The sequence below is a fragment of the Diplotaxodon limnothrissa genome, linkage group LG3 (genome assembly GCF_057381915.1).
Source record: "Diplotaxodon limnothrissa isolate DT_005_m linkage group LG3, D_limnothrissa_male_GT1.1, whole genome shotgun sequence".
Classification (NCBI taxonomy): Eukaryota; Metazoa; Chordata; class Actinopteri; order Cichliformes; family Cichlidae; genus Diplotaxodon; species Diplotaxodon limnothrissa.
The window spans coordinates 26,867,871-26,991,329 of record NC_140598.1 but is presented as its reverse complement, the minus strand read 5'-3'; the positions used below and the strand labels follow the sequence as shown (position 1 = coordinate 26,991,329).

The window sequence follows — 123,459 nt, the reverse complement described above, 5'->3', positions numbered from 1 at the left end:
TGCCCGGCTGTACCACGTGACTGGTTCATGAAGTGGTTCGAACTTTGCCGCGAGATATGACAGCGATATAAACCCCTCAGACTTCATTCAAAAATGTGGGTGTTTGATGGAGAGTTGCGGTTAGTGAGAGTTTGGAGACCGTTTGGAGGTTTATGAGAGTGAGGAAAGTCAGGAGAGAATGGAGCCAGCTAAGAAGAGGAGGATGTCCTCCCCTGTGTGGGAACATTTTGATCTTATTCCTCCCAACAAGGTATGTAAATTTCTACAGAAGATGTATTTTCATGATACTGATGGTGCAATACAATTTATGTTAAGCTGTCTGTACTTTTGTACAAGGTGAAGTGTTTGCTATGTGCCAGGGAGCTGGGATATGACAACAACAACACCTCATCCATGCTTAGGCACTACAGAGCTTTGCATGAGAATAAGGGGGACACCGATTGTGGAGCAAGACCAGGTGAGCCATCAAATGCAATGATAATATAGGATGCAGTAATGTTACTAAATGATATAACAATATTATACAACTGTTATAAGTTACGTGTGTGATATTTATATTTGTGCTTTATCTTTATTGTCTTTCCTCAGGAGAACAATCTCAAATAGATGAAGACCTGGTCAGCATGGTGATTGAGGACTCCCAGCCATTTAGCATTGTGGAGGACAAAGGATTCAAAAGATTTGTTAAATCATTAAATCCTAGCTATGTTCTCCCCACTAAAAAGGTCATAAAAGCAGTGAAAATTTAGTTTTTACAGAAAAGCACAACTACTGTCCACACCCCAACCACACCTCACCTCACAGGAAATGATCATTTCCATTTCAAGCATTTCCAAATAATCATTTCCCATACTGCCACTATAAATATACACAGTATACTGCCATCACTACAATATACATGTTTTACACACTCCTTTTGTTGTTGACATTTACAGGCTGTGTGCAAAATGCCACACTCTTCAAATTCATGCCAGCTATTATTTTTACGTCCAGTAGGTGTCCTGCTAGAGCAAATGAAGCTTCATGAAGCTTCGCGTTGGGGTGAACCAATTGGATGAAAAGCTTCAGTGCTTCATGGGGCTTCATCTGCCCATCACTACTTAGAAGCACACTCCGCTCCAGATTCCTGGTAACACAAAAAAACAGAAGGTTAGCAGGGGATCTATTTCCTCGGAGGTTACGCAAAAGCTCACGGCAGTACTGACGAGTTCTGACTCAAGGATCCAGCGTCGGCCTCAGCTCAGCTGCAGTCTTAAATGCCGTTCCCTTGACGAGCGTAATCTGCTGCAGCTGGCAGAGGACGACGAGCGGCAGGTGTGGCTGTCTCTGGAGCAGAAACACTTCCGGGTTCGCAGTCTCCTCAGCGAACCCACACCTCCGGAAGCTCACATGGAGACACATGGAGAAACCAAAACAACACACGGAAAACATAAACATAAACATACACTGAAAATACATGAGCCCTGGGTCCCTAGACCCAGGCCATGACACTGTGGTACAGAGGCCACTTTATACACAGACTTTAAACTTGCTATATTTTATTGTTTGATTTCTTAACTATTTTTAACTTTTTTAATTGTATTAAGTGGAATAAATATTCAATATGTCCCTATTGATACCACTTTTTTATGTCCGATACCGATATCATAAATTTGGATATCTGCCGATACCGATATGAATCCAATATAGATATAGTTTTTTTTAAATATATTGCTGCATTTTGTACTAGTTCATACTCAAGTTTAAATAAACAGCAACACTAAAGCTATTCTGTTACACCTGTATGTAAAAAAATACACTGCACCCAAAATATTTCATAGTTCAGCAAAACTGATCAATCTAATAAACTTAAACCTACTCAATCCTTCCTATTCTGGTATTTTAAAGAGAACTTAGCAGAAATATTAAGTAACCTAACTAATAGGGTTGCAAACTCCCAACAAAAAAAAATAGGGAACCACCCCCCACCCTCCACCTCATGATGCTTAATTGACGTAATCAACTTTAATTTGATGCAGGTTGGAAAAAAAATGCACAGAAATAAATTATTTTTCAAGAATAATTAAATAGATTCAACATCTTTCTTCAACAGAATTGCAGACTGCACAGATGGTATCTTCCCAAAGGAAAAAGTACTATAGCTTACTAGGGTATATATATTAGACTTAATAGTTACTATATACAGCAATGGACTTCTTTACATCTTACATCAGATTAAAACTTTGGGTGTAAGATTCAGATAATTATTTATTAAAAGCTCGACATTTTAAATGAGAATAAGAAAGAAAAGTATGTCTTTGTGCCCCCTTTTCCCTGTTAATGCCCTATCGGCCCCCCTGGCTAAACTTTGCTAGAGCCGCCCCTGCACAGTTACCAGCCGTCAGCTACGTAGAAAAAGATCCAGGTCTAGAACTTAATATTAAATAAATTGTAACAACAGCTTATCAAGCTTAAACGTGCTGCTGTTGTTCAGCCGCTGGTTTCCTCTTTCTGGTGCAAAGTGGGCCAAAAACAAACAAGAGAGACGGACTCGTGACAGAAAAGCCGATCAGCTGATCATTAAGCAGTTTCACGATTGAATTAGCAGTAGGAGAGGGAGGGAGAGAGAGAGAAGAGGCAGTTGCTCCATATATCGGTTGTTAAGCTTAACGTGGGAATTCAGAGATGAACTTACACACTTGCTTTACTTCTCTCTGGGATCACTTCCTCGGAGATGAAATGCCGCTCTATCATGTGAGCACACTGCTCTGACGTGCTACGGTTATGGGCTGTATTAGCAGATTTCTTTTTCTCCATGATGTATTAATCACGTATGTAATCATATCACATTAGTTATAATAATTTCATATTTTCACTTAGTTGTATGCATGTTCACTACAGAGGGGCCTTGTGCTCTACACACAGTGAGACCATTGTATTGAAGACATTAAACGATAGTGAGAGTCAAGGATGAGTTGGACTGAGGGTATAGCGATATATATATATATAAAAAACACCCAGCACGCCCCTGCGGGCGGTTTATCCTTCAAGCTCGGGTCCTCTACCAGAGGCCTGGGAGCTTGAGGGTCCTGCGCAGTATCTTAGCTGTTCCCAGGACTGCGCTCTTCTGGACAGAGATCTCCGATGTTGTTCCCGGGATCTGCTGGAGCCACTCGCCTAGCTTGGGAGTCACCGCACCTAGTGCTCCGATTACCACGGGGACCACCGTTACCTTCACCCTCCACATCCTCTCGAGCTCTTCTCTGAGCCCTTGGTATTTCTCCAGCTTCTCGTGTTCCTTCTTCCTGATATTGCTGTCATTGGGAACCGCTACATCGATCACTACGGCCGTCTTCTTCTGTTTGTCTACCACCACTATGTCCGGTTGGTTAGCCACCACCATTTTGTCCGTCTGTATCTGGAAGTCCCACAGGATCTTAGCTCGGTCATTCTCCACCACCCTTGGGGGCATCTCCCATTTTGACCTCGGGACTTCTAGGTTATACTCGGCACAGATGTTCCTGTACACTATGCCGGCCACTTGGTTATGGCGTTCCATGTATGCCTTGCCTGCTAGCATCTTGCACCCTGCTGTTATGTGCTGGATAGTCTCTGGGGCATCTTTACACAGCCTGCACCTGGGGTCTTGCCTGGTGTGATAGACCCCAGCCTCTATGGATCTTGTACTCAGAGCTTGTTCTTGTGCTGCCATGATTAGTGCCTCTGTGCTGTCTTTCAGTCCAGCTTTGTCCAGCCACTGGTAGGATTTCTGGATATCAGCCACCTCCTCTATCTGCCGGTGGTACATACCGTGCAGGGGCCTGTCCTTCCATGATGGTTCCTCGTCTCCCTCCTCTTTCTTGGGTTTCTGCTGCCTGAGGTATTCACTGAGCACTCGGTCAGTTGGGGCCATCTTCCCAATGTATTCTTGGATGTTCCTTGTCTCATCCTGGACTGTGGTGCTGACACTCACCAGTCCCCGGCCCCCTTCCTTCCGCTTAGCGTACAGCCTCAGGGTGCTGGACTTGGGGTGAAACCCTCCATGCATGGTCAGGAGCTTTCTTGTCTTTATGTCAGTGGCTTCTATCTCCTCCTTTGGCCAGCTTATTACCCCAGCAGGGTACCTGATCACGGGCAGGGCGTATGTGTTGATGGCCCGGATCTTGTTCTTACCATTCAGCTGACTCCTCAGGACTTGCCTGACCCTCTGCAGGTACTTGGTGGTTGCAGCCTTTCTAGCGGCCTCTTCATGGTTCCCATTTGCCTGCGGGATCCCCAGGTACTTGTAACTGTCCTCTATGTCTGCAATGTTGCCTTCTGGTAGTTCAATCCCCTCAGTTCTGACTACCTTCCCTCTCTTTGTTACCATCCGACTACACTTCTCCAGTCCGAACGACATTCCAATGTCATTGCTGTATAGCCTGGTAGTGTGGATCAGTGAATCGATGTCTCGTTCACTCTTGGCATACAGCTTGATGTCATCCATATATATATATATATATATATATATATATATATATATATATATATATATATATATATATTAGGAGAAAAGGAAAAAGAGGTGTGATATACTGTTCGGAATGATTCAATATTTCGCGTGTCTGTTTGAGACATTGCTATTGTTCTAAATAAAGTTTATTACAAAAAGAAAATCACACCTTTTGGTCCTACAGCGCAGCGTAAACACACGTCACTACAACGCGATTTTTTTCTGAGAAAACCAAGGTGTGGAGTTTGAACGGGTAGCTGAAAAACAAATATTTTATCTTTATTTAAACCTTAAATTAAATCTCATGTAGTCAGTTTTAAAACTCTGGTTTTGTTATTAACTGAAAATACCAACAGACTCAAACTTTTAGAACAAACTAAGGGTTAGATCGTCAAAAACAGAAAACACGGAAATGTCTGCGTCGCTCTGCTCGACTTTGCTGTTTGTCGGTGTCTTCGTGTTTGTCTCTGCAGGTGAGGTTTATAAACCAAACGGTGTTTCCCTCTGAGATAAAGAGGAATAAACTTCAGTCTGGTTTACAAGTTACTTCCCAAACATTTAGTTTCAGAGCGTCTGTTTACATGTAGTTTCATTTTGAATCAGTTTGTGTGTAAATGTCATGAGGTTCGAAGAAGTGAATTTAGGAGGAGTTGGCCGTCCGACTGCGGTCTGGGGTGTGGGGCCTCCCTGCTGCTGCGGAGTCGGGGTGGTCTGCCTCTCCCCACCGCAGGGAAAAGGGTAACATCACCTGGGTCTGGGTGCAATTCCCCCCTCCAGGGGCAAGGGTACCTAGACCCGGTTTGTAGAGTACGCTTGGGGAGTGTGATTGTGTGTACAGCGTCTCTTTATGTCTGTCTCCACGTTGGTTGAGTGTGGAGTGAGTGCATATGAGAGCATGAGGGTGGGAATGGATGTTTGTGTCTGTGTGTGCCTGTATGTCTGTGTCTATATGTCAGGTTGGGTATCAGACGCCACCTCTCTGGGGACACCTCAGGCCCTCCAAGGTTTGGAGGCCTATCTCCACCCACCACCACTTCCCCTGCCGGTGGCGGACTCCCTCAGGTGTCGGTGTGTTGGTGGTTCTTTGTGTCTGGGGGTGGGCGTCCGGGTACACACCGGCTCACTCCTTGGCGGCCGCTTGTCGGGGCCTGGGGCCTGGGGCTCGCTCGGGCCCCTTTGGAGGTGGGGTGCCCCCGGCCTCTCGGCCTAGGGCTCGGTCACTCAGGCGCAGCTGGGGGCCGGCGGAGCTCACGGGCGCGTCACTGCAACTCCCCCTGACTTCTGCTCCGCGGCTGCTGGGCGAGCCCTCATCTGGGACTCTCCTCAGCTCTTACTGGGACAGTGGCGCGGCTGCCCCTCTGTTGGTCTTCCATGGTCTCTTGTGTTCTGGGGGCCTCTGGATGTCTGGAGTTTTGATCTCCTCCATACCCGCTTCACACCCTGGAGGACGGGGCTGTGGCCCCCCCACACTCCCTAGCAGATCATTACATGGAGAAACCTTTGGAATGCAAGCATGCTGATCCACACAGGTATGCACACATGGGTATTCACAGACGCGGACTAAAGCTTTCTTGGCTGCTGCCTCAAAGCACACTGTGCGCTGTCTATCTTGCGTGCTGCACAATATCGTTTATTACTTAGTAAATACTGATATCTATGACTAGCTAGTTTATTGTGATGGTATGGTGCTTTGTTTTCTCTATTATTATGTTGCTCTTTGTTGTTTGCTGTCTCCTCTGTTTGTTTTTGTTTGTTTGTTTGTTTGTTTTTTTTCTCCATACAGGTGACCCAGGAGTTTTTTTTTTTTTTTTTTTTTTTGTCTCTCTTCCCCCCCCTTCTCACCGTCTCTTCTCCCCTTTGGTTTTCTTTCTTTCTCTCCCCCTCTCTCTCTCATTCATTCCCCCTGTCCTATTTATTAAAAAAAAAAAAAAAAAAAAAAAATGACAAAGGATGAACTGAAGCTCTGCCATCACGTAATGTCGCATACTGCTGTTTCTGATGTCATTTAGAAAAAAAAAAGAAAAAAAAAAAAGAAGTGAATTTACCCGCTTGGTCAGCGGTGCAGTTTCCAGCACAGAGACAAAAAAGTGTAATGTGTTGTAGTTTCAGGAGTCAGCATACAGCCAGAGGCCGATCTACAGAGGTGGAGTGGCATGTGCCACCTTAAAATGATCTCTTACCACCTCTAGTGCCTAGATTATTTTAGGGTGGCACATGCCACCGCAGCAATTTCCTAATGTTTTAAATCTGCTCAACATTTGGCAATAAAGCCCTTTCTGATTCTGATTCTCTGTAGATCTGTCCCAATGTCCCAATGGTTGTATAAAATAAAAAAATGTCAGAATCATTGTTTACATTTCAAGGCATTCTACAGATAATATGTGTAAAGAAATACCTGTATTAAAAAGCTTTTTGTTCAGTGTATACAAACAGCTGTAGCTCCATAAAGGCAGCATGCAGAGACTCACAGTGTCTTATAATGAGAGGCTGCTTTCTCTCACACATTATGTTCACTTTCACTTATTTCACTGTATAAGTGTTTATATACTGTCATCCACAGTAATGTACTCATTTATTCTAGATGCAGCAACCCTTCAACCCTCTGAGTTTCCGACTTAAAATTAAACTAACTTTGACTGTCATACTGTCATAATATAAGATTTGGGAGCTTTAACAAAAAAAGCACTACTCAAATTCTATGCAGCAAAAAATAAGTAAATTTTTATAGGTAAATAAAAATAAAATAACAGCACAATTGACTGTATGAAGACATCTTGTTAATATAGAGTGATGAAGGTTGTAACTGACTTTTGTGTCAGTAGTAATAGATTAAGGTCAGATCTCTGTAGGGTGGGGTGCAGTGGTACTGTGTGATATTAACAGCATTTACTGTCATAATGATCACGTGTGTACTTTAGCATCAACAAAAGATTTTTTTTTATTCTTTTTTTATGTATATCGTGCACGGATGTACTATAATTTAATATGTGCATACACTCCTCACTCCATCTGGCTGCCAAAGTAGTGATCAGTTGCACTTTGACCTTTAACCTCTCTGCTCTGTGTCGTTTCCTCTTTCAGACCAAAAAATCATCACAGCTGAGTCTGGACAGAACGTCACTCTGCCATGTCGAGCTCCAAATAACAACATCATCTTAGGTGTAGAGTGGAACAGAGCTGACCTGGAGACACAATATGTGCTTTTTTACCGAGATAACCTGTTTGATCCAGATGAACAGCATCCATCTTTTAAGGACCGGGTGGGTCTGCAGGACAGACAGATGAAGGATGGAGACGTGTCTTTGATTCTGAAGAATGTGACAATTAATGACACTGGAACATACGAGTGTCGTGTCAAGACAGAAAAAAAACGTAGAGAGAATCAATCAAATGTAATCAAAGAACCAATTTTAAATGAAAACGCATTCAGCAGCATCACACTGATTGTCGTACCTCCAGGTGAGTGAGTAGAGTTGAGTGTGTGTGTGATCAGAGGTGAAGCTGCTTCCTGGTTGTTGATGTTTGTTTCTAAAGATGTTGTTGATGAGACTTTGTAGAAAGCAGCTGGTCTGAGTGATGTGATCAGAGTGCAGTAGATAATGTCTGACAGCAGTTTGAAGAGGAAATGGATTCTGTTCTGTTCTTCACTCATCACCTACCTGACAGCTGACACCTCACACCTGTTTCTCACCTGCAGGTCAGACAGGAGGAGGCACACAGGATGGACCTGTTGGACTGATAGTTGGTCTGTCAGTTTCTGCTGTGCTTCTTGTTGCTGCTGTTGTTGGTTTTTTGATCTACAGAAAACATAAACAGCAGAGTCAGGGTCCATACTAGCCTCCTGAGTAACTGCAGCATATTTGAAATGTCTTTAGTGTTTTTGATGATGATGATGTTTGGTAAGAGAAGCATCACTACACTACATCAGTAAAATGCAGAATGGAGTTCAACTGCCCAATATGCAAATTTAAAAAAGAAATACAAGCAGGTTGAGAACCAGGAGCTGCTGATCTGTCAACCTGAGACTGGCAGAGATTTATTAAAACAGACATATTCTTTAATATCACTGAGACTGAAATTCTAGCTTTTTTTTTTTTTAATTCAGTAGGTTAATAGCATAATATGCTGTGTATTATTTGTTTAAAATGTTAAAGCCTACACTGTTTTAGTAAGTGTAAGAATATATTAGGCTTACGGTATTTTGTAAATTTGTAAATAATAATAATACTTAGCAGTAATAGTAGTAGAAAAGTACCCTGCAGCATCTCCACCACTGGTTTTATATTTTGCTAAGAAATTTGGAGTTCTGATCTACAGAAAACATAACAAAAACAACCGAGTCAGGTTTCATTCATATTAAATGGAGCATATTTTTAGATAACAGTGAAGCAAATAATTAGGAGAAAGTAAAACCGCCCAAAGACAAAAGAGATTGAGCTGCTGATCTTTCAGCCTGAGACTGGCAACAATTAAAAAAAAAACACAGATATTCTTTAAAATCTGTGGGTTTAGACTCTACATGATGACGTCCTGCAAGAATAAACATTCATTTTATTCTCTAGGTTAATAAGATAAGATGCTGCCTATTAGATCAAGTTTAAGATTTTACGCCTACAACATTTTACATGTAATTTATTTCAACCTTTGAGCAGGTTTTTGTAAAACTATACATAATAATAATTGTTAGTTTTTAGCAGTAGTAAGATTACACTCTTACATCCTAAACCAAGTTTTATTTCATTATATTTTGCTATGAAAAGTGGAAGTAGGTGCAGCGATATACTGAAACAAGCACACATGTAGAGTTTGTACAGTTCTAATAAGCTGAAAGTCTGTATTTCGTATGACTGCCTTTATTCTTCAGCACAGCCTGAACTCGCTCAGGCAGCTTTCCTGTATTCCAGTAGTCTTCAGGAATAGTTCTCCAGGATATTCAAAGCTTTTCTTTGGATGTTTCTGCCTTTTGTTCTCTGCTAAGATGATCCCACACTCCTTAATTAATGTTGCGCTCTGGGCTCTGGGGAGGCCGATGCATGAGTCATAGTTTTCCACTGTGTGTTTTTCTCTCCAGTTATGCTTTTACTACATGGTCGATGGATATGGTTTAGATTTACTGCAAATGCAGTTTGTTTGGGATCATTGTTATGCTGAGTAATGAATTTAACTTCAGTCAAATTCTTTCTTAATCGTGGATCAAATTCTAATATACTGTAAACTCAGAGATTAAGCGGGTGTTAAAGACAGGGTGATTAGTTTATGTAAAATGTAGTTTGTTGTTCTGGTTTATGTGCTGAAAATGGTTTTATTTGTGTATGTGTTAGACTTGTACATAGTTAAACATATATGGATCAAATAATGTTGAATCCTGGAATGGAAGCAATGAAATTTGAAATAAGGGGGTGGGAACAGGAAAAGTGTAAATTTCATCCTACTCCTTTTCGAGCACACATATTCTGTAGACATAGATATTTACATATTTACATGACAAGTTTCTTTTGTTTCTCTTGTTATTTCAATTATATTTGCATGTATGAAATAAAATGATATCTATCTATAATCTTGTGTTTATTGAATCATAATTCCATCATTTTTAACAAGATCTCCAACACTACTGCCTGAAATGCAGCTTCAAACCTTGACAGACTCTCCATCCTGTTTTACAAGAGGTGTAGAGATGAATATTTAAACCAAAACTTTCAAATGTGGATTGTGATTAGACTTCAGCACGCAGTAAATGAATCGTCTGAAGGTCCAGATGCATCTCTTGTCCTCTGTCAGGTCTTTGCTGGGTTTGGGGCGATCGTGGCTCAAGAGTTGGGAGTTCGCCTTTAAATGGGAAGGTTGCTGGTTCGAGCCCTGGCTCGGACAGTCTTGGTCGTTGTGTCCTTGGGCAAGACACTTCACCTGTTGCCTACTGGTGGTGGTCAGAGGTGGCGCCAGTGTCCGGCAGCCTCGCCTCTGTCAGTGCGCCCCAGGGTGGCTGTGGCTACAATGTAGCTTGTCATCACCAGTGTGTGTGAATGGGTGGATGACTGGATGTGTAAAGTGCTTTTGGGGTCCTTAGGGACTAGAAAAGCGCTATACAAATACAGACCATTTACCATTTTGTTTCTAGTTCTTAAGGACATGACTTTCAGAAACTGGCCTGCTGCATCTTCTTTTGTCCTCCTCTTGTTCAGTTTCCACAGTAATTTTAAGGACGCACTTCACATGATGCCAAGATATACCAAGTTTTTGGGGATTCAATTGTCTAGTGCAAATATATTACTTTATATCTATGCAACTGTGCTGTTTCTGGAAATAAATTGTGTGTTTTTGTGACTGGTACTAATAACAAAGTGCCCAAGTTGTCTGTTGTGTTTAGACACACACTGGTTCAGCCGTGGAGCTGCTTAAATGATTCATAGGTCACTGTTAAGTGTCTTTGCAAACACAGAAAAAAATATCTTTGAAATTGTTCAAGTAAGAAGAATTGGACTGAAAATGAGTGAAGATTTTTTGTGACAATCAAACAAATTCTCATATAGAGATCAGCTGTTACAGAGTAATTACAGGCACAGAACACAAACACTGTGAAGCTCTGTGGATTATAGACGATGGATCATTAGTTGTATAATGTCCGGGATCAATTTGCTACCTGTAATTAAGTCATTATGAAATCAAACCAGAGAAAGAAATATTTTCTAAGTAGCTGCAGAGTCAGATGTTGCCTCTCTTATTACTAAAGTTTAAACCTTTCATTCTGTTTGTTTCTTTGAATATGTCAAACGTCATTTACATATTGTTTATTTATTTTTTATGTGTGTTTGCTTGTTTATTGTTAATAAAGCTTTGCAAACATCGTTACTAAATATTTTAGTCTTCATTGAATGTCTATGTTGCTTTTTCTGAGCTGTTGAACCTGCGGATGCAGATTTTGTCTGAGCTGGAATCAGACAATAAAGAAAAATAAAATAAAAATAAAACCACTGATTTCTCAGGAAGAGCAAACGTTACCAAGAATAACATTCAAATAATCCTTTTGGTTTTTTGTTCTCAATGAACCTGAAACAAGCCATCCTTAAGATTCGAACACCGAAAAAAAACATCTGATAAATTGCTAAAATATTAGGCGTTGCAAAATCTATCATACTGAGAAGGAAAGGTGAGGAGGTAGGTGTGTTGATATCCAAATCTACCATAAAGTGAAGACTGCATGGAAGTAAATAAAAAGGCTTCACTGAAAGTGAACGTGGTGAAACCACTCACAAGCCTCAAGAACAGAATGGCTAAATTGGACTTTGCTAAAAAAAAAAAAAAACAGAAAAAAAAACATGAAAAAAGCAAAGTTCTGGAAAGACATTCTTTGAACAGATGAAACCAAGGTCAACCTCTATGATGGTAAGAAAAAGTATGGGGAAGGTGTGAAACAGTTAATGATCCAAAGCAAACCACATCAACTGTAAGACACGGCTGAGGCTGAGGGTTGGGCGTACATGGCTGTCAGTGGCACTGGGACTCTAGTGTTTACTGATGTGACACAGGACAGAAGCAGCTGTATGAATTCTGAGGTGTTCAGAGACATGCTGTCTGCTCAAATCCTTCTAAATCCAGTCACTTCGATTGGGCGGTGTTTCATAATACAGATGGATAATACAGTCAAAGCAACCCAGGAGTTTATTAAAGCAAAGAAGTGGAATATTCTTGAATGTTCAAGTCAGTCACCTTAACCCAACTGAGCGTTTCACTTGTTGAAGACTACATTTCAGACAGAAAGTCACACAAACAAACAGCAACTGAAATTGTACAGTAAAGGTTTGGGAAAGCATTAAAAGGGAGGAAACACAGCATCTGGTGTCATCCAGGAATTCAAGACTTCATTGTCAGCAAAGGATTTTCAACTAAGTATTAGAAATTAACATTTTATTTTAAGTTATTTAATTCGTCCAATTACTTTTGAGATCCTAAAATCAAAGGATTGCGTTCAAAAGTGCTTGATTTCCTCACATTTTTATGCAATCTTTCTGCTAAGCCCAGTGAATTAAAGCTGAAAGTCTGCATTTCAACTTCACCTAAGTTGTACTGTATAAAGAAATCAAGATGGAGGATTGCTGACTGAGTCAAAATCTGCTTTGACGTTTCTGTGAATAAATTCAAGTAATGTTCCTCCCCTAATGCTTTACTCTATGATTGACTCTGTTTTTTAAAAACAACATAAATCTTTTAACTGGGGAAACAAAAAACAAGTCAAACAGTGAAAGAGGATTTTCAGTGTTAGGTTTGACCTTTGACCTTGTGAAAAGACAACATTGAAAGTCCATCCCACTGCCTCAGGTTCATCAGACCATCCCTGCCCTTATGAGTGTTAGTTGGCTTGAAGTTGAGACTTTTAGCTGCTTAAAAATAATTTTAAAAATTAAAAAGGATTAAAAAGAGATAAAAGAAACTTTATGGAAAACACAAAACCCTCACTCACAGGTACATACCTGTACGCCCATCCCCCGGACACCAAGAACCACCAATGCACCAACGATGGAGGGCACAAGCCACCAGCAGGGAGTGTGGTCGGGGGACATAGGCCCCCACACACGGTGGGCCCTGAGATGTTCCCAGACAGGTGGAGTCTAAGACCCGACCTGACACATAGACAAACAGGCACACACAGATACAAACATGCATTCCCACCCTCATGCACACATATACAAATACTCGGCACTCACGCAATGTGGAAACAAACAGAAATGGACACTGTGCACACACTCACACTCCCCAAATATCCTCTATAGCCCAGGTCCAGGTACCTTCGTCCCCAGAGGAGCAATCCGCCCCTAGACCCAGGATATGTTACCGTTTTTCCCTGGGGTGGAGTCGAGCAGACCGCCCCTGGTCCTGCAGCAGCAGAGAGGCCAAGCATCCCAGACCACGACCAGACAGCCAACTTTTCCTCCCAGCCCCCCGCCCTGATCATCTACTAGAACAGGTCATCTTGGTGGCTTGGGTGGCTGTAGCTCAGGTGGCAGAGCAGGTCAGCCACTAATCAGAAGGTCGGTGGTTTGATCCCAGGCTGCCTCCTGGCTGCATGCCAAATATCCTTGGTCAAGATACTAACCCCATGTTTGCCTACTGGTGGTGGTCAGAGGGCCCGGTGGCGCCAGTGTCTGGCAGCCTCGCCTCTGTCAGTGCGCCCCAGGGCAGCTGTGGCTACAATGTAGCTTGCCATCGCCAGTGTGTGAATGTGTGAATGTGTGTGATGAATGGGTGAATGACTGAATGTAGTGTGAAGCGCTTTGGGGTCCTTAGGGACTAGAAAAGCGCTATACAAATGCAGGCCATTTACCATTTACCATCTACTAATCACAAGGTTGGTGGTTTGATCCCTGCCTGTGCCTGTATCCTTGGGCAAGATACCAACCCCAAGTTCAGTTCCACCCTTAAATAAAAACCACTGCAGAAAAAAAGCACCTAAATGTATGTTGATGACACAAGTTGTATAAAGCAGTCTGAATGCTCAAGTAGAAAACACTATATAAGAACCATTTACTAGAGTTGGTCATTACTCAGAAGTGCAACATTAATGCAGAACTTGAAACAGAAACATATAAAGTCAGGTTACAGCCTGACTGCTCATCACTGCTTCTCTTACCTGTTGAAGTTCAGGGTAGGGTTGCCAACTCCCTGAAAAATAAATAAGGGACACCTCGTGGCCAGGGCCGGGCGACCCAGTTGTCTTCACCCTTCCCAGTGTGGTGAATTTTCAAGCTCTTTTTTTGTGTGTGAAATTATTTTTTTTAACCATTTGACTTGAAGTTGATTTAAGTACATGCATATTCTATTCTTTGTGATATGAACACATGTGAAACAAGTGATCATTTAGCCATTTATTTTTAGCTCAAAATGACAACATTAACACGATAAAACAGGTCTCTTTCTTAAACAGAAGCCTGTCATGCTTAACTTTTGAGAATATAAGTAAATCTTTCTTTAAAAGAACTCTGTCCTGCTTAACTTAAAATAATAGAAAATAATAGAAAGAAAAATATTCTTGTAACAGTGCACATTTAGTGCATTTAGTACAATTGGCTTCAGTTGAGGTATTATTTCAGCTTTTCTAATGCTAATCAGCTGTTCCTGTTTGTAAACCCGCTTGTTCCCATGATTACGCATCATAACTCATCATCATTATTCATCTATGTATTACTTTTATGTATTAGTCATCTATTTGTTGTAATCATCTATCCTTGCAGTTGTTTATTACACAAAATAAATTATATTATCACACTTCTGGCCACATAGCGCTGATATTCACTGCACATGCCCATATTAACTTTTTCCAGCCAGGTGTTTTCCTTTTCCCATTCTTCCCTTTCTCTGAGGGGAACAAACATTGCTGCTCTAATGCTGGGCTCGCACTGTGCGGTTTTAGGCCCATTTTGAGACGATTTTTGAGTCGTGCGACCGTTTTGGTGATCGGACCGATTTTGGCCTTCATCGTGCGTCGTGTAGTATACGTGGAGTAACGAGAAGTGATTAACACCTCACGACCAGCTCCCGATCATCAATCGCTCGTGAGGATCTCACCACAGCCGCTCACACTGCTTGCGCGCAAACACGTAAACGTCGGTGAAAAAGACGTTGCAGCACGGCTGTGCAGCGTGTGATCTGGACACAAGCGATGGAGGCACAACTTGTAGAACTTTGGAAAGCTCATCCGAGCCTTTTCCATGTGGCATCACAAAATTATCACGACCACAACAACCGTGAAAACAGTTGGATTTACACTGCTGCTCAATCACAGCTGCCTGATCATGTTTTTCATTAGCAATTTAGCAAAGTTGATGGTGGTGGTGTGTCTATGTGAGTGAAAGACAGAGAGAGCGAGCGACAGATTTTCTGTTATAACCTTAATTTTATGGACGCACAGTGTGAGCTCTCAGGTCGCATTAGAGCATAGGGCCGTATAGTGTGAGACCCTGCATCGTGACCTACCAACTTCTAACCCCTGTGAGTCAATCGTGCAGTTTGAGCAGGAGCTGAATAACGTGACTGAAAAAATCGCACAGTGTCTGCCCAGCTTTAGGTGTACTGTCGTCCGAGACTTGCACCGCAGTGTCGGCGTTTGTTTCCCTGTTGGCCATGCTTCTTGTTGTGGTCATCTGTTGTCTTCTGGTATTTTCTCCGCAAGCGACCTTTCCTTGACCAATGAGATGAGCGGTAATCTGAATTGTCATACTCGAATTGTCATAAGTGTGCTGTCAGCTCATTGGTCACAAAGCAGGAGAGGGGCTGGGAATTATGTTTTCAAACAAAGCGTTAATTCCATAAACATTTATAGACTACTTTTGATTCTCACTGTATTACGGGACAAAGTGCGTCCCTTATTAGCTCAATACGGGACGTGTACTTTTGTTTCTAAATACGGGACGATTCCGTATTTTAAGGGACGGTTGGCAACCCTAGTTCAGGGTCTGGCTTAGCTTAGCGCTAGCATGTTATCTGTGCAGGTGCTAGCAAAGAGCTGAAGTTGTGTTTGCAGCATAATGCAGTTGTTTCTGTCCTGGAAGCATTTTTTACCTCACCATCGGATACTTTTATGGAATAAAAATAAAAGTGACGTCCAGACTGCTGCACTATGTTGCTTATTCAGCACAGTAACTGAAATCAGCTGATTGCAACCAAAGCACATAAAGCGTGTTTGTTTGTTTGATGTTTCTGACTTGCGTAGAGAAACCTAAGGAACCTTTGTAACACAAATCATGACAGAATTGTAACTGTAATGTGATTATTAAATGTAGTAAAGTATTGAGTTACTGACAAATATATTGTAATCACAGGTTACTTTGCAGGTGTTGTGTTGATCAGCAGAGTACAGACTGTAAGCTGAAAGAACTTTTTCTGCTGAATGTGATTATTAAATATATTCACAGTACTCTGTCGACACACTGTTTATCACTCCACACAGTTTCATCATCATCTTAAGAACATATGTAAGTGAAGAGAATTTTTATCCACAGTTAAATGCAAATACTCAACATGTTAATTCTCTAAAAAGCTGTGAAAGCATCACTGGTGATCTGCTTGTATCCATGTTAGTGTTTAAAGTCCAACATCTCCCTCTAGTGGCCACAAATAAACCATGTGTGAGGATGGTGTTAATGTAAAATGTGAATCATAGTGTTCCAGTCAGTCATCAGTGTGTCTCTGCACAGCTGTAATTAAAATGTATTCAGAGGGCCTCAGTGTCTGAATGGTTCCAGTTCAGCTCCATAACAGCAGCGTCCCTGGTTTGATTCCTGTGTTTCAGCTCATATCTGCCTCTCTCACTGAGGGGGACGTCCACACACACACACACACACACACACACACACACACACACACACACTGACCTCACTGTGTTTAAACCAATAGAAAGCTGGTGCTCAGAGGAAGAGGGCGGGCTTTACTTGGTGTCAGTGAGAGAAATGAAAAAAAGCTCAAATGAGTGAGAAGGACGATGAAGGAAACATCTGTGCTGTGTCTGCTCTGTAAGTAGAATCTCTGTGTTTGTTTGAATTCTTGTACTTTGACTGTCTGCTCTCCTGATAACTGATGATGGAGGAGAAGACATGAAAAACAAATCAGGCTGAATTCAAGTTCAAACACCACGAGGACCAACTGCAGGTCTGAACTGACTCTTTATCTTTGCTCAGGAGTCGAGGAAACACAGCAGGCAGTGAAAAGATCAAATCATTCACTCATTATATCAACACAGCTGCTTTATGGGACTTAATTTTTCAGACTTTTGTTGTCCAAAGTTAATTGAAACATGTTGCAGAGATGAGTTTGTGTGTTTGTCAGCTGTTTGTGTGGAGTTGTTCTTTATGTTCACCTCAAATCAACCTGAGTGTCATTTCTCTTTAGTTCTGATCTCACTGCTGAGCTGCACAACAAACCAAGGTCAGTAACCTTCTTCTGTCACAGTTTAAACCTGAGAAATGCTCACTGATATGACTTGATTGGGTTCATGTTTCACAATGGAGCTCAGTAAAACTGATGAGATAAATGATAAAGCACAGATCACTTTTCATACTTGTGTTATGTCTAACATATCATATTTTTTTTAACCCTCACAGCTCGTCTGACTGTGAGTCCCAGCAGCTCTCAGTTCTTTAAAGGAGACTTTGTGTCTCTGAGCTGTGAGGAGGACGACAGCTCTGCTGGATGGACTCTGAGGAGAAACACAAGCAAACAACAGAGGACTCAGTGTGGAAGAGATGGGTGGGGGAGAATAGCCGGTTCTTCCTGTAACATCAGTATAACAGCACCTCATGACAGTGGAGTTTACTGGTGTGAGTCCAGAGAGGGTCCCATCAGTAACATGGTTAAGCTGACAGTCACTGGTAAGCTGAGTGTGTGGAGTTAGTGTTGATGAAGCTGTGTGTAAATGGATGAAATGCTGTAGTTTGTCTCTGTGTTGAGGTGGATCAGTGATCCTGCAGAGTCCTGTCCTCCCTGTGATGGAGGGAGATGACGTCACTCTGCTCTGTAAAACAAAGACCACTCCCTCCAACCTCCCAGCTGCTTTCTTCAAAGATGGCTCCCTCATCAGGAAGCAGCCTACAGGTCACATGACCATCCAGCATGTTTCCAGGTCTGATGAAGGCCTCTACAAGTGTGACATCAGCGGTCATGGAGAGTCTCCATCCAGCTGGATCACTGTCACAGGTGACACACTCACCTGTCTGTGTTTCTGCAGCTTTCAACATTCACAATGTGACGACAACTTAATGACTGTGTTTGCTTTATTTTAGGGGAACACACCACCACACCTCCACCTACATCCACACCTCCACCTACATCCACACCTCCTGCTGTTCTCTCTGTGTTGTCATCTGTTGGATCAGTCTGTGTTGTGGTTCTACTGGTGTTACTGGTTCCACTGGTGAGACGATGTGTTCACAGGAAACCTGAAGGTGAGACTCAGACTTCCTGATCTTTCATGTCTGAGTTTGTTTAGTAGAATAAAGTTCACATTCATTAAGATCACAGTAACAACGTTCTTAAATATAATCTCTGTTTAGATATTTAATATATGTTATTCTCCGTTTTCTATCTTTTCCAAGAAGAAGATGGAGAAGATGAGATCATACACAGTACCATCAAAATATCAAATCATCCACAACAGCCAATCAAACCAAGAAGAGGTAGTGTTGCTTTCTCTTTTTGGTGGGCGTCATCACCACTGAATGTGAGGTCAAAGGTCTGTTTGTAAAATGCACCTAGTAAGCAAAAACATGATGATTCCCACAACTCTGCTCCCAAACAGCCAGTCAACAGCTGAAACAGGAAACATGTGACTCTGGCTCTTCATAAGTGTCATCTCACTGTTGTCATAGTGTCACAGTGAATCTAAAGGTCAGTGTAGTTACTGTTCATGTTGCATTACTGTGTTCATCATATAAACCAAGTGGGAGAGTTGGTTTGTTTAATCTTCTGATGAACATGTGACATATTTCACCTCTATGTCGCAGAAGTATCACTTACATATGCAACAGTTATGATTGCTTCATATATGAAATGTATATTTGGTTCAAATGTGACACAACTGCAGTTTTCCTTTAGGCCCAGTTTGACTTTAACTGATGGTGTCGGCTCAGACTCGTGTTTGTTGTGACTTTCTGGCCCACAAAACATTATCAGTGTTGTAAGTGAGCTGTAGGTGTCCAAAGCAGCTCTGACTGGACACACATGTGTTTGCTGTCTGAGTTACACATTTGTTTATAGTTTATTGTCTCTGTGAATGTCCTCACCGAGGTGTTCCTGGTTAGTCTTACAATAGTGTTCATGTTGTGAGAACATGTTTGCTTTGTGCTCTGTGGTGAAGAGTGTCAGCCTGCAGTGGAAAACGTGTCAGCTCTGTGGTCGTCCACCTGCATCTTTCTCAGAAACAGCCTCCAGTTCTTTGTGGTCACTCAGTGTTTCTCAGCAGAGGTGTTAAGATGAGAAAAAAACTCAAAAACACAGAACATCATTAAAGTTGTTGTTATTTTAAAGTAATGCATTTTTGTGCAAACTAATAAGAACTAAGGTCCACTGAGATCTCACAGAGGCTCAGTGCAGGACAAATTTTCTAGTCTTCATGAGCTGAAAATCATTATTTTCTGTCTTTTTGATGCAAGATTACAAATTATAAAAATGTTTTAGCCTCTTTTAGCTCCTGTGTAATAACATCTGAACTGTTGTACCTGCAGTGATTTCAATAGTTTACTCTGCAGACATTTATTCAGCTGTGGTCTACTCAGCAGTGAGAACTGAAGACGTCGGTTATGGACAAACAACCATCAGAACAAGGAGGCCCAGGTACAGCTGCTCTTCAGCCCAGTATTACAGCAAAAATATGTAACAGACATGCTGGTCCTCTGTGTCCATTTCAAAAAAGACAACTGTGCAACTAAGTACCCAGAAATGTACTTTATACATTATTTATTCACTACTGATTTCTGTCCTTTAAATATTTTATCTCCCCCTCGCTGATAGTGCAACGTCTGCTTGCGTGCCCATTTTATGTTTTGGAGAGGCAAAGCGTGAAATAGACACAGTGGGTCGGCTTTGCCATGATATCAGGTTGGCTCTTTAATGTTGGACACAGACAAGCTAGCTACTCACCCTGTTTCCAACCATCATCATCAAGTTAAGCTAACCAAACCACATCAGTGTATTCCAGGTGAAGTCAGAATTTGCAAGTTTCCAGTTTAAATTTTTATGTCAAATTTTGAACATGTACACTTAGAGCTTTTTATTGTCATTGTGCAGTTTCTTGCACAGCGAAATTGGGTAGCTGAACCACAAAGGTGCTAAGAAGAAGAGAAACCAATATACAACGAAGGCAGAAAATAAATAATTAAATAAATAGAATAAAATAAAAAACAGTATACAGCACATGCAACAGCTTTTAAGCTTAAAAACATCTATTGGTCATTTTTCTAGCTCTACTTTACTAATAAGAAAAACAAATTCTGTTTCCTTCAATTCACTAACTTTACTGGTGTAACAAACTCAATTGTTGTTGTTTTTTTGAGTGTCCTCAAACCTCTGACATCCAACAGTTTGTCAGTCTGAACTGGGACTGTGTGTGATGCAGAGAGGTTGGAGGTCTTGACTGAACTACAAAGCTTGTAATCATGTTTCCTGTTGTTTGAACTGTGTGTGTTTGTGTTCAGACTTTAAACCAGAGCCAGATGTTGTCTACTCGTCTACTCTTCACTGAAGTAGTCCACCAGTCCAACCACTGACGTCCAGCTGCTGGTCTCTAACTGGTCCTCCCAGCACCTCAGACCAGAGGAGATCGACAAAATGATAAAACATTTGTTATTGTTTTGCATTTTGCAGCAAAATCATTAATGAAATGCATCCAACTCTTACAAAAAACTGCTTTGTTTGTGGTAAGAGTGCAGTTTATTGGCATCAGCAGAAACTAGAAGATTTATGATTTCTAAATTCATTATAACGCAACAAAAAAGTTTAATTATTATTATTTTAAATAAACTATGGAAGCACTGATTATTTGCTTGTATCCATGTTAATATATGAAGTAAACCATCTCCCTCTAGTGGCCATATATAAACCACGCGAGAGGATGGATTTAATCTAATACGTGAATCATAGTGTTCCAGTTGGTCATCATTTTGTCTACACAGCTTTGGTTGTAATGTTACAGTCTGAGACAACACTGGCATCTCATGTTTTCTGACAGTTACATTTTAGACACTGAATCAAATAAATGAAAAAGCAACAACAACATGCATAAAAACACCTTTTAGGATGAAGATTCAGTTAGTCATCAGTCTCTGCACAGTTCTAATTTTCCAGTTGGATGGTTAGTTGGAACTCATGGTTGTAGTGTTGTTATCCTGGATCAACACGATTAAAACACGATTAAAAGTAAAATTCTTTAGAGCTGATTTAAAACCAGTCTTCTGACTAATGGAGAGATGTATATCTGTCATGGAAATTTTCTGTAATAAAGTCTGCAACAAGTTGTGGTCAAGTTATTTATTACTGCATGCAGGAGAACGGACACACACATCAAAACACCCCAGGTTCGCAGTAATGAGCATTATAACCTTGGGGTGTCACAGCACCCCTTTTATAACGTCGTACAAACTCAACAGTTCTTTGTCCAACCTGGGCTGTTGCTGAACAAAGAAGACTCCCACTATCTTTTCCCAGGCCCTTAATAAATGTTGGGTCTGTGTTTCCACATAACCCGCTAGTTTAGAGACTTATTCATCATGAAGAACACAAGACATAACAGAACAACCAACTCGCTAACGAGGGAGGTTTTGGGTCAGAACCAGCTCTTGGAGCTCGCGCTCCTCACCTGACTCCAAACCCAAATCCTTCAAAGAGCAGCTGTCCTCGTAGCCTTTTTATTGACAAACTGTTACAATACACATCACAGCAAAAGCACCTCCCCTCGTAAGACCCCTCTTGGTTACAAAGACAAGGCACTATGGGTGTGTGTGTGTAAGCACCTGTATGCATGTGCAAGAACGTGTGTGTGTGTGTGTGTGTGTGTGTGTGTGTGTGTGTGTGTGTGTGTGTGTGTGTGTGTGTGAACTCCTGCTCACCAAAAGAGTCATAAAAGCAGAAAGCAACATCAACTTCACAAGGGATGTGTCTGTGATAACTGATGTTCAGTTATGCAATATGCAACTGAATTAAACTGAACTCTGAGGGTCCACTGAGCCTATCACGTCTGATTAATTCTGAGGCTGTTGCCCATTTCTCTGCGGCCTTTGCTAACTCTGTCTGTTACGATGACATCAGTAATACACCTCTCTCGGATGATGGCGTAGTCAACTCTTTTATTTCTACATGCTCTTCTGTTTTGGACACTGTGGCTCCAGTAAAGACTAAACGCTGTAAAACCTCTCGCCAACTCTGGCTAAATGAATCCACCCTCGCTCTTAGACGTGAATGTCATCGAGCTGAGAGGAGATGGAAAAAAGATCAACTTCAGGTGTCCTTTGACATTCTGCATATGAGCCAGTCTCAATTTCAGAAGGCTGCCAAAATGGCAAAAACGTTTTTGTCAAACATCATTGCAACTAATAGTCACAATCCTCGAGTTCTGTTTAAAATCTTTAACTCAGTGGTTAATCCTTGCTCTGATGTTTCGATGGATGCCTCCCTGGCACTCTGCAAAAAAAATTCAAAATCATTTTATAGATAAAATCTCAGTGTCAAGGGCCCCACATTCTCTTGTAGTAAATCAAGCCCCAGTTCAAATCAAATCAAATCAAATCAAATCACTTTTATTGTCACATCACATGTGCAGGTACATTGGTACAGCACATGTGAGTGAAATTCTTGTGTGCGAGCTTCACAAGCAACAGAGTTGTGCAAAATACAATAATGTAAACAAGCAAAATACAAGAATGGCTACATCTGAAACTAATAAATATATGTACAATATATAATAGTATATGCATTTCTGGATGTGTATACTAAATATTTTTCTACGTGTGTGTGTGTGTGTGTGTGTGTGTGTGTGTGTACACATATTTTACAAATTAAATAGAGTAAACAATAAATAAAATATATAAAAATATACAGAGTGAGACATGTGCAAAACAGTGGCGTTACTGTACAGTATGGAGTGCATAATGTTAAAGTTCCAGTAGTGAAGCTGAGGTGTCTATGAAGTGTTCAGCAGTCTGATGGCCTGGTGGAAGAAGCTGTCTCTCAGTCTGCTGGTACGGGACTGGATGCTGCAGAACCTCCTTCCTGATGGAAGTAGTCTGAACAGTTTATGGCTGGGGTGACTGGAGTCCTTGATGATCCTCCCCGCTTTCCTCAGGCACCGCTTCCTGTAGATGTCTTGGAGGGAGGGAAGCTCACCTCCAATTATCCGTTCAGAGCACCGCACTACTCGCTGGAGAGCTTTGCAGTTGTAGGCGGTGCTGTTGCCATACCAGGTGGTGATGCATCCAGTGAGGATGCTCTCAATGGCACAGTGATAGAAGGTCCTGAGGATGCGGGGGCTCATGCCGAATCTTTTCAGTCTCCTGAGAAAGAAGAGGCGCTGCTGCGCCTTCTTCACTGTTTTGTTTGTGTGTACTGAACACGTAAGATCCTCAGCCAGGTGTACTCCAAGGAACCGGAAGCTGCTCACTCTCTCCACAGCAGCGCCGTTGATGGTGATGGGGGTGTGTACTTCTCTGCACCTCCGGAAGTCCACTATCAACTCCTTTGTCTTTGCGACGTTGAGGGTGAGATGGTTGTCTTGACACCAGTGGGTCAGGGCGCTGACCTCCTCCGTTTCAGTTTCCGAATGTTCAACGGTTTTTCAACAGTTTGAACCTGTGTCGTTCTTGACTTTAAAGAAAATAATTACTAACCTGAAAAGCTCAAATTCTTTGCATGACATTATTCCTTCTCGTATCATTAAGGATGCACTGAATACAATGCTCAGTAGGGCTCGGTACTGGGTCCTGTGTGTCCTGTGTTTCTCTGTACATGTTGCCCTTGGGCTCCATTTTTGAAAAAAAACATAATGTCTCTTTTCACTGCTATGCTGATGATATTCAAATCTACCTCCACTTGACTGGGGGTGTTTCAGCTTCCCTATATCCTCTGTTTGATTGTCTGAGGGATGTCAAAGACTGGTTATCAGTAACTGTGGGTGATCGTGGTTCAAGAGTTGGGAGTTCGCCTTGTAATCGGAAGGTTGCCGGTTCGAGCCCCGGCTCCGACAGTCTCGATCGTTGTGTCCTTGGGCAAGATACGTCACCCGTTGCCTACTGGTGGTGGTCAGAGGGCCCGGTGGCGCCAGTGTCTGGCAGCCTCGCCTCTGTCAGTGTGCCCCAGGGTGGCTGTGGCTACACTGTAGCTGCCATCACCAGTGTGTGAATGTGTGTGTATAGTGTAAAGCGCTTTGGGGTCCTTAGGACCAAGTAAAGCGCTATACAAATACAGACCATTTACCAACTCTCTTACTTTAAATGAAAAGACAAGACAAAACACTATGTTTCATCCTTCTGAGCAAAACAGCAGATAACATAGTGAAACATCGTTAGGCCTAGCTAAGGAGTTTTTCACAAGGTCATTCTGACATATACACATATTTCATCTAAGCATGATAAGTTTATACAAAAAAATCATATATTAAGGTTCTAACCACCTACATCCAAAATGTGAGGGTTAACTAAAATTTCCCATAACATCAGCTATGTGTAATAGAAAAGATGGCTGATGAACAGTGTTGGTCAAGTGACTTAAAAAAAGTAATCAGTAACTAATTACTGATTACTTCCCCCCAAAAGTAATCCTGTTACTTTACTGATTACTTCAGTTCAGTTCTTTTTTATTTACATTCACCAACATTTCATAAAATCATTCCATACAGTTGTTTGAAAGGGAGTAGGCAGAAGTATATACTTATTTAGCCCTACCCCTCTCAGGTTTACATCCTCATCATCTAAATTTGAACAACAAAAACGTATACAGTGGGGCAAAAAAGTATTTAGTCAGCCACCGATTGTGCAAGTTCCCCCACCTAAAATGATGACAGAGGTCAGTAATTTGCACCAGAGGTACACTTCAACTGTGAGAGACAGAATGTGAAAAACAAATCCATGAATTCACATGGTAGGATTTGTAAAGAATTTATTCGTAAATCAGGGTGGAAAATAAGTATTTGGTCAATAACAAAAATACAACTCAATACTTTGTAACATAACCTTTGTTGGCAATAACAGAGGTCAAACGTTTACTATAGGTCTTTACCAGGTTTGCACACACAGTAGCTGGTATTTTGGCCCATTCCTCCATGCAGATCTTCTCGAGAGCAGTGATGTTTTGGGGCTGTCGCCGAGCAACACGGACTTTCAACTCCCGCCACAGATTTTCTATGGGGTTGAGGTCTGGAGACTGGCTAGGCCACTCCAGGACTTTCAAATGCTTCTTACGGAGCCACTCCTTTGTTGCCCGGGCGGTGTGTTTTGGATCATTGTCATGTTGGAAGACCCAGCCTCGTTTCATCTTCAAAGTTCTCACTGATGGAAGGAGGTTTTGGCTCAAAATCTCACCATACATGGCCCCATTCATTCTGTCCTTAACACGGATCAGTCGTCCTGTCCCCTTGGCAGAAAAACAGCCCCATAGCATGATGTTTCCACCCCCATGCTTCACAGTAGGTATGGTGTTCTTGGGATGCAACTCAGTATTCTTCTTCCTCCAAACACGACGAGTTGAGTTTATACCAAAAAGTTCTACTTTGGTTTCATCTGACCACATGACATTCTCCCAATCCTCTGCTGTATCATCCATGTGCTCTCTGGCAAACTTCAGACGGGCCTGGACATGCACTGGCTTCAGCAGCGGAACACGTCTGGCACTGCGGGATTTGATTCCCTGCCGTTGTAGTGTGTTACTGATGGTGACCTTTGTTACTTTGGTCCCAGCTCTCTGCAGGTCATTCACCAGGTCCCCCCGTGTGGTTCTGGGATCTTTGCTCACCGTTCTCATGATCATTTTGACCCCACGGGATGAGATCTTGCGTGGAGCCCCAGATCGAGGGAGATTATCAGTGGTCTTGTATGTCTTCCATTTTCTGATGATTGCTCCCACAGTTGATTTTTTCACACCAAGCTGCTTGCCTATTGTAGATTCACTCTTCCCAGTCTGGTGCAGGTCTACAATACTTTTCCTGGTGTCCTTCGAAAGCTCTTTTTGGTCTTGGCCATGGCGGAGTTTGGAGTCTGACTGTTTGAGGCTGTGGACAGGTGTCTTTTATACAGATGATGAGTTCAAACAGGTGCCATTCATACAGGTAACGAGTGGGGGACAGAAAAGCTTCTTACAGAAGACGTTACAGGTCTGTGAGAGCCAGAGATTTTCCTTGTTTGAGGTGACCAAATACTTATTTTCCACCCTAATTTACGAATAAATTCTTTACAAATCCTACCATGTGGATTCATGGATTTTTTTTTCACATTCTGTCTCTCACAGTTGAAGTGTACCTCTGGTGCAAATTACTGACCTCTGTCATCATTTTAAGTGGGGGAACTTGCACAATCGGTGGCTGACTAAATACTTTTTGGCCCCACTGTACAATGCCTTCAACTTAGAACATAACATCTCAAAAAAATATTTTCACATGTTCAACTAAAACTATTTAGATTTGCTAATTTGCAGAAGAAAATAAACATGAGTTTGACTGCTGTCTTGGGTTAATTGCATTTTCTTCATTCTTATACTTATTCAATATTTCTTTTTTGAGTTTTATTTTAAACTGGTTTATATCACTACTGACCTTTATTTCTTCTTTTAACTCATTCCAGAATTTAACTCCCGCTATTGAAATAGACATCCTTTTCAATGTTGTTCTTACTCTTTGTAATTTTAAATTCCACTTCCCTCTAAAATTATACCTCCCTTCTCTTTCTAAGAACCATTTACTTATTTCGATTGGAAGCATCCCTTTCCTTACCTTATATATTATTTGCACTGTTTTAAACTTCACCAGATCCTGGAATTTTATAGCTTGCGTCCTAATAAAGAGTGCATTTGTGTGAGCCCTATACCCCTCCTGATTTATTAGTCTAATGGCCCTTTTCTGCATTATGATTATAGTCTGAATATTACTTTTATATGCATTTCCCCAAACCTCTACACAATAACTCATGTATGGTAATAGCAAAGCACAATATAACATATACAATGTTTTCCTATCCAGAATTTTTTTTACTTTCCCCAAGACAGCAATGCCCCGTGCTAACTTTCCCCTCACATAAGTGATGTGTGATTTCCAACAGGCCTTTTGATCAATGATCACACCAATAAATTTTATGGCATTAACCCTTTCTAGATACATATTATCGACACAAATTTCAATGTTAATGTTTTTCTTATAGTTTCCGAATAACATAAATTTTGTTTTATTTAAATTTAAGGACAATTTGTTTCTATCAAACCACTTCTTTATTATCTTTAACTCCTGTGTGATCACCTCCAAAACCTGTTGAAATTCCGCACCTGAACAAAGTATATTGGTATCATCTGCAAAAATTACAAACTTTAGTATCTTCGATACTTTACAAATATCATTTATATACATAATAAACATTTTCGGACCCAATACTGATCCTTGAGGTACTCCACATTCAATATCCATCAATTTAGATTTAAACTTATTTATTTGTACATATTGCTGTCGATTCATCACATAGCTGTTTATCCAATCCAGTACCACACCCCTGAACCCATATTTTTCCAGTTTGATTTTTAGAATTTCGTGGTCAACAGTATCAAATGCTTTTTTTAGATCTAGAAAGACTCCAAGTGCATACTTCTTGTTATCCATACATTCTGTTATGTCTTCCATTAAATCCATCAATGCCAAAACTGTTGATCTATTATTTCTAAACCCATACTGACAATTTGCCAACAAGTCATGTTTATCCACAAAGCTATCAAATCTTTTTAGAAATAGTTTTTCCAGTATCTTAGAAAACTGGGAGAGTACCGACACTGGTCTATAATTTGTAAAACAATGCTTTTCACCTGATTTATAAATAGGAATCATTTTTGCAACTTTCATTTTTTGTGGAAAAACCCCTTCCTGGAAAGACAAATTAAAAATATATTTTAGTGGTTTTACAATACCATCAATTACTCTCTTTACCGTTACCATATCAATATCATGACAGTCAGTACTCGTTTTGTTCTTAAGTCCACTGACAATATCATATATCTCCTTCTCTTCCACTGCTCTTAAAAACATTGAACTTGCATTCCTTTCGATGTTTCCTCCAGTCTCCCTTTCTATCATATCAACCTTTATTTCCGCAGCCAGTTTTGGCCCTATATTTACAAAAAATGCATTGAATCCATTTACTACTTCAAATGGATTCAAATATTATCTAATAGAGTTGCGCCATGAGTGGTTATTCTCGTCGGTCTTGTTATCAGGGGGAAATAATCAGGGGAAATAATCCCATACAATACATTGAATCAATAAATTCTTCAATACTCGTATTATGATTTGGGTATCTCCACAGATAAACATTCTTTTCTCAATCAGATTTGTATACAAGTAATGTCCTTAAAAGTCTCAATCTTTGACCCTGGTGTTCTATATATGCAACTGACAATCATATATTTCTGTTTTTTCATATTTATTTCCACTGTTATACATTCCATCACTCCATCTACCACCCTCGTCATTCTTCTCATTTTTTCAAACCTTAAATTTTTATCAACATAGAGTGCCACCCCACCTCCTTTTTTATTACTCCTATCTAAGTGGAGGAATTCATATCCCTCTAACTCAAAATCCTCTTCTTTTCCAGTGTTTATCCAAGTCTCTGATATTGCTATCACACCAAATGGTTGATTAAACTGTGCTCTATATTCTTTAATAAATTGAAAGTTTGCATATTGTCAGGGGTTGACATTTGTTCAAACACAAATAAGAGAAATGAGACAACTGCAGACCGACTCAGAGAGTATTAGAAAACGTGCGCACGGGTGAATGCCTCTGAGAAGACACACACACTGAGCGCAGGCTTGCTTGCTTTATTTATAAGGCAAAAATGGGTTACATAGTACTTCCTCTTTTAACTGTCAGGGCAGAGGTCAGGCATTATCTCAGCTTATCTAACCTTGCACACATATACTGAAAATAACAATACAGAAGTATATCATGCTTATCTGACATCACATACTGAGGTGAGGAATACAAGGTATATCATTACTTGTCAAACATCTCAAACACTTAAGTAAGGAATGCATTATGTTCTCTTTAACAATAAGCTTTAGCCGTGTGAAAATATATGAACACACATACAATATAAGGCATACTTGGTTAGAATATAAGGCTAACTTGGTTAGAATATAAGGCTTACTTGATTATATTGTATTATAGAGATTTGGTTATATTGTATAATCTAGAAAATCTCTAACACATATAGACTTCTACTGACTTCTACTATTGAAATGAACCATGGCTATATTCTTACCCCGCTCTAGGTTCCTATTAAATTGTTCCATTGTATAATAATTACAGTCCTTTAACATTTTGGTAAAAAAAATTACAGTCAGGATCTATATTGCTATCATACCCCAGTGTCCCAGTTTCAACATCCATTTGATTTATTACTTGAAATCTGTCAGACATCTGACTTTATTATATATCTTATCCACACACCATCACCTTTAACAATACTTTGTCTAAGCCAAGTACCAACCAATTTGACAATTCATTGAAAGTACCATCGACCATCCCAATGCTTTGCCTTACATTTTATGAGCCATATTTATCTAATTCTGTCAGCTCTTTAATGACTAAGACCTTTGCCTGCTCCAATGTTCCATTTAACTTAATGAACACCTTACAATCTGATGTCCAGGTTGACTGTATTTTCTTCTGTTTTGTTAATGATCTTGCTTGTCTTGCAATATCTGCGTTTTTCTTGATTAGGTGTTCATTAACATACACATTCGTTCCTTTCAACTTTCTTCCTTGCTTCAGAAGCTCTTTCTTCTGCTTTCTATTAACAAATCTTATAATAATGGCAGGTTTTTGATTCTTGTTTTTCCTTGGAAGAGTATGGCACCCCTCAATGTTCTTACTATCTATTTCAATGCCTTTACTATTGAAAAAGGCCATTACCTGTTCTTCCAGGGAGCGCAACTCTTGCTCAGGCGGCTCCCCTCTCTCTTCTGCTGCTGCTCATGCATATGTCTGGTGCTTGGTTTCCAGACCCGTTACTATTACATCTGTTATTCTCGAATATTGTTCCAACTCTGCCACTCGTACTTCCAACATAGCAATCTTCTTGTCCTTTTCCTCACTTTGCCTTCTTAATTCTTTAATATCCTCAATTAAGTTGATTATCAGTTTTTGTTGTTTTGCAATGGTTGTAATTTCTTCTGACAAAAAGTTCAAAGATTTCTTTATGTCCTCCAATTCCTCTGATGGGGCTGATGGGGGAGCCTGGCTGTGGCCTGCTGGCTGGTGGTGGAGCCTGGCTGGGCCTGCTGGCTGATGATGGTGGAGCAACACTACTGTATTTTAATTTCTCTCAGCTCAGTTGTCTCAGTTGTGAACTTGTCTCAGTGCAGAGTTTTCTGAGTTTTCCCTCTCTTTTGTCTGTGGATTTCTCGGTTTGAGTAGCAGATGCCTCCACTCCTCTTGTTGAGATGAGAAAAAACCCGGGAGCTCCATTCACCTTCACCTCACTTCCTGGCTGACAGGGTCAATGCGGCCTGGGCAGGCTCTGATTGGTTGCTGAGCTAGGTGCCCTCTGATTACTTATTTTCAAAAGTATTTACCGTAGTTACTTAGTTACTTTTTAAAACACAATTTACAACCTGAATAGGTAATAAGGCGATAGATCTTTCAGCCCAATTCTGTTTCTGCATAATCCATCATATAAAATGTAATCAAATGAAAAAGTATTTATTTAAAACTATTTTATTAGTTTTAATCTTTAAACTTTATGCATCAAGCAACAATTAAATTATATGCAACATTCTCTGACTGAAAGAACATTTAAACTTATTTTTTGCACATTCCAGCACATAAAATAAAATATTGTATTTTATTTTTAGTTTACACTCACTCTTTCAAATAGATGCAAGTAAAACACAGCAGAAAATAAATAAAATAAAAGACTCGGTGGTCCTGTTGCTCTGTTGTCACGTGTTTAGCAGGAGTGGGGCAGGCGGAGGTTTGCCCTGGTGCAGGTGTGTCGCAGAGGTCACGTCAGTGGAAGAATCCGGGAGTTTGTCTGTGAATTGCACTTTACAGTGGCTGCGTACTGCCCATCTCTCCTGATGAATAACAGCTGATTTGAAAAGATATGTGGAAGACAGTGTTTGTCAGATATTCCTTGGGGGACGGGGGGGTATTCCTCCTATAATTATTTTACTTTTACATCCCTTGTGTGGGGATATGTGGCATTAGGTGCAGAGATGTAGGTTATTAGAGGAAGCTACACAGTTTTACAACTGTGTGGTTGTTGGTTCTGATGGTCATGTCATGTCTTTTTTTTTCACTCTGTTTTTGTTGCTGCTTTTAAGATATAGATAATAAATAAAGTGTTAAAAGTACTGGCCATGGCGAACCAGAGTTGGAAATGACTTCAAATTCCCTCAATTGGCTTTTTGGTGGTTGGATTGCCACTGATGGTTTAATTATTGAGAGCAATGTTCCAGTTTACCCTCATGATGAAAGTGTTGTCTTATTGTTAGGTCTATCGTTTCTTAGATAGAGTTAGATATAAAGTTGTTATGGATGTTTTTATCTGTGGTAAATTAAATTGAAAACTCTAATATCTATCCAATCATAACAATGATACAAAAACAATAATCTAAATAATCTAAATAATCCTAAAAAAGCAACAGAAATAGGCTGATTGACTGATGACAGAAACACAATGAGTACACAAAAATTACACAGCAGATTTGCAGTGACTGATCAGAAATATTTAATATGGTGATGATAGACATAAGTTATATTCACAAGAAAAGGAAAGATGTCTGTGAAGGTTCTCAGTCATCCAGGTCATCGTAGTCAAAGGAGCTTGCAAAGAAAAGCGTCTGGACTTCTTTAAGTTGCTTGAAGACGTTTCACCTCTCATCCGAGAAGCTTCTTCAGTTCTAAGGTCAAATGGTGGAGAGTCCCAGATTTAAACCTAGTGGTTTGAAAAGGAAAGCTATCACTCAGCGACTGCAATAAAGATAACTGTAGCGAATGGATGGATGGAAAACAACAATTACACTTGCAACAATGGTGGTCACCACAGATTGGTCAGGAAAAAAATAAATAAATAAAAGATTATTTCTAAAGTCACTGGAATTTTGAAAACTGCTGGACAAATGTTCATTTATTACCATTTTTAATTTGTCTCTATGGTCACACGCAGCGTCGATCGTCCACCAGAGGGTGCTGCTGAACCTGCAGCGTCACAGCTTCTCACAGCCGTCAGCACAAGTGTTAAAATCCAACACTGTTCCTGCTTCCCTGTTTATTGATTGTTTGATGACCACGGACAGTTTCTTTTCTTCTATTCACTCACCACCAGGCCAGACAAAGGAAGTGAATATTTTATTGTTCCTCTCAGTCAGACTTTGTTCCTCCCCATTAATCTTTTGTTTTTTACATCATGTGTCCTGTTGTCTTTGAAGTCGTATTTCTGTCTCTGTCAGCGACTTAGTGGAATAAACAGGGAAAGAAGCAACCGCTACACTCTGAGGGGTTGGAGGTATGAAATCTGTTTTTTCTCTATAAATCTGACATAAAGTTGACTGTAGTTGCTGATGTTATTTAGGGTTCAACATTTAATCATTTAGTTTCATCCTATGAAGCATAAGATCCCCATATTTGAGGTCTTCGTGTTTTTAGTTTCCACAGTTTTTATAGTTAACACAATATTGCAGCTTGGAGAGAAATCTTAATAAAGAAGCTCCACAGAAAGACTGACCTTGCTGATTCAACACAAACAGGAAGAGAGATTTTTTTTATTGCATACCTGCTGATGCGACACTGTGCTTCAAGCCTCAATAACAGCATAACAGAACTCACTTATGGTACTGCATTCATTCTATAAAACAATAACTGTCAGTGACTTTGAGCCGCAATATAAACACAACATTCAAGATAACAGTTAAAAGTAATGTAACCATAAACAATCAAACAAGAACATCTAAACAGCAGCACATGTCCCAAGGCATGATGGGAGAGAACTAGCTGCTCCCCCAACACGCCACTATATAAATTAACGTGAAAAAAAAATAGTAAAAAAAAACAGTTGAACTTTAGTGAATTTCACTAGATTAAATGCAGTTAGTTACTGATGAGTGTTACTTTGTACGGAACACTAAATCCACAAAGTTATTAAAATATAAATAAAAAAAGAGAAGAATACAGATGCTTTTCAGTTGAATTTGATGTTTCAAACTGTTTGAATTGATGAGGCAGGCTGTTGTCCCGGGGCAGCCACTGACAGCAGCAGCAGATCTGACCCTGGCCTTCAAAACCTGAGACTTTTGTGCTTGTGATTTGTGCGGCTTCTCTGAGTTTTGTATATAGTGTGTATATTAGCTTTCATTGTACATAGCACATTGTAAATAGCACTGCAACAGAAGGGGTGAGCTGCCGTATTGTTTTTCCTTGCACTGTTTTCTCCTGTTTATTTCAGTTAGGGAGCTTGTCTTTTGTTTGATGTTTGATTTCACATAGGGTTTTAGATAGCACCTCCTCCTGACTTAGCTTGTTTTGTTTGTTATTTTGGCCTTTGTTCACCCTGGAGCTTCATTTTTGCAGTGTAGATAATAAAACACGATTCACTAAGGAATTGGTTTCCCTCTGTGTATGGTTTTGGGGACCAGGGCGGGGCAGTCTTTTCAAACTTATGTTGCGTTCCTGTACCCCTAGACTGGGGCGTAACACTCTTACACAGAGCTGCTGAAGATCAGAGGATTAATTAAATGATTTAAAGAAATGCATGGATTGTACAAAAAGTTAGATGATTCTGAGGAAGTCAGGTGGGAGAATGTCAGTGATTAATGACTCCGACAGATGAAGGTAAAACAGTATCGGATATAAACACTGTGTGTTTTAAGAAGCTTTTGTTGGAGATTCATTTATAAAGTATTTTTAGTCTTTTAGTTTGAGTAAACAATCAGCTTGATTTTTTACTTCTGCTTTCTATTTTTCATTTAAGGAATCATCTGAAATTATATGTCGTAACATTTGTTTATATGTAGTTTGTGTATTATTAACAATAAATTGTCCTCATTTGTTTTGCACCTAAACACCTTTTAGAGGAAATCACAACCTTTTACTTTTATTGATTAGACTGAGCTGATCTAATTTCATAAACTGAGTGGAGTGGGAAGTTGTCTCTGCACATCTACCTGATTTATTGCAACACTTCACTTCTTTATTACTTCTCTGTTTCTTTGTATATGTGGTAGCTGTTTGTCACATGTGTGTACTTAGATTTGGAGAAGATAGGAATGTGGTTGCTAAGGTGTTGCTATGTGCACTGATGTCACACAGGTGAAGGGTGTGTTGTACCAAACAGGATGACACACGGATGTGTGGGTTAGTTTGATCTGTGGCTCTGTGGTACAGAGGCCACTTTATACACAGACTTTAACTGGCTACATTTTAATGTTTGATTTCTTAACTATTTTTTTGCTTTTTAAAATTGTATTAAGTGGAATAAATCTTCAGTGTGTCCCTTTTTACATACTGAAAAAGCTGATACTGAACTCAGACTTTTGGGGTTTTTTTACCTTTCAGTGGATAATTTTAATTTTCCCATCCTGATGATCAGAAGAGTGTTTGAGGATTTCAGAGATCCTTCAGAACAACAGTAAGTGTTTAAAATGACGTCTTTCAGTCTTTTAGATAATCTGACAGGTTGACTGAAGTCTGTGAGCTTCAGTCGATTAACAGACTGTTCATGTTAATCCATCTGAACGAGGATTAAAACTTCACTTTACTGGTTACTGGTTACAGATGAATGTTGGAGTTAGTGTGAAGCATTTGATTTACTGGTTTTTATTTTCTTTTTTTATTTTAATTTTCTGGTTTCATCTGTGAAAACACATTATTAAAATTATTATTATTATTATTTAATCTGAAGATCCAAACGATGTCAGACTTTATCTGACACAATATAAAGAAGAAAAAAGAGGAAGTGTACTCAGTTACTCCACTGTACTCTGATTACAGTCATGTGATTTACAGGAAGTGCTGCATCAGCTGCAGGTGGTGGACAAAGTTCTCCAGATCAGCTGTGGTTTGATGGAGGCTCCAGCTAAATGCTGCCTCTTCCATAGTACAATATACATTTTTATACAGTGACGTCATGTTGAAGTCCTTTAGCTGATGATGGTCTTTAGTATGTAGCTGATGGTTGATGATGAGAGAGGTTATGATTGTGTTGTTCTGTGGAGATCATTCTAGAACTGAACCTGTTAAACACTCAGACCTGCTTTAGATTTCACTGCTTTAGTCATGACGCACTTATTTATGGTCGTCCTACAGCGCAGCGTAACATACGTGACTTTAATGCGACTTCCTTAAGAGATATCGAAAGTGTGGCGTTTGAACGAGTGGCTGAAAAACTAATGTTTCAGCTTTATTTAAACCTCAAAGTTAACCTCACGTAGGCAGTTTTACAATTCTAGTTTTGTTATTAACTGAAAATACCAACAGACTCAGACTTTTAGAACAAACTAAGAGTCAGATCAGCAGAAACAAAAACACGGAAATGTTTCCTGTAACTGCGTCGCTCTGCTCGACTTTGCTGTTTGTCGGTGTGTTCGTGTTTGTCTCTGCAGGTGAGGTTTATAAACCAAACGGTGTTTCCCTCTGAGATAAAGAGGAATAAACATCAGTCTGGTTTACCTGGTACTTCCCAAACAATTAGTTTCATATTTAATCAGTTTGTCTGCTTGTGTGAAGACATCACGAGGTTTGGTGGTGTCTGTGTGCAGTTTCCAGCACAGAGATAAAGTGTAATGTGTGTGTCAGTGTGATGTGTTGTAGTTTCAGGAGTCAGTATGTAGCTACAAAGCTTTTTGTTCAGTGTATACAAACAGCTGTAGCTCCATAAAGGCAGCATGCAGAGACTCACAGTGTCTCATAATGAGCGGCTGCTTTCTCTCACACATTATGTTCACTTATTATCAGCACGTGTGTTTCTATCGATCTGTGGTCAGTGAAACATCTGTGATTTTGATCTGGTTCGTTAAGTAACAGGGTTTGTCAATCAGCTTTAGCTGCATTGTGTTAATTTGCAGCTCTGACACTGTGCCCCTGTCAGTGCACATTAGACGGATGTAAAAAGGTCTGCAGAATCTGTAGAGAATGTTATTTATTGTTCAGCATGGCTGGTTTGGTGGTGAGTGAGTGATGGTCATGGAGATCATATCCACTGACGGATGCACAGACCTCTGCAGGTTAGTCAGCAGCACCCTGACTGTCGTTAGGTATCAAGAGGAATTCTTGGACTCACTGTCAGACCCTACACTGGTGCAGTGGGTCCTTGGTTTGTCCTGGTGCACAACAATGCGGTGGTGAGAGTATGCAGGCAGCTGCTGGAGGAGGAAGAAAGAATTTATACTTGTCACGGCTGCACAGCAGTCGTGTGGTGAATTGAGAAAAGGATCCAAGATGCAGGCACTGACTGGGGTGCGAGTGAAAATTTATTTGCAGAGGTGATAAGGTGACAAAACAGGAAGAGCAGAGCGGGGAGTAAACAAACCTAAACTGGGAAAACTAAAGAACAAAACTTAAACCAGACACTCACGGGAGGAGGAGCAAAATGCACAAAGAGAGATGGCAGAGAGATGCAGAATGAATACCAGGTAACAGAATAATGCAGACTGACATGGCATTAAACAGACGACATGACAGAGAGCACAGGAAAACACAGGGCTTAAATACACGGGGAGTAATCAGGGAATGGGCCACAGGAGGGAGACACAGCTGGGAGCAATAAGGCTAACGAGACAGGGGAGCGGTAAAACTGAACACACTGACATGACACATGAACTTTCAGAATAAAACAGGAAACTAACAGACACAGAGAACCAGACCGGACACTGAACTTGACAGGCAGACTCATGAGCAGACACAATAACACCATGGACAGACAGAGGGAACACAGAGAAGTGGAAGCAGGCAGGCAAAGAACAGAAACCTAACAAATGGCAAAATCACAACAGAATACACACTCTGAATGAACAAAAGCATAAGGAACACAAAACACTGAGTCCTCAGACTCAGGACCATGACAATACTGGCCTCACGCCTTCCTGCTTAATCCAACAGAACAGCTCTGGGACATTATGTTTCACTCTCTGACTTTGCAGGACAGGAGCTCAGTGTTGGATATGGTAAATCGAGTGTTTTTTGTTTAGTGCCTTTCTACTCTGAGGAGTATTTATACAACGTGCCTCATTCACCCATTCACATTTGCATGCACACTAGAACAGCCAGGGATCGAACGCACAACCTTCCAATTAGATGACAAGCTTCATCCCCTGAGCTATAACAAAGAAAGAATTTCACCAGGACACTGTAATTAGAAGCATTCCCCGATGTTGTCAGAGATCGATACAAACATGTGGAGGTCATACAAACTACTGAATACCATTTTGAGTTCATACAATTAATTTTGGGGGTCTTTTTTTAACTTCAGCCCCTTGTAAGCATTTTTCACTTTAATGATACAGTGGGGCAAAAAAGTATTTAGTCAGCCACCGATTGTGCAAGTTCCCCCACTTAAAATGATGACAGAGGTCAGTAATTTGCACCAGAGGTACACTTCAACTGTGAGAGACAGAATGTGAAAAACAAATCCATGAATTCACATGGTAGGATTTGTAAAGAATTTATTCGTAAATCAGGGTGGAAAATAAGTATTTGGTCACCTCAAACAAGGAAAATCTCTGGCTCTCACAGACCTGTAACGTCTTCTGTAAGGAGCTTTTCTGTCCCCCACTCGTTACCTGTATGAATGGCACCTGTTTGAACTCATCATCTGTATAAAAGACACCTGTCCACAGCCTCAAACAGTCAGACTCCAAACGCCGCCATGGCCAAGACCAAAGAGCTTTCGAAGGACACCAGGAAAAGTATTGTAGACCTGCACCAGACTGGGAAGAGTGAATCTACAATAGGCAAGCAGCTTGGTGTGAAAAAATCAACTGTGGGAGCAATCATCAGAAAATGGAAGACGTACAAGACCACTGATCATCTCCCTCGATCTGGGGCTCCACGCAAGATCTCATCCCGTGGGGTCAAAATGATCATGAGAACCCAGTCTCCAGACCTCAACCCCATAGAAAATCTGTGGCGGGAGTTGAAAGTCCGTGTTGCTCGGCGACAGCCCCAAAACATCACTGCTCTCGAGAAGATCTGCATGGAGGAATGGGCCAAAATACCAGCTACTGTGTGTGCAAACCTGGTAAAGACCTATAGTAAACGTTTGACCTCTGTTATTGCCAACAAAGGTTATGTTACAAAGTATTGAGTTGTATTTTTGTTATTGACCAAATACTTATTTTCCACCCTGATTTACGAATAAATTCTTTACAAATCCTACCATGTGAATTCATGGATTTTTTTTTTTTTTTTTTTTTTTTTTTTTTTTTTTTTTTTTTTTTTCACATTCTGTCTCTCACAGTTGAAGTGTACCTCTGGTGCAAATTACTGACCTCTGTCATCATTTTAGGTGGGGGAACTTGCACAATCGGTGGCTGACTAAATACTTTTTTGCCCCACTGTATGTGTGTATGTATGTGTATGTATCTATGTACGTACGTGTGTATATACGTATGCGTGTATGTGTGTATATACGTATGTGTGTACGTGTGTGTGTGTATATATGTTTTATTCAGGATTGCTGGCCCTAATCTTAAACTCAGAGGCTGGTGAACCCTGACTATGACATAATCAGGGTTGATAGGTTATGTTTAGGATAAAACATAACCTATCAAAGTTCTAAACTATATATGTGTATATGTAGGCTACATGTATGCGTACATCCACGCTCACACTATGATAGTAAACAGTAGACCACCAGTAGACACTGATGTGAGTTATTCAATCTTTTGCACAATATTAATTGGAAGAGATATATTGTTACGAGATATCTAGATAGACATAGATATATATGCGGTACAGTTTGCCTGTGGGCCACTCATGCTTGTGCTGTTGTTGGTCCTTCACTGCAGATAAAGGTAAACTTATAACATACAAATAGCTGAAGTGAAACCGGTGTTTAAAACAGTGAAATGTTTGTCCCATTCTCTGTAAAATCTGCTGTTTCACCCTCGCAGTTTGGACCCATTTGTCAAACAATCAGCATTCATCCACTGCACAGTGTCATCCACGTCAATCATTGTGCACTTGGGATTTGGTAGCACTGTATAGGAACATATTTGCAGAGACTGGGAACACTTTTCTGTAGGCTCATCGTAGGCAAATCCCAAACAGTAACAAACACGGTTAAATTAAGCACAAGAGGTCAGGTGTCTCACTGATGTCATTTGCCAAAGCTGCAGTTGAAAGTTAATTAGGCTTCGGGTCTCCTGCAGTCAGAACGCTTTGCTGTGGAGGGGTCTTTGAAAAAATAACATTTTCAGGGGCATGCTGCGGAATCAGAGCAACACCAGCGGCTCTTAGCTTGCTATCAGCCTCTTCACTTAGTGTGCATGACATACTTCCTGAATCAAGCATGCCTGTCAGGGAACACCGGCCACTGACCGACACTGGAGTGTAAAACAACTCACTAGCCCTAGTCTTCTCATCAGAGAGGCTACTACAGCAGTTAACATATATGGCTTCTGGGTCTGTTGCATTTCTGAGGGTTTCATCAACACTGCCCATGCTACCCCTCTCGTTACATGGGCTGGCTAGTTTAAAGCAGCATTGGTGGAAGGAGGGACTGAAATGCTTGGTTTCTGGCGCAACTGTGGGCATTCACGCCTCATGTGTCCAGGGTCAAAGCAGCTGTGGCATAGCTTGTACAGCCTACAATGCACATGGGTTGTGTGTTCATGTGAGCCACACACTCTGCACGAAGCACGGTGAGCACTGCGGTGCCCATGGGAATGACCTGTGGCTTGTGGGCACCTAGGACCAGTGTCTAGTGATGCAGTGCACATGGACAGAACCTTGTCAAACAGTGCTACCATCTGTTGAACATCTGGCTCAGCTGGAGGAGGGCCGGAAACTGGCAAAGATGGGGGCATGACATGAGGAGTCAAAGGAGGACAAGCAGAGGGCTGCTGCACACTTACCATGCCATCAGATGAGAGAGGCTGACATGTGGCTGCAGAGGGAACAGAGGGCATAGGATACGAGGCTGGCTCACGTGTTACTGGGACTGCTTGAGCACTGCTGGAGTGGGGCTGGCTGTTAACAGCAACAGGGCTCTGTGGGATGGACAGACATGCTGTATTATGAGACAAAACACTAGACTGTCTCATTTTCCTCACATAGTTGTCCAGACGGCTCTGAACCTCAGCTGCAGTCCACTCCTCAGGAGCCTTCAGTTGAAAAGACAACACAAGACTGTGGTCAGGACAGTGATTAATGAACATCGAAACAACCTCACTACTGGGGTCCTCTACCAGCTTGCCGCGCCTGCGGAGACACTCATCAGCAGCGTCAATAGACTTGTTCAACCGGATCCAGTAATCCATGGCGTTCTCACCTGGACGTGGCACAGTACTGTAGAAATCTTTCATGGGCAGGCTGGAATATGTCAAGTCGCTGAAGTTAGACCTCAGTATGTCAAACACAGCAGTAATAGGATCATTCCGATTCAACTCAGGGCGGCAACGAAGTGACACCTTGACCACATCTCTGGCTTTGCCAGTCAGTCTAGACATTAATATGGCAAACATTTCTTCATCTGTGTCACAGCTGATTCTGTGCAGATAACATCTCATCATGTCCTCCCATTCACCGATGGGAAATAGATCTGTGTTGTCACCCTTGAAGTATGGTGGAGCTTTGGTGTCTGACTGAACAACAACCTTCAGCTGGGACTGGTCATTGCAACTCGAGGGCACATTCTGGGGAGACTGTGGCTGGGTGGGGGCTGGCTGGTGCATAGAGTTAAGAGAGGATGTGATATTTTCCCCAATTTGCTTTGCTAAGTCAGTGATCAAGCTGCTCAACATGTCACTAGTGACAGCCTGGGTGTGTGTTTGGCGTTCGCAAGCAGCTGGTGTGGAGCTAGCTGCTGGCATTAATGGTGAGTGCATCACTGACTGGTCTACAGTGCGGGCACCAATACCCGGGACTACTGGCCTACCCCTCCCAAAACACTTTGGAGCAATCTGATGACCCCTCCCCAAACCAAAGGTCATATTACTCCCCACAGAGAACAGATCAGGCAAAGGGCTATCCATAGTTTCCTCACTTAACATGTTGGCCCAAGTGAGATATCACTGTTTAACAGCAAAAAAAAAAAAAACGAGCCTAACCCCTACACACAATTATGCAAAACTTCACAAAACAATGAAATGTGGGGAGAAGAAAAAAAAACATCAAGGAATCAAAACACCATAGAAAATAAAATAAAATGTTGTTTTCTCCTCTCAATTAAAACAGGCTGTAAAAGCCAATATCAATAGAAAATAAATAAATAAATTACAATCCGTGCCTGTACAATTTGAAGCAACAATATGAAACATTGACAGAAATGATCACCTACGTATTTGCCCTTAAGTTCACACGTGACAGAGATGCCTGCAAGCCAAATTGTAGGGCATCGATCACACATTCGTTATAAAAACCTGTGAGTCAAAGCGCAGGGCACAGGATTCTGGGACACAGCTGCAGAGAGGAGGCGGGAAAACAGCGGCAGCAGAAGGAGGAGGGGTGGATCGCGGATTGGCGATGTGACGGGTCAGCGCCACCAAGTGTAACCGGTATGATTCTGCGTTGTGTCTGATAAAAAAGGTAAAAGAAAGAAAGACCTCCAAGTAAATAATTTGCCCACTCCAGCTCCTCTCCCACAGGGGAATTGTAGAAAAAGGGGCTGGCATTTATTTTTACATTAAACATAAAATATGCATTTACACGTAACATATTTGACATAAGATAAAACAAAAACAACAACATGAAATCCGACATACCTGATAAAAAAGGTAAAAGAAAGAAAGACCTCCAAGTAAATAATTTGCCCACTCCAGCTCCTAGACCAAATACAAACAGTGGGGAAGAGGTTTAGCTCAACCCACCACAGCTCCCAAGCTAGCAAGGAGTATATATTCATGCTAGCATTTATGGCGCCTAAAACACATTTATGATACACACATACTACACACTTATAACATCTTACAAAAACAGGCTTAATAATGACAATAACTGAACTAACATCGCAATCATAAACATCAGGGTGGCTAAATATGAATTATGTGTGTTTCAGGGTGTTGGAAAGAAATGACACCCACCTCTCCCACAGGGGAATTGTAGGAAAAGGGGAGAGGCAAAAGGGGTACACTGTATTTATAGTATTGCACCAAAGAAGAAGAAGAAAAGAATGAGGAGGGGCTCTAATTGATAATGAACACAACTACAGGCTTGGAGGTCCTAAAAGTCAGGTATAGAAGGAGCAGTTTGGGGGTTTAGAACACATTTTGTGTAATTATAACAATGTGATTTATGACTCTGTTACATTAGCAAAGGTAGGAGAGCCAAGCACGAAAGACGGCACCGCAGAAAACATTTTTTCGGCGAAAGATTAACTAGTTAACATAGCTGGACTAGCCATCGGACGTTTGCATGGTGGGCTGATGACTTTTTTTTTTTTTTTTGTAACGGCATGAACAATGAGAGGTGGTCGATTGGCCAGATGCTGGCCGATGTGTAAAAATAACTCAGTTGTTTGGTGGTGGCTATGGCGGAGCTTCCACAGAGGCAACAGGTGGATGAGGGAAGGTGAGGCAGGAGGAGAGTCCCGAGGCAGCCGCCGGTCCGAGTGTCAGGTGAACTGAGCTTCAGGTAAGAAGTTATGACCTGCAGTCTCTCTGGGTCAGATATAAACCAAGTTTATGTGGAGTTTATTTTCGTTATGCTGACTTTTTACAGTCAGTTACAATACCTCATACTGCGTGAGCTTGCATGAGAGTTTATACAGCTGTTCGGTTGCTATGATGGTACTGATAGTGAACTTTATTTTATTCATAAGGTTAGTTAGTAGAGTTGCCAACAGCTCCTTAAAAAATGGAATGGTCCCTCATTCAGAGAAAATATTACACGTTTCGTATTGAGCTGAGAAGAGACGCAGTTTGTCCCGGACTTCAGCTAGGATGGAAAAAGACACAAAGCTGGAGTTATTCTGTCTTTACAGCTGCCTCTTCTATTGCTACTTCAATCATGAAACTGATCAATGATCAGCTGATCGTCTCTCTTGTTTGTTTATCGCCCACTTTGCACCAGAAAGAGGAAACCAGCGGATGTCGCGCTAAACAACAGCAGCACGTTTAAGCTTGATCAGCTGTTGTTAGAATTTATTTAATATTAATTTCTAGTATCAGCTGGAGCCACAGCTGTAAACATGAAGATGAAACCAGGAGATGTCCTTACTGAATCATCAGAGCTGAACAGGTGATGGAGGAACAGGTTTACCTTTTAGGTGACATGAATGAGTTGAAGGGAAGTTATGAACTGTTTCTGAGAGATAAATAACACCAGGATCCTTTTTTAGGTAGCTGACAGCTGGCAACTGTGCAGGGGCGGGTCTAGCAAAGTGTTTCCAGGGGGCCAAGTAGGGCATTAACAGGGAGAGGGGGACACAAAGAAATACTTTTCTTTTTTATTCTCATTTAAAATATCTAGCTTTTATTAAATAATTATCTGAATCTTGCGAACAAAGTTTTTATCTGACGTAAAATGTATAGAAATCATACATATACCAAAAAGACAGCGTACATCACTGTCACAACAGCATTTGTTTTCATTCAAAGGCTTTATGGCTTTAATACCTGGTGGGCCGGTCTGTAGTCAAAATGCCAGATTTTCTGTCCCAGTCCAGCTTTACCATAAGGCAGCATAGAAAGTATTTACTTGCTTTCAGGTTTTATTCAAATGTTAGTCTTTTCATTTGTTTCCACACTTTTTCCTGTTTCAAAATCAAACACCAGTTTGTGAGAAGATTATCTTCTTTTTTTAACAGGCAGATAAAGTTTTACATTGGCATTGGTTTTGCATTGGCATTGGCTAATTTGTCAATTGTTTGTTACAAATGTTCGTATTTTAATATTCAAAAATGTTTTTGCCCAAAACATATGTGCACTACATGTCAGTAAAAATACTATGCAAATATTGATGTCCTTGAATGCTGAATAAACACTGACTGATTGTATCTCTTGTACTTTATCAACGCAGTATCTAAAAACTTTGCACCATAGTGGTTAAAATCTCATTCTAATAAGAGTTAAAAGCGCATTCGGTTATTAGGTTTATAGGATTATTGAATTATGGTTAACGGTTGGTAGAATTGTTTTTAACATTATCTGCCAATTACATCTGCCACCCTTCTCCAACTCTGTGCCCCTACCTGGCCCCCCCAACAAAAATTTTCTAGACATGCCACTGTCTGCCTCGGGAAAAACACAGCAGTAGGCTTTTTCTTCACTGAGGCTACTGTGGGGATAGACCACAGCAGGGGTGTCGCTGAAGCTTTGTCAGCTAGTTGTTACCTGTAGACATCCAACAGCTTACTCCAGTCCAGGAGAGCACGGGCCACCGTGGCCTGAGCACGGGCCACCGTGGCCTGACCACACCCACCTCCTTTCTCCAATATGGTTGACCAACCAATCAGGACTTAGGAAACCGAATCTCACGCAAACATACAAAACACTTTACAAACACCTTGATTATGCATATTTGTTTTTTACATATTTGCACCAATTATGAAAATGTGAAAATATTAAAGTGGCATAACTTTGCATTAATCTGCAGTTAAACTATTAAACTGCAGTTTCCCCACTTTTTATTTACTTTAACTCTGAAGTTTTAGACAGAGGTGATGTTTAGTTAATCTGCATACATTATAACCATCATGGCTACGTTATTTCACTGTACTGTTGTTGTTGTGAAGTAATTTCTGTGTTTTTCTTTTCTGCAGATATTTATTCAGCTGCAGGCTACTCAGTACTGAGAACAGGAAACATCAGTTATGAACAATTATGCTGCCACACCAAAGAGAAAAAGAGGTACAGTTGCTTTCCATTCAAATGCAGCCAAGCATTCATTTACTGGTTTGGAAAGGCCATGCTCACATCAAACCTTTTAAATGATGAGGTGATTGTGTGAACAGTAATTCCTGTGTGCCAAAAGCTGAGGTTGCAGCCTGCTTACGGGTTGTTTTTCCCAATAATCTGTATGGATAGTATCATAGAGAGGTGATATATCCCTAATATGCTTTTCTCAGGCAAAAAAAAAAAAACAGCAGCCAATTAAAACAATGTTTTCTTGAACAAGGGTATATTAAATCACCTTGTTTCAGGCAGAGAATAAAACCAGAGGCTGTACAAAGGTTCAGTATAAGATAAAGAATGATTATTTTAAACCCTGTATCATGTAACGCTCCTCTGAAAATGAAGAGTTTCACTGTAAATATGGATAGATTATTATAGATATTATAGATTATCTGTCATCTCCTTCCAGAGTGGAAACAGGCAGTTTCTCATTCAAGCATAGTACAAATCATATACAAGCTTCAATGAACAAATACAAGTCAATAACACCATGTCTCTTTCTATATGTTTTATTAAACTTTGCTGTAGGGCACAGTGAAGTGTAGTGTGCTGCATTTTTACATCCACACAGAAACCTAAAAATTCTGGGTCCTTGTGACCAGCCTTGTACTTTCATATTATGGTTTATGTTCTGAGTCCTTGGCTGTACTGTTTTGATTATTGTTTTTCCCTTGGTTTCAGTTATGGTTGTCAAGGATTTAGTTCTTAGGTTTTGTGTGATGGCTTCTCGTGTTGTGTCTACTGTGCCTTTCTGTCCCATGTTTCAGGTCCCTATGTTGTGTCTCCCCAGTCTGTTAAGTTTACATGTCTAGAGTTCAGTCAGTGTGTTTCCTGTTTTACTTTGAAGGTCCGTGTCTCATGTCATTGTTTTTTTTGCTTCCCTTGTCTCGTCCAGCCTAAGACAGGAGAACTGTGCTCTCCTTCTGTGTCACAATCCCCTCGTTTTCCCTCAATGTATTTAAGCCCTGTGTTTTTCATTGTTACTGTTGCATCAGCCCTTATAGCTGTGTGTTTCTCCCCCTGTCTCCTTGTGCATTAGTTTTCCCCAGTTTAGTTTTGTATTGTTATTTGTGTCGCCTCCTCGCCAGCAATAAAGCTGTTCTTTTTGAGTTGTCAAATTAAGGGTCACATGGGAACTGGAGCTTATCATAGCTGTCTGGGTGGACTACACACTTTTACATGTCAACAGTTTTTCAAATGTATTTTGAAAATCGTTCATGGAGTCACCAAGAACCAATGAAGTGAACTAAAACAGCATATATTGGACGTTTTGATGCAAATGCTTATCTGATTGTTTCAGCTCTGTGGGTTTAAGGTTTGGGTTTTGTTAATTTAACTTTAAGTTAAAATGAAAGCAGTGTGTAACCTTTGTCATATGTATCTGAGCTGGTTCCCAGTAACGTCTGAACTGGGACTGTGTGTGATGCAGAGAGGTGGAGACTGGAGGTCTTGATGGAACTACAAAACTTGTAATCATGTTTCCTGTTGTTTGAACTGTGTTTGTGTTCAGACGTTAAACCAGAGCCAGACGTCGTCTACTCTTCACTGAAGTAGTCCACCAGTCCAACCACTGACATTCAGCTGCTGGTCTCTAACTGGTCCCCCAGCACCTCAGAGCAGAGGACATCCACATGTTGTTCTTTATTTTAATTTTTTTTTTACTTACCTGAACAACTATGATAAAAAAAATATATGAGTATGTATTTTTACCTGGAGTTTTAAAATTCTATTTTCTTGTAAAATCATCAATAACAATAAACATATGTTTGTGTTTTATGGACACAGTTAAGTTTCCTTGTTTTTTATTTAAAATGTGCCTTAAACACCGTCTTCTTTTTCCCCATTAACTTTATCTGCATTAAAAGATTTTATTCTGTGTTATTCATGTGGTTCTATGGGTTTCAAGCAAGATGTCAGAGGCCTCCTCTTCTTCCTTTTTTTTTTTTTTTTTAAACTAAATATTAAACATTATTGTGTAGCACATAAGATCAACAGAACACAGTGTGCTTTGAGGTAGGAGCCAAAAAGGGTGTAGTTTGTGGGTGTGATCACCCGTGTGTACACCTGTGAGCATGGACGCGCTTGTTTTTTTTTTTTAAAGGTTCCTTCATGTAATGATCTGCTAGAGGGTGTGGGGGGGCCACAGCCCGGGCATGAAGCAGGTATGGAGGAGATCAAAACTCCAGACATCCAGAGGCTCCCAGAACACAAGAGACCAAGGAAGACCAACAGAGGGGCAGCCGCGCCACTGTCCCAGAAAGAGCTGAGGAGAGTCCCAGATGAGGGCTCACTCAGCAGCCGCGGAGCAGAAGCCAGGGGGAGTTGCAGTGACGCGCCCGTGAGCTCCGCCGGCAGCCAACCGTGCCTGAGTGACCGAGCCCCAGGCCGAGAGGCCGGGGGCACCCCACCTCCGAAGTGGCCCGAGCGAGCCCCAGGCTCCAGGCCCCGATAAGCGGCCGCCAAGGAGTGGAGGCCTCCTCTTCTTCCTCGTGTCCACAATCATCTCCTTTGTCTTGTCAGTGTTGAGGGTGAGGTTGTTGTCCTCACACCATGACACCAGACCAGACCTCTCTCCTATAATCCGCTTCGTGCCAGCTTGTGAATGAGATTGTGAGGGATGACAGTGAAGCTTCAAAAGGGAATGATTCACATATGAGGTCTGCTGCCACCTACTGGTAAAACTGGGTGTTACATCAGCGCTAGAGCTCAAGTTTTGATGACGATCTTAATATTGGTATTAAATAAAGACTAGTGTTAAAAGATTGATGCTTTGATTCTATCACACAAGTTCAGCATGTAGCTGACTGAAATCTGTTAAATAAATATATATTTTCATTTATTAAAAACAAAAGACGCACTATGGAAAATTTATTTTGTTTGTTTATATTCTTTTAAACAACAAAAGCTAAACCAAAGCACTTTAGAGTCAGACACGTTTATACTCCAGGTCTCTAAATTATTTAGTGGTCAATGCATGTTTTTTGAACTAACAAATAGATGATGATTCATCTCATAAATCACAACAGACATGCAGCAGTATATGAATGACTAACCTCATATGTGGATGGATTATCTCAGTTGTTCTCCTGGCTGAAGTTTGGTCCTTTTACAGCATCCTGCCATGCGATTACATTTGTTCCTGACCACCGACAACACTCACGTTAACTTTTATCGAGTGGAAAAAAAAGTTAGCTTTTTTATATTAAGCTAACATAGCTGTGTTGCTAGCGGTCACGTAGCACATCATTATATACCAGCTAGCCCAACTTCAGTAACCCTACAAACGTCACTACTGTTTAGTTTTCTGTCTTCATTTATGTTGGAAGTGATAACAGAGCTGTACATTTTAATTTGTTTCCAAAACCCCGCAGTCAGGACATGCTATATTCTATTTAGATAGAAGCTAGCAAGCTAACTCCCTGCTAACTTCTAACTCCGTTAAATGTCATAAATTCCGTTTTCATGGATGCCTGGATGTTAAACTCAATTGTTACACCTGGTAGAGCAGAACGCTGATCATTTTATTAAAGATGAAAGACTTTAGACAGTTTTTCAACTCTCAGTAATGCCACAGTAATCGTTTGATATATGGACCTGCAGCGGAGTTTAGACCCAGACACGGCTAGTGACGTCAGACTGAACAACCGGATAGGTCAACAGCATCAATACTAGTATCAGGAACAATGACCCTGGATTTACTTGGTATTAGACTTATACCAGAATTTGTAGTACTGCACAGCACTAAGCAGAGCACCTGCTTTATACATGGCAATACTTTAATGTTAGAACCCTGACCATGTGGTCTTTATGAGAGGACCTGGGGAGCAGTTTTTGGATGGTGTTGACCTGGCAGCTGCTGGTTGGTTCCCCATTAACAACTGGCTGTTTTAAAAACCCTTATACCAGCAGTTGTTCTCATGGCAGCAGCAGACCTGTTCTTGGCCTCCAAACCCTCAGTAATCAATTTTGTGTGTCTTTTGAGAATAATTAGGTTTTGTATGTAGTGCTGAAAATACTGTTTAGTTTCGGTTTTGTTTCACACAGAGCTAGGTTGCACTTCTTTGGAATAGCTTGTTCGGTCTTTGTTCACCGCAGAGTTAATGCTTTCAGTTTGGTGTTATTAGTAGGAATAAACCTCACCTTATGTTACATTGGCTTTTGGGTCTGGCTTTGGGGACTGGGGCAGAGACACCTTTTTTAACCCTTGTGTTGGTCCTCCTAGACAGAGACGTAAGATTTAACGTTCAGAAATCTCTCAGATGACCACTGAAGTCATATGGGTTTAGGTGCATTTTATCAAAACAATGGTTCTTGGTGTGGTAGCTGGGCTGTGCAGCAAAGCAGTGAACGTGGTAAGGGGCCGTCCTTCAAATTCTGTTCTGTCTGCTTTTGCACTTTTTTTGCTAATCTTGCAATTTTGGCGTCTACGCCACCAGCGCTCATGTCTAATCCACACTTCCTCAAAGCAGCCAGCTGTGGTGAGTGACAGAGACTTTGTTCGTGCTCTTTCGGAGACAGGAAAAAATATGGACAGACACTGCTAACCCCAGTTCGACAGGTCCATGCCATCGCCTGCCACCGACTCCATGCCATCACCCGCTGAGGCTGGAGGACGCCCATCTCCAGAGCCTGCTGCAGTCTCAGTCAGAGGCCTCAGCGATGTTTGGTTATATCACGTCTCAGCCAGAGGTCTGCGCTCCGCTATCTGGTTCTGCACCTGCCAAACCTGATCCGCATTCGGCACTGCCTGGACCTGCCACGGCACGACCAGGACCTCCTGCACGTGCCACTCCAGGTACCGTCTCCACCTACCAAGCCACCCAAAGGTCTTCACCCACACCTCGACTAGCCTCCAGCCCTGCCACACCTCTGGCAGCCGTCCTCCTGAACTGCTTCTTCTCTGCCGTTAGCCACGTGGCCACACAGCCTGGGTTTTGATTAGTCAATATATATATTTTTGAATTTCTCCCTCTCAGTGTCTAGTCTTCTGCCTTCCATTTGTACAGTTACTGACCTGGATGTCTCTGTGTCACCAGCCTGTATAACTTTATCTACTTACCACTTATTCTCCTTATGGTAGTAGTATTTATTTATTGTCATTGTCAAGAACAATGAAATTGCGTTTGGGGCTTCCATACAACCCAAAAAAAGAAGAAAATAATAAATACCCCTTAAAACCCAAGTGTACATATTTAACCCAGTGTGACTCCAATGCAATAAGACAATCCTTAGCAATAATGTTCGTAGAAATTCAGACAAAGACCTGAGAAACATGACAAAATACAACAGTGCAACCCATTCAATATTATTGTATGATATCAGATATGATAGTATGGGAATCTGACCTGATATGTTTAATATGCTGCTGAGAATATAGCCTAGAAGAAGTGTATAGTATAGCTTTTATTTTGGAAAGAGCCATTTCTCTGTAAAAAAAAACCTCTCTTTTCCAAAGATGAGTGATTTCTCCATCAGATAGATTTATTTTTTTTATTTATTTTGTTGTTTCAGCAACATTAAATCTAAAAACTTTACTTTTGAGACTGACAGATATGGCGCGATATGGCAGCGAGCCATATCAATTTCTGTGATATTCTTATTAAGATAAATATTTTATTAATGTGGCAAGATCACTATGTATATTTCACTGAATTAGATATGATAAGGGTGAGAAAGTCTTTTAAGCAGTGTGGGTCTGGATGCCCCAGTGGGTAATGAAGGTACTACAGGTGGGCCACAGTAAAAACAGAAATTCAGGTTGGTCACAGCCAAGTGTGTTAAATTACACATTCATCTGAATTTATTTATTTATATAAAAAGTGAATTAAAAATAAAAGGTGGTGATATCACTGACTGCTCTGACCTATATTCACTGCTCTGTAAGAACAGATCTTTATTGTCACTGTTACAAAAACAATGAAACACATTGAAGTTTGTGTGTCAGTGGCAGGTGGGTCACACATTGACTTTAACACTTTGCGTTTGATTGATTAGATTGAGGATTTAGCTTTGGGTGGAGTGTGTGGGCTTTTCTGTTTTTTGAGTGGGAGGAACACCACCCTTGTTTTTTGGGAATTGGTGACTTAAAATATTTTCAGTTTTAGTATTTGGACTTTAAGTCAAATAAAGAATAATGCAGCAAATGTTTACACAGTTACTTACAGATTATTATGTAGGTGCAGCTGTCTGCTCAGCTTTGCACTTTTTGATGGACTCAAAGAGATCTGAAGTTTTCTTCTGCCCTTTACAACAAATCTCACACGTAGGAAATCAAAGCTCTTTGTTGGTTTTAAGTAATTAGAATGGAAACACTGTTCCTGTTTTATTTCCAGTCACTAATTCCAAAGTGTTTACTGTTAATCTTTTTTTCTGTTCTCCCACGTCAGCACAGAGAAATGAACTGAATATTCACAGGTACACACAATAACAAGAATCTTTGAAATCACTTCACAAACAGAGAGATGATGACAAAACAACAGAAACATTTTAAAAATAGCTCCATGTTTCGGTAGAGCTTGTTTTACAGATGATGATGTACATAAACTGTACACACTAGCAGGAAATGAACTCACACTGAGTCCATCTGTACCAATAATACTCACTGAACCAGTTTGACCAGGATACTGATGAACACACAAACACATACATGCAAACACACACATGCTCAGTGCTGCTGATGATCGGACAATTGTAATCAGTAAATTATTGATTGATCAGATCAGTCTGAGGTGACGACTTCATGAAGAGTTTTCACGTCTTTCTGAGACTCACTTCTCCACAAACTCAAAGCTGACTTTAAAGATTCCTCCAGATGTTTTCAGAGTAAACACTATCAGATCCATGTGTTATTGTTTTAATTTTTTCAGGAAATGTAGGCAAGAATAGATCTTTGCTGTAACTAGTTTTGAGCAGCCACATATCTCACGTAGTCATATGAGCCTTCAGTTTACTGAGAAAGCACAAACCACTACTTGTTTCTGTTCTCGTATTCATAGACTTGGCAAAGTTTTGTCTGTAGACACTGACAGCTGGAGTGGGCAGTGTAAAACTGATTCATTTTGATTTTAAATCAATTGTAACTTTTTTCTGATTTAACTCTGTTTTTCAACCCTGAAGATGTTTCCTGACATGATGGTGGTTATGAGCCGATGACCTTATGCTGAGAAAAACTACCAGATGGAGACAAGAACAGAATAAAGTAAGTGGCTTTGATCACAGTCAGTGTGTTTAAAATGTTTACTGATAATGTTTTTGTTTGTTTTCTTACATTTGTGGAAAAAAAAATTTCATCTATTGCTGTTGTTACCTTTGCCAAGGAGGTTATGTGTTTAGTAGCACTAGCATGTCTGTCAAAGTTCAATAAAACGTAAACGTTTGTTTGTATTGACGTGTACCAGCTTGTAGGGAATAATATCTGGGATTCCATATATATAATGTTACTTTGGACCTCTGACCTTTTCTTTAAGGTCAAATGAGGACAAATGTTTCCTAAAATTAATTTTATCTTTAAAAAGTTGAATAAATTGTTTACATTCATATTTATCAAATGATCCTGGTTCATAGGGTTATAAGATCAAGATGCTCAAGTTGTTCGTCTCCAGTTATATACACATCAATACCTATTATCCATTTCCTCCTCCTAAATACTGTTCGTCTAATCAAAGTAAACATCTGTCATGCTGCTCTTATCTGAGTCTTGTTGCACTACAAATTTCTGTACATTTAACCAGAACAAAGAAAATTAAAGGAATATATGAAAAATACAATGCTATTCCCATAAAAGTAAATACTGCCCCAACAGAGACCTTAATTCTCATGTGAGGTTTTTGAGTTGTGTGTGTGTACAATTAAATATAAATAGTGCATATTTTATGTGAGCCTAAGCATGTTAACATGGGGTTTTATTGTTATTCATTAGAACAAGTTGATGTAAATTCACAGAGTGCAGTGGGAAGTTGTCTCCACATCTACCTGTGTCAGTGAAATAAGTTCACTTCCTGTTATGGTCACACCTTAGTTTGCATTTTAAAATTTGTTAATCAAATCTCTGAGCGTACAGTGGTTTCTCTGTGGCAAGATCTCAGATCTGGGTGTGTCTGTTTAAAACAGCAGTTTACTGGTCAGTTCAGTCAGTTTGGTACAGAGGAAACTTGTTACAGATCATCTTTACAGTTTTAGTTGGAAACATTTACTTTTGTAAACCAGATCTGTCGCTTAGAGATGGGGTGAGGAGTTGAGCCATCCGGGAGAGGCTCAGAATAGAGATGCTGCTCCTCCACATCGAAAGGAGCCAGCTGAGGTGGTTTGGGCATCTGACTAGGATTCGTCTTGGACGCCTCCTGGGTGAGATGTTCTTTGGATATCTCACTGGAATGAGGCCACGCAGCAGACCCAGGACACGCTGGAGAGATTATATCTTTTGTCAGTAGGAAGAGGGAGAACAGGCTTCTCTGCTTAAGCTGCTGCCCCCATATAAACAGAAGAAAATGGATGGATTGATTCATGTAAATCCTATTTTTCCCATCCTGATGATCAGAAGAGTGTTGGAGGGCTTCAGAGATCCTTCAGAACAACAGTAAGTGTTTAAAATGACGTCTTTCAGTTTTTTAGATAATCTGACAGGTTGACTGAAGTCTGTGAGCTTCAGTAGATTAACAGATTGTTCATGTGAACCCATCTGGACCAGGATTAAAGCTTCACTTTACTGGTTACAGATGAATGTCATGCAGAGTTAGTGTGAAGCATGTTATTTACTGTTGACTGAAAAAAAACCCATCATATTAAATGGATTCAATATGCTTCAATATATCTGAAGAACCAAAAACTGTCAGACTGACACAGTATAAAGAGGAAGATCATGTCAATCTGATTACAGTCATGTGATTTAGGAGAAGTGCTGGCAGGAGTCACATAATCTGTCTGCCTCTCTTTCTTCCTGGACTATTTGCTGCTTCTCATGTTTTACATGTGGTTGGTTGTCCTGCTTGTGTTTCCTCACTAAATGTCCTCTATGTGGTAATATATATATTTTACTCCATAGTGTATAGTACACAAACATATTTTCAATTTGAGAATATTTTTAATAGTTCAGCTCGAATAATTCAACGTAGTATCTCAGTCCAACCTCATGGTTGCAGTGTTACCTCAATATAATACATTTTAAGAAGTTTAACTTTTGAAAAAAATAAGTATAGATTTCTCATCCTTATCTTATAAAGTATAAGCTACACATACTTGTAGTATTTGGGCTCAAAGTAAAATTTATGAAACAGCAGCCACTGACACTATAACAGTTTCATTTTTAGTGTTAACTGACTGCCAGCAAAAATACAGGAAGTTAACATTTAATGATTCCTCTTGGTCACACTTTACTCCACTTCTCTTCTGTTCAGTTTCATTACATTTGTCCTTTCATTCTGTCACTGCACATGAGGAGAAAACAAACAGAAAAAATAAATGAAATAATAAATGAAACTAGAATTAAACAATCTTTGTTTTTTTCTCTTCAGATGAATTTAAAAAATAAGTAAAGATTGAAAATTAAATAACTTTCTTATAAACTCATATAAAAACAAACCCTCAAGAGAAAAAAACCAAAGTACATTAAATTTAAAATTTTACTGTTTGGATCTATTAGTCGGTCAGTCTAGTCAGTCTAAGATAACCAGAGCTACGTTAGCTCTAATAACAAACATTGAACAGACAGATGAACCAACACTGAAGAAAAAAAAAAGAAGAAGCTCCATGTTGCCCTTAATTTTAGAGTTTATCAAACTTTACAAAAAGCAGGAAATCTCATTCACACAGTTTTCTTACTGCTGAACCAATTTAATATGGATAATGCAAAAATACAACAATACCACAATGCAAACACACACACACCCTTTTCCACTCAGACAAAGCTGCTGAGGATTCAGTGATTATTTAGATCATTAAGTTACTAGTTTCAATTTTTATATTATTTTGAAGTGAGGACCAATAAACACATTTTGTCACTTAATTAAGTGTAGTTATTTAAAACAAAGGGAGCTGAGGAATCCCAAAGCAATTAATTTTGACGTGAGAAACTACTTCAGGTTGCACTACCCCAATAACACACTAGGGGGGGCTCTTTGATCAACATTTACAGACACACTAACAAAGTGCTTCAAAGAAGGTCAACGAATCTGCACATTACTTCAGTGGTGTAACAGCTCCACCACAAAAACAACTTTAAGTCAAAACAACACAGCAAAATTGGCAAGATCAACCTAAAAGAGCAACATAACCATAACATATACAATAAACACACTTTCCTTAGAATCAAAACAAAGTTTTCTTCCCACCTAGGTGGTTAACTGTGCCAAACAACCCACTTGTCCACAACAAAGTCATTTCAGCCTCAGACATCTTGAAAGTTGTGCTGAGAGTCTGGAGTTGGAGCCAGGGCCCTGACTCCCCCTCAGATGGCATCGAGGGCTGGTAGGGTGCAAGATGATCAGAGCTCATCCACCCTATTCCAATTGACCATCTGCGCTCTGTAAACCATGCCTGACAGTCTGCACAGTGCATTGTTCAACCCACTGACTCATCAGTTTGGGAGAAAGGCCATTCTTGTTCTCTGGGCAGTAGACTCACACCTGCTGTCTCGATGCATGGCCTTCTCTCCTGCAGCGTGTATCATAACTCAATTCAGCCAGGAGCCTGGATCAAAGACGGCCTGTCTGTCATCTCGTGTAACTCCCATAACTGTTCTCAGAGATTATGGAGGTAGTCCAATCTGGGTTCACTGGACAACTCTGTCTCAGGGAGAAGCCCGAGTACCAGGTCTTATTGGGCTACAGAGGTCATATCCAAACTTTCCAAACAGTGCACTCAAGCGCTTTTTCCATTAGTACCGACTCAGATTGGCTCGACACGACCCGATGTGGTATGACTTACCGCCACTCGATGGTGGCACTTGAACACAAATGGCACAAGAAAGGTGGACATTGATGGACATTGTTAAACCTATTACCTGGTCTGTGACTCGGGGAACACAGTGTCGCTTCTGTGCAGCTATTTCCCACCTTGCTCTTCATGGTGACAAGGTCATAGCTTTTCCATTGGTCAGTGGTAAGGGGAATAAGCCAAGTATGCCCACCCAAGTCATTCCACCTGATCCTGTTCCAAGGAGGCATAGGAGCATTGTGACAGTCCCTTCTGGACAGTGCAAGCAGAGAACACAGTCCTCTAAGTCTTGGCAAAACTTTAGCCACTAGAACTTAAACCGAAGTCTTTGTAAAGTCTTGATGACTCTGAAGTGACATGTCCTTACCGAACCATAAACTAGCTGTTCGATCTCTTTCTTTCTCTCTCTCGTCACTGACACTCCCAAAACTTTCACCTCTCCCTAATCGAACAAATGCCACATGTCCGAAGAAGGATCTCTTCTTTCAGTGTGCAGAGACAGATGTGGTATGTATCCCCAGTGTCACTGTTACTTGCCAGAGGTAATGGCACTTCAGGCATTCTTGTGGCATAATGTGGCACTTTCATGACGCCTTGTCAGGAAGATTCTGACAGTGGGTTTAGGGAAAAGTTTTACTGTCCCTCATAGTTGTCATAGGTGGGGATGTGCTGCTCTCTGAAACTGCTGTCACCAGGGGTGAGCTGGTTGCCTGTGACCACGGAGAGTGGTGGATTCTCAGCCAATTCTGTCTATCTCCAACCAATAGGTGGGGGTGTGTCAGGTCCCCTGGATGACCTGTTCTTGGCGGTAGGTCTGTACTCTTGTTTATTCAAGTGCCATTAATGGCTTGTTAATGGATGTTAAGTTCCTCCATTACTCTCAGATCTTCTTTTAAAATGGATACCAACTCCATATCCCTGTGAAGAAATACAGCAACATTGGTAGAAAAAACTAAAAGAGCTGCATAACCATAAAACATACAGTAAACACGAGTTCCTTAAAATCAAGATAAACAGAATTTAAATTTTAAATTAAACTGAAAATTAAATTGAAATGTAAATAATCCAGAATAATCCAAAAACAAAATCAAGAAGTCCAGAAAACTCTGAACTGAGGAAGGGTGAACAGAATCCAAAATACTAAAAACCCTGCGAGCCTGAGTATCTCAGGGGGGACATCCAGGAGGCCAGTGATGGAGATTAAGCTACTGAGGTGGATAGCCAGGAGGCCAACCGTATAGATTGAGAAACTATGAGTGCTGACCATCTGATTAGCAGCAGAAACAGCTTGTCTACAGACCGGCAGTGATGGTGATGATAGGGTAGTTCAGGAGGCTTAGTCAGACGCCAGCAAGGAGGCCAATACAATAAGAACTCTGACAGAATGCTTTTGTTGGCCTGGCTGCGGGACCAAAGTGGTCCTTACAACCCTTCAATGACTTTACTTATATTGATGAAGGAGGCAGACCCCTCCAGAGACTCAACAGGTGACCACCAGTGAAGGCAGAGAACCATGGACACAGGCGGCATGGAAATATGGTCACTAAGATGTAGCTGTGGGCAATGATGTCACAGATCATTTCTGTATAAAACAGCTGTCAAGAAAATATATGCTAGTTTGGTCTGGACATCTTTCAGAATGTTGGATACAGGTATCCAAAATAAAGCCCTGATCAAATGTTTAAGACCACTTAAAAAATGGCAAAAAAAAAATCATATTTTGCAAGGATGGATCTTAACAAGGTTCCGACGAGAGCTTCAACATGCAAAAAGAAGAAATGGCAGTGAGCATGCAGTTTATTGAAAGACTTAAACTGAAACAGGCTGTTTTACAGCTGATCAAAAGTTTAGGACCACACCTCCAAAATAATCTAGAAAGTTTAATGGCAGCTTTCTTGCAAAAAAATGCCCAAATTCATACAACAAATGTGGGGGAGAAAGAGACAATTAGGTTGTACTAAAAAAAAAAAAACCTACCAAAAAGACAAAACCAAAACCTAGCTGAGCTCGTACCTAGAAAACAAAAAAAGGGGGGAAGACCCTAATCCTCAACATCCTTGAAAGAAAAAGTGGATTGTGGTCTGTAAAGACCTTTATGGGTTCCACACTTAATCCAAAATAAACCTCAAAATGTTGCAGAGCCAACAGAACGGCAAGAGTCTCTTGTTTGATTGTAGAATACCTTCTCTGTGGATGAGTGAACTTCTTTGAGAAGTAGCACACAGGGTGATCAAGTCCATCCTGATCTTCCTGTAGGACAGCACCTACCCCAACCGTGCAGTCTGTGTACCTCAGGGAATGGCAAACAAAAGGATAGGCAAAGATACAAACATACAGCCTGCAGACACGTAACAAATCCCAAAAGTGTCAATTTTATTTAGATCAAGGCAGGATGCTCCAAAAGAGTGATTTTATTCACCTGGAAGAAATCCCTTGTCCTACGGGCATTGTGTACAGTACCGTTGTCCTGTTAAAAAAAACAAAACAAAACAAAAACAGTTGTTACAACACAGACGAGGGCCCTCAGTCATAAGAGATGCTCTCTGCAACATCTGGACATAGCCAGCAGCCGTTTGACGCCTCGCACCTCCTGAAGCTTCATTGTTCCACTGAAGGAAAAAGGACCCCAGACCATTATGGTTCCTCTTCCATTGTGGCAGGTACTGTCATGCCAGTAACATTGGAAACCATCAGAACCATCAATGTTACATTTTTTCTCATGAGAGAATAAAACTCCCGTCCACTTTTCAGTGTTCCATGTTTGGTGCTCTCTTGCCAAACCCAAACGGTTAGTTAGATGTTTTGGTTTTGAAGCTCTTCAGCAGGGGTGGCCAACCAGTCAGAGACCAAGAGCCACTTTTTTTACTGTGTTACCGCAAAGAGCCACATCATACGCATGGGCACACATGAACATCACCCATCCTTTCCTCCCTCTCTCTCTCTTTCTCTCTCTCTCACACACACACACACACACACACACACACACACACACACACACACACACAGAAAATACACACATCTCTGCTCAGCCAGATTTATTGTAAATGTCACACACCTACATGATAATGACAGAAATGGACTCCTACAGTACTAAAACCACAGGCCAGTCATTTTCAACAATGAACATTGTGTGCACTGTCTCACACACACAAACTCTCAGTTCAACCAAGTCCACAAACAAAAATATAATAATCTACAATAGCATTTACTTTTACAATGCATGTTGTTTAGTGGGACTTCTGGCATTCCTTGCCTTGAACAATCCTCTTTAAATCTGGCTTGTATTCCGTTGTTGCCACTCGAAGCAATTCTTTCACATGAGTGTCAGTCAGAACAGATCGATGCTTTGATTTCACATGTTTTAGGGTAGAAAATACAGACTCGCAGACGTATGTTGACCCAAACACTGACAGTATCTTGAGCGCAGCCCGTTTGACATTGGGGTATTTTTCCATTGGCACAATTTTCCAGAACTCAATGGTCCCTTCCCTTAAAGCAGGTTTCAATTGGTCCTCTTCACAAAGATCTATCATCTCCAACTCAGCCGCAGCTTCATCTGTGACTAGCGGGACTTTCAAAACAACCGGTCTCTGCATTAAATGGGTCGACGAGGAACGTAATCTGTGGCCTTTTCAATTGTAGATCATGGAACCGGGTCATGAAGCTTTCGTGCAAGTTTTCAATCAGCGTTGCATATCTGGCTCTTTGCTTACTCAGGGCAGCTGGCAACTTGCCCGCTGGCTTTTAGCAGAGTGGGAAAATGCGTTAAATCTCCTTTTTGAATATGTGTCTTGAACAGCTTCAGTTTGTTGACAAACACACTTTGCACCAGGGTCCTGTTTCAGGAAGCCGGTTTAGTGGAAAAACTGAGTAAGTATACCCTGAGTTAACGAAAACTCTGGGTTTTCGGTTTCACAAAGCGAGTTCAGCTGAAGCCTGAGTGAGTCACTATGACGACACGCCGTGAAGCTAACCTGCCCCCTAGCAGGTTTACTACAACTAACCCTGACTGTCTCCGCCCCTTTGTCGGAAACCTGACAGTAGGAAGTGTCGGACATGGCGTGCCACTTCCTTGAAGAGCCAGTAGATCGTGAAGCCCAAATTCTCCGCAGAGCTCTCCGCCGGGAGAGAGTGATCAGAGCGCGTTTGGACATTTTATCATTTCCTGATGATTTTCTGTGTGAACGTTACCGTTTTTCAGCACAATCTATAAGTTATGTGAATAACATCCTCAGGCCATATATTACGCATGTGACACATCGCGGACATCCTCTCAGTTCTGTACATATTATTTGTATTGCACTTCGGTTTTTTGCAAACGGGAGCTTTCTGTATAATATTGGTGACGCTGAGCACGTTTCCAAGGCTACCGTCTGTCGGGCAGTCAGGAATGTTACAGTTGCACTGAAACGTCTCCTGTACTCGTCTCTGGTGTTCCCCGGTCATAGACCCACAAGATTTATCAAAGAGGGATGCCACAAAATTGCAGGTATCAGGATGACCAAAACTTAATTTATGATGTGGTGATACTTGAACTACTACTTAAATTTTACATTTATTCTCACGGTTCCCAGGCGTGATTGGCTGTACAGATGGCACTCACATTCCAGTCATTGCTCCTTCAGTAAATGAAGGAGACTATGTGAACAGGAAGTCTTTCCACAGCATTAATGTACAGGTACATAGTTCCCTGTAGCATTTCAAACTAACATATTATTCCATTATAGTAATGGATGCTAATTTGTGTTCTCTGCACTGTGAAGATCATATGTGATGCTGCCAACATTATCACAAATGTGGAAGCCAAGCGGCCAGGCTCTGTCCATGACTCACAAATATTCCGTGAATGTACACTGAGCACAAAATTTGGACATGGTGAGTTGAGAATACTTTAAAATATATAAAGACCAATTGCTTCAGGGACATTTGAACTGAAGTGTATCCTTCTGTCTTAGGAGAGTTCACTGGCTACTTGCTTGGCGATAGGGGGTATCCATGTTTACCCTATTTGCTTACCCCTTACCCTGACCCTGAACCGGGCCCACAGCAGCGATATAATCTGGCTAATTGCAGGACAAGAGCCAGAATTGAAATGACTATCGGAATGCTTAAGGCCCGGTTCCAGTGCCTGCAAAGACTCAGGGTCACCCCAGAAAGGGCATGTGACATTATTGTGGCATGTGTGATTCTTCACAACATTGCCACAATTAGAGGAGAACACTGTCCTTCTGAACCAGACATCAGCAGTGATCCAAACCATGAACATTCTGACCCTCCCACGGACATACAAGATGGAAGCGCAGTCAGAGACACCATATGTCACAATCATTTCTTTTGACCCATCACCTCAACATGTTGAAAGAAGAATAAACAGATTTTTTGTTCAACTGGCTTTATTGGTCGCCTGTATTTCCTGTACACAAAGTATTAAAAGATGTAAACCTCATAAAGTGTCTCTGTTGCTTCCTCCTCCGTAACAGCTGTCAATGTTTCGGACAGTGTGCGAATGTGTGTGTGAATGGGTGGATGACTGGATATGTAAAGCGCTTTGGAGTCCTTAGGGACTAGTAAAGCGCTATATAAATACAGGCCATTTACCATTTACCATTATTTTCCTGTAGTAAAGAAATAAACAACATTGCTGTTCTACTGTAACCTCATATAATCTGTGGAGTATTAAGAGTACTCACAACTGCATGTTGGTCTGGCTCAACAGGAGGCTGCACCAGATGCAGTACACCACCACCATCAACTGATAGAATATGAGGTTTATACAGGTCACTTAAACTTACAAGGGACCAAATGGCAATTAACAAACATATACCAATCACCTTACACTTCATTGTCATTATGCTCTCAAAGACAACCAAGACTGAGGCAAGGCAAAATCAGTAGGAAAATAACTTCACTACAAAATAATCCATTATGGTGAAGAGCTTATCAGATGAATGAGTAGCACTGCAAAGGTGACTGTGAAGAAAGGATGTATGCACATCATGTATTATTTTGAATTTACCCCTTATGTCGGCACTTGTGTCTTGCGGGGTTATTGACTCAGAGGATGTCCCCGCAGAGATGCCCTCGGCCACAGGGCGCCCACTGTTTTGGCTGAGGGCCAACTGCTCAGCCTCTGTGAGTGGTGGTGGTGGAGGACCCCCACCTGTTTTTCGGGCCTCCGCTTTTTTTCTGTTGGCTATAACGGACCACATTTGAGCATACAGAGTAAGCAAATATGTACTTGTAATGTGCTCAGATAATTTCAATAAGTGCTTACAGAAAGGAAATTAATGTAGCCTCTAACTGCAATTGATTTACATCGGACAAACAGACCAAGCACTATGGCTCATAATACAATTACACCTTACCTGTTTGGACTATATTTTTATATTTCATTTTTACTTGCTGCCAGGCACGTTTGGGGCCTGTTGGGTTGCACCTGCGCTCACATCACATCACAAAATAAAATGTATAAAATAACAAATAAAATAACATATGATAAAATAACGTGTTAAATGGGTGGAAATCCCTAGATCAATGTTTATATTAACACTCACGCATTGACTCTGTCGGCTATGTTTTGCCATGCATGCTCCCTTTCTTTTGCAGCTGTGGCTGTTACTTTTTTCCGCGGAATTTGCATGTTATCGGCATATGCTGCCATCAGAATTTCGGCCTCAAGCGCTGTGACATACGTTGACCGCGCCTTCTTTCCCTCCGTCTCCATGGTGACTCGCTTAATCTGTGCTCCGCTTATCAGGGCTTTATGTATCCTCGTCCGCGCGCTTCACTTGGGGTTAAAGCAACTCCGCGTTGACTGAACTAATTGTTATCAGCCTTTCTGAAACCGAATATTCCGAGTTGGACAGTTCGGGGTTACTCAACCCTGAGTATCGTTTTTCACTCTGAGTTTTCTAAACCGGCTTCCTGAAATAGGGCCCAGGTCAGGCAGCATTTTTAACTTACCCTGCAGGGTCAGGTTCAGTCTGTCCAAGTGACACAGCATGTCAACCAAAAAGGCCAGATCCATAATCCACTTGAGGTCCGAGAGCTCGGGATAGTCCTTGTCCTTCTTTTCCATAAACAGTTTCACTGCATCCAAAAGCTCAAAGAAGCGAGAGAGTACCGGGCCTTTTGACAGCCACCTCACAGTGCAGTGCAGCAGCAGGTCACCTGGAAGCCCTTGGTCCAGCTCAGCGATGAGATTCTTGAATTGCCTGTGGTTAAGCGCATGTGTGCGGATATAGTTGACAATTTCCATCACAGGCTTCATGACGTTATCTAAATTCAATGATTTAGACACGAGTTGCTCCATGTGGATGATGCAGTGGAAATTCCAAAAGTCAGGAATAGTTTGGTCAGCTTTGCACAGCCCCACAAGCCCGTTCACAGATCCCATCAGGGCTGGTGCTCCATCCGTGGCTATTGCAGTTAATTTCGTTATGGGCAGATTTGCTTTTTCAAATGCAGCCATCATGGTTTCTTTCACATCTATGCCACGGGTTCTGTCTTTTATGGCACAATATCCAGGAGTTCTTCTTTGATCACACAATCGTTTGACACAGACCGTGCAAATATTGCCAACTGAGGCTTGTCTTGTATATCACAACTCTCATCCAATGCGACACTAAAATACTCACATGCTTGAAGGTCAGAGTGCAACTGTGATTCAATAGCCGTGTTAATGTCCGATATTCTGTGTTCAACAGTGTGGCGGGACAGTTGGACGTCTGATACCATGCGTTTTAATTTGTCGTTTTCAGGAGACAAGATTTCAACAACGTCACTGAGGCATTTTTTAACGAACTCCCCTTCATTGTATGGCTTTTAGCCCATGCAATGTTCCAAGCCAGCTGATAGGATGCGAGCGTTATGGTCTCTGACTGCTTCGTAAATTTTTGGAAAAACTGTATCTGCTTTTCTGCCTGACTTTTCAAAGTGGCCAGCTCGTGTTTGCGAAGTTCAGTCCCTTTTGGAAATTCCTGGTTGATGTTAGCATGGAGTGAGCTGAAGTGGCACTGAAGATTTGAAGCTTTGAAATGCGCTAATGATGTCTGACATATAAGGCAGAATGGCTTGCCATTGCGTTCAACAAAAAAATGTAAACTCTCCCACTCTGTTAAAAACGTCCTGTGTTCATCTTCATATTTTCTTTTTGCTGTGCATTTTTTTTCCTGCCATTTTAAGGGCGAACTTGCTCCTACTGGGAAACTTTGCAGTATTTTCATCTAACACACATGCGCATTTGATGAAAATACCGTATTGAACTCAAGCGAACGCGCATATTTTAAAACAACGACATAAAAAAAACACAAACCACAAACACAAACTTTGATATGAACGTAAGAGCCGTATGAAACCAGACAAAGAGCCGCATGCGGCTCGAGAGCCGCGGGTTGGCCACCCCTGCTCTTCAGTCTCAGAAGCTGCCTGATGGTTATGGGGCTGCAGTTGGCACCAGTAACGGACTTCATTTGGGTTGAGGATTGTCCAGTGTCTCGACAGACAGCCAACTGGATCCTCCGGCTCAGTGCTGGTGAAATTGTGTGTGTGTGCGTGTGTGGGGGGGGGTGTCTTCCACTTGCCTTTTTTGTTCCATAACCCTCAGGATCAATTAAGAAATTCCAAATGACTGACTTACTGTGTCCCACCTCATTAGTGATGGCACGCTGTGAGATCTTGAGATCACTTTGGTGGTCTCAGGATCTCATCTCTGCTTTTCGCAGATGATGTGGCCCTGCTGGTTTCGTCAGGTGATGGCCTCCAGAATCAGAAACTTTATCAGAATCAGAAACTTTATTGTCATTGTCATGAGAACAACGAAATTAAGAATGGTCCCCGATCATTGCATCATCCCTAGCAATATCAAAATATAAATAAAACAATAAAATTCAATAAATAAAATAGATAGAATACTTAAAATACTAATAAGATATAACAGTAAAACATTCACATACATTCCCACACACATGCTTAAGACCGTGCATAGATTAACACAAGAGTGGCGTGATGGACATTTTTTTGTAGTATTCAGATGTGTTATTGCAGTTGGATAACAGCTGTGTTTGAGTCTATTAGTCCTTGCTCTGATTGCCCTGTACCGTCTGCCTGAGGGCAACAGTTCGAACAGGGAGTGGCCAGGATGTGAGGTGTCTTTTATGATGTTTTGGGCCTTTTTAAAACAGTGGGCGTTGTGTAGAACTTCCAGTGTGGGGAGAGGGCAGCCAGTGATCTTTTGGGCGGTGTTAATGATCCCTTGGAGTGCTTTCCTCTGAGCCCCTGTGCAGCTAGTGTACCAGATGCATATGCAGTAAGTTAGAACACTCTCAATGGTGGCTCTGTAGAAGGACACCAGCAGTCTCTGTGTGATGTTATTCCTCCTGAGAATTCTCAGGAAGTACAGTCTCTGTTGGGCCTTTTTCAGCAGCTCGGAGGTGTTCACACTCCAGGAAAGGTTCTCCTCTATATTGACTCCCAGGAAGCGGAAGCTTGCCACCCTTTCTACACAGTCCCCATTTATGAATAGTGTTTGGATCTCTGCCTTTTTCCTTCTGAAGTCTATTATGAGTTCTTTGGTTTTTGAAGTGTTGAGGAGGAGGTTATTGGCCTTACACCATGACGTCAGCTGCTCCACCTCGTCTCTGTACGTAGACTCGTCTCCCTTGGAAATGAGCCCCACCACTGTGGTGTCATCTGCAAATTTCACAAAGATGTTGCTGTGGTGGCGAGGAGTGCAGTCGTGTGTGTAGAGAGAGTAGAGCAGTGGACTGAGCACACAGCCCTGGGGTGAGCCAGTGCTGAGACTCAGGGCTGAGGATGTGTGATGGCCAACTCTGACTCTCTGTCTACGGCCTGAGAGGAAGCTATTGATCCACATGCAGGTGCTGTATGGAAGCCCCAGGTCTTGTAGCTTGGCCACCAGTTTGTGTGGAAGGATGGTGTTAAAAGCTGAGCAGTAATCCACGAAGAGCATCCGCACATAGCTACCATGCTCTTCCAGGTGAGTTAATGCAGCATGGAGTGCTGTGGCTACAGCGTCTTCCGTGGATCGGTTTGCTCTGTAGGCAAACTGGTGTGGATCCAGGCTGCGGGGCAGGGCTGCTGTGATGTGTCTGCGGACCAGCTTCTCAAAGCATTTCATTACCACTGGGGTGAGTGCCACCGGTCTGTAGTCATTCAGGCCGGTGATGTGGGGCTTCTTAGGCAAGGGGACTATGGTGGAGGACTTCAGGCAGAGTGGGACAGTCGCCTGTGCGAGGGATTTGTTGAAAATCCTGGTGAAGATCCCAGCCAGCTGTCCTGCACAATCCCTCAATATTCGACCTGGCACACCATCAGGACCCGCCGCCTTCCTCGGGTTAACAGCCTGCAGCATGCGCCTCACCTCGTGCTCTTCCAGGGTGAGGGTGGTGCTGCTATGGGTGGCGTGTTGCTGCTGTGGCTCCAATACCTCCGGTACCCTGGTCTCAAAGCGGGCAAAGAAGATATTCAGCTCCTCTGCCAGCTCCAGGTCACCGTCCGCAGCTCCGAGATTGATCTTATAGTTGGTTAGGTGCTGGATGCCTTGCCACACCTGCCGGCTGGTATTACTCTTCAAATGGTCCTCGATCCTCCTCCTATAGTCCCCCTTTGCCTCTCTGATGCCTCTCTTCAGGTTGGATCGGGCTGTGGTGTAGTAATCCCTGTTGCCAGAGCTCGCCTTGAAATGGTTCCCAGCCGAGTGTGAAGCGGTGGGAATGAGAATCAGCACCTCCAAATCTGAGGCCATGGCCCAGCATGGGGACTCCACTCCGGGTCAGGGACGAGAGCCTGCTCCAAGTGGAGGAGTTTAAGTATCTTGGGGTCTTGTTCATGAGTGATTGGAGAAGGGAGCGGGAGACCGACAGACGGATTGGTGCAGTGGCTGCAGTGATGCGGACGCTGTACCGGTCTGTTGTGGTGAAGAGAGCTGAGCGTAAAACCGAAGCTCTCAATTTAAATGGCCTGTATTTACCGGTCAATCTACACCCCTACCCTCACCTATGGTCACGAACTGTGGGTAGTGACTGAAAGAACGAGATCGCGAATATAAGCGGCGGAAATTAGCTTCCTCCAAAGGGTGGCTGACCTCTCCCTTAGAGATAGGTTGAGAAATTCGGCCATTCACAAGGGACTCAGAGTAGAGTGGCTGGGGAGAGGGAGGTCTGGGCTTCTCTGCTTGGGCTGCTGCTCCCACGACCCGGCCCCGGATAAGCGGAAGAAAATGGATGGATGGACATTATAAATAACATTTAGAATATTGGGAAGGGATTCATAATGGTGTTCTTTATAATTTCACAATATAGTGAAGTAAGATAGAAACAAGGTTAAGATAAAAATAAAAATAATTACTAACATTTTGACATTTTACAAAGAACAAATTGCATCGTAAATAAACAGTGCAGATTTTAATTAAGAAACTGAGTTATTTTCACAGTTTCATGGTTGATGGAGTCTTTAGAAGTTTTGTTCACATTTAGTGGAATCTAATGCTTTGGAAAATAAAGACTTCCGTTTTGTAAAGCAATTCACATTTGTATACATTTCTTGATAGTGTTATAGAAGAAACGCTAAGCTAAACCTATCAAGTGCAAAATGGTTTTTTTTTGGATGGAATCAAAAGTTTTGTAGAAATCAAATGAGAAGTAAATAATCAATAAGGTCTAATACTATTCTTATATGATCGGAGATATACCAATTCCTCTGTTTGTGTCTCATCAGTTACGAAAGCTAAAGCTACCTTAATTGTATGAGCAAATATTTGGGTAGAAACTTTCTAGTCCTTATTAAGAAGTTAGACAGGACGCCAATCAGGAAAGTGTTTGAGGGCTTCATTTTTATATATTTACATTGTTGTACAGTGGAACGATTTTAGTTCTTTGGTCGCATGGAGCTGATTGTTTATGGATAAGAGTGGTTACGGAGATCATTCAAGAAACACTCAGAGCTGTTTTAGTTTTCACCTCTTTTCTTATGACTCACTTATTGTTCGTATAGCTCAGCGAACCTGACGTCACTTAAATGCGACTACCTTAAGAGAACTGAACGCAAGTTTGAAGTTGAAACGATCGGCTGAAGCTCAAATAATCTTTGTCTTGCTTAAACTTTAAATTGAATCTACCGTAGTTACTTTTTAAAAGTCATAGTCTGTTATTCGCAGAAAATATCATCAGACTAGCACATTTAGAACAAACTTGTCCGATCATCAGAAAGAAGAACACGGAAATGTCTGTAACTGCGTCACTCTGCTCCACTTTGCTGTTTTTTGGCATCATCGTGTTTGTCTCGGCAGGTGAGGTTAATAAACCAAAATTTTCCCCCCTGAGATAAAAAAGGAAAAAATGGTATCTTTGTCGTTTACGTGGTGCCAATACTTGGTGGTGGTGCCAACACAAATAATTAGTTTCATGTCGATTCCATTTGTTTGTGTCCGTGAATGCATCACGAGGCTGGGTGGGGTCTGTACTTGTTTTATCGTAGAGTTAGCATGTTTGCTATCTGTACCACTGTGGGGACTGTCCTTCTGACTAAAGTGAGATCTGTGGTTGAAATGATGGCAGTGCACAGATTCTGTGCTTTATTCGGTCTGTGGCGTCTGTTGCTCGTGTTGTTTGTGGTCTGTCAGCCAGCCGGGGAGCAGAGCTAAGGCTAACATACCAAAAGCTCCCGAGTGTTAAAAACAAAGACAAGTATCGCTACAGTCACTGTCTGTGCTTTTCGTGCTTTCGTTTTTGATCTTTGAAGTTTTTTAGGTTCTCTTGTTCTTTGTAAACTCTGCTATCACTTCCTACTCTTTTTTCACCTGCCAACCAATGAACATTCAGAAATGGCCTACGTCATCTGGCTTCCAATGCCGTACAGTCAGGATCTTGTAGAAGTGCACCTGAGTGCATCTGGGGTGGGTGACCCTCCTCAACCAAAAAGTGGATGGACAGATTTGTGGGACAATAAAACCAACTTAGTGTGTGAAGACTTGTTGGAACACTGCAGGATAGAACCGACCTAAATCCTCTGACTGCAGGAATTTGGCTCACATATGATGAAACAATTATCATCTCCATCATACTTGTTAGATGAGAGAAGGAAGGAGTTGCAGAAAAGGGTGCTGGGTAGGAGTGCTGTACATATGATGGTGCAGGATAATGAACAGGTGGATGTGACAGTGGAGTAGACTGTCAACATCTGAAGAGTTGACTATAAGTCTTGGCTTCTTGGCTTTTGACTTCGTCTCCTTATCAGCGATTATGAAGCGATATCGTTTGAGTGGCGACACTTATCCACATACGTTCTATAGATTGGCATCTTGCGGCATCATAACAGTAGCTGGAGGCTGCGGTGAAGCAGGAGGAAGAGGCTGCACTAATAAAAGATGAGTAAAGACCACAGGAATTGTAGATACAGAGGGCTGTAAAGGCACAGCTTCAGATGTTAATATAGTTGATACAGAAGAGTCGGCCTGTTCTTGTTGTGCTGCATGCTAAGCCTGAAGTATGTGTAGGTGAATCCCTTGTAGCTGTTGTTGGACTGTGAACCACAACAAGGTAACTGCACGCTAGTTAAGGGAGACAACTGTAATGTGGCTAAAATGCAGCTTTGTGGCATGAAGGGTAGGACAGGTGAGCACTCTGTGGATATGAAATCAATTTGACCATTTAGTCCATTTCCACTTAAATTAGATCAGCCTTAAAACTCTTTCATCTTCTGGTGTCTTGTCTACCAACATGCATCCAGCCACTCCCATCTATCATCTGGACTACAGGATATCTAGCAGTTTTCCCCAGGCTATAGGTGTCACTGCATTAATTGGTCTCAGTGGAGATGTTTGCCTTATTGTGCTGATTACAAGACAATGACGAGGGAGGTTAGGAGAGTTTAAGGCTACGTCCACACGTACACGGATAGTTTTGAAAACGCAGATTTTTCCATGTGTTTGCACCTTTCGTCCACACGTAAACAATGTTTTTGTTCACTGAAAACAGAGATAGTTAGAAACTCCTGCCAGGGTGGAGTTTTTGCATTTACGTGTTGTCGAGAAAAACGGAGAAAGCGCAGTCAAAATTGAGAGCAAACAAAACAACTGCTGTATAATGCCCTCCGCTATCTTGGTTTAATTGGTCACATGACTGCATCATATGACTAAAATGCGTCATCGTTTTAGAAAGTCTCTGTTTTTACTGTCCACACTGTGAAGTGAAAGCACAGCTTTCAAATGTATGCGTTTTTGAGAGCGTTTTGAAAATGCTGTGTTTTACATCAGGAAAAACGCCGTCTCAGTGTGGACAGGAGGCCAAAACAGAAAGAAAACAATGCGTTTTTACGATGCTTTAAGGACCATTTCTGAAAACTGCATTGAAACGCTGGTGTTTACAAGTCTTCTGTAAGAAAGACTGCAGCTACCTAAGAATTTGGGTAATTGTCTTCAAAAAGTCCCAGAGACACCTTAAACACTGTTTTAATCCAGTCTTAATCCACCCATGACAGTATCTGATATAATATATATTAGTTTTTTAGTTTGAGTAAACAATCAGCTTGATTTTTGACTGCTGCTTTCTATTTTTTCATTTAAGGAATCATCTGAAATTATATGTCGTAACATTTGTTTATATGTAGTTTGTGTATTATTAACAATAAATTGTCCTCATTTGTTTTGCACCTAAACACCTTTTAGAGGAAATCACAACCTTTTACTTTTATTGATTAGACTGAGCTGATCTAATATCATAAACTGAGTGGAGTGGGAAGTTGTCTCTGCACATCTACCTGATTTATTGCAACACTTCACTTCTTTATTACTTCTGTTTCTTTGTATATGTGGTAGCTGTTTGTCACATGTGTGTACTTAGATTTGGAGAAGATAGGAATGTGGTTGCTAAGGTGTTGCTATGTGCACTGATGTCACACAGGTGAAGGGTGTGTTGTACCAAACAGGATGACACACGGATGTGTGGGTTAGTTTGATCTGTGGTTCACAGGTCACTTTATCCAAAGACTTTAAACTTGCTACATTTTATTGTTTGATTTCTTAACTATTTTTTTTGCTTTTTAAAATTGTATTAAGTGGAATAAATCTTCAGTGTGTCCCTTTTTACATACTGAAAAAGCTGATACTGAACTCAGACTTTTGGGGTTTTTTTACCTTTCAGTGGATAATTTTAATTTTCCCATCCTGATGATCAGAAGTGTTTGAGGATTTCAGAGATCCTTCAGAACAACAGTAAGTGTTTAAAATGACGTCTTTCAGTCTTTTAGATAATCTGACAGGTTGACTGAAGTCTGTGAGCTTCAGTCGATTAACAGACTGTTCATGTTAATCCATCTGAACGAGGATTAAATCTTCACTTTTCTGGTTACTGGTTACAGATGAATGTCATGTGGAGTTAGTGTGAAGTATTTGATTTACTGGTTTTTATTTTCTTTTTTTATTTTAATTTTCTGGTTTCACCTGTGAAAACACATTATTAAAATTATTATTATTATTATTTAATCTGAAGATCCAAACGATGTCAGACTTTATCTGACACAATATAAAGAAGAAAAAAGAGGAAGTGTACTCAGTTACTCCACTGTACTCTGATTACAGTCATGTGATTTACAGGAAGTGCTGCATCAGCTGCAGGTGGTGGACAAAGTTCTCCAGATCAGCTGTGGTTTGATGGAGGCTCCAGCTAAATGCTGCCTCTTCCATAGTACTATATACATTTTTATACAGTGACGTCATGTTGAAGTCCTTTGGCTGATGATGGTCTTTAGTATGTAGCTGATGGTTGATGATGAGATGTTTGTGTTGTTCTGTGGAGATCATTCAAGAACTGAACCTGTTAAACACTCAGACCTGCTTTAGATTTCACTGCTTTAGTCATGACGCACTTATTCATGGTCATCGTACAGCGCAGCGTAACAGACGTCACTCTAATGCGACTTCCTTAAGATATTGAAAGTGTGGCGTTTGAATGAGTGTCTAAAAAACTAATGTTTCAGCTTTATTTAAACCTCAAAGTTAACCTCATGTAGGCAGTTTTAACTCGGGTTCTGTTATTAACTGAAAATACCAACAGACTCAGACTTTTAGAACAAACTAAGAGTCAGATCAGCAGAAACAAAAACACGGAAATGTTTCCTGTAACTGCGTCGCTCTGCTCAACTTTGCTGATTGTCGGTGTCTTCGTGTTTGTCTCTGCAGGTGAGGTTTATAAACCAAACGGTGTTTCCCTCTGAGATAAAGAGGAACAAACATCAGTCTGGTTTACATGTTACTTCCCAAACATTTAGTTTCATATTTAATCAGTTTGTCTGCGTGTGTGACGGCATCACGAGGTCTGGTGGTGTCTGTGGATTTACCCGCTTGGTCAGCGGTGCAGTTTCCAGCACAGAGATAAAGAAGTGTAATGTGTGTGTCAGTGTGATGTGTTGTAGTTTCAGGAGTCAGGATGCAGCTGCAAAGCTTTTTGTTCAGTGTATACAAACAGCTGTAGCTCCATAAAGGCAGCCGAGACTCACAGAGTCTTATAATGAGAGGCTGCTTTCTCTCACACATTATGTTCACTTATTATCAGCACATGTTTCACTGTATTCGTGTTTATATTACACAGCTACTGTCATCCACAGTAATCTCCTCATTTAAGTTTCCATCTCCATCTCCATCCTCTGAGTTTCCGACTTAAAATTAAACTGACCCTGTATTGTCAAAATATGAGATTTGGGAGCTTCAGCAAAAAAAAAAAAAAAAGCACAACTCAAATTCTAGGCAGTGAAAAATAAAATAACAGAACAATTAATTGTATGACGAAATCTTGTTAATATAGAGTGGTTAGTGTAATTTTAATTTTCCCATCCTGATGATCAGAAGAGTGTTGGAGGGTTTCAGAGATCCTTCAGAACAACAGTAAGTGTTTAAAATGACGTCTTTGTCTTTTAGATAATCTGACAGGTTGACTGAAGTCTGTGAGCTTCAGTGGATTAACAGATTATTAAGATTGATCCAGCTGAACGAGGATTAAAACTTCACTTTTCTGGTTACAGATGACTGTCATGTGGAGTTAGTGTGAAGTATTTGATTTACTGTTGGCTGGTTTCATCTGTGGAAACACATCATATGAAATGAATTCAATGTGTTTTATCATCTGAAGAACCAAAAGATGTCAGACTATATCTGACACAATATAAAAAAGAAAAAGAGGAAGTGTACTCAGTTACTCCACTGTAGTCTGATGCTGCATCAGCTGCAGGTGGTGTAAATATTTTATTTATTCCTTAAATAAAATAATAGAACAATTAATTGTATGACTTGTTAATATAGAGTGATGAAGGTTGTAACTGACTTCTGTGTCAGTAGTAATAGATTAAGGTCAGATCTCTGTAGGGTGGGGTGCAGTGGTACTGTGTGATATTAACAGCATTTACTGTCATAATGATCATGTGTGTACTTTAGCATCAAGTACTTTGTGTGTGTACTTTTTTTATTCTTTTTTTTAATGTATATCGTGCACGGATGTACTATAACTTAATAGATGTGCATACACTCCTCACTCCATCTGGCTGCTGAAGAAGTGAGCAGTTGCACTTTGACCTTTAACCTCTCTGCTCTGTGTTGTTTCCTCTTTCAGACCAAAAAATCATCACAGCTGAATCTGGACAGAACGTCACTCTGACATGTCGAGCTCCAAATAACAACATCATCTTAGGTGTAGAGTGGAGCAGAGCTGACCTGGGAGATGAATATGTGCTTTTTTACCGAGATGAACAATTTGATCCAGTTAACCAGCATCCATCATTTAAGAACCGGGTGGATCTGCAGGACAGACAGATGAGGGCTGGAGACGTGTCTTTGATTCTGAAGAATGTGACGATTAATGACACTGGAGCATATCAGTGTCGTGTCTTCATGAGAGGAACAAACATAAGGAAAAGAGCAAATCAGGATGGTGACCCCATCAGCATCGTCACACTAAGAGTCGTTCCTCCAGGTGAGTGAGTAGAGTTGAGTGTGTGTGTGATCAGAGGTGAAGCTGCTTCCTGGTTGTTGTTGATGTTTGTTTGTAAAGATGTTGTTGATGAGACTTTGTAGAAAGCAGCTGGTCTGAGTGATGTGATCAGAGTGCAGTAGATAATGTCTGACAGCAGTTTGAAGAGGAAATGGATTCTGTTCTGTTCTTCACTCATCACCTACCTGACAGCTGACACCTCACACCTGTTTCTCACCTGCAGGTCAGACAGGAGGAGACACAGAGGATGGAGGGAAGGAGGCTGGAGGGAAGGAGGATGGAGGGAAGAAGGATGGAGGGAAGGAGGATGGACATGTTGGACTGATTGTTGGTCTGTCAGTTTCTGCTGTGCTTCTTGTTGCTGCTGTTGTTGGTTTTTTAATCTACAGAAAACATAAACAGCAGACTCAGGGTCCATACTAGCCACCTGAGTAATTGCAGCATATTTGAAATGTCTTTAGTGTTTTTATGATGATGTTTGGTAAGAGAAGCATCATTATGGTAGAATGGAGTTCAACTGCCCAATATCCATTTTGTTTTTAAAAAAGTAGCAGGTTGAGAACCAGGACCTGCTGATCTGTCAGCCTGAGACTGGCAGGGATTCATAAAAACAAACACATTCTTTAATATCACTTAGACTGAACTGTAAGTGATGACTTTGTTTGTTTTGTTTTTTTATTCAGTAGGTCAATAGCACAAGATGATATATATTATATGTTGAAAGTGTTAAAGCCTACACTGTTTTACTAAGTGTGTGAATATATTTAGCCTTCGGTATTTTGTAAATAATAATACTTAGCAGCAATAGTAGTAGAAAAGTACTGCACAGCATCTCCACCACTGTTTTTTATATTTTGCTTGGAAATTTGGAATTAGTTGCAGACTTTTATTAAAACGTGCAAACGTGTGAATATACAGGGTTTATGCAAAAACGTTCTAACAAGCTGAGAGCCTATTTGGTGTTATCAAAGCAATTTCTTGACTAATACTTTTCATCTGCATGTTTTCATATCCTGGTATGATTTTACTGCACTGGCAATGTTTTGGGGATCATTGTCATGCTGAAAAATGTATCTGCTGCCCATCAGACTCTTTCTAGATGGTATTACACGGGGATCAAAATCTATTGATACTTTTCTGTGTTCATAATTACATCACCTCTAACAAGTTCTCCAACACCACTGAAATGCAACTTCCAACCATGACAAAGCTGATACCTTATTTACAATCACATTGTTGTTGTTATGCACTGACAAAGTGTCATTTTTGATAATTATTATATATTTAATTAAAGAAATCAATTAAATCTGCAATTTTGTGACTGGCTGCTGGTAACAAAGTGCCTGTTATCTGTTATCCATAGGCACAGAACTGGTTCCTCCCTTGAGTAAGGATTGTTTTTGTTATATTATTTTTTTATGGTTGAATAATTCATCAGTCAATGTTAAGTGTCCTAAAGAACACAAACAAGATTCCCTGTGTAAACTGGACTGGACTGAAAGTTATTGGAAACCTTTCATAACAAACAAACCAATATTTTTGCAGAGATCCACAGTCACAGATAATTACAGACACTCAACCAAGTACAGAAACACTGTGTCATAATCTGGCTGTTAATAATCTGCCTAATAATGTTCAGGATCTGTTTAGCAGCTATTACTGAGTAAGCTTTGTGGGAGATATTATGAAAAAGAGAAATCTTTTCCAAGCAGCTACAGAGGGAGATCTGTCCTCTCTGATCTGTGAAGCTTTGACTTTTCCTTCCATTTATGAGACTTTGAAGTCTGTAACTTCTGTTTAAATATTGCTTGTTCATATATTGCTGCTTATTTATTTTTATTTCTGTTTATTTGTTTATTTTTAATAAAACGTTGCAAACATTGGTACTAGTTTTAATGTTTATTGATTGTTTATGTTGCTGTGAAATATGTTCTGACCTGTTGAACTCATGTTGGCACATTTTATGAGCCGAAATTAGTCGAGGAACACACACACACACACACACACACACACACACACGCCTGTTCAGCTATCTTAGTGAGGACCTTCATTGACATAATGGTTTCCCTAGTCCCTTACCCTAACCATTAGGAATTTTTTTATTATATTTTTTTATATATACACACACCGCTCTTCCCGTTAACTCATAAGCTGAATATCTACACAGTAACTTAATACAAGGACCAGTCAATTAGAAGGCACGTCTACAGTATATACCAAAGAGGACCGTTGAGGGAAGGAGAAGAGGAGCAGAAAAAAGTTGATCGGGAGCTTTAAAGGAGAGTATGGATGACCCAGCGGCCCCTAGGACTGTGCACCAAAATCTTTAACACAAGAGAACTAAATCAAACCCTCTTTATACCTAACCATAACCTAATTGAAACCCTGACTAAAAAAAAATGCAATTTTGAGCCTCAAAAAGGCCTTCAAATTTGAGAGGATCATGAGTGTGTCCTCACAAGTGATTGTTGGTTCTCACAAGTATAGTAGAATGAATGCAGATTTCGGTCTTCACAAAGATAGCTAGACGGGAACACACACGATCTGACAGGAATACGAGATGATGAAAACTGATGACAGAGTGGAAATCTGCTTAGAAGCTGTGAATAAATTAAAGTGATGATAAATGGTAAAATGGCCTGTATTTGTATAGCGCTTTACTAGTCCCTAAGGACCCCAAAGCGCTTTACACAACCAGTCATCCACCCATTCACACACACATTCACACACTGGTGATGGCAAGCTACATTGTAGCCACAGCTGCCCTGGGGCGCACTGACAGAGGCGAGACACACTGACACACAAGACATGTGAGTTCACACTTAAACATGGTGGAAACAAAACAAGGCAACAATTGTTTGTTGAACGGATGGTTTTTTTTACTTAGGTGTGACCTTTGATCTTATAGAGTGGTGTGAGTGTTTGCCCCCCTTTCCTGATTACCTACCATTTTTCACACTTAAATGTTTCAGATCATCAAATTAAATATTTGACAAAAATAACACAGTTACGGTGCCGAATGTCTGAGGTACCTCATCGCGTTAAAATTAGCATGTTTGTAGTTTATAACTTGATTTTTTAAAAGAATTTAGTCCCGACCTCTGTGTTTGAACCAATAGAAAAGCTGGTGCTCAGAGGAAGAGGGCGGGCTTTACTTGGTGTCAGTGACAGAAATGAAAAAAAGCTCAAATGAGTGAGAAGGACGATGAAGGAAACATCTGTGCTGTGTCTGCTCTGTAAGTAGAATCTCTGTGTTTGTTTGAATTCTTGTACTTTGACTGTCTGCTCTCCTGATAACTGATGATGGAGAAGACATGAAAAACAAATCAGGCTGAATTCAAGTTCAAACACCACGAGGACCAACTGCAGGTCTGAACTGACTCTTTATCTTTGCTCAGGAGTCGAGGAAACACAGCAGGCAGTGAAAAGCTGAACAGATTTCATCACAGTAGATCTCTTTGTGAGAGTTTTCATTCAATTATGTTATTTTCTTCTTCTTCTTCTTCTTTGGTCTTTGTTGCCACACAGAGAAGAGCAGCTACCTGAAGGCAACAATAGTCGTTGATCTTACATTTACTTCCTTACTATATATGACTCTGGATACTGTAGCTCCTGTGAAAAGAAAGCCTCAAATTTAGAAGTACTTGACTCCCTCGTATAAATCTCAAATGTGCAACTTAAAACAGATAATGTGTGCGCTGGAGAGGAAGTGGTGTCTCACTAATTTGGAAGATTGTCATTTAGCCTGCAAAAGTAGTTTGCTGCTTTATTTACAAATAAACAAACAAACAAACAAACAAACAAAGTCATCAATAAAGTTAAAAAATCTTACCCTCACATCTTGGTTATAGAAAGATTTAAAGAAAATAAGAACAACCAGAAATTGTATGACTGTAGTCAGGCTGACAAAAAGTCAGCGCTCTCTTGAGCAACCATTTCTTTGATACCATTTCTTTAATGTTATCTAGTAACTTCATGGATTTGTTCAGGAATAAATGTACTATAGCTACTTTCAACACCACTGATATCTATTTAGACAATTTTTCTTCAAGTGATATTTTTGAGTTCAGTAATTACATCCTCCAAACCATCAATGTGTCTTTTAGAGCCCATTCCTACAAGACTGCTCAAGACTACATCTGACACCAAGAAGGTCTATAAGCTGACACCGATGGCCACAGTTGGTGTTATGTTTTAATTAAAATTTAGTCTTGTGTACCCAGTTTTTTACGAGAAGAATGAAGAGTTGTTATCTTATTCAAGTAAAACAATTACTCCAGAAATCTTTGGATGTGGTGTGAAATGTTGCTAAGAAAGAATGTAACCATTAACAAAAAAAAGTAATTATACAGAGGCCTCATAGAGGCACAGTTGTTGGTGCTGTTTGTGTGGAGTCGTTCGTTATGTTCACCTCAAATCAACCTGAGTGTCATTTCTCTTTAGTTCTGATCTCACTGCTGAGCTGCACAACAAACCAAGGTCAGTAACCTTCTTCTGTCACAGTTTAAACCTGAGAAATGCTCACTGATATGACCTGATGGGGTTCATGTTTCAGAATTAAGTAAAACATGCTTATGTCAGACAAAAGCAACCAAGCAACAGTTGTTTGTTTGTTTTTTCATTGTAACCCTCACAGCTCGTCTGACTGTGAGTCCCAGCAGCTCTCAGTTCTTTAAAGGAGACTTTGTGTCTCTGAGCTGTGAGGAGGATGACAGCTCTGCTGGATGGACTCTGAGGAGAAACACAAGCAAAGGACAGAGGAGTCAGTGTGGAACAGATGGATGGGCAAAACCAGCTGGTTCCTCCTGTAGCATCACCTACAGCACCACATGGGACAGTGGAGTTTACTGGTGTGAGTCCAGAGAGGGTCCCATCAGTAACATGGTTAACCTGACAGTCACTGGTAAGCTGAGTGTGTGGAGTTAGTGTTGATGAAGCTGTGTGTAAATGGATGAAATGCTGTAGTTTGTCTCTGTGTTGAGGTGGATCAGTGATCCTGCAGAGTCCTGTCCTCCCTGTGATGGAGGGAGATGACGTCACTCTGCTCTGTAAAACAAAGACCACTCCCTCCAACCTCCCAGCTGCTTTCTATAAAGATGGCTCCCTCATCAGGAAGCAGCCTACAGGTCACATGACCATCCAGCATGTTTCCAGGTCTGATGAAGGCCTCTACAAGTGTGACATCAGCGGTCATGGAGAGTCTCCATCCAGCTGGATCACTGTCACAGGTGACACACTCACCTGTCTGTGTTTCTGCAGCTTTCAACATTCACAATGTGACGACAACTTAATGACTGTGTTTGCTTTATTTCAGACGAACACACCACCACACCTCCTCCTGGTTCCTATCTTCTTCCTGCATTGTCATGTGTTGGATCAGTGTGTGTTGTGGTTCTACTGGTGTTACTGGTTCTGCTGGTGAGACGATGTGTTCACAGGAAACCTGAAGGTGAGAGTTAGAAAACTGCATTTCAGATGTGTGGTTATGATAATCTACATATGTTACCATTTATACATATATACTCCTATTTATTATTATTATTATTATATATGTTTTTTCTCCATTACAATTTATCTGTACTCACATTTCTACAAATTACACATGTAGGGGAGGCCGGGGATAGTTGTAACGTGGGTCAGTTGTAACTAGAGATGGACCGATCTGATATTACGTATCGGTATCGGTCCGATAGTGACTTAAATTACTGGATCGGATATCGGAGAGAAATAAAAAATGTAATCCGATCCATTAAATATCAAAAATGACATTTGGATTTTACATGTGTGGTTTGGTTTTAGGGAATGATCTAGGCAGTTATTACATTTGTTTTGTATTTACACTTCAAGTCTCTGCAAGTAACTTTGTTTCACATTACAAATTTAGAATTTCTTTCACCGTTTATTTCGATTAAAGGTTTAAATAGAGATTTTGTATTGAGTTCTTTTGCTGTTAGATTGGATCATTTGAAAGAGGTAAAGCTCCAGGAGAGGACATCCTAGAAGACATCATATACAGCAATGTTAAGATGTCACAACAACAACAGATAAACAAAGCAGAGGCAATATTGTGTTTATGTTTTTTTTTTTTTAGATGAACTGATTAAACTGTGTCTTTATAAAATTAAATACTAGCATGCAAACAAAATTTAAAAAAGTAGAATTCCACTTGAAGTCCTGAAATGGAGATTTTGTACATGCAGTAAAGTTATGTCTCCCTGTATTCATATAGAAAGCAACTTCAAAATAACTTAATGTAACACATTTCTGCTGGTTCAACCTGCTTGTGTTAGAGTGTGGTGAACAAGGATCGAAAATGCAAACACAGAAAGTCAAGGGGAGCAAAAGGCGAGCCTTTTAATGAACTGATGAGTTGGCAAAACAGAAATGGGAAAGTCAAAAGAACAAAGTAATTAAAACTCAATGTGCCTAGGAGACACTGGGAGATGTAAAAGAATGACCATAACAGTGTGATATGGCAACAACAAGCAGGAAGAGAGCAAAATAAATAGAAGGCAGGAAAATCAGGATACCTGGGAACAAATTGAGACACAGGTGAACAGAATCTAACGGCACACATGAGACAAAAGATTAGCAAATAAAACTGGAAACTGATACTAAAACCTACACGCTGGACACAAACCTACACACTAGACACAAACCAATGGTAAACAAACATGGGCTTGGAGAGAGTGGACAGAAAAGGGAACTACAGCCAACTACCTGTGAACAGCTGAAAACCATGAATACTTGAGACCCTAAATTCTCTCATAACTGCCCATTAAAATACTTTAAAAACCTTCTTATCATGCTTAAGCTCTTTGGCAGAAGCCTTTAGGAGGCATCTGACAGCATGATAAAAAAGACACACAAAAATTGAGAATGAGACAGGTACACATGCAGTGAAACACTTAAACAGCAGGGGTCTATGAGGTGAACTGCAGAGATGCAGGATCCCACAAAACATCTAGGCGGTACAGCCAATCAAGGGCAATAAATAACATGAAAACAATTATTAAATTATATAAGGGATGAGAACTTCATGACGCATGTGAGAGGTGGTCAGAAGTGTAAAAATGTGTGCTATTGTGAACAAGAAACATATAGTTTTTTTTATTTTTACATTTTTATTTTTTTCTCGTTTTTTTATTGGGCAAAGAGAAGTTTGTGTATTGACTGTTGTTCTGTGTGGTGGATTGTGTACTTGTGGTCTGTGGTTAACTGAAGCTAACAGCTCTGCAGTCGTCCAGCATCCTGTATGAGATTTTAAAAAAAGTTGAACAAAAAGGTGTCACGTCACCTTAGATGGTGTGATATTTAGGTGTTGAATTTAAAAACAGAACAAGAAATTATTAATAACTGGATGAAGTTAAATTACTTAAATTGATAATAATTTTAGTTTTTATGGCCTCACATGATGACCACATACATCCATTCTATTGATGAGCAGTGAGGTTGTAAACATAATTTTGACTTTTAATTTGTCTTGCTTGAAAGCTTTTTTCTGCCTGCACTGATGTCCTGTGTGTGTTTTACTGTGTAGAGACTGATCCAACTAATTTGTCTACTCAGCAGTGAGAACTGAAGACGTCAGTTATGGACAAATCATCATCAACGACAAGAAAAACAGATCAAAGCCGAGAGGTAAGCTGCTCTTCTTTGTCTCCATCATGATTCTCCTCTTGGACAGAAGTTGAGGGTTTAAGTTAGGTTGTAGGATAACACGAAAATGCTAATGCAGTGATGGTCAGTAGCTCTAATAAACAAACAAAAAATCACGGAAGGTTAAAAATGTGTGAACTAGCATGAAAGCAATCCTGTTGGACTTGGAGGTCTATAAGTTTAAAAATGATAAAAATGAATTAGCCATCCAGCTAAATGAATGAATTAACAGTACTTCATAGAATTTAAAGCATCCTGTGATGACAAACTAAATGTAAACAATGTATTTTCGGTATTCACACCTTCCACACCCTGATGAATGGGGAATAAGAACACTTCATTCACATGGAAAAGTTCAATTTTCCATTGCCGGGATTCATTCATGGACAGGAAAGCTAGTTTTCACATGTAAGCAAGTCATTCAGTATTTGTGTCTTGTGCACCTCTTATCTTATTCTTGTCAGAAACACTTTAAAATGTTTTGTTTTTATTGCTGTGCTGGTCTGACAAAAGTAAAGAAACAGAGTTGATACAGTGCAGCTAATAAAAAACTTGACTAAAGCACCCAACCTATCTCTATCCAAAGTCAAGACCAGGAAGAAGCGCTGACATGGCTCTCTGCAGCTTTCACTTGATTTAAGCCGATGCCATATGATGATATAAGACTGTTTTCTTAGTGCCACATTTGGTTTTAACTTAATGGTGTTCACACAGGTCCACCGTAAATGGATCAGATGTGAGGTTGGTTGTAACTTTTGGCCATGCCATAACTCAACATGTGAGCAAAATGCCCAGATGTGTCTGCTGTCTTGCTTAGGCACAAGCATAAGTTGTTAGCAGGGTGAACATTGTTAGAATTAAATTAATTAAATGTCTGAAGAAAGAGACTGAAGAGACCAAATGTCCTTTAACAAGTTCTGTATGTTTAACCACAGCAGTTATTTCCTGTTGTTGATTCTAGCGTAATGCTGAAGGGGCTTCTCACCACTGTGAGTTCTGGTTTGGCAATGGGAGTGTTCATGCTGTGAGAACTTGTTTGTTTGGTGCTCTGTGGTGAAGTGTGTCAGACTGCACTGAGATGAAGGTGCAATCTCTGTGGTTGTGCACCTTCGTCTTCACTCAAACAGCTACAAGTTCAATGCAATTAATTCTAGTTTCTCAGCAGAGGTGTAAAGAAGAAAAAAACTGTGAAAACCTGCAGCTAGTTGCAGAAGATCTAACTTAATCTCTTCATAATTAAAATTTAAAAAAAAAATTGTCTGAACTAAACTATAATTTGTGTGTGTTTTTCCTTCAGAGCGTGATCCAGCTGTAATCTACTCAGCAGTGAGAACTGAAGAAATAAGTTATGGACAAATAGCTGTTACACCAAAGAGGAAAAGAGGTACAGCTGCTCTTCATGTTCAACTTTGGGCAGAGACAAGTGTTTCTGGTCCGCGTGCTAAGCTAAGCTAACCACATCATTTCTCAAGCTTAGGACATCAAACACTTTTATCGTCATCAAAATGTAAATAAAGTCAAACTTTATTGTCATCTCTGCTATACACAGTACACTATACAGAGAGACGAGACGACGAGGTTCCAGTTACATTCAGTGCAAAAGATCAAACAACGAAAAACAAACAAACAGCTAGAGCAAGAACAAGAATAAATATAAAGACTGGGGTAAGGGGAGTATATACACTTAGAGGTAAAGGGTCAATAATATTCTAAATATTTATTTGATTCTCTGTTAAATTTGTAATTTTGCTTATTTACAAAGAAATGTTTTTTTATGTTTTCATTTTAATGGAGAACGACAGAATATTAATCAAATAAATAAATAAAAGACACATTAATTAAAGCTATAAATTGATATCATTGAGGGAATAAGTATTAGACCCCAATTAAAACTTGATTTAGTACTAAAGGGGTGGCCAACTCCAGGCCTCTAGGGCCGGTGTCCTGCAGGTTTTAGATATCATTACCAGGCCTCTGGAGAACTTCAAGAAATGTTGAGGAGGTAATTTAACCAGGCAGCACGGTGTTCTCCCCGTGTTTGCGTGGGTTCTCCCCGGGTACTCAGGCTTCCTCTCACAGTCCAAAGACATGCAGTAGTGGGGATAGGTTAATTGGTCTATCTAAATTGCCCATTGGTGTGAATGTGAGTGTGAATGGTTGTCTGTGTCTCTATGCAAGCCCTGCAACAGACTGGCGACCTGTCCAGGGTGTACCCCACCTCTCGCCCTATATGACAGCTATGACAGGGATAGGCTCCAGCGCCTCCCACGACCCTGGAAAGGATAATCGGAAGCAGATGAATGGTTGGTAATTTAGCCAATTGAATCAGCTCTGTTGGATCAAGGACACCTCTAAAACCTGCAGGACACAGGCCCTGTAGGGCTGGAGTTGGCCATGACTGTAGTACTTGGTGGAGAAGTCCTTGTTGGTAAGGACAATACTAAGACATTTCTTGTAGTTGGTCACCACATTTCAGGAGGGATTTTGGCCCATTCATCTTTACTGAAACTCTCTAAATCCTTTAGGTTTCTTGGCTTCACCTCAAACCTCAATAGATATTTTGTAGGACTGAGGTCAGGAGACTGGCTCAGCTGCTTCCTCTTTGTTTCCCTTGTTGAATGTTTTGGGTCATTGGCATACTACAAGACCCATCCATGACCCTTCATCAATGTTCTGATGGAGGAAAAGAGGTTCTCTTCCAAGTTTTTTCTGTACATGGTACCATCCATCCTTAATGAGGTGAAGTTGTCCTGTACCCTTAGCAGAAACACAGGCAAAAATCCCAATGCTACCACCTCCATAGTTAACTGTGGGATGGTGTTCTTTGGACATACTCAACATTTTTCTTCCTCCAAACAGTGGATCGAGTTAACACTGAGTTGAGCTTCCAAATTAATTTAGGTTTCATCTGACCACAGCACTTTCTCCCAAGCCTTCTTTGAATCATGTCAGTGTTCACTGGTAAACTTAAGACAGCCTGTACATAGGACTTTTTGAACAGGGGAACCTTGTGGGTGCTGAAAAGGTCGACAAATTATGACATAGCATGTTACCAATGTTGTTCTTGGTGACTGTGGTACCAACTGCCTTCAGATCATTAACAAGCTACTCCTGTGTGGGCTGATCCACCATCTTTTCTCATGATCATATTTACCCCATGAAGCAAGATTGTGCATGGACCTCCAAACAGAGGGCGATTGATGTTCCTTATATTTAACTTTGAGTTTTGCAAAGCTTGTCTGGAAATAAGCAGAAGTGTTTTATGTTAAATATGGAGATTGTGTATCTATTATCCTGTCCTGTTGAGTGGAAGCAGACAGTTTCCTATTCAGTTGTGCCATAAATTATAGCCAAACAAACCAATAGCAATGGTTCTCAATCCATATACTTCCTTCAGAGCATTGGCTGTAGCAAGCCCCATGCACTATGCCAGCTGTCCCCAACCCCCGGGCCTCAGACCGGTACCGGTCCGTGAGTCGTTTGGTACCGGGCCGCGAGAGTTGAGGCTCAGGTGTGAAATGTATAGTTTTCAGGGTTTTTATTGGTTTTCAGCGTTATTTTGTTATCGTTTTTATCATTTACTCGATTTTCCTGGGTCTTTTCACCTGTGTTATGAATAAATTTTCTTTTGTTCGGTACCGGTACTAGTTTTATTTTGTTGTATTTATCCGCGACACCTTAAAGGCCGATCCGTGAAAATATTGTCGGGCATAAACCGGTCCGTGGCGCAAAAAGGGTTGGGGACCGCTGCACTATGCAATACTAACTACTGCATTTCCACATTATGACAATTTAACACACTGATTGGCTGCAATAAATCTGCTGATGTTGCTGTGTCCGGATGTTCTTTTAAATCTATCTGCAGCTTCTGTCTCAGTAGAAGCTTTTTTTGGTCACCATAGATACTGTCTCATCATATGAAGCTCACAGTACCTGTGGTGTACCACAAAGTTCAATTTTAAAACAATTTACTGGGTCAAAACTTACACACCCACGCCTCACTTCACTGCACTACTGCTCACCTTTACTCTCTGAAACCTCACTGCTCTCTCACCCAGTGAACATGTCATATAGACAGAGAGAGAGAGAGAGAGAGAGAGAGAGAGAGAGACAGAGACAGAGAGAGAGGCTTATTTGTCTTATTTGTCAGTAGAAGAGGTGAGGTATACCTTTGAAAGATATCCAGTCTATCACAGGCTGTTTTTTCTGAGTATGAAATGTGGCTAAATCTTGCAGCAAAATCACATGACAGCAAGTAAATATGTATCCAGCAAACAAATCCTAGTTTATGAAATCTCCACCCAGTAATGAACAGAATCAATATTATACAGTTCCTGGTTTTGTGTTTTTTCTGTGAGATCGTGGAAAACAGCAAAAGATTTGACTTGTAGTGTCGCTGAATATAGTTGATGCAAATGTTTCAGCTCTGTGGGTTCCAGGTTTGACATTTTACATATTTTAAGATGCAGCTACAGTGTGGGCGATACAGAAGCTCTGTCAGTTGTGTCTGAGCTGGTTTCCAGTAAAGTTTGAACTGTGTGACACAGAGAGGTGGAGATTAAAGCCTTGATTGAACTACAAAGCTTGTAATGATGTCTCCTGTTGTTTGAACTGTGTGTGTGTTTGTGTTCAGACTTTAAACCAGAGCCAGACGGCATCTACTCTTTACTGAAGTAGTCCACCAGTCCAACCACTGACGTCCAGCTGCTGGTCTCTAACTGGTCCTCCCAGCACCTCAGACCAGAGGACATCCACATGTTCAAAATATTTTTTAACATATTTTATTTGTTTTTCTCACTTATTTAGACTCATATTATTCAAAAAAAATGCTATGGCAAGTCTTCTGACTGACGCGCAAGCGAGAGCACATAGCCCCTATACTCGCCTCACACTGGCTGCCGATACATTTCTGAATTGATTTTAAGATCTTGACGCTGGTTTTTAAAACATTGCATGCACTAGCCCCTATATATCTTTCTGATCTTCTAAATTGGTATACTCCGGTGAGATCTTTGAGGTCTGCGGACCAAATGCTTCTAGCTGTCCCCAGGTCTACTTTAAAACACAGAGATCGGGCTTTTGCTGTGACTGCGCCGAAACTGTGCAATAAACTGCCTTCACATATCAGGACCTCTCCAACACGGATACTTTTAAAACTCATCTAATGACCCATTTTTACTCCTTGGTTTTTAAGTCGGTATGAGTCTGTCATTATTTTATTCTTATTATTTTCTTATCTTGGTTTTACTTTCCTTTTAAATTTTATCTGATTATTCTTTTGTACAGTTGTTTTTTTTAAAGTGCTATATAAATAAAATTGATTTGAAAAATAAATAAATTAAAAACACACATCTTACTGACTTTTTCTGCCATGGTTGTGCCAGATTAATAAAGTTTTGTTTTCATTTCTTTTCCTCGTGTGGTTCTGTTGGTTTCACTTAGTTGCAGATGGAAAACCTGACTTCTTCCGGTTTGGTTAACCGAAGCATGTCTCATTTTACTGCAGAAAACAAAGAATAAGCATCAAACCACAACAGAAGCAAAATTCACTCAATTAAATGGTGCAGAAATGTTTTCGTGCTGAGTGTGTGTAAGGTGAGCTCACCTAGAATCAGACCAGCAACATTCATGTAAAATTGTTATATTTTATTTATTATCCTTTCATTCAATGCGTCAAATCCAGTAGTTCGAAATGAAAACAGAGAGCTGAAGAGTGTCTGATAAACTACAAACGCATGAACATGACAGATTCATATCTTGTGAACCAGCACAGATCCCACCTTTTGAGTTAAGCTGCTTTCAATCTTGAAACGACAATGTTACATGTAACACATGTCAAATCTGCTTCCACCTACTGGTAAAACTGGGTGATGCAGCCCAGCACTTGCGTTGTAAATGACACCAGTTTAACTTCTAAAAATACTCTAGTTGTCCATCAAACCAACACGGGGTAGAATTTAGGGTGAATTTTACTCACATGTTGTCTTCAGAAACTAGAAGTTAGAAGACGTTCATTTGAGTGTCACAAATGGACATCATGGCTTGGAGGGTTTGTTTTTTTTCACTGTTCTTAGAAACAGCCAGTTTCCCCCATTACATTCCACACTAAACATGATCTATTTTTTAATAAGAACTCTGGTTTTATGTGGCCTGTCAATGCAATTTACAATCTAAGCAATATATTCAGTTTTAGAAGATATATTGAATGTTAACTGTAGCTAGACTCAAAGTGTTAACTCATTTTAATAAACAACATTGTGATATGCAAAAGGTGCTTTTGGGGAGGTAAAAAGAGATTATTTAAGGTGGCCCATATTTAAAGTCAAACATCTGTTTTTCTCTCCACACCACACAGTTAAAAAATAAATGCAATGAATTTTTCCAACATATTACAGTTTCACCGTTTTTAGCCAAAAAGTGTAATTCTGTGGAGCTGATACAAAACCAGTCTGCTGACTAATGGTTCACAAAGTATATCAGCTATGTATATAACAGAAAGCCCAGGGCCCATTTTGGAGATGTGCGTGCTTTTCGCCAGCAGGTTTGAAAAGTCATGTAGAGATTCTCACGGCAGTTAAGATGAGCTGTGCATGTTTTTAAAAGCTGCTCAACATCACTAAAACAAATTGAGATTGAATAATTGGTCATAATATCAGGAAATATTTTTTCATTTTTCTCTCAGCTTTCAATTGTTATTTAAATTGTGTTTTGTGTTTCAATGTCAAGATTTGTTCCCCACTTAGTTTCTATGAGAATTATCTACTGAAATTCCCGAGTTTCACCTCCTAGCGGCAGTAGCATTTCACTATGCCTGTGCCCTTTAATGATCGCATCTTAGAAACAACATGTGTTTGAGAAGTTTAAATCTCAACACCAACGTGAATAAAAGATCTGTGTGAATTATATTTGCTGTTAAATGGTTATTGATGTTTACATGTATGATTACGAACAGTCATGCACAACCTCTACCATCCAGGAGGGGGTGCTGCAACATCCTCATGGTCACTTCTTTCTACAGTCTTCACTACAAGTGTGTGAAAATCCACTGAATCCCACAAACATTCTGCTTTACTGTTTACTGACTGTTTGATGACCACAAACATGATATGATAGCTCACTTCCAGCACAGAGAAGGGAAGTGAACATGTAATTCACTGGTTCCTCTTATTCAATCCAAGAGGAACATCTCTGTCTGCTGCTGATTCATCATGTGTGTCTTTCACATCACGTCTCTGATAGGATCTTAGTGGACAAATACACAGGGAGAGAAGCAAACATTCACATTCAATGAAGCTGGAGGTATGAAATCTATTTCTTTGTTTTTCTAAGAAAAAAATAATGAACTTAAAGATGAAGGTCGCTGCCAATGAATGTTCTGTAGGTTAGTTAATCATTTATTTTCCATAGTTTGTACAGAACATGATATTAATATAAATTAATGAAAGCATAAAAGTACTTTTCAGTTTTACTTATAAACTTTACTTGAGTAAATGTACTTAGTCACCCGTGAGACTGACTTTTCATTGCTTTTCATTAAACACAAGCTGGTAAGCAGTGTATGGTGCATCTCAGTGGGACATTAAATAATGATAATACATAAACCATGTTTAGGATTTGAATTGTAATAAATAAAGTAATTGAATAAAGTTTTGTAATAAGATGTTTCAAACCGTTTGGATTAAACAGGCTGAGCTGACCACAGCTATGTTAGCTCTAACAAGAAGCTTTGATATGAAATCACTTCACAGTCACACATTTAATGAACACAAAACAAGGAGAGAAAAGTCAGGTTTGTTTTTAGTGTTAATAAATGTACTTTACTGTACACACAGGTCATGTCATTGATTCACAGGGTCAGTCTGTAACAACTACAAATACACACTACTGAACCAGTTTGACCAGGATGTTGACACAAACACACACAAACTCTTTCCACAAACACAGATCTGCTGAGGATCCAGTGATTAATTAAATCATTAAATTAATGATTTTAAAACCATTTCAAACCACTTCATGAGGGAAGTGTGACACTCTTCATGGGAGTCACGGGAGTCTCCACAACCACAAAGACGATTTCACAGATCCTTTAAAACGTTTCTGAGCAAACTGATCATATTTTCAGTATTTGGAAACAGAAAAATATGCTTCTGTGGTTTCTTTCTACTTTTCAACAAATTTGTAGCTTTATTAAGATTTTTTACACATAAATCAACTGATTCTGAAGAGATCAGGAGAGACTTTGTTCAGATGAAGGTAAAAACACCATCAGGTGTGATGGTTTTATTGCTGCTTTCAGTATGTGATCAACTTTATTTATAATGTCTGCTTTTCACCTTTTAGTTAAAGGCAGCTTTTAAAATAATATCTCACATCAGGTTTATTTAAATATAGTTTGTGTAGTTTTACCTGCAAATTCAAGCTCTTGTTTTATTCGTGACCTAACATGTTACAGAGGAAATCAAAACCTTTTACTTTTATTCATGAGACTGAGCTGATCTAAATTCATAAACAGAGTGTTGCGAGTTTGTCTCTGCACATCTACCTGTTTAATTGAAACATGTTCTCTTCCTGTTACTTTGTATATGTGGCAACATTTCCTCACATATGTTTACTTAGAGGTGGAGATGTGTCACACAGGTGATGGGTGTGTTGTGTAAAACAGGATGACACACAAGGATGTACGGGTTAGTTTGATCTGTGGCTGTTTGCTAAGGAGGTCACTTTAACCACAGACTTTGAGCTCTCAACTTGCTGTATTTTATGTTTTTGATTTTTAATTTCTTTTAATTTTTGAATAATAATTGTTCATGTTTCTTTTTTAAGTTTTCCCTTTTTTAATCTTTCTGTAGAAAGATTTTATTTTTCCATCCTGATGATCAGAAGAGTGTTCGAGGGTTTCAGAGATCCTTCAGAACAACAGTAAGTGTTTAAAATGACGTCTTTCTGTCTTTTAGCTAATATGACAGTTTGACTGAAGTCTGTGAGCTTCAGTGGATTTACAGATTGTTCATGTTAATCCATCTGAACCAGGATTAAAGCTTCACTTTAGTTCTGCCCGACTCGGGAGCTGCAGCCAGTCTCCTCTGAGGCCTTCCCTAAACTCCAGCCTCAGTTCATGTTCAGTTCATCTGTCATTGTCTACTAGAAATGCTGTTAAACCTTAAATGAGGCTGTAGTCCCAGCTAATAAATAAGTGATTACACACACAAATCAGCTGATTATGAAGGTTCAGGTGGGAGGAGCTCAGAGACTTTCTGTAGAGCAGCTCTGTGTGAGTGTGTTTTAAGAAGCTTTTGTTTAGAGATTCATTTCTATTCATTACTATTTTAGTTTTTGTGTCATGAGTACCAGATCAGCCTGATTTATCCTTAAATTTGAGGTATAGTTTGGAATAATACCTTAGATCAGGTTTATTTATATAAAGTATTTGAAGTATTAACTGCAAATTGTTCTTGGTGTATTTGTGTCCAAACACTTTGTATAGGAAGTCATGACCTTTTACTTTTATTCGTTAGACTGAGCTGATCTAAATTCATAAACAGAGTGGAGTGGGAAGTTGTCTCTGCACATTTACCTGTGTAACTGAAAAAGCTTCCATTCTTTGTTACTTCTCTGTTTCTTTCTTTCTCTAACACAGAGCTGCTGAAGATCAGAGGATTAATTAAATGATTAAATTAATCACCACAAACACAAAATCGTCTCTTTTCTTTTCTTTGTTTAAAGAAATGCATGGATTGATTACATTTTTGTACAAAAAGTTAGATGATTCTGAGGAAGTCAGGTGGGAGAATGTCAGTGATTAATGACTCCGACAGAAACGTTGTACAGATGAAGGTAAAAACAGTATCGGATATAAACACTCTGTGTTTTAAGAAGCTTTTGTTAGAGATTCATTTATAAAGTATTTTTAGTTTTAGTAAACAATCAGCTTGATTTTTTACTTCTGCTTTCTATTTTTTCATTTAAGGAATCATCTGAAATTATATGTCGTAACATTTGTTTATATGTAGTTTGTGTATTATTAACTATAAATTGTCCTCATTTGTTTTGCACCTAAACATCTTTTAGAGGAAATCACAACCTTTTACTTTTATTGATTAGACTGAGCTGATCTAATTTCATAAACTGAGTGGAGTGGGAAGTTGTCTCTGCACATCTACCTGATTTATTGTAACACTTCACTTCTTTATTACTTCTCTGTTTCTTTGTATATGTGGTAGCTGTTTGTCACATGTGTGTACTTAGATTTGGAGAAGATAGGAATGTGGTTGCTAAGGTGTTGCTATGTGCACTGATGTCACACAGTTGTACCAAAAAGGATGACACACGGATGTGTAGGTTAGTTTGATCTGTGGCTCACAGGTCACTTTATCCAAAGACTTTAACTGGCTACATTTTATTGTTTGATTTCTTAACTATTATTTTGGTTTTTAAAATTGTATTAAGTGGAATAAATCTTCAGTGTGTCCCTTTTTTACATACTGAAAAAGCTGATACTGAACTCAGATTTTTTTTTTTTATCTTTCAGTGGATAATTTCAATTTTTCCATCCTGATGATCAGAAGAATGTTGGAGGGTTTCAGAGATCCTTCAGAACAACAGTAAGTGTTTAAAATTCCGTCTTTCAGTCTTTTAGATAATCTGACAGGTTGACTGAAGTCTGTGAGCTTCAGTCGATTAACAGATTGTTAATGTTAATCCATCTGAACCAGGATTAAAGCTTCACTTTACTGGTTACAGGTGAATGTCATGTGGAGTTAGTGTGAAGCATTTGATTTACCGTTGGCTGGTTTCATCTGTGGAAACACATCTTAAATGAATTCAGGGGTGATTCTAGGATCAGAGCTTTGGGGGTGAATAAATACATATCCTAACCTTAATTACTGGGGGAGGATAATGAATGATGCTCATAGTGAGTAAAATGTAAACTGAGTGCATTTTTTGGACAGAGATTAACTTTTAATGTGTATGTATAATATAATACAGATATATAAAAATAAATAAATAAATAAAAATAGAGTCCTTGAAATGCACAAAATATTGATTAAAAAAAACTTATAAAAATGGAAGCAACTTTGCCTATGATACAATGTATGAAAAGATCTTTATTGACGATACTACTATGGCTCTGCAGATTTTTTTCTTTTATTTTAACCCATGTCGCCTCACCTTGAAGTTGGCAAATCACTTTTGGTGGTCAACTCTCTCAAGCGGTTAAACAGTTTTTTTTTTGCTTGTCACTATTCCCTGTCTGTTTCCTTACCTGGTTCTTCCTGAACTTGTACTTTCTCCTCATGTTCCCCTCTGTCCTCTCTCCCTCTTTGGACTGACAATCATACACAAATAGATTGTATTCAATTAGATGAAAAAATTTACATTAATATGAAAAACAATATTATTAAGATCACTAATGAAAAAGTCCTCTCTCAGTGTACTTTCAACCAAAAGGCAAATAACATAACCACATGTAAATCTAATAAAAGATAAATATTGAAACACTGATCCAACATTATCCACTTTCATTTGCTAAATACGGGACAAACTTGACTGGGGAAAAGAAAGGGGAGAAAGAAAGAGGGAAAGAAAAACAGCAGGGAAGAGGGACGGGGGAGAAGGGCAAAGAAACAAAAAACAACAAAATAAGGAGACAAAAAATACATATATCGATCACCTGGATCACCTGTTGAGAGAAGAAAAAGAGAAAACAAGCAGAAGAAAAAAAAAGAGCAACATAATAAACAACATCACAATGATATATGGGAATATAACAGTAAATACTAAATATTAAACATTATTGTGCAGCACATAAGATCAACAGAACACAGTGTGCTTTGAGGTAGGAGCCAAAAAGGGTGTAGTTTGTGTGTGTGATCACCCGTGTGTACACCTGTGAGCATGGACACGCTTGTTTTTAAAAGGTTCCTTCATGTAATGATCTGCTAGAGGGTGTGGGGGGGCCACAGCCCCGTCCTCCAGGGCTTGAAGCAGGTGTGGAGGAGATCAAAACTCCAGACATCCAGAGGCCCTCAGAACACAAGAGACCAAGGAAGACCAACAGAGGGGCAGCCGCGCCACTGTCCCAGAAAGAACTGAGGAGAGTCCCAGATGAGGGCTCACTCAGCAGCCGCGGAGCAGAAGCCAGGGGGAGTTGCAGTGACGCGCCCGTGAGCTCCGCCGGCAGCCAGCCGCGCCTGAGTGACCGAGCCCCAGGCCGAGAAGCTGAGGGCACCCCACCTCCGAAGTGGCCCGAGCGAGCCCCAGGCTCCAGGCCCCAACAAGCAGCCACCAAGCAGTGAGCCAGCGTGTACCTGGACGCCCACGCCCGGACACAAAGAACCACCAACGCACCGATGTCTGAGGGAGTCCGCCATTGGTAGGGGAAGTGGTGGTAGGGGGAGATAGGCCTCCAAACCTTGGAGGGCCTGAGATGTCCCCAGAGAGGTGGCGTATGATACCCAACCTGACATATAGACACAGACATACAGGCACACACAGATACAAACATCCATTCCCACCCTCATGCTCTCATATGCACTTACTCCACACTCAACAACGTGGAGACAGACATAAAGAGACGCTGTATACACGATCACACTCCCCAAGCATACTCTACGAACCGGGTCTAGGTGCCCCCGCCCCTGGAGGGGGGAACTGCACCCAGACCCAGGTGGTGTTACCCTTTTCCCTGCGGTGGGGAGAAGCAGACCGCCCCGACTCCGCAGCAGCAGGGAGGCCCCACACTCCAGACCGCAGTCGGACGACCAACTCCTCCTCCTGCCCCCCACTCCCACTCCACACACCCCTGTTCTCCAGAGAACCGGTGGTGTGTGAAGACTCCAAACCTCCCTCCGCCCGCTCATATGTAGTGTTGATGCATGTGTGTTCTAAGGTGCAATTAAAATCCAGGAGGGCATGGAGCTACCTGCCAGAGAGCAGCAGGTAAGCGCATAGTCCCTCCTGCTAGCCCTCAATGTCTACGTGGATTTAAAATTGAGAGGTGGGCAACCACGCCAGGGGTGAGGTGTACACCCTGATGGTCTTTTGGATTCCGTGTAGTGTGCCCACCCTCAAGATGTATGTGTTATGAGAGTGTGAGTAATGTGAATGTCTAAATTGTGGGATTACCTGAATTTTACCTGAATTCAGGTACCTTACACTTTTACCTGAATGTGGCTCCTGGGTTTAATATCGGCACAAATGACAAAATAACCAGATTCTCTCCTTCCATTTACTACGGGCAATGCCCGTATGCCACACTGTATGCCACATACAGGGCCCGACAACAGTAGGCTATGGGCAATTTTAAGTTTTAGATTTTAAATAGGCTGTATACATTTCAATGGGAGCAACAGGACGGTCAAATGTCTCTGAATTTACTACAGAGTAGGACGGATTGTAGGGTAGCAAATATCATTGGAAAACACGTTTTCAGCACTGCAGGTTACCTGGGTGTAAGGTTTTTCCAGCTAAAAAGAAACATGGTCTGACTCTTAACTAACTATATGAAGAGTAACAGAAGGTTAAATGCAGCTAATTTGTCCTGTTTTAAGCTAGGCACTTACACCTCCGCTCAGCTGCATGTCAGCCACCATCACTCTGGCAGCAAGTGATGTGCGGCTCGATACTGAAATATCGATTCCTCCGATACCATTAATTTATGTTGTAGAATCGATTCTCATATTAAAATATCGATATTTTAGTAATTTAGGGTAAATTTGTAGTTCATCATTAAGTGCAACACAGTGGAAAGGAAATAAGGAAATATCATTCAGATTGTCTACATTGGAAGGAACTACTTCCTCTTCCACCTTTCATAGTCATATTCGAAATACGGCTGTAAAAATGTGTCTCAGCGCCTGGCGTGCGCACTCACAACAATGGCTGAACGTAAATTAAGTCTTGAGTGGACGTATTTTACCTTCACAAACAGCCGAGACGTGGTTTGCGATACATGTGACAAGAAAGTGAGGTGTCGTGGCAGCTCCACAAACCTCATCAAACACAGCAGAGTAAATCATATCACAGAATATGACGAGCGTATGTTGAGGTGAACTGAAGAGGAGGACAGGGACAGGTGCTGCTAGGGCGAGACAGACGTCTCTCACGGAGTCCTTTAGTGCTGCAGGCAGGCAAGGAGTTCAAATAGCGCACAACTTCACTTTTTTATTATATGATGAACTCTGCATTATTAAGTGATAAGAACAAGTAGTCTGATGTCCTGTAATCATTATGACGCTAAAATTTGAGATACAATAAATAAAATAAGTTTTTGTACAAAGTATCGGTATTGGATCAGTATCGTCGATACCACCCTGAATTTTACTTTGTATCGGATCGGAAAGAAAATCAGTGGTATCGCACATGACTACTGGCAGCAACGGTGCTAGAGCCAGAGTAGGGGAGAGGTGAGCTGGAACAAACCATTTTGAGGGGGGGGGGGAATCTATACTTTTGTTTATTTATTTATACGTCTCAACCTATGTACTGTATGCCTTTTATATTTTTAGTAGTGTGTCACACAAACAGCAAATATTGTCAAAGAAGCAAGAAATCTTTGGGGGTGCTTTGATTCATTTTTGGGGTCAGCACCCCCAAAAATGTGCTAAAATCGCCCCTGAATGAATTCAATGTTTTTCATCATCTTAAGAACCAAAAGCTGTCAGACTTTATCTGACACAATATAAAGAAGAAAAAATAGGAGGTGTACTCAGTTACTCTCATGTACTCTGATTACAGTCACGTGAGTTAAAGGAAGCACTCCAGCAGCTGCAGGTGGTGGACAAAGTTGTCTGTGGTTTTATGGAGGCTACAGCTAAATGCTGCCTCTGTGGTGGATCATAAATTTGATTAGTTTTGAAGTTGTACATCTCTGTTACTTACATTTCATGTCATGCCTTTATTAATGTTTTATTTGTTGCTTTGACTGTTTTGAAAAGAATATGCAGTGGGAATATAGAGGGAGATAAGTAGTGAAAGTTTTGCCTGGGCTGATTGTGCGTCGATTGTTAATGCCTCAGGGCTCCAGTAGGTGGGTTCGCGCGCCTCCTCCTTCACTCAATACAGACGAGTGAGAGTGAGAGCTGCGTGTCTGTGCCGTTCTTTCACCTCTCCTCACTATTTCCCCTGTTTAAGGGCACAACACCTCCTCCATAGTACAATATACAGTGATGTCATGTTGAAGTTCTTTGGCTGATGATGGTCTTTAGTATGTAGCTGATGATTGATGATGAGAGAGGTTATGTTTGTGTTGTTCTGTGGAGATCATTCAAGAACTGAACCTGTTAAACACTCAGACCTGGTTCAGATTTCACCGCTTTAGTTATGACGCACTTATTCATGGTCGTCCTACAGCGCAGCGTAACAGACGTCACTCTAATGCGACTTCCTTAAGAGATATTGAAAGTGTGGCTGTTGCGGCTCCTCCAACCTATGGCAGGCTAAACATGAGGACACAGATGACGCGCAACAATAAACACATAAAATACACTTCTGTACCATTTGCTCCTTTTATTCCACATGCAACTGTCCAATATACAAATCAGTGCCTGGGATTAACTATTAAACAAATGCACAGATTGCACAAACAAATAACAGCAACTCACTACTATGCCAAATTACAAGTTGGCCTATGGCATCAATTTGCGCACTAATATACAAAAACTTGATTTACAAAAAATCTAGTTAATGTCAAAACACATCAAAATCTTTCAAGCTGCGTTCAACAGAAAGTTTTGCCTCATGCTCACCCTACCTTTCTGCTCATCCACATTAGGTGCTGTGAACAGGTGAGTGCAACCACATTTATCATCTACCACACCCATGAGACACGCCCCACACCCCACACCAATACAGTGAGTCCATTTAAACCAACCCACTTAGTCAAAAAAAGGAACAACTCATATGGCTTCTACAGTGGCGTTTGAACGAGTGGCTGAAAAACAAATGTTTCAGCTTTATTTAAGCTTCAAAGTTAACCTCATGTAGTCAGTTTTAAAACTCTAGTGTTGTTATTAACTGAAAATACCAACAGACTCAGACTTTTAGAACAAACTAAGAGTCAGATCAGCAGAAACAAAAACATGGAAATGTTTCCTGTAACTGCGTCGCTCTGCTCGTGTTTGTCTCTGCAGGTGAGGTTTATAAACCAAGCGGTGTTCCCCTCTGAGATAAAGAGGAATAAACATCAGTCTGGTTTACATGTTACTTCCCAAACATTGAGTTTCATATTGAATCAGACAATCATATTGTCTGATTGTGTGATGGCATCACGAGGTCTGGTGGTGTCTGTGGATTTACCCGCTTGGTCAGCGGTGTTGTTTCCAGCACAGAGACAAAGAAGTGTAATGTGTGCGTCAGTGTGATGTGTTGTAGTTTCAGGCATCAGTATACAGCCAGGGACGGATCTACAGAGGCGGCATGTGCCACAGTAAAATGATATGTTGCCACCCCGAGTGCCACCGTAGTTTTGTACAGTGGGGCAAAAAAGTATTTAGTCAGCCACCGATTGTGCAAGTTCCCCCACCTAAAATGATGACAGAGGTCAGTAATTTGCACCAGAGGTACACTTCAACTGTGAGAGACAGAATGTGAAAAAAAAATCCATGAATTCACATGGTAGGATTTGTAAAGAATTTATTCGTAAATTAGGGTGGAAAATAAGTATTTGGTCACCTCAAACAAGGGAAATCTCTGGCTCTCACAGACCTGTAACGTCTTCTGTAAGAAGCTTTTCTGTCCCCCACTCGTTACCTGTATGAATGGCACCTGTTTGAACTCATCATCTGTATAAAAGACACCTGTCCACAGCCTCAAACAGTCAGACTCCAAACTCCGCCATGGCCAAGACCAAAGAGCTTTCGAAGGACACCAGGAAAAGTATTGTAGACCTGCACCAGACTGGGAAGAGTGAATCTACAATAGGCAAGCAGCTTGGTGTGAAAAAATCAACTGTGGGAGCAATCATCAGAAAATGGAAGACATACAAGACCACTGATAATCTCCCTCGATCTGGGGCTCCACGCAAGATCTCATCCCGTGGGGTCAAAATGATCATGAGAACGGTGAGCAAAGATCCCAGAACCACACGGGGGGACCTGGTGAATGACCTGCAGAGAGCTGGGACCAAAGTAACAAAGGTCACCATCAGTAACACACTACAACGGCAGGGAATCAAATCCCGCAGTGCCAGACGTGTTCCGCTGCTGAAGCCAGTGCATGTCCAGGCCCGTCTGAAGTTTGCCAGAGAGCACATGGATGATACAGCAGAGGATTGGGAGAATGTCATGTGGTCAGATGAAACCAAAGTAGAACTTTTTGGTATAAACTCAACTCGTCGTGTTTGGAGGAAGAAGAATACTGAGTTGCATCCCAAGAACACCATACCTACTGTGAAGCATGGGGGTGGAAACATCATGCTATGGGGCTGTTTTTCTGCCAAGGGGACAGGACGACTGATCCGTGTTAAGGACAGAATGAATGGGGCCATGTATCGTGAGATTTTGAGCCAAAACCTCCTTCCATCAGTGAGAACTTTGAAGATGAAACGAGGCTGGGTCTTCCAACATGACAATGATCCAAAACACACCGCCCGGGCAACAAAGGAGTGGCTCCGTAAGAAGCATTTGAAAGTCCTGGAGTGGCCTAGCCAGTCTCCAGACCTCAACCCCATAGAAAATCTGTGGCGGGAGTTGAAAGTCCGTGTTGCTCGGCGACAGCCCCAAAACATCACTGCTCTCGAGAAGATCTGCATGGAGGAATGGGCCAAAATACCAGCTACTGTGTGTGCAAACCTGGTAAAGACCTATAGTAAACGTTTGACCTCTGTTATTGCCAACAAAGGTTATGTTACAAAGTATTGACTTGTATTTTTGTTATTGACCAAATACTTATTTTCCACCCTGATTTACCAATAAATTCTTTACAAATCCTACCATGTGGATTCATGGATTTTTTTTTCACATTCTGTCTCTCACAGTTGAAGTGTACCTCTGGTGCAAATTACTGACCTCTGTCATCATTTTAGGTGGGGGTACTTGCACAATCGGTGGCTGACTAAATACTTTTTTGCCCCACTGTATGTGACAATGTTGTCAATTAAGGGGGAGCAAGAGACCACTCCATGCCACCTCTGTAGATCAGCCCCTGAGTTTTAAATAGTTGTATAAAAAATCAGAATATTTGGCTACATTTTAAGGCATATTTCACATTGTAAAAGCTGCATGTGTAAAGAAATGGTTTAGATTTTGCCACCCTAAGAACATTTCATTACATCCAGCCCTGTATACAGTGTAATGTATACAGGGCTGTATACATTACATTACATTAATTATATGTAATAATAATTTAAAATTTTAATTAAACTGAAATTTAAAATTTAATTGAAATGTGGATAATCCAGAATAATCCAAAAGCACAATCAAGACGTATAGAAGATCCTGAACTGAGGAAGGGTGAACAGAATCCAAAATACTGAAAAGCCTGCGAGCCTGAGAATCTCAGGGGGGAATCCAGGAGGCCTGTGATGGAGACCAAGCTACTGAGGTGGCTAGCTAAGAAGCCAACAGCATAGAGACTATGAGGGCTGGCCATCTGGTTAGCAGCAGAAATAGCTTGTCTACAGACTGGCACTGGTGGTCATGATAGGGTAGTTCAGGAGGCTTAGTCATTAAGACAAGATGGGGCCTGATTATTTAAGACCTTGTATATGAGGAGCAGGGTTTTCAATTCGATTCTGGATTTAACAGGAAGCCAATGAAGGGAAGCCAAAACAGGAGAAATATGCTCTCTCTTTCTAGTCCCTGTCAGGACTCTTGCTGCAGCATTTTGGATTAGCTGAAGGCTTTTCAGCGAGTTTTTTGGACATCCTGATAATAATGAATTACAGTAGTCCAGCCTGGAAGTAATAAATGCATGAACTAGTTTTTCAGCGTCACTCTGAGACAGGATATTTCTAACTTTAGAGATGTTGCGCAAATGGAAGAAAGCAGTCTTACATATTTGTTTAATATGTGCATCGATGTCCTGGTCAAAAATGACTCCAAGGTTCATCACAGCGTTACTGGAGGCCAAGGTAATGCCATCCAGAGTAAGAATCTGGTTAGATACCATATTTCTAAGATTTTCAGGGCCGAGTACAATAACAAGTTTTATCTGAATTAAGAAGCAGAAAGTTAGCGGCCATCCAGGTCTTTATGTCTACTGTAGTGTTTTGCTGTTTAAAAAAACCCCAGCTACATTGTAGCTACAGCCACCCTGGGGCGCACTGACAGAGGCGAGACTGCCAGACACTGGCGCCACCGGGCCCTCTGACCACCACCAGTAGGCAACGGGTGAAGTGATGCTCTCTGCAACATTTGCGGCCGTATGACGCCCCTGCACCTCCTGAAGCTCCATTGTTCTACTGAAGGAAAAAGCAACCCAGACTATTATCGTCCACCTTCCACTGTGGCATGTAGAAAACATCTCAGGTGGGATCTGCATGTCATGCCAGTAATGTTGAAAACCATAAGGACATTTCTCATCGGAGAATAAAACTCTCGTCCACTTTTCAGTGTTCCATGTTTGGTACTCTCTTGCAAAGCCCAAATGGTCAGCTGTGTGGCATTCAATGAGACGAGGCCTCTGAAGACGTTTTTGTTTTTGAAGCCCTTCAGTCTCAGATGCTGTCTGATGGTTATGGGACTGCAGTCGGCACCAGTAACGGACTTCATTTGGGTCGAGGATCGTCTAGTGTGTTGACAGACAGCCAACTGTTCCTCCGGCTCAGTGCTGGTGAAGTTTTTTTTTTTTTTTGCTCTACCACTTAACTTTTTTGTTCCATAACCCATTTAAGAAATTCCAAATGGCTGATGCAGGTACCTGTATCCTTGCTTTAATTGCATCTTTGTTGGAAGCCCAATAAATAACACCTCTGAGCTTGAGAGAAAAGCCTCCTTAACAAATTCTCCGTCTGTAAATGGCTTTCCATGTTTAGCAATACAGTGTGCAATACGAAAACTTACTTGAGTTCCAAGATGTTTTGCAGCAGTAAAAACTTGGAGAGTACTAGCTTGCTTCTCATATCTTGACACAGTACATGTAATTGATTCAACTTTCTCTGCCTCATCCGTGAAGGTTTTTGATGTTTCATCTCAAAATGTCGTTTCACACTGGAGGTCTGGCAAGCAACACTCTCAAGGCAAAGGGCACATACAGGATGATCTTTCTGTTGGACAAAACCCCAGTCTTCCGTCCAAATTGGCATAGAAAAAATTATCTATTTTTGCTCGCTTCAACGCCATATTTCACAGGACTGGCTAGCTAGCTACATCCCTCTCGTGTGTGTAATTTTTAGCCAATTACAAGTAAAACAAGGAGGTGAGGCTGATTGCTTAGAGACTGCCATTAAGAAGAGCAGTCATTAGCTGTATTGTCATTAGCTCTGTGGGAGCTAATTTGCGATGTGCATTGGTGGCCCAGCCTTAGATACTGAATTTTAAATACACCTTCTCAGATTATTTCACTGCATGTTGTGCCGTCAATTAAGCCTTCGCGTGCCAGCTGTGGCACACGTGCCCCTGCTTTAGAAAACAAAGTCTTCATTTTTGTAATGAAATTCACATTTGTGTACATTTCTTAATAGTGTTACAGAACAAATGCCCCAAAGCTAAACCTATCAAGCACAGAATTTAGTTCTGATGGAATCAAACGTTTTGTAGAAATTTGAAAAGACTATAAAAATTTTTAAAACTATCATTTCAAATGAGAAGTAAATAATCAATAGGATCTAATACTAATCTTATATGATCAGTTCCTTTGTCTGTGCCTCATCAGATACGAAAGCTAAAGCTACCTGGATTGTATGAGCAAATATCTGGGTGGAAACTTTCTAGTCCTTTCTAAGACGTTAGATGGTCAGAGTGTTTGAGGGATTCATTTTTATATATTTTTATATATTTACATTTTTATACAGTGGAACAATCTTAAAGTCCTTTGGTCTTTAGCATGGAGCCGATTTTTTATGGATCAGAGAGGTTAGGGAGATCATTCAAGAAACACTCAGAGCTGTTTTAGTTTTCACCTCTTTTCTTATAACTCACTTTCTGATTCTATAGCTCAGCGAGCCTGACGTCACTTAAATGCGACTATCTTAAGAGAACTGAACGCAAGTTTGAAGTTGAAACGATCGGCTGAAGCTCAAATAATCTTTGTCTTGCTTAAACTTTAAATTGAATCTCCTGTAGTTACTTTTTAAAACGCATAGTCTGTTATCCGCTGAAAATATCATCAGACTAGCATATTTAGAACAAACTTGTCCGATCATCAGAAAGAAGAACACGGAAATGTCTGCTGTAACTGCGTCACTCTGCTCCACTTTGCTGTTTTTTGGCATCATCGTGTTTGTCTCGGCAGGTGAGGTTAATAAACCAAATGTTCTCCCCTCTGAAATATAGAAGGAAAAATTGTATCACTGCGGTTTACGTGGTGCCAGTACTTCCCAAATAATTAGTTTCATTTCGATTCCATTTGTTTGTGTCCGTGAATGCATCACGAGGCTGGGTGGGGTCTACTTGTTTTATCGTAGAGTTAGCATGTTTGCTATCTGTACCACTGTGGGGACTGTCCTTCTGACTAAAGTGAGATCTGTGGTTGAAATGATGGCAGTGCACAGATTCTGTGCTTTAATCGGTCTGTGGCGTCTGTTGCTCGTGTTGTTTGTGGTCTGTCAGCCAGCCGGGGAGCAGAGCGAAGGCTAACATACCAAAAGCTCCCGAGTGTTAAAAACAAAGACAAGTATCGCTACAGTCACTGTCTGTGCTTTTCGTGCTTTCGTTTTTTGATCTTTGAAGTTTTTTAGGTTCTCTTGTTCTTTGTAAACTCTGCTATCACTTCCTGCTCTTTTTTTCACCTGCCAACCAATGAACATTCAGAAATGGCCTACGTCATCTGGCTTCCAATGCCGTACAGTCAGGATCTTGTAGAAGTGCACCTGAGTACATCTGGGGCGGGTGACCCTCCTCAACCAAAAAGTGGATGGACAGGTTTGTGGGACAATAAAACCGGCTTAGTGTGTGAAGACTTGTTGGAACACTGCAGGATAGAACCGACCTAAATCAGCTATTAAAATGACTGCAGGAGTTTGGCTCACATATGATGAAGCAATTACCATCTCCATCATACTTGTTAGATGAGAGAAGGCAAGGAGTTGCAGAAAAAGGTGCTGGGTAGGAGTGCTGTAGATGTGATGGTGCAGGAGAATGAACAGGTGGATATGACAGTGAAGTAGACAGCCAACATCTGAGGAGCTCACTCTACTGCTGCTCTGGTGGGGCAGGGTTAAGATGCCCATGGCTCTGACTGCGGTGTAGCAGGAGACACCAGGTGAAGGTGCCATTATGCTCACCCTTAAACTTGTGTTTGTGGGGGGGAAATGCAAACAAAAAAACAAAAAACATTTGACAAAGTCTTGGATTTTTGACTTCTCCTTACCGCCGATTATGAAGCAATATTGTTTGAGTGGCAACACTTATCCACATACGTTCTATAGATTGGCATTTTGAGGCATCACAGCAGTAGCTGGAGGCTGCGGTGAAGCAGAAGGAAGAGGCTGCACTAGTAAAAGAGGAGTAAAGATCACAGGAATTGTAGATACAGACGGCTATAAATTCACAGCTTCAGATGCAGTTAATATAGTTGATACAGAAGAGTCCGCCTGTTCTTGTTGTGCTGCATGCAAAGCCTGATGATAAGATGTAGGTGAATCCCTTGTGGCCATCCTTGGACTGGGCTTTCATCTTCTGGTTTCTTGTCTATCAACATGCATCCCGCCACTCCCATCTATCATCTGGACTACAGGATATCTTGTGGTTTTCCCCAGGCTATTGTTGTCACTATGTAAATTAGTGTCAGTAGAGATATTGGCCTCAAAGTGCTGATTAGAAGACGATGAGAAGGCAGGGTAGGGGAGTTTGAAGTCCTCCAGGTGCCTGGAGATGTGTTACATGATAAATCTCTCTATGTGTAGCCCTAGTTTGTATACCTCTGATTTTAAGGACCACTTCTGAAAGCTGCATGGAAACATTGGTGTTTACAGGTTTTCTGTAAGGAAGACTGCAGCTACCTAAGAATTTGGGTAATTGTACCAGAGACACGTTAAACACTGCTTTAATCCAGTCTTAATCCAAACTCATTGCACCGATGACTGAACACATTGTGTTATAGTGTGTGAGTGTGGGTTCCTGGAAAAAATAAATATTTAATTCTACAATTCGTAACGTTACAAATAATTATGCAAATAACAATACTATGTATGACCTTCTACGTGGGTTCTGCTTGTTGGTATTCTACACAAGCGATATTTCATAATCTGTCCACAAGAGGGCGCTACAGACCATAAATTTGTCCCCATTTTGTGTGGTTTGCAAGTTTTCTAATAGTAGCGCACAAGTATGGCAGACTACCAATAGCTACACAGTAGAACAGTCATTTATGTTATTGATTTTTCAACTTGATGCTATTAAAGTAAGTCTCAAACTAGAGCAGGGCGATATGGCCAAAAATATTTATCACGATATATATTTGAAAATTTGCGATAACGATATAACTGACGATATAATTGATGCGAGACAAAATACTCCACAACATTACTAGCGCAAAAAGACAACCTTCCATTAATTTTCACTTAAACAAGAAGCTGGTTTTTATGTACATTAAAGCTTTATAAAAATGTAACAGTGCAAATGCAAATTCCTTGCTGAAAGTTTAACCAAAAGGCATTTCCAGTAGAAATGGGCTGACATATCCTGAGCATAACCATGTATAATATCTACTGAAGTTAAAAAGAGGTGCTTTGCAACATTAAACTGCAGTGTGCAGTACGGATTTTTCGGACCATAAGGTGCACGGGATTATAAGGCACATTAAGCGAAACAAAGCAGTCAGATAAATCAAACTTTATTAAACTCATTCTTCTTGCTTCCTCCACTTCTGTACCATTGATTCATTAATGTTGAATTCTCTGGCAGCTGCTCTATTCCCATGTTGTTGCGGTATATTAATGACTAACCTTGTATTGTGGATGGATTATCTCAGTTGTTCTCCTGACTGAAGTTTGGTCCGTTTACAGCATCCTGCCATGCGATTGCATTTGTCTCTAACTATCAGGAACTTTAACGTTAACTTTTATAAGTGGAAAAGTGTTAGTGTTCGTCCTCCAGCTTCACTGTTTATGTTATGCTAACATAGCTGTGTTGCTAGCGATCACGCAGCACATCATTGTATACCAGCTAGCCCAACTTCAGTAACCCTACAAACGTCACTGCTGTTTAGTTTCCTGTCTTCATTTATGTTGGAAGTGATAGCAGAGGTGTACGTTTGATTTTTTTCAGAAATCTCTCAGTCAGAACATGCAATATCATGCTTAGGTAACTAGCGAAACTAGCGAGCTAACTTCCGCTAGTTTCCTGCTAACTTCTAACTCCGTTAAATGTAATAACTTTTGTTTTCATGGATGCCTGGAAGTTAAACTTCATAGTTACACCTGGTAAAGCAGCAATGCTGATCGTTTTATTAAAGATGAAAGAATTTAGACAGTTTTTAACTCTCAGTGATGCTGCAGTGTTCGTTTGACCTGAAGAGGGGGGTTTAGGACCCAGATTACTCCCAGATTTAAGAGCATCTTACTCCGACAAATACGACAATAACGACGGCCGCTTGCATGTTCTGCAAAAAAAAATGTGGTTTGTCGTGTATCTGACGGACAAACACCAAACCAGTTCCACATCACTGAAGTTGCACCATTTTTACAAACCAATTCTGGTTCATCTGTTTCACTCAACAATCGGCCATGTGCGTATGAAAACAAAGGCACTGCGCATGCGCGTTTTACTCCCATTCTATCGCGATATTTCATTTTCCTATCGTTGCCTAACATTATACCGGTATTACCGTGAACGGTATAATATGGCCCAGCCCTATCTCAAACACAATCTTACTGGCAGAATATCAGGAGTTCTATAAATATATCTAATTAATATATCTATTAAAGAGACATTTAATCTTAACATTTGCAACCAGTTATAACCAGCATCATGATATTTAACCTGACAAACGTATAACATTTACAGATTTATTAACATGCAACTCAATTATAAAAACCTTTATTACAACTGTGACACTGCGACCGCTCCATTAAGATACCAGCTCTGCTGCAGAGTGCTGCTGATCACCGGCATAAAGTTCCTTTGGGCGTGCTTGATTATTGTGTTTAGACATCCCAAGGCTAAGTCAGAGCAGGGAGATTTACACAGTGTGTGTCAGTGTGATGTGTTGTATTTTCAGGAGTCAGTATGCAGCTACAAAGCTTTTTGTTCAGTGTATACAAACAGCTGTAGCTCCATAAAGGCAGCATGCAGAGACTCACAGTGTCTTATAATGAGAGGCTGCTTTCTCTCACACATTATGGTCACTTATTATCAGCATATTTCACACTATAAATGTTCATATAACACAGCTACTGCCCCTGATAATGAGCTCTTTATTTATTGTAGATGATGTTAAAATCAGCACTGCTTTAACCACCAAAGATGAGAAGTAACTCTAAACCTGTCAAAATATAAGATTTCTGGATTTTTTCGACAGTTTTATCAAACTCTCAGTAGTAAGGAGACAATAAAGTTCTGAGACATTTAATTTTAAGTTTTCAACTGGAACAATCTTTGGTGTCAGCAGAAGTGGATTAATGTCAGATGTGTTGTGCAGTGGTACTTTATGCATTAGCTGCATTTCCCCCCTTTGTCTTCATCCTCTCAGACATAACACATCACTTGGCACAGCACCAAGAAATGGTACTGATTGTCAAACCTGTTTGTGTTTGTCTGAGCCTCACTCTGATTGGCTGCTGCAGAAGTGAACAGTTGCACTTTAACCTTCAACCTCTTTGCTCTGTTTTTTTTTTCTTCACCTCTGTCAGTGCGCCCCAGGGCAGCTGTGGCTACAATGTAGCTTGCCATCACCAGTGTGTGAATGTGTGGATGACTGAATCTGTAACGCACTTTGGGGTCCTTAGGGACGAATTAAAGCACTATACAAATACAGGCCATTTACCATTTTCTTTCAGACCAGAAAACCATCAGAGCTGAGTCTGGGCAGGACGTCAATCTGACATGTCGAGCTCCAAACAACAGTATCATCATCGTTTTAGAGTGGAGCAGAGAAGACCTGGGAGATGAATATGTGCTTTTTTATCGGAATGAGCAGTTGGATCCAGGCAACCAGCATCCATCATTTAAGAACCGGGTGGATCTGCAAAGCAAACAGATGAAGGATGGAGACGTGTCTCTGATTCTCAAGAATGTGACGATTAATGATGCTGGAACATACGAGTGTCGTGTTGAGACAGTGACAAAACGCAAGAAGAGAGCCAGTTTAGATACTAATCCCATCAGTATCATCAGTCTAAGTGTTGTTCCTCCAGGTGAGTGAGTAGAGTTGAGTGTGTGTGTGATCAGAGGTGAAGCTGCTTCCTGGTTGTTGATGTTTGTTTCTAAAGATGTTGTTGATGAGACTTTGTAGAAAGCAGCTGGTCTGAGTGATGTGATCAGAGTGCAGTAGATAATGTCTGACAGCAGTTTGAAGAGGAAATGGATTCTGTTCTGTTCTTCACTCATCACCTACCTGACAGCTGACACCTCACACCTGTTTCTCACCTGCAGGTCAGCCAGGAGGAGACAACAAAGATGAAGGTGGAGGGAAGGAGGCTGGATCTGTTGGACTGATCGTTGGTCTGCTAGTTGTTGTTGTTGTTGTTGCTGTTGCTGCTGTTGGATTTTTAATCTACAGAAAACATAAACAGCAGAGTCAGGGTCCATACTAGCCTCCTGAGTAACTGCAGCATATTTGAAATGTATTTAGTGTTTTTGATGATGATGATGTTTGGTAAGAGAAGCCTGCATCACTACACTACATCAGTAAAATGCAGAATGGAGTTCAACTGCCCAATATGCAAATTTAAAAAAGAAATACAAGCAGGTTGAGAACCAGGAGCTGCTGATCTGTCAACCTGAGACTGGCAGAGATTTATTAAAACAGACATATTTTTTTAATATCACTGAGACTGAACTTCTAGATTTTTTTTTAAATTCAGTAGGTTAATAGCATAATATGCTGTGTATTATTTGTTTAAAATGTTAAAGCCTACACTGTTTTAGTAAGTGTAAGAATATATTAGGCTTACGGTATTTTGTAAATTTGTAAATAATAATAATACTTAGCAGTAATAGTAGTAGAAAAGTACCCCGCAGCATCTCCACCACTGGTTTTATATTTTTGCTAAGAAATTTGGAGTTCTGATCTACAGAAAACATAACAAAAACAACAGAGTCAGGTTTCATTCATATTAAATGGACCATATATATATATTTAAATATGAATTTTTTTTTTTTTTTTTTTCAAATAACAGTGAAGCAAATAATTAGGAGAAAGTAAAACCGCCCAAAGACAAAAGAGATTGAGCTGCTGATCTTTCAGCCTGAGACTGGCAACAATTAAAAAAATAACTCAGATATTCTTTACAATCTGTGGGTTTAGACTCTACATGATGACATCCTGCAAGAATAAACATTCATTTTATTCTCTAGGTTAATAAGATAAGATGCTGCCTATTAGATCAAGTTTAAGATTTTACGCCTACAACATATTTACATGTAATTTATTTTGACCTTTGAGCAGGATTTTGTAAAACTATAAATAATAATAGTAATTTTTAGTTTTTAGCAGTACTAAGATTACGCTGTGCAACATCTTAAACCAAGTTTTATTTCTTTATATTTTGCTATGAAAAGTGGAAGTAGGTGCAGCTATATAATGAAACAAGCATACATGTAGAGTTTGTACAGTTCTAATAAGCTGAAAGTCTGTATTTCGTATGAATGCCTTTATTCTTCAGCACAGCCTGAACTCGCTCAGGCAGCTTTCCTGTATTTCAGTAGTCTTCAGGAATAGTTCTCCAGGATATTCAAAGCTTTTCTTTGGATGTTTCTGCCTTTTGTTCTCTGTCAAAATGATCCCACACTGCTTAAATAATGTTGAGCCCTGGGAGGCCGATCCATGACTGATTCAGTTACTGCATTTGCAGTGTGTTTGAGATCATTGTTATGCTGAATAATGAATTTGTTTCCAGTCAGATTCATTCTAGATGCTGCATCGAGGATCAAATTATAATTGTATGTTTATTTAATCATTATTCCATCAGTTCTAACAGCACCGCTACTACTACACTACTGGCTGAAATGCAGCTCCAAACCTTGACAGACTCTCCATCCTGTTTTACAATTGAAGAGATGAATATTTAAACCAAAACTTTCAAATGTGGATTGTGATGAGACTTCAGCGCCCAGTAAATGAATCAGCTGAAGGTCCAGATGCATCTCAGGTCTTTGCTGGAATTGTTTCTGGTTCTTAAGTGGCTTTCAGAAACAGGCTGCCTCTTCTTTTGTCCTCCTGTTGTCCAGTTTCCTCGATAATTTTAAGGACACACTTCACATCATGCTGAGATCCGCCTAGTTTATAGCTAACAGCTTTTTGGGAATCCGTTTGCTGGTGCAAATATATTACTTTATGCCTATAAAACTGTTATTTTTGGTAACAAACTGTGTGCTTTTGTGACTGGCTACTAATAACAAAGTGCCTAAGTTGTCTGCTATGTTCAGACAGAGTACTGGTACTGGTACTGGTTCAACTGTGAAGTTGCATGAACGATTGTCACCGTTAAGTGTCTTGCCAAACAAGAAAAAAAAACTCTCTGAAATGGTTCAGGTAGAACTATAGACTGCAGGAAATAAGTGAAAGTTATTTGTGACAAGCAAACTAATCCTCGTATAGAGATCAGCTGTTACAGAGTAATTACAGACACAAACAATATGAAGCTCTGTGGATTATAGACGATAGATAATCTGTTAAATAATGTTCAGGATCAATTTGCTACCTGTAATTAAGTGATTAGGAAACTGGGTTATAAAACCAAAGACAGAAATATTTTCCAAGTAGCTGCAGAGTCAGATGTTGCCTCTTACCTCTGAAGCTTTAACTTTTGAGTCTGTGTGTTTGTTACTTTAAATATTCCAAAACTTGTTTACATATTGTTTATTTATTTCACTTTTGCCTTTTTTTGTTTGTTTATTCCTAATAAAGTTTATCAAACATTGGTACAAAATGTTTTAGTCTTCATTGATTGTTTGTGTTGTTCTATTGGCCTGTTGAACTTGTGGATGCCGATTCTATTTGAGCTGAAAGCAGACCAGTAAAACAATAAAATCACTGTTTTCCCTGGAAGAACAAACATTACAAAGAATAACATTCAAAGAATCCTGGTTAACTGCAGAAGATTGGGAGATGACTAGGTTTTGAGTCTGTGCCTGCAGTTAGGTCCCAACCCTGGAGTTGATTTGGGTTGTGGTGTTTGCATTTGGAAGATGTTGCTGTGAACAGACAACATGCAGTCAAAGGAGCTTTCCGTGCAGGTGAAACAAGCTGCAAAAAACAGAAAAAACTGCATGGATGTAAATACAGAGGGTTCACTGAAAGCTGCAAGCCACTCACAGGCCTCAATAATAGAAAGGCTGGATTGGACTTTACTAAAAAGATTTACCAAAGGCAGCAAAGTTCAGCAAAACATTCTTTGAACAGATGAAACCGAGATCAACCTCTACCAAAATGATGGCAAGAAAAAACACAATCAAAGCAACCCGGGAGTTTGTGAAAGCGAAGACGTGGAATATTCATAAATGGCCAAGTCAGTCACCTGATCTTAACCTAATTAGGAATTAATTTCATTTGTTGAAATCTAAACTTCAGACAGAAAAGCCCACAAACAGCAACTGAAAGTCGCTGCAGTAAAGACCAGGCAGAGTTTTAAAAAGAAGGAAACCCAACATCTGGTGATGTCGATCAGATCAAGACTTCAAAGCTGTTGTTGTCAGAAAAGGGTTTTCAACCAAGTATTAGGAATGAACATATTATTTTCAGTTATTTAATTGTCCAATTACTTTTGAGACCCTAAAATTAAGGGATTATGTTAAAAATGCATTAGTTCCTCACATTTTTATGCATCTTTTCATTCAACCCACTAGATGAAAACTGAAAATTTGAAAAACTTCATCTGAGTTGTTTCATTTAAAATTAATTGGAGTAATGTAAAGAACCAAAATTAGAAAAAAGGTTCTCTCTATCTAAATTTTTATGGACCTAACTGTATAAAAAAAAGAAGATGGAGGATTGTTGGCGGAGTCGAAATCTGCTTTAAAGCTTCTGTGAATAAATTTAAGTGATATTCCTGCTCTAATGCTTTACTCTAGCATATCCTCTGTGATTTCAACACAACATAAATGTTTTAACTAGGGAAACAAAAACAAATCAGAAAGTGAACATGGATTTTCAGTGTGTGATATGTGAAGGGTCCGGGCTATGAGGATTATGGCAGTGGTGACTTTTCCCAGGAGAAGCTGGGACCCTGTTTACTAGAAGGTTTTAAAATTTCTGTACTCTTAGGTGACAGAAGGAGACATGTGGCCTGGTCAAAACACAGAGAGCTGCACTCTAAAAGATCTTTAAACATAGTAAACATACCTTGTGTGCCACAGACTGCTCCCAAACACGAGGGGACAAGTAATACCTCTAAAACACTTAAGTTGGCTTTATTAAACGTTAGATCTTTAGCTGGGAAAACATTTTTAATTAATGATTTAATCACTGAGCACAGCCTTGATTTTATGTTTTTAACTGAAACTTGGTTGGACCAAAGTAACAGTGGAGCTGTTCTCATCGAGACGACCCCTCCTAACTACAGTTTTATCAGTGAGGTCAGGGCGAGCAGGAGAGGAGGAGGGGTTGCTGTCTTATTTAATGAATCATTTCAATGTAAGCAGCTATCTCCTGGAAGTTTTCAGTCTTTTGAATATGTGGCTTTACAGCTGAAGGCCCCATCCAAAGTTGTGTTTCTTAATGTTTACAGGCCTCCCAAATACTGCACAGACTTTTTTAATGACCTCAGTGAACTGCTGTCTGTGATCTGTGTTGATTTTGACTGTGTAATTATTGCTGGGGATTTTAACATTCATGTGGACAACCCTCAGGACAAAGGGACTAAAGACCTGAGTAACACTCTGGGCAACTTTGGGCTGACTCAGCATGTAACAGAGGCCACACATAATAGAGGACACACTCTTGACCTACTGATCTCCAAAGGCCTGAGCATTTCAAAGGTTACTATGTCTGATGTGGGCCTGTCTGATCATTACTGTGTTTTCTTTGAAAGTAAAATCTCAGCCCACACAAATATATCAACAACAGTGATCACAAAACGGTGTATAACTGAACACAGTAGTGCAATTTTTAACCAGGTCTTCCCATTAACACCTGACCTGTCCAGAGGGTCAGTCAATGAGCTCGTCAATAGCTTCAATGCTAACATGTTAAATGTAATGGACACTATTGCTCCCATTAAGGTGAAGGTTATCTCTGGAAGGAAAAAGTCTCCATGGAGAAACTCCACACTGGTGAAAAAAGAAAAAAGAGAGTGTAGGAAAGCTGAGCGCAGATGGAGAAAAACAAACCTCCAGGTTCATTATGACATTTATAAAGAGAAACTTCACAATTATAATTTACAACTGAGGAATGCAAGGAGGTCCTACTTCTCTGACATCATCACTAAAAACAGCCATAATGCTCGGGTCTTATTTTCTACAGTTGACAGGCTAACAAACCCTCCTGTGCCAGTGGCAGCTGAACTTCATTCAACCATGGCCTGCAATGACTTTGCCAAATTCTTCACAGACAAAATCCAAAAAATTAGACAAGCAATTGGTACATCAACAGCAGATCCAGGATATGTACTGTGTCCACCAAAAAACTGTTTAAACACCATGAAACAGTTTCAACCTATTAACAGCAAAGACCTGGAGGACATCTTAGGTAAACTGAACTCCTCCTCCTGCTGTTTAGATGTCCTGCCAACAAGTTTTTTCATAAAGGTCTCAAAGACTTTGGAGTCAGACCTGTTACAGATCGTCCACTTTTCTTTATTATCAGGTGTGTTTCCAGAATCACTAAAAACTGCTGTAATCAAACCTATACTGAAAAAGGACAATCTTGACAAGACACAAATGAACAACTACAGGCCGATCTCAAATCTCCCGTTTTTAAGTAAGATCATTGAAAAAGCAGTTTCTCAACAGCTCAATTACTTCTTAAAACAGAATAATTGCTACGATGCCTTCCAGTCAGGTTTTAGACAGAACCACAGCACTGAAACCGCTCTGACCAAAGTGTTTAATGACATATGTCTGAATACAGACAGTGGAAAAATGTCAGTCTTAGTTTTACTGGATCTCAGTGCAGCATTTGACCACAACATATTACTCAAACGACTGGAGAACTGGACAGGTCTTTCAGGAGCTGTACTAAACTGGTTCAAAACATACGTAGAAAACAGGAAATACTTTGTATCAATAGGTAACTTCACATCTGAGCAGACAAGTATCACATGTGGAGTTCCCCAAGGTTCCATCTTGGGACCCCTTCTGTTTAACATTTACATGCTCCCACTGGCACAGATTATAAACAACAACAAAATAAACTATCACAGCTATGCAGATGACACACAAATATATATCACAATGTCACCAGGAGACCGAGGCCCTGTACAGGCTCTTGGTAAATGCATTGAGGAAATCAATGACTGGTTGTGCCACAATTTTCTCCAGCTAAACAAAAACAAAACTGAGGTAATAGTCTTTGGCGCCAAAGAAAAACGATTACAGGTCACCAGAGAACTTCAATCTATACATCTAAAAACCACAAACCAGGCGAGAAATTTGGGTGTAGTGATGGATGCAGACCTAAACTTAGAAAAACACATTAAGACAATAACAAAATCAGCTTACTATCACCTCAAGAATATTTCAAGGATAAAAGATCTGATGTCTCAACAGGACCTGGAAAAACTAGTCCATGCATTCATCTTTAGTAGGCTTGATTACTGTAACAGCATCTTTACAGGTCTACCTAAAAAATCAGTCAGACAACTACAGCTCATTCAGAACTCTGCTGCTCGAGTCCTCACTAAGACCAAAAAAGTGGACCACATCAGTCCAGCTCTGAGGTCTTTACACTGGCTGCCTGTCCGTCAGAGGATAGACTTTAAAGTTCTGATGCTGGTCTATAAAGCTCTGAATGGTTTAGGACCAAAATACATCAGTGACCTCCTGACCCAGTATGAACCTTCCAGATCCCTCAGGTCATCTGGATCCGGTCTTTTATCAGTTCCCAGAGTCAGAACCAGACACGGAGAAGCTGCATTCAGCTTTTATGCTCCTTATATCTGGAACAAACTCCCAGAAAGCCTCAGATCAGCTGAAACACTCAGTTTATTTAAATCCAGGTTGAAGACTCACCTGTTCTCAGCTGCATTTGAATAAAGCACCAAATCCACACTTTTAAGCTTAAATTTCAAAACTTACATTTAACTACTGATTTTATCTACTTTTCTGATTTTATCTGTTTTGATTTTATATACTGTTTTGTTTGTTTGTTTGTTTGTTTGTTTGTTTGTTAATTAGTTAGTTTGTTTGCTTGTTTTAATCAATTTTAAATCATGCTTTTTATTTGTTCTTGTTTCTAATGTCTCTGTAAAGCACTTTGAATCACCTTGTTGTTGAATTGTGCTATACAAATAAACTTGCCTTGCCTTGCCTTAGGTTTGACCTTTGACCTTTTAAAAGTCAAACAGTGAAAATCCATCACATTACCTTAGCTTCTTCTGACATTGCAGCCTCTGATTCACCGTCCATACTGCTTCACCTCAACTATGTTTCTAAGGCCTGGAACTCATCAGATTCAGTTGCTCTGCCCTTTTATTATACATTCACAGGAAGTGTCGCATTTTGTATACATACTGTTATAAAATTATTGTTATTAATAGGGTTATTGCATTCGAAAAATACCAACAGAAGCATCATAAGTGTTAGTTGGCCAGGAAGTTGACAGTTTTAGCTGCTTAAACAATTTAAAAGATTAAAAAGAACATCAAAAAGATATAAAAGCATCACGTATGATCTTCTTGTATCCATGTTAGTGTTTAAAGTCCAACATCTCCCTCTAGTGGCCACATATAAACCATGTGTGAGGATGGTGTGAATGTAAATGTGAATCATAGTGTTCCAGTCAGTCATCAGTGTGTCTCTGCACAGCTGTAATTAAAATGTGTTCAGAGGGCCTCAGTGTCTGGATGGTTCCAGTTCAGCTCCATAACAGCAGCGTCCCTGGTTTGATTCCTGTGTTTCAGCTCATATCTGCCTCTCTCACTGAGGGGGACGTCCACTACATGGACATGGATTTGTTCATCAACCAAACTACAGATCACTGAGCAGAGGAGATTTGAACTTTCTTTGTTTTGTTTTGGGTTTTCTTTTTACTTTGTTTTCATTTGGTTAAGCAACGAATGTTTTATTTTAAAGTATTTTGGGAAAACAGACAAAAAGTTGCAACTCATATTTTATGAAAAAGCTTCGATGATGATGTCTCTTTAGTAATAAGAAAAAGTGAGTCCCCCACCTCTGTGTTTGAACCAATAGAAAGCTGGTGCTCAGAGGAAGAGGGCGGGCTTTACTTGGTGTCAGTGACAGAAATGAAAAAAAGCTCAAATGAGTGAGAAGGACGATGAAGGAAACATCTGTGCTGTGTCTGCTCTGTAAGTAGAATCTCTGTGTTTGTTTGAATTCTTGTACTTTGACTGTCTGCTCTCCTGATAACTGATGATGGAGGAGAAGACATGAAAAACAAATCAGGCTGAATTCAAGTTCAAAACACCACGAGGACCAACTGCAGGTCTGAACTGACTCTTTATCTTTGGTCAGGAGTCGAGGAAACACAGCAGGCAGTGAAAAGCTGAACAGATTTAATCACAGTAGATGTCTTTGTGAGAGTTTTCATTCAATTATGTTATTTTCTTCAAAGCTTTGTAGCCACACAGAGAAGAGCAGCTACCTGAAGGCAACAATAGTTGTTGATCTTACATTTACTTCCTTATTATATATGACTCTGGATACTGTAGCTCCTGTGAAAAGAAAGCCTCAAATTTAGAAGTACTTGACTCCCTCGTATAAATCTCAAATGTGCAACTTAAAACAGATAATGTGTGCGCTGGAGAGGAAGTGGTGTCTCACTAATCTCACGGGGCGATCGTGGCTCAAGAGTTGGGAGTTCGCCTTGTAAACAGAAGGTTGCCGGTTCGAGCCCCGGCTTGGACAGTCTCGGTCGTTGTGTCCTTGGGCAAGACACTTCACCCGTTGCCTACTGGTGGTGGTCAGAGGGCCCGGTGGTGCCAGTGTCCGGCAGCCTCGCCTCTGTCAGTGCGCCCCAGGGTGGCTGTGGCTACAATGTAGCTTGCCATCACCAGTGTGTAAATGGGTGGATGACTGGATATGTAAAGCGCTTTGGGGTCCTTAGGGAGTAGTAAAGCGCTATATAAATACAGGCCATAATTTGGAAGATCACCATTTAGCCTGCAAAAGTAGTTTGCTGCTTTATTTACAAACAAACAAACAAGTCATCAATAAAGTTAAAACATCTTACTGCACATCTTGGTTATAGAAAGATTTAAAGAAAATAACAACAACCAGAAAGGTTGCTGACACCGATGGCCACAGTTGGTGTTATGTTTTAATTAAAATTTAGTCTTGTGTACCCAGTTTTTTATGAGGAGAATGAAGAGTTGTTATCTTATTCCAATAAAACAATTACTCCAGAAATCTTTGGATATGGTGTGAAATGTTGCTAAGAAAGAATGTAACCATTAACAAAAAAAGTAATAATACAGAGGCCTCGTAGAGGCACAGTTGTTGGTGCTGTTTGTGTGGAGTTGTTCTTTATGTTCACCTCAAATCAACCTGAGTGTCATTTCTCTTTAGTTCTGATCTCACTGCTGAGCTGCACAACAAACCAAGGTCAGTAACCTTCTTCTGTCACAGTTTAAACCTGAGAAATGCTCAATGATATGACCTGATTGGGTTCATGTTTCACAGTGTTTCCCAGTCTCATATAAACTGATGAAATGAAGGATTCATTAGAGAATTATAACAGTTTTGACAAAAGTATAACAAATCCAATATCTTTATTTATTTATCTTCAAATGTATTTTTCTCATTGTAACCCTCACAGCTCGTCTGACTGTGAGTCCCAGCAGCTCTCAGTTCTTTAAAAGAGACTTTGTGTCTCTGAGCTGTGAGGAGGACGACAGCTCTGCTGGATGGACTCTGAGGAGAAATGCAAGCAAACAACAGAGGAGTCAGTGTACAGATGGGTGGGGAAAACCAACTGGTTCCTCCTGTAGCATCAGGAACCTCTTTACATGGGACAGTGGAGTTTACTGGTGTGAGTCCAGAGAGGGTCCCATCAGTAACATGGTTAACCTGACAGTCACTGGTAAGCTGAGTGTGTGGAGTTAGTGTTGATGAAGCTGTGTGTAAATGGATGAAATGCTGTAGTTTGTCTCTGTGTTGAGGTGGATCAGTGATCCTGCAGAGTCCTGTCCTCCCTGTGATGGAGGGAGATGACGTCACTCTGCTCTGTAAAAACAAGACTGGTCCCTCCAACCTCCCAGCTGCTTTCTATAAAGATGGCTCCCTCATCAGGAAGCAGCCTACAGGTCACATGACCATCCAGCATGTTTCCAGGTCTGATGAAGGCCTCTACAAGTGTGACATCAGCGGTCATGGAGAGTCTCCATCCAGCTGGATCACTGTCACAGGTGACACACTCACCTGTCTGTGTTTCTGCAGCTTTCAACATTCACAATGTGACGACAACTTAATGACTGTGTTTGCTTTATTTTAGACAAACACACCACCACACCTCCACCTACATCCACAACTCCACCTACATCCACACCTCCACCTAAATCTACCTCCGCTCCTATTCTCTCTGTGTTGTCGTCTGTTGGATCAGTCTGTGTTTTGGTTCTACTGGTGTTACTGGTTCTGCTGGTGAGACGATGTGTCCACAGGAAACCTGAAGGTGAGACTCAGAAAATTGCATTTCAGATGTGTGGTTTACCTTCAGGACATAATCTCGGCAGTTATTAAATTTGTTTTGTATTCATACTGAAAGTAGCTCCTGTTTGTTACATATTACAAATGTAGAATTTCTTTGATTAGCAGTTCAATTACGGAATTTTATTTTGCTGTTAAATTTTGATCATTTCAGCTCAACAAGAAAAAGCTCGAGAAGAATGCATTGCAGATGACATCACGTACAGTCATGTTAAAAAATCCAAAGAGACAACCAAACATAACAGAGGTATTTTTTTTCCTTTTTTTGATGAATTGTTTGAAATATATTTTTATTGAATTAGAACACTAACACGGAGATAAAATCCTAGAATTTTACCCATGAAAACTGGAACATAAACTACTTGGATCAACAGCAGCATTATTGCTGGTCAGGTGATTGCATTACAAAATGTTAAAAAGCTCCAACTGTACAATTATGGTTCAGATTTCTAGTTCAATGACTCCAATTAGTTGAGGTGAAGCACAGACAGCTAAGAGCTATAGCTCTAATGACGCATACTTTCAATTTTATTTTATTTACCTAAATTACAAAAATAGTCGCCTCAATTTGCTTTATATTGTAAGGTAGACCCCACAATGGTACAGAGAAAAACCCAACAATCATATGACCCCCTATGAGGAAGCACTTTGGAGAGCGTGGGAAGGAGAAACTGCCTTTTAACAGGAAGAAAGCAAAAGACATGCCGTGGAAGAGAGCCAGAGATTAATAACACGTATGATTCAGTGTAGAGAAGTCTAATTTCTGTTTCTTACAACTATTTCTGTTGTAAAGTTGGACATTTTAACACATCTATGGAGACATTCTCACTGTACGAAATGCCAAAACTGCAGTTTTGGCATTTCGTCTTCATTCTACTGGAATTGAGGGTGTGATGTAATTTGACTCTGCTGTATAGTCCTATTTTGAAGCAAATTCCCCAACTGAAGATTTTAGACGTTTTTATGTCTTATTGAAAATAAAGGTTTGTCTCTGTATTTGTATAGACAGGAGCTTCAAAACACACCCTATATTAAACTGATGAGGTAGCAAAACACAAATCCAAATGGGAAAGTCCAAAACGAAAAAAACTAAAGCTCACTGGCGTTAGGACACGTAGAACAGGAGCTTAAACATGGACAGAAACAGTACAGCAGTAACAGAATGATCGTAACAGTGTGATGTGGCAATGACAAGAGGGAAGAGAGCACAAAAAGATAAACAAAATATAAACAAACAAATGATAAACAAAAATACACAAAAAGAGAAGCGAAACTGAAGACAACACATACAAGATAAAGGTCTGCAAATAAAACAGGAAACTGAGCCTAAGATGTAAAAAAAGGACTCAAACCTACAAACTAGACACAGAACATCAGTAAACAAACACGGACACACGATTAACTAACACCATTTAATTAGCTAAGAACTAGAAACACAGATAACAAAAAACTCAGAGACACTAGGAAGTATTAAACTATACTCCAAAGATTAAATACTAAAATAGTTAAAGAACATAATTTCCTTCACAAAGCCAAAAATAATTATTGAACCCACAAAAATTCTAAACCCAAGATTAATGACCCGTGGACCCCAAGAGCTTGTAAGAAGACTTTGGTCAAGCTTCACAATGCAGCAACATTTTTGGAATGTATGTGTTTAAGGACACGATGTTCTCTGATCTGAACCTCTCCAAGAGTTTCACTTGGTGTTTGTTTGCTGCTGATTGTTTCTGACTGTGATTAACGATGATTCATATAAGGGATGAGAACTTTATGAAGCATGTGAGAGATGGTCAGAGGTAAAATAATGTGTATAGTTGTGAGAAGAAAACAAACATCTTACTGATTTGAAATTTGGAATTACTTTTTTACAATTATATTGAAATTAACATTAATTTTTTTTAAATTTTATTTATTTTCTTTGTCTAAATCTAAAAGGTTCCGAGGTTGTTGTTGTGTGTGCTAGATTGTGTACTTGTGGTCTGTGGTTGACTGAAGCTAACAGCTCTGCAATCATCCAGCATCCTGTATAAGATGAAAAAGAAGGTTTAACAAAAAGGGTGCAGGTGTCGCATCGCTTTAGATGGTGTTAGATTTAGTTGTTGAATTTAAAAACAGAATAACAACTGGATTAAGTCAAATTACTCAAATTGTTGTAAAAGTAATTTGGACTTTTAACTTTTGTTGTTTGAATAGAAAAAGTAAATTTTTTGTAGTGAAGATTTCTACAGCATTTGTGTTTGTATTTGTATTTAAATGATCAGCTCTCAGCTGTTCTGCACTGATGTCCTCTGTGTGTTTTTATTGTGCAGAGTCTGATACAGATGCAGTTTATTCAACAGTGAAAATTGACGATGTCATCAAAGAGAAGAAAAACAGATCAAAGACGAGAGGTACAGCTGCTCTTCTTTGTCTCCATCATGGTTCTCTTCTGTGGACAGGAACTGAAGCTTTGAGTTAATCTACATGCTAACATAAGAACGCTAATGCACTGATGGTCAGTAGGTCTGTTAATTATATCCAAAATGTTAAGTAGCAAGCTAATATTTACTAATTGGCAAACAGCAGATGGAAATATTGAGTCCTATAATGTTTTTTTTGGTTTGGTTAGTCACCTGGAGTTTAGAAATTACAATTAGCCAGCTTACAATTAGCCAGCTTACACGCACCCAAGATAATAAATTGTTCCCACAAGGTAACACATCACCCTGACAGTCTGTCCAGGATGTATTCCGCCTCTTGCCTTATGACAGTTGTGATACGTTCAAAAAATACCTTTGAGAAAACAACAAGGTATATTGTTGTTACCATCAGTGTGAGAGGCAGCTTAAAATAAATCAGTGATATTTAGAAAATATGTGTCTGGGCAGCTGACGTGATTCATCGTTGTGCAAAATAAAATTTCCAATTCCAACTTTAACCATGGAAGATTAAATATTTGTGAACTAACTTGAAATAAATCCTGCTGAACTTGGAGGTCTATAAGATAGAACACAATAAAAATGCATTAGACATCCAACTAAAAGAATGAATTAATGGTTAATTCATAGAACTCAACCCATTCTGTGATAACAAACTAACAGGTAAACAATGTATTGTGGACAATCAGCAGACCTCCCACAGGCTGATACATGGGTAATAACAATACATGCACACTGTAGAGGAACATTTCATTTAAATGGAAAAGTTAAATTTTCCATTGCCAGGATTCATTCAGGGACAAGAAAGCTAGTCTTCTCTTTTTAACAAGTATTTGTGTCTTGTTCACCCCGGATATAATTTTTTTCAGGCACACTTTAATGCCTCATGTTTTCATGCTGTTCTGGTCTGTCAAATGCAAACAAACAGAATTCATACAACACTGCTAATAAAAAATAAAAATATTTAAAAACTTCACCAAAACACCCAACATATCTCTATCCAAAGTCAAGACCTGGAAGCAGAGCTGACTTGCCTCTCTGCAGCTTTCACATCCTGTCATCACAAAAAAAAACATTTCCACAAAAACCGTGTCAGCTCTCAGAGCACCAAAAATAATTTCCTGAAAATGAGGAATAAACTATCTTAGCATTGTGGGTTCATATATGAAACAGTTTTCTTAGTTTCTTACTTCTTAATAGCCTACGCTCAGGTCCACCTTAAATAGATCAGATTTGAGGTAGGTTGTAATGGTTGGCAGCGCCGTAACTGAACATTTCTTGATGCATGCTCAATCATCCAGGTAAGTAAATCCCAAAAGGTTGATTCTGTTCATCTGGACATAACGTTTTGTGGGAGAAACGTTTCGTCACTCATCCAAGTGAATTCTTTAGTCATGATCAAGGAACTGACCTCCCAGCCCAATGTTCATTCAGTGGGCTAGGTTACATTATTGTACAAATGTACTGTTTATGAGACACCTGGATAAGTGACGAAACGTTTCTCCAATCGAAAACGCTACATTCAAATGAACAGAATCAACCTTTTAGGCATAACTGAACATGTGAGTAAAATGCCCAGATGTGCTTGCTGTCTTGTTTAGGCACAAACATAAGTTGTTAGCATCGTGAATATGTTGTTAGAATAAAATGTCTGAAGAAACAGACTGAAGAGACCAAATGTCCTTTAATGCAATGAAGCAAGTTCTGCATGTTTAACCACAACATCTACTTCCTGTTGATGATTCTAGCCTGAAGCTGAAAGGACTTTTCACCACAGTGAGTTCTGGTTTGTCCAATGGCAGTGTTGATGCTGTGAGAACTTGTTTGTTTGGTGCTCTGTGGTGAAGTGTGTCAGACTGCACTGAGATGAAGGTGCAATCTCTGTGGTTGTGCACCTTGTTTTTCACACAAACACCTACAAGTTCTATGCAATTAATTCTTGTTTCTCAGCAGAGGTGTAAAGAAGAAAAAAACTGTGAAAACCTGCAGCTAGTTGCAGAAGATCTAACTTAATCTCTGCATGATCAAACTATATAAGAATACTATTGTACCTGAAATATAATTTTTGTTTATCTGTGTGGGGGTTTTCCTGCAGAGACTGACACAGCTGTAGTCTATTCGGCAGTGAGAACTGAGGA

At 40.4% G+C, this 123,459-nt stretch overlaps 6 protein-coding genes across 7 annotated transcripts; all 6 read left to right on the top strand.

The window, feature by feature from the left end:
• The first annotated feature begins 4,883 nt into the window (after positions 1–4,883).
• Positions 4,884–8,515, top strand: LOC146635146 (coxsackievirus and adenovirus receptor-like). The gene is made up of 3 exons (XM_085346425.1): positions 4,884–4,944; positions 7,553–7,930; positions 8,169–8,515. Exons 1-3 carry the CDS (start codon positions 4,884–4,886, stop codon positions 8,306–8,308), a joined length of 579 nt encoding a protein of 192 aa, XP_085202551.1. The 3' UTR covers positions 8,309–8,515.
• Positions 8,516–11,946: 3,431 nt separating this feature from the next.
• On the top strand, positions 11,947–86,499 carry LOC146635143 (uncharacterized). The gene is made up of 9 exons (XM_085350038.1): positions 11,947–12,007; positions 17,348–17,383; positions 17,560–17,826; positions 17,906–18,166; positions 18,238–18,399; positions 80,143–80,222; positions 81,720–81,804; positions 83,120–83,206; positions 86,456–86,499. Exons 1-9 carry the CDS (start codon positions 11,947–11,949, stop codon positions 86,497–86,499), a joined length of 1,083 nt encoding a protein of 360 aa, XP_085206164.1.
• On the top strand, positions 68,220–74,737 carry LOC146635145 (coxsackievirus and adenovirus receptor homolog). 2 transcript variants are annotated; one of them, XM_085346130.1, is made up of 3 exons: positions 68,220–68,474; positions 73,786–74,145; positions 74,387–74,737. In XM_085346130.1, the coding sequence occupies exons 1-3, from the start codon at positions 68,408–68,410 to the stop codon at positions 74,584–74,586; spliced, it is 627 nt and encodes a 208-aa protein (XP_085202256.1). In that variant the 5' UTR covers positions 68,220–68,407; the 3' UTR covers positions 74,587–74,737. The 2 variants fall into 2 exon arrangements, with proteins under 2 accessions (XP_085202256.1, XP_085202248.1); XM_085346122.1 differs by lacking the exon at positions 68,220–68,474 and adding an exon at positions 72,239–72,362.
• LOC146635144 (Fc receptor-like protein 5) lies at positions 77,369–79,623 on the top strand. Its single transcript, XM_085349817.1, has 5 exons — positions 77,369–77,399; positions 78,607–78,642; positions 78,800–79,066; positions 79,146–79,406; positions 79,478–79,623. Exons 1-5 carry the CDS (start codon positions 77,369–77,371, stop codon positions 79,621–79,623), a joined length of 741 nt encoding a protein of 246 aa, XP_085205943.1.
• A 16,458-nt stretch (positions 86,500–102,957) lies between the features above and the next one.
• Positions 102,958–109,095, top strand: LOC146635142 (V-set domain containing T-cell activation inhibitor 1-like). The gene is made up of 3 exons (XM_085346250.1): positions 102,958–103,212; positions 107,918–108,274; positions 108,513–109,095. The coding sequence occupies exons 1-3, from the start codon at positions 103,143–103,145 to the stop codon at positions 108,671–108,673; spliced, it is 588 nt and encodes a 195-aa protein (XP_085202376.1). The 5' UTR covers positions 102,958–103,142; the 3' UTR covers positions 108,674–109,095.
• A 7,416-nt stretch (positions 109,096–116,511) lies between these two features.
• On the top strand, positions 116,512–118,934 carry LOC146635141 (Fc receptor-like protein 5). Its single transcript, XM_085350037.1, has 5 exons — positions 116,512–116,542; positions 117,762–117,797; positions 118,012–118,275; positions 118,355–118,600; positions 118,687–118,934. The coding sequence occupies exons 1-5, from the start codon at positions 116,512–116,514 to the stop codon at positions 118,932–118,934; spliced, it is 825 nt and encodes a 274-aa protein (XP_085206163.1).
• The last annotated feature ends 4,525 nt before the right edge of the window (positions 118,935–123,459 follow it).

Excerpts from the sequence above, each read along its gene's own strand:
- LOC146635146 (XM_085346425.1), top strand. The coding sequence starts at position 4,884 with ATGTCTGCGTCGCTCTGCTCGACTTTGCTGTTTGTCGGTGTCTTCGTG. Across the intron at positions 4,945-7,552 it reads CTTCGTGTTTGTCTCTGCAG|ACCAAAAAATCATCACAGCT; the intron begins GTGAGGTTTATA and ends TTCCTCTTTCAG. Across the intron at positions 7,931-8,168 it reads ACTGATTGTCGTACCTCCAG|GTCAGACAGGAGGAGGCACA; the intron begins GTGAGTGAGTAG and ends TCTCACCTGCAG.
- LOC146635143 (XM_085350038.1), top strand. The coding sequence starts at position 11,947 with ATGGCTGTCAGTGGCACTGGGACTCTAGTGTTTACTGATGTGACACAG. Across the intron at positions 17,384-17,559 it reads GAGCTGCACAACAAACCAAG|CTCGTCTGACTGTGAGTCCC; the intron begins GTCAGTAACCTT and ends TAACCCTCACAG. Across the intron at positions 17,827-17,905 it reads GGTTAAGCTGACAGTCACTG|GTGGATCAGTGATCCTGCAG; the intron begins GTAAGCTGAGTG and ends CTCTGTGTTGAG.
- LOC146635145 (XM_085346122.1), top strand. The coding sequence starts at position 72,293 with ATGTTTCCTGTAACTGCGTCGCTCTGCTCAACTTTGCTGATTGTCGGT. Across the intron at positions 72,363-73,785 it reads CTTCGTGTTTGTCTCTGCAG|ACCAAAAAATCATCACAGCT; the intron begins GTGAGGTTTATA and ends TTCCTCTTTCAG. Across the intron at positions 74,146-74,386 it reads ACTAAGAGTCGTTCCTCCAG|GTCAGACAGGAGGAGACACA; the intron begins GTGAGTGAGTAG and ends TCTCACCTGCAG.
- LOC146635144 (XM_085349817.1), top strand. The coding sequence starts at position 77,369 with ATGAAGGAAACATCTGTGCTGTGTCTGCTCT. Across the intron at positions 77,400-78,606 it reads ATCTGTGCTGTGTCTGCTCT|TTCTGATCTCACTGCTGAGC; the intron begins GTAAGTAGAATC and ends ATTTCTCTTTAG. Across the intron at positions 79,067-79,145 it reads GGTTAACCTGACAGTCACTG|GTGGATCAGTGATCCTGCAG; the intron begins GTAAGCTGAGTG and ends CTCTGTGTTGAG.
- LOC146635142 (XM_085346250.1), top strand. The coding sequence starts at position 103,143 with ATGTCTGCTGTAACTGCGTCACTCTGCTCCACTTTGCTGTTTTTTGGC. Across the intron at positions 103,213-107,917 it reads CATCGTGTTTGTCTCGGCAG|ACCAGAAAACCATCAGAGCT; the intron begins GTGAGGTTAATA and ends ATTTTCTTTCAG. Across the intron at positions 108,275-108,512 it reads TCTAAGTGTTGTTCCTCCAG|GTCAGCCAGGAGGAGACAAC; the intron begins GTGAGTGAGTAG and ends TCTCACCTGCAG.
- LOC146635141 (XM_085350037.1), top strand. The coding sequence starts at position 116,512 with ATGAAGGAAACATCTGTGCTGTGTCTGCTCT. Across the intron at positions 116,543-117,761 it reads ATCTGTGCTGTGTCTGCTCT|TTCTGATCTCACTGCTGAGC; the intron begins GTAAGTAGAATC and ends ATTTCTCTTTAG. Across the intron at positions 117,798-118,011 it reads GAGCTGCACAACAAACCAAG|CTCGTCTGACTGTGAGTCCC; the intron begins GTCAGTAACCTT and ends TAACCCTCACAG.